Source organism: Dryobates pubescens, chromosome 2 (assembly GCF_014839835.1).
Source record: "Dryobates pubescens isolate bDryPub1 chromosome 2, bDryPub1.pri, whole genome shotgun sequence".
In the NCBI taxonomy this organism is placed as follows: Eukaryota; Metazoa; Chordata; class Aves; order Piciformes; family Picidae; genus Dryobates; species Dryobates pubescens.
In genome coordinates, this window is record NC_071613.1 from 9680111 (window position 1) to 9802006 (window position 121896).

Here is a 121896-nt window from a genome sequence, read left to right on the forward strand (position 1 = left end):
ATCTAAATCTACCCTGCAATTGCCCCTTGTCCTATTTGCAAATAGTCCCTCCCCATCTTTCTTGGGGGCCCTCTTCAGGTACTGGAAGGCCTGTTCTCCAGCCTCACCAATCCGAGTGACTCGGCCTGTCACACGATCACAGAATGTTAGAAGGGACCTCCAGAGATCAAGTCCAATCCTCCTGCCAAAGCAAGATCACCCAGAGTAGTCTGCACAGGAATGCATCCAGGTGGGTTTTGAAAGTATCCAGAGAAGGAGACTCCACAACCCCCCTGGGCAGCCTGCTCCAGGGCTCCATTACCATCACTGTAAAGAAGTTTCTCCTCATGTTGAGGCAAAATGTCTCTCTTCAAGTCTGTATCCATTGTTCCATATTACTGTGCACCACCAAAGAGAGACTGGTCCCCTCCACTTGACACCCACCCCTCAGATATTGATAGACATCCTAGGAGAGATGCTCCAACCTTCTGATCATTTCTGTGGCCCTCCTCTGCAACCTCACTGTCAGGTCCACATCCTTCTTGTGTTGACTGCCCCAGAGCTTTAATGAACTCCAAGAAAAAAGTAAAAACAAAAAGTGTATCAAGTGCTTTCCAATCTTCTTCCTAATGTTTACTAAAAACCCAGTAATTAAAAAAAAAAAAAAAAAATCAGTATAGCATGGGCAGTTCTGTTTTTTTCCTCTCAACAGCTTGTGAGCTATCATTTTCCTATAATGATCTGCCATTAACTGCTAAACTAATACCTAATTATCAAAATTACTGCAGACTTTTCAGGCTCTGTCCTAGCCGTGTCTGCACTGTCAGAATCGCACAAGCTGGGCTGTGTTCTGTTGCGAGTGAAGCTCCATGTTAATTGCAGACCTCATGAACCTGAAAGTCTGTGAAACACTCAAACAAAAACCTCAGGATCTAGGCAGCATGCCACTAGTTTTTCATACAGTATTCAAACATCATGAGAATGGCAAAGTATATGAATCACAGTGGAATTTTATCATTCTGGCCACAGCTAGCACTAGAATCAAAAGTAATCCTAGCATCCTAGAATGGCTTAGGTTGGAAGGGACCTCAAAGATCATCTGCTCCAACCCCCCTGCCCCTCTAGTTGAGAGGGGCACCTCTCAACTAGACTCAGCTGCTCAAGGCCTCATCCAGCCCAGCCTTGAAACACCCCCAGAGAAGTGAGCAACCTATTCCAGAGTCTCACCACCCTCATACTGAAGAGCTTCTTCCTAAAATCCTACCCTCATCTTAAAACCATTCCCCTTTGTCCTGTCTACAGACACCCTTATATAAAGTCCTGCTCTAGCCCTCCTGTAGGTTCCCTTCAGGTATTGGAAGGCAGCTTTAAGGTCCCCTCAGAGTCTTGTCTTCTCTGTGCTAGAGAAGAGCTCCCTCAGCCTTATCTTCACAGCAGAGGTGTTCCAGCCTGTGAATCATCTTTGTGGCCCTCCTCTGGACTCACATCTGTGTTGTTCTTATGACAGGAACACCAGAACTAGATGCACCACTCAAAGTGGGGTCTCAGAAAAGCAGAGCAAAAGGGCAGAATCCCCTCTCTTGCCCTGCTCCTGATGCAGCCCCGGACATGGTTTGCTTTCTGAGCTGCATGAGGGCAATGCCAGCTCACAGTGAGCTTCTCATCAAACAATACAAGCAAGTCTCCTTCTTCAGAACCACACTCAACCCAGTCTGCACCCAACCTGGATCTGGCTTCAACAGAAAGAGAAGAAATGCACCGCAGGTTATTTCTCTTGCAGGATGGCATGCCAAAGCACAGAGTCATTAAGAGCATAGATACAGATAAAATGAACAGTGTCAGGTGCAAAACTGCTTCTTAACTTATGAACTTCCAGAGTCACATTTTGATCTCATTTGCAGCAACATTAATCCAGAGCTCAATCACATTCAAATTTATGCCATTATAAACGAGAGCAGAATTTGGCTCCTAAATTACAGCAGCTAAGCACAACAGATTTTGTTTCCCTTGGAGTGTTTTTAAGCTCCTGATAAAGAGACAGCTTTTATGTCTTTAATAATCCCTTCTTCCTGCATTCAATGAGGTAAGCATCACTCAGTCAAAGTGCAGGGCTTCCTTCATTTCTCATGACAAGTTTAATGTCTTTTAAAATAGTTTCTAAAGCAATGCATAAATCACGCTGCAAGTGACAGAGGGATCAGGCTCAGCCCTGATTGTGAGTCCTGCACCACCCTCTTGACACCTTGAGATAACGGGGTGGGGGAAAGGTAAATCAGGATGTGAAGGAAGTCTTGGGAAGAAGAACTGGAAATCAGCAGTGTGATCAATTGCTGAACTGATGACCCAGCTGACACGGGGATTACTGATCATGGGTTTTGCCATCTAGGGAATAAAGCCTCACAACCCAGCCTACTTCAAACCTTACCCAGCCTTTAGGCTTTTGCTGTGTGACATACACATGTGGAGTTGCTGTACATCTAGTGTACACACGGTGCACAGGTATACTTGGGTGCATTAATAAAGAGTGTGGCCAGCAGGTTGAGGGAGGTTTTTCTCCTCCTCTACTCAGCACTAGTCAGACCACATCTGGAATACTGTGTGGAGTTCTGGGCTCCCCAGTTCAAGAGGGTCAGGGATGCACTGGAGAGAGTCCAGGGGAGAGCTATGAGGATGGTGAATGGACTGAAGCATCTCTCTGATAAGGAAAGGCTGAGAGACCTGGGGCTGTTTAGTCTGGAGCAGAGAAGGCTGAGAGGGAAACTGATCATATCTACAAATATCTGCAGGGTGGCTGTCAGGAGGATGGAGCCAGGCTCTTTTCAGTGGTAGAATGAGGAGCAACAGGTGTAAACCCAATCACAGGAAATTCCATCTCACCAGGAAAAAAACTTTTTCACTGTGAGGGTGCCAGAGCCCTGGAGCAGGCTGCCCAGAGAGGTTGTGGAGTCTCCTTCTCCAGAGATTTTCAAAATCCACCTGCATGTGTTCCTCTGTGGCCTTCTCTAGGTGATGCTGGTTTGGCCCTAGAGGTCCCTTCCAACTCCGAACATTCTGTGATTCCTTTTCTCTCAGCATCCTTCCTTCAGTCTTCAGTGAAGGAAAATCCCAGGGTTATATACCCTGGCCAAAGCTCTCCTCAAAAATCAATAGTTTATCTTTCGGTCGGGATCTGCCACAGATCATAACACAACACTGCCAAGCAACGTGGGAAGTGAGAATCAATAATTAAGTAACTGGTAAAACAACAGACTTGCTTTCTATACATAAACTCTCCTATTAGGCAGCACTTAGGAGGACGGAATGTGGTCCAAAGTTACTCCCTACTTGCTGCTTTGTGACTACAGTGCAGAGATGTGGCGCTGAGGGATGTGGCTTAGCACCGGTCCTGCTAGTGTTTGGACTCAATGACCTAAAAGCTCATTTCCAACTGAAACGATGCTATGATTCCACAATTATTGCCAGCTGCAATTCAGCTGTAGTTACCATCGTTCAACACGTGAGGCAGTATATTGGCAGGGTTACAACAACTGTTCTGGGATGTTGCGGACAAGGCAAAGTTCGTCTATAGGACAGAAAATAATGAGGCATTTTAGGATTAGTTCACTGAACACAAAATAATATTTCAGCTTTCCAGTACCACAGTGATTAAAAACTCAATGAATGAAAACACAGAAAAAGCAGCAGATCATAGATTAATAGAATGGGTTGGGTTGGAAGGAACCTTAAAGATCATCTAACTCCACCGCCTCTGCCATGGGCAGGCACACCTTCCACTGGACCAAGTTGCTCAAGGCCTCATCCAACCTGGCCCTGAACACCTCCAGGGAGAGGGCATCCACATCCTCCCTGGGCAACCTGTTCCAGTGTCTTACCACCCTGACTGCAAAGAATTCTTCCCAACCTCCAGTCTCAACCTGCCATCCCCAAGCTTAAATACATTCCCTCTCATCCTACCACTACAAGCCATGGTAAAAAGACCCTTCCAGTCTTTCTTGCATGTCCCTTTGAGGTACTGGAAGGCTGCTATAAGTCTCCCTGAAACCGTCTCTTCTCCACACTGAACAACCTCAACTCTCCCAGCCTGTCCTCATAGGGGGAGATGCTGCAGCCCTCTAATCTTCCTGCCTCTCCTGTGAAGCTGCTTCAGCAGTTCCGTGTCCTTGTTATGGCAGGGACGGTTCCTCTGTTTTCTCCGGTGAACAAGGAGAAGCACCTCAAAGCAGAGCACAAACCCACGCAATGCCAGACTGCCTGTTGCCTCTACGCCGTTCTTGGTACACCGCCTACCCTTACGACGATCTATGATCACCGAGGCACCAAAACCGACAGCAACAGCCGCCTGAAAGCTGTGGATTCGCTGCCACTCCTTCCAACACAATGAAATCCCAGGGTCGGATGTCAGGTGGGAATATCCTGGTACACAATCAGTTAAGCTATCCAGGGAGAGATGAACCAAAACGCGCACTCACTCACAAAGGCCAGATCTCCCCACGCGTACCCCAAACGCACTTACCAAGGAGGGGGCCGAGGACTCCTTGATGAGGTCCCAGTCTAAAGGGAGAGGATCCAGCTGCCAGGCCGCTTGCAGTGTGGAAAGCAGCCCTCTCCGTCGCAGGACTCCTTTATATCTTGCCTAAGTTTTCAGGTGCACTGTGGTAATTTTTTTTTTTAATTAGTTGGAGGCCTCCAAGCAACACAAAAGCAAGGCCAGAACGTCTGGCTCCGCAGGTGCCAGTTAATGGCTGCTGATCAGCAGCAGCTGCTAGCAGACCTCGGGACCCTTTGTCAGGTGTCCGTGAGGACTTTTGTGATTGCCAGGGAGGTTGCACCTGGCCACAAGTACGCAGTTAGACACGATGGGGTGCGAATTGCCACGGCATTGTCAGATGTCTGCAGGAAGGAGTCTGAAGCCAAGGCAGCATCCTTCACACGCGGCAGCAGCCATTTCTAACCGAGTTCAGGTGGAAAAATACTGGAGCATCTGTGCTCTGTTCTTCAGGCAGAAAGCACAGTCCTTGGCAGCACACATGCCCACTGCTACCTTCTGGAAAGTAAGAAAAGCGTATGTTCGAGCAGATGCTGCAGTACGATTTCCTCCCCTTGGACTCTGTTAAGGGCGTTCAGTTAATTGTAACACTGCAATTAGCTGTGCTTTGCTAGCTCAAAGGCAGGGTGGTTTTTTCCACGTGTGAGTACTCCACTGGCACTACTTCTCTGCGGAACTGCAGAAAGGCATGTTAAGGCTACCAAATGGAGAAAGAGAGGGGAAGGCAGTAAATTAAATAACTGGCCTACAATGGGTCTGCAGTGACAGGGCTCTGGGCCACCTGATCTAGTTGAGTATGCCTCTGCTTACTGCACAGAGATTTGGACTAGGTGATTTTTGGAGGTCCCTTCCAACCCAAACCATTCTATGATTCTGTGTTTCTACGACCGTAAGCTCCGGGTCGCTCCCGAGCAAAGCAGGATGACAGGTTGCAGCCCTGCTGTTAGATGTCAGAGTGAGAAACCTTGTAGCAGCAGCAGGTCCTCTGAGCCAGACCTCTCAGTCCTTGATCCATCAACCCCCTACTTCTGATCAGTGGGAGCCTGCATGGAGTAAGAAGGGTGGGGATTTCCTGTTTACATTTTTCTCCTGTGCAGAACAAACCTACAAGCTACAGCTGCAGCCCCGGTGGCTGTTATCACTCCTGCGTTTCCTGCCTGCAGAAGGGCTCGAAGAGGCTTCTGCACAGTGGCCTTGAGGCAAGGATCCTGGAAAGCACTCCAGCATGTGTAAAGCAATCCCTGCCTATGCCAGCACTTGAGCAGAGGAATAGCATCAGGCATCTCTTCAATTCCCTGTGACTGGAGTGAAACTTCAGCCCCATCAACGTTAAGATCCCACTTAAGTACTGCTAGAATACAGAGGGTTCCCCTTGCTGTAAAATACATGCAGTGCCATTCATTGTGGCTACACAGCCATGAACTACTGGAGGTGTAAGACTCTCTTAGCAGAATCACAAAGCTGTTTTGCTTGGAAATAATTTCTAAGACCACCGAGTCCAACCAATGACCTAGCAGCACCATGGCCATTAAACCCTGTTCCCAAGTACCATGTCCACACATTTTTTTGAACACCTCCAGGGATGGTGACTCCACCACTTTCCTGGGCAGCCTGTTCCAACCCCTGACCACTATTGCAGGAAAGAGATTGTTCCTAAACCTCCCCTGGTACAATTTCAGGCCATTTCCTCTTTTTCTACCGCTTGTTACTAGGGAGAAGAGACCAACCCCAACCTCACTCTAACCTTGTTTCAGGGAGTTACAGAGAGCAATGAGGTCTCCCCTCAGCCTCCTCTTCTCCAGGCTAAACAACCCCAGCTCCCTCAGCTGCTCCTCACCAGCCATGTTCTCCAGACCCTTCTCCGGTTTTGTTGCCCTTGTCTGGACATGCTCCAGCACCTCAAAGTCCTTCTTGCAGTGAGGGGCCCAAAACTGACCCAGTCTTCAAGGTGGAGCCTCATGTGTAGCTACAGAGCCACATAAGGCTCCTCCATATAGGAATTGCTGTTACTCCTGCAGCTGTGAATTTAGCTTGACACCATTGTATGCTCAAACTTGCTCCTCCATTTTGGACAGAGAGTAACTCAAACTCAGGTGTGCATGTCTCCCAAATGGCCATGTTTTTCTGCCAGAAATAAAGTTTTTTCCCCATAAAATTCTAATGCAGGTGTGTTCAAAACAACAGGGCATCAAAGCAACTAACATCTCCCAGGGATAGATTCTGGAGAGGGAGTTTCAGGGATAGATACACTTTCAGGGGGATGAATTTGCTTCTCCCTATAATCCTTACAAGATTCCCTAGGAGAACTTAGATGACCTGGTGAGCTGAATGCAGTTCAGGATGTATGATTGTTACAGGTTTTGTGGCAGCTGATCACAAGCGCTCTGTACCCACAGAAGGATAAGGGCACATAAATAACAAACGTTCATAATCACATGGCTAATGGTGATGCTCTCCTGCCCTCTGACAAACTTGCTGGAATTGGAAAGGGAAGGCTCAGAGAACCACAGAATGGCTTGAGTTGGAAGGGACCTTAAACACCATCTAGTTCCAATGCCTCTGCCACGTGTAGGGACACCTCCCACTACACCAGGTTGCTCAAGGCTTCAACCAACCTGGTCTTAAAGGCTTCCAGGGATTAGACATGCACAAGATCTCTGGGCAACCTGTTCCAGTGTCTCACCACTCTCACAGCAAAAGATCTGAGACGTCTTATCAACACAAACCCAGCCCTTGGTGATCCTTAAGTCCCAAAACACCTCACAGCCACTGTCACATCACTTTGAGGACATAGTATTGAGGGTAAGGAGAAAAAAATGTCCCTGCAGCCTGCGGTATATTGGCATTAGCACCAAAGATATAACTGCAGCTCACACCCAAACACCATCCAATCTAGCCAGCTCCAGCAGGACCACTGCAGCACAGGTCTCAGCCCCCAGGCATGGACAGCCACTTGTGTGTGACACAGGCAGAGCAGGGCCACTGCTCCCGCGCTCCTGGCAGGCACCGCACAGAGAAGAGAACTGACATCCTCCAACACCACACTCTGCTCTAATACCTTTGTTGATAATACTCTCAAAGGCATCTGAGCAGCAACAAAATTCTGCAAACCACCAAATGCTGCAGATAAAACAGACGACCCACAGTGCCTGCCAGGCACAGAATGACAGCAGGCGTCACTCGGCAGTGCTGCTCCCCATGCGCTTCCAAGCTGGCTTGTCAAACAATCCTTTCTTTAAAGATGCACTCTGCCTGACTTTGGTTCTGTCAGCAGCTTTGTGGACAGACAATCTGGCAGCAAGGAGTTTGTTTCCTGGACTAAAGACTGTACACCGTCAATGTGGGAACTGACCTGCTCCTTGGGAGCCAGCGGTTTGGCAGCAGGAGTCTCAGGGAAGGCCTTTCTTGCTTGCCTTCTGGCCGTCTCCTTCCCAAAGCAATCCATGTGAGCACATGCAAATAACACAGGAATACACCCAGACCGTTCCTCATTGATTGCTCCTTGTAGGAAATCAAGCTGTGGGACCCCACACATTTGCTACAGCAGCAGAGTGTTGGGAAGGGGTCAGGCCTCGAGGACCATGCACTCCTTATGAACATGTCCTCTCAAAGGCCAGGATGTTATCCCAGCTTTGAGGCTGGCGTGGTTGCTTCCTTCTCTAAGTCCACCACTTACTTTCATTCCAAAGATGATGGGGAGGTGAGGATGATGAGGAGAAGAGACCACAATACAGGCACATGCTACTTGTATTTAGGGAGACCACCCATCAGTCTAACCCTGCTGCAGCAGTGGAGAAAAGGGGTATGCCAAGCAAAGCAGAATAAAGTTATGGAGCACACCTCCCAGCCATTGCAAGGTCAGAACAAAAGCTAACATCACTGCTGGTTAAAGTGGAGTAGATAATGCTGAAGGAAGAAAGTTGAGTGGATGGTAGGGACAACAAAGCAGGACTTTGCCAGCCAGTGCAGTTTGGTTCCAGTTCCTGAAATGGATGTATGGATGGATACAGGTTATGCTGTTGAGGCCAGTTTAGGCTCAGCACTATCTCCACCTCCCAGCCCCTCTGAGAATACAGGGATGGCCCTGAACCCCTCACATCTCATCAGTCTCCTTCCCGTCTTCCTCAAAACCTGTAAGAGGCTTTATTGTTTGATTTCATGAAAGCAACAACTGGAAGAATCAGCTCAGGCAAAACCCATGCTGCTCTGGCTCATTCCTTCCTTTACTCTGTGATTTTTTCCTGGATACACTTGAACTGGATGTACTCTGCTCCGGTGAGACCCCACCTTGACTACTGCAAAGAGTTCTGGTGTCCCCACCAGAAAAAGGACATAGAACTGTTGGAGCAAGTCCAGAGGAGGGCCATGAGGCTTACTGAAGGGCCAGAGCACCTCTGCTGTGAGGATAGGCTGAGGTAGATGGGGTTTTTCAGCTTGGAGGAGACTCCAAGGAGATGTTAGAGCTGCCTTCCAATACCTGAGGGGACCCTACAGGAAAGCTGAGAGGGACTTTTCATAAGGTTTTCTAGCAATAGGACAAGGGGGAATGGTTTGAAGCTGAGGGAGGGCAGGTTTAGACTGGATCTCAGGAAGAAGTTCTTCAGTACGAGGGTGTCGAGACTCTGGAACAGTTTGCCCAGAGAGGTTGTGGATGCCTCCTCCATGGAGGCGTTTAAGGCTGTGTTGGATGAGGCCTTGGCCAACCAAGTCTAGTTGATAGGTGTCCCTGCCCATGGCAGGGGGTTTGGAGTAGATGAGCTCTGAGGTCCCTTCCAACCAAAGCCATTCTACGATACTATGAAGACAGGGGCAGCTTTTGATGATGTCCCCATACTCTTACATTTACTTTGCAAATCCTGCTCTGGGGAGCAATTGTCTTTTTTGGTGGGTTGCTCCATCATGCCCATAAATAGGGTCCCAATTTCTAGAAGCTACAGTTGCAGTAATAAATAATAATAACAATAACACAGTTACTTGGAAAGCAGCCCCTTACAAAATGAATGGACCTCTGTGAAGATAAGCAGCCCTAAAGAACATGATTACTTCCTCCACACAAAGGCTATAATTGATCATAAAATAACAAGTCACACACTCTGGAATGCCTCTCTTTGATCACTCAGCAGGAAAATTATAATCCTTCATCAGTGATATAGCAGCTGTGTGTGGAGCCTTAAGAGAGCATTTGACAGGGACATTTGTATCCCAACCATTCCCATCCACTGATGAGGCTGCAATAGCTGCTCAAAGAGCATTCGCCCCATTAAAGGAACTGTGGCAGATTTCCCCTCAGACACAAGCCCTCAAAGTAGTTAACAGTCAGACAAATGGCACCTTCCAGGGCCCACACCTCCTCCAGCTCAGCTTTCACACAATGCAGCCTGATGCAGAGGCTTTGCATGGACACCACTGGCCAAGTAAAGCCTCTCAACAGAGTCAGAGAATGGTGGGGGTTAGAAGGGACTTTTGTCCAACCCCCCTTGCTAGGGCAGCTTGCATGGGAACATGTCCAGGTTCAGATCCTCATCTCCAGAAAAGGAGACTCTCCACAACCACTCAACACCACTCAAAGTGTTTTCCTTATATTAAAGTGAAACCTCCTCTGTTCTAGTTTGTGCCCATTAGCCCCTTGTCCCATTGCTGGCCACGACTGAAAAGAGCCCAGCTCCATCCTTCCAAAGGAGGGCTGCAAGGATGATCCAATGGCTGGAGCCCCTCTGCTATAAGGGGTTGTTCAGCCTGGAGAAGAGCTGCCTTCCAGTACCTGAAGGGATCCTGCAAGAAAGACGAAGAGGAACTTTTCATAAGGGTGTCTAGAGACAGGACAAGGGAGAATGGTTTGAAGCTGAGGAAGAGTAGGGTTGGACTGGATCTTAGGAAGAAGTCCTTCAGTATGAGGGTGATGAAACTCTGGAACAGGTTGCCCAGGGTGGTTGTGGTTTGCCTCCTCCCTGGGGGTGTTCAAGGCCAGGCTGGATGAAGCCTTGAGCAACTGGGTCTAGTTGAGAGGTATCTCCACCCATGACAGGGCACTTGCATCTCTGTGGTCCCTTCCAACCTCATTTGTTCCATTATTCTTTTGACTTCAACCTTTTTGATATTGATTAGCATTTAGCTGAACCTCTGGGAAAGGAGAGTATATCTTGTGCTACCAATCACAGAATGACAGACTGGTTTGGAATGGACCTTTAAAGGTCAGCTATTCCAACCTTGCTGCAGGGAGCAGGAACATCTTCAACTAGATCAAGTTTCTCCAAGCCCTGTCCAATCTGACCTCGAGTGTTTCCAAGGATGGGGCTTGTACCACCTCTCCATGACCTTCACCCTAACTCCATCTAAATTTCCCCTCTTTCCATTTAAAACCTTATTCTGTTGCAACAGGCCCTGATGATAAGCTTGCTCCCATCTTTATAGGCCACTTTTAACCTCTGAAAGGTCACAATACAGTCTTGTCAGAGTCTTCTCTTCTCCAGGCTGAACAATCCCAACTCTCTCAGACTGCCCCAGCCTTCTGTCCAGTGCTGTGACCTCCTCTGGACCATGCCCTTGTGCTGAGGACTCCAGAGCTGCACCCAGCACTGCAGGTGCAGGGACTGAGCAGGTGACAGGACTCATGGAAACCAAACTCCGTGAAACCAGCCTTCACCACTATCAGGATACAGGACAGCAGCCTGACCGCGGCTTCCCCACCGACGGAGGGCAACGAGCCCGCCCCGGGGCGGGGGGCGGGAGGAGCCCGGGGACCGTGGCCGGCGTCTTCGCGGGATGTGGAGCGGCAGAGGCGAGAGGAGTCGAGGGGAGAGGAGCGGAGAGGCGAAGAGGCACCAGCGGCCATGGTGCCCGCACTGCTGCCCCTTCTGCTGCTGCTGCTGCTGCTGCCGCCTCCGCTGCCCGCGGCGGGCGGCCGCTGCCCGCCCCGCTGCGCCTGCAGCCAGGCCGCCCTGCGCTGCCTCTCGCCGCCCCAGGGGCCGCTGCCCGCGCCCGCCCGCGCGTAAGTACCGCGGGGGAGACGGCACCGGCCGCGCCGGTTGCGCCTCGGCCGCTCCGAGGGGGAGTGGGTCGGGAGGGGGTGCTGCTCCCTTCCCCATGTCTTGGGAAGTGCCGTCGGGAGTCGGGCAGTTTGGATGGGATGCTTAGAGGCTGAAGCGCTGGCCGGGTGTCGGAGCCTGCCGGGCGCTGGTGCGAAGAGAAAGCCTTGCAAGGAACGGGAAGCAGAGGGCTTGTTTCACCCCCTACTCCTCCCCTCTAGGACGAAGATGCGCATCTTGTCGGGACGTTTTCTCGGCTTCCAAAAGCACGTGCCACATGCCACTAGCCTCAGGGACAGATCTCAACTTTCTGTATTCTCCCGCTGCGGGCAGGAGGCAAAAAGATGCTTTTCCTATTCCCAAGTAGTGGCGTGGATAACTTTAGAGGAACCCGATGAAGCAGTTGATATTTGGTCGTCAATCTTCTAGGCGTTCCCTGGCTGGTTGGTTTCTTTTCTCTTTCACAAAGCCGGACTGACTTTGACCCTCTTCACCCAAATCTCCTGCAGTTTAATGAGCCCTATATTAAAGCAGCAAAATCCCCTTACCAGTGCTCTCTGCCTCTTCTGGAGGTCCAGCTCATTGACATTTTAGGGGCTAATCTTCCCTTTGTCCACCCTTCCGTAGTGGGGGGAAAAAAACAAGCAGGTGTGAGTTTTGCCAGCTGTTTGGGTCTCCATGGGCTGCTCATCAGATCTTTCTGCCTGCTACTCCTCTTGGAATTAAGGTTAAAAACAGGGAATCACAGGCCTTCCCTTACCCCCACGCCATACTCTTAAGATCATGATGTAGCAGACCAGACCGAAATACTCGATATAAGAAGGTATTCTAGTGTTGTGATGTTCATGGGCTCAGTTACAGCACTGATCTAAACACTGGTGGCGTCAAAATAAGGGATTACACAACCCAACAGATAGCACAGTTGCTGTTTTGAGGATCCTTTGGTTATCTGCACACAAATGAAGCCTTATTATGCCCCTTTTGGGAACAAAGCCTGTGTTTTCTATTTTCATCTCATTTGTTTGTAAATTTCATGTGCTCTTGAAATTCCCCAGGGATGATACTATCCCCTCATCTCCTCTTCCTTTGTCCAGAACTGAAGAACTGATAGGAGCCAGAAATACCAATTTCAGTTAGTCTAGAACCATCTGAATCATTTTTCCAAAGCCAGCTTATAGAAAGTACTATCTCCTCCCCTTTCTCCTAATAATTACCTGAGAAAGCAGATCCTGTGGATGCTAAAGAGACTCTCCATAGTTATTGCAACAAGCACATTTCCTCCCTGATGTTTGTACGTCAAGGATCCCTGCAGCAACAGAAACAAGTGGGAGGTTAATTTTTTTAATGGATTTAGCATGTTTATTAGGATGATGCACATCACAGCCCAGAGAGGTTATCAAAAGGTCTACTTATGTGTTGCGGTGGTGGATTTTTCCTTTCTTTCTTGGCATACTCTTTTATTTTTTCATTTTCCATCTATCATCTTAGGAGGAAACAACATCCCAACTTCAGTGATCAGGTTAGGAGAGAAAATGGTCTTATGGCTGTTGGCAGTTAGGTTTCACTTAGGTCAACAGGGCTAGATGATGGGCAAAACTAAGAGAGGAATTCCTCTCTTCTACCTTTAATATAACCATCTTTTATGACTGTACCCAAAGTCCAGCTGTTAGGCTGGCTGTAGAAAGCAACTATGCAGTCAGAAAATAACCCAACCAAAATTCTGATCAATACTCCTGCAGAGAAAACATTTACACTTAGATGGGAAAAAAAAAAAAATCCATGTCTTTCAGCCTGCATTTGCAGACATAGAATCATAGAATCACAGAATGGTCTGGTTTGGAAGGGACCTCCAAAGGTCATCTAGTCCAACCCCCTGTGTAGTCGGCAGGGACATCCTCAATTAGATCAGGCTGCCTAGAGCCTTGCTGAGCCTCATTTTGAGTATCTCCAGGGATGGGGCCCCAACCACCTCTCTGGGCAACCTGTTCCAGTGTTCCACATGCCCAGCTCCTTCTAGTTCCAGGCCAAATCCAACCTGATTTACATCGAGTCTGGAACTATTCTAACAAATTTCCATTTCCATTTAATTGAGAGGTGTGTGTGTTGATAGTTTTTGTTTGCCTGTTTCATTTTTTTAATAGAAAGTGTACAATTACAAAGCTGTACTGATGAACTTAGTCACTGCCCCTGCAGGTCTGTATGTATTCTTGCTTTGTTTTAGTTCCTACTGAACTTGGTTTACTTTCCTTCCACGTCTTTGATATTCATACTAGTGTCTTCTTCCCTGCTTAGCTGTTCTCTCCCTTTCTCTGCCCCCTCTCCCCTACTGATACAGCTTTGCCAGCTTTGTTAGTAGTGACTCCTTCTCTTTCCATAATCCACTGATCTTTTGAGCTCTCTTCTCCCCTGTATGAGACAAAGCAAGAGACATTTCCCTCCTCATAGTCACATCTGTACCTGTATGCAGCAGATAAATTGCAGTGTAGTGCTGGCAATAATAATTTGAGGGTAGGGGTGGGAAATGCTGTTCCAGGTTGTTCCAACACAGTTCTTTCTGTTAGTTCCTTGAGAATACAGAAACCAGACCTCAGAGAAGTCCTTGTTACTAGAAGAAAATAAACAGCAATATGTAAATCCAGCTATAGCCAAGTAATTCAAACCCTGATGCTGAAATGCGCTGCATTTCCAAATGTGTTTTCAGTACTTTGCTATATCCCCAGTGTGCATCCTGTAGGGAAATCTCAGCCATTTTTCTTTACCAAGTTATTCTTGCCATGTCATGTTATTGCTGAAACAGTTTTCAGAATGATTAGACTTTCGACAGGTTGCAGAAGGATGTGTTTTATACAGTCTGGAATTGACCACATTTTTCTCAGGCTCCTGGTTTTAATCTGGACATTAGACAGACACTATAGAAGCTCCCATTATCCAGACACCTTTATTGTGCCATTTTAGCTACAGCACCTATGTGTCTTCTTAGTCTCAGCAGGGACAATCCTCGATATCAGTCCAGGCTGGGGGATGACGAGATTGGGAGCAGCCCTGCAGAAAAGGACTTGGGGGTGCTGGTGGGTGAGAAGCTGGGCATGAGCCTGCAATGGGCACTCGCAGCCCTGAAGGCCAATGGCAGCCTGGGTTGCAGCAAAAGAAGCCTAGCCAGCAGGTGGAGAGAGGACATTCTGCCACTGTGCTCTGGTGAGAGATGAATACCTCTGAGTTTCACAATCAGAGAAATCAATAGTTCATTCCTGCCAGGAGCTGCTTGAGTTTTGTGGTGTGCTGTCAAAGCCATCAGTCATGTTCAATAGCAGAGACTCCAACACGAGGTAAGGCCTCACTTTACTTTGCACTTTGGGAAGATTTAAACTTGCAACAAGCAGCTCAAAACTCAGTTAACCTAAATGCTTATGCATGTGCCTGCCCGGGGCAGAGGGTTGGAACTAGATGATCTGTAAGGTCCTTTCCAAACTAAACCATTCCATAAATCTACATACACAGGCTGGCTTGTACTTGGCAAGCTGAAGGATCTGCAAAAGGTGAGCATAGGAGGAGACATCTAAATGCAAGGTTTGAGGTACAAAGCACAAAGTGGACAAAAATAGGGATGGGAAAATACAACTTTTAGGTGAACCTAAGATGTCTTTATTGGTGTGGACCTGCCTGTGCATGACACACCAGTATTTCAAGGCTTAAGAAAGAGGGCTGCCTTTTTTCCTTGGCTCTTGCTGTTTTGTGAGGTGCTTAATGGGACAAGGTAATGTCAGTGCAGATGAGTTCACAGTTCCAGCGATCATGGTGAGCTCAGGAGAGTTAAAAAACAAAACCCAATGAAGTTGAAATGCAGAATGGATTAAGGGCTGTCATGCAATTTAACTACTGTAGCTATTAAAATGCTGGGTCATCCCACTTAAATTTAATGACTTAGCTGAAACTTGGAGCACCACTGCCAAAGGCTCTCTTCAGGCAGCAGGAGTGGGTCACTGACCCACATGTTACAACCACTACACTGTTAATAGCCACATCACAGAGTGGCAGGAGCTTGTTTGGCTGAAGATTTTTATGTAAGTAAGCCAAGATCTGTTTTAATCTTTGCACTTTAAGGTATGCTCAGATTTCTTTGGTAAATCATAACACTTTCCCCCAAAGTTATGCTTTATTTTGTAAGCCACCCCAGCTGATGCTGCAGTTATGCAGAGGCTCCTACTGCCAGGGTTACAGAGCAACAATTTCTCAGCTTCTACTTTCTACTACTTCCTGAAGTTGTTTTACTTTTGGCTTGGAGTATTTAACTTACTATAAGGTGGCATCACCACCCCTGGTGGTGCTCAAAAAATTTGGGACATGGCATTGGAAGAGGCTGCCCTGGGAGGTGGTGGAGTCGCCATCCCTGGCGGTGTTCAAGAAATGTGTGGCCAGGGTTGGTTGATGGTTGAACTCTGGGATCTTAGAGATCTTTTCCAACCAAAACAGTTCTACGATTCTATGGTTTAATGGCCACGGTAGCGTCAGGTCAGTGGTTGGACTTGATGACCTTAGAGGTCTTTTCCAACCACAACAATTCTCTGACTACTCTTTTGTCCCCTCAGGGGCAAACACATTTTTCAAGACACATGACTTAGTTTCATTTCTGGTTTCCGCAAACCTCACACAGAACACTCCCGCATCCATCTAGAGACAGGCATGACCCATTCACTTCCTTAAAACACCCCTAATTAGGTAGGGATCTATTGTTGTTTCCAGTTCACAGACAAGGCAGTCAAAATGCAAAGGAAGTAAATGCTGAAGGTTCCACATAAACACAAGGAGGGTGTCACTTTGAGGGTGGCAGAGCACTGGAGCAGGCTGCCCAGTGAGGTTATGAGGTCTCCAACTCTAGAGGCATTCCAAATCCACCTGGAGGTGTTCCTGTGTGATTAATGCTGGGTGACCCTGCTCTAGCAGGAGGTTGGACAGCATGATGTCCAGAGGTCCCTTCTAAAACCCCCCCTCATTCTTTGATATGTCCTAGATCATGCAACTTGAACCATAGCTAGGAAGTGACTGCCAGGCTCCATAGTACATCTGGATTTGTAACCTTGTAACCCCCAAGACATACAGGTGGCTGACAGCCTGCCATTTATATGGTGTGGGCATGATATGTGTAGATATAAAACCACATATTTATAAATGTTTGTAATTGAATACATTTTTAATTCTTAGATGAGGCCTTGAGCAGCTGAGTCTAGTTGAGAGGCATCCCTGCCCATGGCAGGGGGGTTGGAGCAGATGATCTCTGAGGTCCCTTCCAACCTCAGCCTTTCTGTGATATAGAGGATTATAACAAAGCAAGCAGGTTAAATGAGTAGGATGGAAACCTTTCAGCCAAATTAAAATACCCCTGAGGGGTGGTGGGGGTGTGCATTATAAGGATGGGAAACAAAAATCTCTGACTAGATACTTGTGATTACAAAGCAAAATGTTTGCACAAAGATAAGGTCTTCAGGTATGTTAAATATTTTCCTATGGCCATTATCAAGGAGAGTGTGGTCAGTGGCTAGATAAATTGGCAGGTTAAAGCACTGTGACTCAAATGCAGAAGAGAATGGTAAAATGCAGATCTGTCTCCCACATCATTAATTTCTCGGGCAGAGTAACTGAAATATTGAAAAAGGGACATCCACACTGGCTCTTAATCAACTAACCATACTGATGCAATTTCTTTTCTTATGAATACATCTGTAGAAGTGTAGCAGCCCACTTCCATCAGGCTATTCATTTACTTCATAGGTTCTGCTTATTAATGGTTTGACAGTGATTAGCCTCAAATTGATGTTGCTGAGGAACCGAGCCAATATCCTTTGAATTCTGTTTAACTGAGGTCAGTGGTAAATGGATCAGGCCACAGGCTTACAGAGAACTGCAGGTGAAATGAAGCGGCGCTGTGCTTTGGTGATTTTCTTCTGGTGTGTAAAGAAGGAAACCCCATGCCTCACACTCCTCTCCTCCTCCTCTTCATTTTTCAGATTGTTTACTCATCTCCCCGTAAAAGTAATCCCATCACACGCCTTTGAAGGACTGAGGGATGCTTTCATCATGTAAGTTGACAACATTTTCCCGAGGGTTCTCCTTAATTTCATGAAATGTCCTTAATGGAATGAAAACCTTATCATGAGACAACAGTGTGCGCTTGCAGCCTGCACCCTGGGCCGCATCAGAGGCGGTGTGGCCAGCTTGATGATCTGCCCCTCTGCTCTGGTGAAACCCCGTCTGTACCGCTGTGTCCAGTTCTGGTGCTCCCAGCATAAGAGGGATGTTGATCTGCTGGAGCAGGTCCAGAGAAGGTCACAAAAGTCATCAGAGAGATGGAGAACCTTCCCTATGAGGACAGGCTGAGAGAGTTGGGGCTGTTCAGCCTGGAGAAGAGAAAGCTGTGGGGAGACCTTAGAGCTGGCTTCCAGTATGTGAAGGGGCTACATGACAGCTGGGAAGGGACTTTTTACAAGGGCTTGTAGTGATAGGATGAGAGGGAATGGACTGAAGCTTGAGGAGGGCAGATTTAGACTGGAGATTAGGAATAAATTCTTGACAGAGAGGAAGGGGAGACACTGGAACAGGTTGCCCAGGGAGGTTGTAGATGCCCTCTTGCTGGAGATGTTAAGGTCAGGCTGGATAAGGCCTTGCGTGACCTGGCCTAGTTGAAGGTGTCCCTGCCCATGGCAGGGGGGGTTGGAAGCAGGTGGTCTTCAAGGTCCCTTCCAACCCAAACCATTCTATGAATCTATGAATTTCTTGCTCCAAATTCTGTCATGAACCTCCATCCAAAATTACATCTTTTTAGAATAAGTTGAAGATGTGTTGCTAAAACATCCTATTAGGGGGGAAAAAATGAACAGTGGGGAACAATACACATAGCATTTCCTTCCTTAAGGGCAGTATATAAAAGATTCTTTAAAAAAATACGATTTGCAACAGTTAACAGATCACAAAAGGAAACAGTAAACATATTGGAGAGAACTGGATACCGCTGATGATTCACAGATTGCTGTGATCAGGCTGCCCCGGGACACATCAAGGCTGATCCTGAATGTCTCCAGGCACAGAACCTCTACCACATCCCTGGGCAACCTGTTCCAGTGTTTCACCACTCTCATTGTGCAGAACTTCCTCCTGATGTTCAACATAAATCTGCCCTGCTCCAGCTTCAAACCATTGTTCCTCACCCTATCACCACAGGCCCTTCTGAACAGTCCCTCCTCAGCCTTCCTGTAGGTCCCCTTCAGACACTGAAATGTAGCTATAATACATGCTTTTGACTGGTAGAGGAAATAGATTTTCTCACTCACATGCTAGCTATGGCATTCTGTCATCAGACATTTATTTAGTATCCAAGTAAGATAATTCTTTGGCATTTTGTACCAGGAGATGAAATTGGCAGTGGGGATAAGTAGGACTGAACGCTTTCTTGGATCTTTCAATTTACAAGTACTGTAATTTTGTACTCTGAGGTCTGTGTTGCTTCCCCTCCCTTAGCTCTGTAATCTGATTTGTGTCAGATTCAGACCACAAGGCTCATCTGACCACCTCTGCCCTTATTGTTGTTGTCCCACCTGAAACACGGCAGGCTGGGGTCTCCATTATTGATTACTTTTACATTTATCTGCATTGAATGGTCTCTAAAAGACAGTTGATGACACACTAGTGCAATGCAGAACAGGGGAATGATCTTCCTCATAACACAAACAATGCCACTTTCTTTTTAAGGTCCACTTCTACATCTCTTCACCTACGAAAAGCACTTAGTGCATCAGATCTTAAAATATGCATTGGCTGTTACCTAATTTATTTAGGGGGAGCAGGAAACCCCCTTTGTGGTGCATTCTTAAAGGATAAGACTTGAAAGATGAGGATAATGCAAATATCTGAGTAGACTCACCAGGACTACTTTAGCTTTTAGTGCTCATTGGTTAAACAGTGTTGGCTGAATTATAAACTTCAGTGTTCCTGTAGCTCTGGCAAGTGGAAAATAAGCTAAGTTCTGCTGCATCTATTCCACTGCAATGAAGTGCCACGGTACAACCCAGTGGTGCTGTATTCTTGCACTCACTTGCAGCTTAATGATTAATGAGAACTTCACCAATTTCAGAGGGGAGCCCGACTTCAATCTCCCATTTCTCCTACCTGTGTCACTTGAGGCTAAACTTTCCCACACTGTATGTACCTGCTATTATTCACAGAGAAGCTTCTGCTCATTGACATTTTCCCTTCCACAAAGAGAATTTAATTCATTTCTTTGTATCCTTTTAATGTATCTCTCCACATTAAGAGTGCAAAAATCATTGTATTTGTCTGAGGTAAACCTATAGAATGTTTCATAGTTGTCTTGAAGTGCAGAGTTACTTTGAAGAATGCATACCTTCAAATGATCAATCTCTCAATCATGTACTTGTGCAACTCCTCACCATCTGCAAATCAGGTGATCAATTGTTCTCACTGCCACAAGTCATTCCAGCATATAGAAATGGTAAGGCAGTTGCAGACAGGAGGAATGTGTCCAGATTTGTAGAGAAAGGCAACAAAGCTGGTGAAGGGTCTGGAGGTCGAGGCTTGTGAGGAGCAGCTGAGGAAACTGGGATTGTTTAGTTTGGAGTAGACTGAGGGGAGATGTCATTACTCTCTGCAACTACCTAAAATGAGGTTGCAGAGGGGTGGGGATCTGTCTCTTCTCCCTAGGATCAAGTGATAGAACAAGAGGAAATGACCTCAAATTGCACCAGACTGAAAGAATCAGGTTGGACTTGATGATCCTTGGGGTCTCTTCCAACCTTAGTTACTGTGATACTGTGATACTGTGAATTGGGGCTGTTCAGCCTGGAGAGGAGAAAACTCTAAGGGAACCTTAGAGCTACATTTCAATATCTGAAGGGGACCTACAGGAAAGCTGCGGAGGGACTGTTCAGAAGGGCTTGTGAGGATAGGATGAGGGACAATGGTTTGAAACTGGAGCAGGGCAGATTTAGGTTGGACATCAGGAGGAAGCTCTGCACAATGAGAGTGGTGAAATACTGGAACAGGTTGCCCAGGGATGTGGTTGAGGCCTTGCCCATGGAGACATTCAGGATCAAACTTGATGTGTCCCTGGTCAGCCTGATGTAGTTGGAAGTGTCCCTGCTGACCAAAAGAGGGCTGGACAAGATGACCTTTGAGGGTCCCTTCCAACCCAATGCAATCTGTGAATCTATGCATCTTGACTCAGTATACGAAGCACTATGAACATTAGCTACAACATCACCCCTGCAAACAAATAGTCCAGCTGAGTGAGGCAGGACTAGCAACAGGAGCAAAAGGCTCCCAGGTGTGAGGCTCTTTCTGGTTTCCTAAGTGCAAAGATACTTCATAGAATCCTAGAATGGCTCAGGTTGGAAGTGACCTCAGAGATCATTTACTCCAACTGCCCTGCCAAGGGCAGGGACACCTCTCAACTAGACTTGATTGCCTAAGGCCTCGTCCAATCTGGCCTTGAACAACTGCAGGGAGGAGGCATCCATGACCTCCCTGGGCAAACTATTCCAGAGTCTCACCATCTTTGTACTGAAGAAGTACTTGCTAAGATCCAGTATAAACCTACTCTCCCTCAGCTTCAAACCATTCCCCCTTGTCCTGTTTCCAGACACCCTCATGAAAAGTCCCTCTCCAGCCCTCTTGTAGGATCCCTTCAGATACTGGAAGGCAGCTCTAAGGTCCCCCCAGAGTCTTCTCTTCTCCAAGATGAACCACCCCAGCTCCCTCAGCCTATACTCATAGAAGAGGTGCTCCAGCCCTTGCATCATCCCTGTGGCCTTCCTCTGGACTTGCTCCAACAGCATTGTGGGGTCTCAGCAGAGCAGAGTCAAGGGGCAGAATCCCCTCTCTTGCCCTGCTGCCCACACTCCTCTTGCTGCAGCCCAGCACACAGCTGCCTTCTGGGCTGCAGGAAGGCACTGCCAGCTCATGGGGTGCTTCTCATCCCCAGGTCTTTTCCTTCAGGGTTCCTCTCAACCTGCTCTGCACCCAGCCTGTGTTTGGGCCTTATTCCAGAGGCTGGCATTCCCTTTTGCCAAGACAACAAAAGGCTAGTCTTTCTCAATTCTCCTTGCAAGGGCTCTCAAGGTTTCTGTGGTGAGGCATGGACACTGCTGCCAAACCAAAATTGGTACAAAGGGATGAACAACTATTTCTAAAAGAACATTAAAAAAGGGCACTCATTTGGAGTACTGTAGCCAGTTCTGGGCTCCCCAGTTCAAGAAAGACAGCAAAGGGTTACAAAGATGATTATGGGACTAGAACATCACTCTTATGAAGAAAGACTGAGGGGCTTGGGGCTTTTTAGCCTGGAGAAGACTGGGGGAGATCTTACCAGTGCTGATAAATACATAAAGGGTGGGTGTGAAAAGGATGGGGCCAGGCTTCTTGCAGTGGTGCCCAGTGACAGGACAAGAGGTAATGGGCACAAACTTGAACACAGAAAGTTCCTTCTAAACATGAGGAAGAATTGAGGGTGGCAGAGCACTGGAACAGGCTGTCCAGAGAGGTGGTAGAGTCTCCATCTCTGAAGTCAATCAAAGCCTGCCTGGATGCCTTCCTGTGCAGCCTGCTCTAGGTGACCCTGCTCTGGTGGGGGAGTTGGACTCTATGATCTCCAGAGCTCCCTTCCAACCCCTATCATTTCCTGGTTGTGTGAAAAGAAGAAAATGCAAATTGGAAAGCTGATTTCTGGTGTCTTACTTGTTCATGTCTTGCTTTGTGCCTACCTGTTTCATTGCAGTGAAATCTCGCAGAGCGATTCCCTGGAGAGGATAGAAGTGAGCGCATTTGACAGCCTCCCCACGCTGTCTGAAATGTAAGCATCAGTTCAGAGTCACCAAGGAGTAAACAGTCTGAGGAGAAGTATTCTTGGACCAAATCTTCCTCTTTAACTTCGACTGGCTTTGCACTAGATCTGTGATGAGAAACAAAAGTGCCATGTAGAACGGGGAGCCCTCTTTAAGGTCTAGCCTCGGAAACTGAGATCGAACAAAGACATCCTGACTTCACCTACCTGAAAGGACCTTGTGGAGAGGCTGTGCTGGTCTCTGCTCACAAGTCACTAGTGATAGAACAAGCGGGAATGGCCTCAAGCTGCCACTGGGTAGGTTTAGACTGGACATAAGGAAACATTTTTTCACAGCAAGAGTAGTCAGGCATTGGAATGTGCTGCCCAGGGAGATGGTGGAGTCACCAAGCCTGGATGTGTTTAAAGGTGGTTTGGATGTTCTGCTTGAGGCTATGGTTTAGGGGTGAACCTTGCAGAGTAAGGTTCTGGGTTGGACTTGGTGATCCTGAGGGTCTTTTCCAACCTGAATGTTTCTGTGATTCTGTGATCCATGCCTAATGTCCCACAGCTTTCAGTGAGCACGGTGGCAGGAGCAGAGCTCTGCCTATTTCTGCCAGCACTGTTGAGATTTCTAAGCAGGGAAATTATTTGAGATGACAACAGATGAGGAAAAATTTTCCTTTTTGAAGATGAGGATTTAAATACGGCTGCTTAGTATGCAGAGCACTTTCTCAGAGTGCTAAAATATTACTCAAACAGAACATGTACTGATTTTAAACTTGACCTGCACAGGCGTCTGAGAGGGAGAGAAGCAAGTTAAAAGCAATGAATAGGAGAATGCTCTGAAATATTTAGTGAAATTGGAAACTATAAATCTGGTTCAATATCTCATTACTGCCTCCTCTTCCCCCCCCCCCCCCCAACCCAGCATGATCAGCCAGTGGCTTAAAAGTGGTGCAACTGAGGGAGGACAAATCTATCCCTTCCCCCCCCACACACCCCTTTTATGTGAACTCCATTGAAGCCAGTTACTCACATAAGCCAGAGATACAGATTTATCCAACTCTGGCTGAGTCCAATTTCCACAAAAATCAGTAGTGGGTTTAGGGAAAGAATAAAAGGGTTGACCCTGTGCATTTACCTTCATAGAATCAGAATTGTTAGGGTTAGAAAGGACCTCAAGGATCAGCCATTTCCAACCCCCCTGCTATGGGCAGGGACATCTCACACCAGATCCGGTTGCTCAGAGCCACATCCAGCCTGACCTTAAAAACCGCCAGGGATGAGGCCTCCACCACCTTCCTGACCAACCTGTTCCAGTGTCTCACCACCCTCACTGTCAAGAGCTTCTTCCTAATCTCCAATCTAAATCTGCCCTCCTCAAGCTTCAATCCATTCCCTCTCATCACTACAAGCCCTTGCGAAAAGTCCCTTCTCAGCTTTCTTGTAGCCCCCTTCAGGTACTGGAAGGCTGCTTTAAGGTCTCCCTGGAGCCTTCTTTTCTCCAGGCTGAAGAGTCCAAACTTTCTCAGCCTGTCCCCATAGGGGAGGTTCTCCAGTATTTAAGGCCAGGTTGGATGAGGCCTTGAACAACCTGGTCTAGTGGGAGGTGACCCTGCCCATGGCAGGGGGGTTGGAACTAGATGACCTTTGAGGTCCTTTCTAACCCAAACTATTCTATGAATCCATAAGGGATGATACACAGGGATCTCACTGTGGGGCAAGGACAAGGCATGCACACACGTACACAAAGCTCAGGCTCCTTGTTCAGCCTCACCTCCAAGATCACCACGGTGGTAGCACGCATGTGCCGCTCAGCCCCCATGGTAAAGCAGCAGCTCGCTGTGTTAGGCACACCACAAACCCAGAACAGTTAACCCAACAGAACTGGCAGGTGACAGCAAAATGAGCAGGATATCCATAACAGATCATCTCAGCTCAGTGAACCGTGAGGATTCAGGAGCTGTTAACCTTTTATCAGCTACCTAACAATGACAGCTCAATTTCATTTCCAGTAGTGCTGCAGAATGCACTGGGGGTATGTCTGTATCAAAACCTGCTGCCATTTTCTGCACTTGACTGTGTCCTGACAAGGCCAATCACAAGCAGAATTCTTGTGACCCCTCCCCCACCCCCCCAAGTACCTGACAATTAAACTAATTTGAAAAAAAAATTAACATATTTTTTCCCCCTCATTACAGATTAATCCTGAATACAAAAAATCTGTTGCACATCGAGGATGGAGCATTCAGAAACCTTCCAAGGCTGAAATACTTGTAAGAAAGAGTTTTGCTTCTTTTCTATTTGCCATTCTTTAACCTTTTTTTTTTTCTATGCAAGAGTAGAGAAATTACAGAAAGAACTAGAATGAAACCAGAAGTTTCTCTAAATCTTATGAAGAGCGACTGAAGGAGCTGGGGCTGCTCAGTTTGGAAAAGAGGAGGCTGAGGGGAGACCTCATTGCTCTCTACAACTACCTGAAAGCACCTTGTGGAGAGGCTGGTGCTGGTCTCTTCTCACAGGTAATTAGTGATACAAAAAGAGGGAATGGCCTCAAGCTGCCACTGGGTAGGTTTAGACTGGACATTAGAGCAGGGTTAGACTGGATCTTAGGAAGAAGTTCTTCAGTATGAGGGTGTTGAGACTCTGGAATAAATTGCCCAGGGAGGTAGTGGATGCCTCCTCTCAGGAGGTGTTCAAGGCCAGGCTGGATGAGGCCTTGGGCAAGCAAATCCAGTTGGGAGGCATCCCTGACCTTGGCTAGGAGGTTGGAATCAATGATCTCTGAGGTCCCTTCAAAATTAAGCCACTCTAGGATTCATATATGACACTAATCTTTTTAATGAATTGTTAAAATTGTCCCTGCAGAGCTGCCTCCTTGTCTCCTCTTTGCTAACATTTTCTCCTGTAAAAAGGAATTCTGCTTTTCTCCAGGAGCATCTGTAACACTGGGATAAGACACTTTCCAGACCTGACACAGATATTCTCATTAGAAGCTCATTTTATTTTGTAAGTAGAGACCCAAGCTAACCCAGCCTTGAGTCTTTTCTGTCTTGTTCCTGGACCACTGACAAAACCACCTTTTTTCCCTTCCCTCCCCAAGGGAGCTCTGCGATAACTTGCGTATGACAACGATCCCACAGAACGCTTTCCAGGGGATGAACAATGAATCACTGACACTGTGAGTAAAATGATCCTAGCTGCAGTTCCTCTTGCAAGGATAACACTTCTGCTTCAAAGTAAGCAGGCAGACTTTAGAAACATCTTGAAGTTAAACCCCCCCAAAAAAAATGTATGTCCATGTCATGAGTTCGGTTTTGAAAGGCTTAGGAATTAGCAGTGTCCTTCAGGCAGAAGAGCAGGAGGTTACCCAAAAGCTAACTTCACTGAGGAAAGAAAGGAGGAGGAGGAATCCAAATCCTTATCTTCCATGCAGTCTTGTTTTTAAAAAATACCATCAACAGACCTCCAAAGGCTGTGCTGGAGCCAAAGTCTCTCTTCTACCCTCAGGGATGTGGTTTCTTGAAATAGTGCTTTCAGGGACAAACTAGACTGATACTGCTGATGAGCATCAGCTGCACAGGGACTCTCTGAACAGGAGAAAGAGAGAAGAAATTGCTACAGAGTACTCATGCTTGTTCTGCCCCTGATTTCTTCTGACTCAGTTTATGTTGATTCCTCTTAAGTCTCCACACACCATACTTTCCTTCTTAGCAAACTCTGGGTTCATTGCCACAGCCACCTGAGAGACTGGAAGGTTAGAACCACAGAATCACAAAATGTCAGGGGTTGGAAGGGACCTCAAAAGTTCACTGAGACCAACCCCCCTGCCAAAGCAGGATCACCTAGAGTAGGTTACACAGGAGCATCCAGGCAGGTTTTGAATGTCTCCAGAGAAAGGGACTCCACAACCTCTCTGGGCAGCCTGTTCCAGGGCTCTGGCACCCCCACAAAAAAAAAAAAGTTTTCCCTTCTGTTTGTGTGGAACCTCCTCTGCTCCAGCTTGCACCCATTGCCCCTTGTCCTATTAGTGGACATCAGTGAGCAGAGCCTGGTTCCTTCTTCCCAACACTGACCCTTTACTCCCATCCCTCTAACTGTTAAGGGCAACACTGAGATTGCCCAGGGAGGTTGTGGATGCCCCCTCCCTGGAGGTGTTCAAGGCTAGGTTGGATGAGGCTTTGAGCAACCTGATCTAGTGGGAGGTGTCCCTACCTGTGGCAGGGGGGGTTGAAAGTAGATGATCTTCCAACCCAAACCATTCTATGAATCTGTGAGTCCAAGCTCCAAAACCTGTACTATATAACATAATCTCATCTTTTCCAAATCCTTTTCCCTTTCACCTTATTTTTAATCCTCAGCAAACTGTATAAAAATGGACTTGAAGATATCCACAGCCATGCCTTCAACGGGACAAAGCTCAATCAACTGTGAGTATGTTTCCCCTCTTCAGTACTTTTTATAGGTAGTAACTATAGGCAGTAAATACAGTAAGTAGTACAGTAATATAATAATAAAGATGGTAAATAATAGATGAAATACAGTTAAAGGCTCTTCCTTCAGCCTCACCGGCTCTGCCTTTGCATTTCCTGCTACCCATTAGAAAGTGTTGTGTTTCAGTCTCACTCCAACTCAGTTACTGACCCTGCAGCACATCCTGCTTTTCCTGAAACACCATCCCTTAGTTTTGATGAGAAAAGCTTATCATTTTTCCTCAAATTTAATACATTCTTAAACTTAGCAGCAATAGTGGAAAACTGGAAACAGTAGCCCAAACCAAGGGACCTACATTCTGTGTCTGCAAACAACAAATAGTTTGTAATTTACTTTCGCCTGCTCTGGGACTCAGCCTCTTGGTTTGGCCAAAAGTTTTGTTGCATTCTTGTATGCTGCTGGCTGTCCTGGTTTAAGTTAGAATAAATTGGAAATGATCAGAATTTAAGTGTAGATGATAACTCCAGTACCTGAGAGTGGCTTACAAGAAAGACAGGAAGGGACTTTTTACAAGGGCATGTAGTGATAGGATGAGAGGGAATGGATTGAAGCTTAAGGAGACCAGACTTACAGACTGGAGATGAGGAAGAAATTCTTGACAGTGAGGGTGATGAGACACTGGAACAGGTTGCCCAGGGAGGTTGTGGATGTCCCCTCCCTGGAGGTTTTCAAGGCCAAGTTGGATAAGGCCTTGATCAAACTGATCTAGTGGAAGGTGTCCCAGACCACGGCAGGGGGGTTGGAACTGGATAGTCTTTAAGGTCCTTTCCAACCCAAACCATTCTATGAATCAATAGTTTGTAATTCACTTTCACATGCTCTGGACTTAGCCTTCTGGTTTGAGCAAAAACTTCTGATGCGTTTCTCTACACTGCTGCTTGTCCTGGTTTAAATTAGAAGATATTTGAAATGATCAGAATTTAAGTGTAGATGATAGTAGTCTAGTGGCATCAGGGAGGGGAACAGTTGCATGAGGAATAAAAGCACTGTCAGGCCAGATGTTGCAACAGCAGCTCTGACGGGAGAAAGGTTTGAACTAGTTGGGGAGAATAAACTAAATAAGTAAAGAACAAGAAAAGGTTTATTTTAAAGAATACATGTAAAGAGCGTTATGTTTGATTCCACAGAATCCTGAAGGATAACAAGAACCTCAGGCGGATACACAATGACGCCCTGAGAGGGGCCACAGGACCAGATGTCCTGTAAGTAGCCAGCACTCCCTCACGGGGGTTTGTGGGTGTCCCATGGGAAAGCTGCTGTGCTGTGTAGGCTACATCATCCCAGCTAACACGGGCTCCGAGTCTGGAAGAAGACTTCATCTCTTATCCTCTGCCTTTAAAACGGAAATATATCAACAAGATGCCATGAAACATGCCTCTGCTATGAGGATAGGTTTTTCAGCCTGGAGAAGAGAATACTCTGGGGGGATCTTAGAGCTGCCTTCCAATACTTGAAGGGATCCTACAAGAGGGCTGGAGAGGGACTTTTCATAAGCGTGTCTAGAGACAGGACAAGGGGGAATGGTTTGAATCTGAGGGAGAGTAGGGTTAGACTGGATCGTAGCAAGAAGTTCTTCAGTATGAAGGTGGGGAGACTCTGAACAGGTTGCCCAGAGTGCTTGTGGATGTCCCTCCCTAGGGGTGTTCAAGGCTAGGTTGGATAGGGCCTTGAGCAGCTAAATCTAGTCTCCTCCTTGCCCACAGCAGGGAGGCTGGAGTAGGTGATTTTAGAGGTCCCTTCCAACCTAAGCCGTTCTGTGATACTATGAAATCACAGGGTGGAAGGCTCAGTTTGCACCATGCCAAATGCTTATCAGCTAGTTCTAGCATTGCCATTGACCTCCACCTCATAGATATTTTGGCCTTTGCTTTATCTGTGTTTGATGCTCTTGATCCTTCCCTTGTGCTTTACATTCCGGCATTGCAAACTAAGATCTTTTGGTAGGATGACTACAATTTTACTATTTATTATTTGAGAATTTGGTTACAAAAATGAAGTAGCTGATTGCATGCTAGAAGCCTGTGCTGAATAAAGCACATTATCATCATCCTCACGCTTTATTAATCAAGTACTTGCTGGCTGGCTGCACTGCATGTGACTCCATGCATGAAAACACAATGGGTGGTTCTGTAAATAGCACTCTGTGCCAAACTTGTCATTCTGTTCCTTTTATTGGTGCCTTACAGTACAAGGCATTACTAATGCTACTCACAGTTGTAGCCTTTTTCCCCCCTGTTTAATGACCTACCCTTGAAAATCTTTAGCTATGTTGATGGCCTTTCCTCACACAAACAGTCCTCTGAAGGTACTCTAAACCAAACTGCTTAAGCTTGTTGTGGCAAGGATTCTTGTAAGTGTTTCAATTAATAACCGTTTCATTAAAACACCTAGAACAGCCTTTGAGAGTTAGGCAGAGAGAAGGGAGGTTGTCCCACCTGTTAGCTTGCTGGAGAGTGCCATTCACCAACTTTCTCTCCCTTTCTCTGGCCTAAAGCACATCCTAGGCTACATCAAAAGGTGCATGGCCAGAAGACCAAGAGAGGTAATTCTGCCACTCTGCTCTGCTCTGGTGAGACCTCACCTGCAGTGCTGTGTCCATCTCTGGGGCCCTCACCACAAGAAGGACATGGAGCTGATGGAGTACGTCTGGAGGAGGGCCACAAAAAGCATCAGAGGGCTGCAGCACCTCTCCTATCAAGACAGGCTGAGAGAGTTGGGGCTGTTCAGCCTGGAGAAGACAAGGCTCCAGGGAGATCTTACAGTGTCCTTCCAGTACCTGAAGGGGCAAAGCTGAGGAGGGACATTTGACAAAGGCAGGTAGCACTAGAACACGTGGCAGTGGTTTTAAACTAGCACAGATTAGGCTTAGATTGGACATTAGAAGGATGTTTTTCCACAGTCAGAGTTGTGAAATACTGGAACAGGTCGTCCAGGGCTGTGGTTGAAGCCCCATCACCAAAGACATTCAAGATGAGGCTTGATGGGGCTCTAAGCAACCTCATCCAGTTGTGGATATTCCTTCTTGCTGTAGGAGGGTTGAACCAGACATTTAAAGGTCCCTTCCAACCCGTGGCATTCTAAAGAGCCACCCCTCCCTCCATGCACAGTAGCTTGCAAATAAGGACATCAAGGCACAGCCCCTGGAGCAGTGGGTTTCGGTTTCTCCAGGACAGGGGAGTTTCTGGGCATGCTCTTACCCTGCTGCCCTGTACTTTCACAGACCATGTTTCTGAGCTGGGCATCAGGTGCTGAGGCAGCTTTGCAGATTCAGAGCTTGGTGAAACAAGAAGTCACTGTTACCCTGCAACGCTTTAGTTGTATTTTGATAGATATATTTTGATCTTAGAAAGAAGTTCTTCACAGAAAGAGAGATTGGCCATTGGAATTGGCTGCCCAGAGAGGTGGTGGGGTTGACACCCCTGGAGCTGTTTAAGAAAAGACTGAATGAGGCACTTAGTGCCATGGCCTAGTTGATTAGTTAGGGTTGGGTGACCTGTTGGACTTCATGCTCTTAGAGGTCTCTTCCATCCTGGTTGATTCTGTGATCTAAAGAGAGGAATGCTCTCTTTATTTCACAGGGATATCTCCTCAACAGCACTGGAATCCCTGCCTAGTTATGGGCTGGAGGCCATTCAAGTCTTAAACGCAACATCATCTTACTCCTTAAAGAGGCTGCCACCCCTGGAGAAGTTCAGCAGTCTTCTGGAAGCTGTTCTCACCTATCCAAGCCACTGCTGTGCCTTTCGAAACCTAAGGACTGAAAAGTAAGTCCAAATAGTACATTGTGCTGCACTGCTTCACAAGCTGGCAATTCTGCTCCATTCAGCTCATTAGCTTTGCTGATCCTTTGAGTTAGAAGGATGCTGTGGTATGTAGCAAGCCCTTGCACAAAATGACAGATCTCTGCTAAAGCCAGGAAAATGATATATTTGGTTTAAAACAGGAGTGGATCCCATCCTGTCCCCAGCATCTGACAGCAGGAACTTTAAGTATGCTTAAAACTCTTATTTTCACACATTCAAAGATTGCATCAGGTTGGAAAGGACCATCAAAGGTCATCTTGTCCACCCCCCCTGCACTCATCAGGGACACTTCCAACTAGAGCAGGCTGCCCAGGGACACATCCAGTCTGATCTTGAATGACTCCATGAACAGGGCCTCAACCATATCCATGTGCAACCTGTTCCAGTATTTCACCACTCTCATTGTGCAGAACTTCCTCCTGATGTCCAACCTAAATCTTCCCTGCTCCAGTTTCAAACCATTGCCCCTCACCCTATCATCACAAGCCCTTCTAAACAGCCCCTCTCCAGCCTTCCTGTAGGTCCCTTTCAGATGTAGGTCTTCCTGCAGCCTTCTCTTCTCTAGGCTGGACAGCTCCAGCTCCCTCGCTCTGTCTTCATAGAAGTGGTGCTCCAGCCCCCCGATCATCTTGGTGGCCTTCCTCTGGACACCCTCTAGCAGGCCCATGTCTCTCTTGCACTGGTGGCCCCAGACCAGGACACAGTACTCCAGGCCAGGACATTCAAGATTAAACTCCATGTGGCTCTGGGCACCTGGGTTTAGTTGGAGGTGTCTCTGCTGACTGCAGGGGGGGGTGGATAAGATGACCTTTGAGGGTTTCTTCCAACCCAGTGCAATCTGTGAATAGCCAAGCTGAAAGACCATACTTACACTGCCCATGAGGTGCTACCTACTGTGGTAGTATTTGAAACCTCCTCCCTGCTTCCAGAGGTCTACAGGAAGGTTCACACTGCCAGGAGTCCAACTCTAGCTTACTTTGTGTGTTGGTGAAGTTTCATCACTTGCAGACAAGATGAGAATTTAGCCAAAATCTAAAGTGACACTCAACTTTCTTTTCATCCTTCTTTCAGACAAAATTCCTTGCTTTCCATTTTTGACAATTTCTCCAAAGAGTGTGAAAACACCATGAGGAAACCACCTAATGAAGCATTGTGAGTACCTGTCTGCATACAGATGCTGGAAGTGGCCAGTTCAGACCTCCTGCTCCTGCTGGTGCTGTGATTTCCAGCTGCCAATTCAGTTGCACAGTGGCAATTTCACTATCATTAAACCAACATTTTTTGGGTTTTGTTCAAAAGAAATCTAAAAGAGATACAATCTTGCGAGCTTTACTCACTCCAGCTTCAGTTCTGAATTTGACTTTCAACTCAGCAATTAAATAGTTAAGAAAGCTTATGGCCTGCAAGGAGACTTTCCATGGCCTGGAGATAAGTGCAGTTGTTTGTGATTCAGAGAAGAGCTGCTAGTCTTAATACAATTTTGCCTACATAACTTATAATTAGAAGTCTGTATGCCAGCAGTTTTCCACGGTAGAACTAGAATCCCTGAGTTGGAAGTGTATTGACCCTGCACAACCGGTTTACCTCTTCTGTGTCCTAGAATCCTCAGGTTAAAAGGGACCTCAGAGATCCTCTGTTCCAGCCTGCCTGCCATGAGCAGGGACACCTCTCAACAAGACTCAGCTGCTCAAGGCTTCATCCAGCCTGGCCTTGATCACCCCCAGGGAGGAGGCATCCACAACCACTCTGGGCAGCCTGTTTGAGTCTCACCATCCTCATACTGAAGAGCATCTAAGATCCAGTCTAAACCTACTCTCCCTCAGCTTCAAACCATTCCCCCTTATCCTGTCTCCAGCCACCCTAATATAAAGTCCCTCTGCAGCCTTCCTGTAGGCTGCCTTCAGGTAGTGGAAGGCAGCTCTAATGTCCCCCTGGAATCTTCTCTTCTCTAGGCTGAACAACCCCAGCTCCCTCAGCCTGTCCTCATAGCAGAGGTGCTCCAGCCCTTGCATCGTCTTTGTGGCCCTCCTCTGTACCCACTCCAACAGCTCTGTCTTTCCTTATCACCAGACTTCTGTTTGACAGAGGACACAGTCTCAAGCTGTGCAGGGGGAAGTTTAGGCTTGATCTTAGAAAGAAGTTCTTCACAGGAAGAGAGATTTTCCCATTGAAATGGGCTGCCCAGGGAGGTGGTGGAGTCAGCTTCCCTGGAGATGTTTAAGAAAAGACTGAATGAGGCATTTAGTGCCATGGTCTAGTTGATTAGTTAGGGTCAGGTGATCTGTTAGACTTGATTTTGGAGGTCTCTTCCAACCTGGCTGATTCTGTGATTTTGTAACAAACAGTTCGCTTCTCTCTGGGGGGATTGGGTTTTTGAATAGCTACAGAGATGACTCTTCCAACACATCGGTGTGGCCAGAAGAGAAGAATCTGTACCCGTTCACAGCAGATGAGGAGCCCTCCCCTTACAGCTACTCAGCCATTTTTGATGACAGCGAGCTGACCGCCTTTGACTTCGAGTACGACTTCTGCCAGCCTAAAATACTCACCTGCACCCCGGAACCGGATGCCTTTAACCCCTGTGAGGACATCCTGGGCTACGGCTTCCTCAGGGTCCTCATCTGGTTTATCAACATCCTGGCCCTCGCCGGCAACTTCACCGTGCTCCTCGTTCTCATCACCAGCCACTACAAGCTGACCGTTCCTCGCTTCCTCATGTGCAACCTCTCCTTCGCCGACTTCTGCATGGGGCTGTACCTGCTGCTGATCGCTGCCGTGGACGCCCAGAGCAGCGGCCAGTACTACAACCACGCCATCGACTGGCAGACCGGCGGTGGCTGCAGTGCCGCCGGCTTCTTCACGGTGTTTGCGAGTGAGCTCTCCGTCTACACCCTGACGGTGCTCACCCTGGAGAGGTGGCACACCATCACCTACGCCATGCAGCTGGACCGCAAGCTGCGCCTGCGCCACGCCGTGCCCATCATGCTGGGGGGTTGGGTGTTCTCCCTTCTCATAGCTGTGCTGCCCCTCTTCGGGGTCAGCAGCTACATGAAGGTCAGCATCTGCTTGCCCATGGACATCGAAACGGGGCTCGCCCAAGCCTACATACTGCTGATCCTGGTGCTGAACGTCGTCGCCTTCGTTGTCATTTGTGCTTGCTACATTAAGATTTACATAGCCGTTCAGAACCCAGAGCTGGTAGCTGCCAATAAAGACACCAAGGTTGCCAAGAGAATGGCCATACTGATCTTCACAGATTTCACCTGCATGGCCCCCATCTCCTTTTTTGCCATATCTGCTGCCTTCAAGGTCCCTCTCATCACAGTGACCAACTCCAAGATCTTGCTGGTTTTATTTTACCCTGTCAACTCCTGTGCGAACCCCTTCCTCTACGCCATCTTCACCAAAGCCTTTCGAAGGGATTTCTTTCTGCTGCTGAGCAAGCTTGGCTGCTGTAAGACCCGAGCAGAGCTTTACAGGATGAACTATTTCTCTGCTCACGTCTCTAACTGCAAGAATGGCAGCTCGGCCACAGCCCCCAGCAAAACCTCCCAAGGGCTGCTGCTCTTGTCAGCCTTGGAGAAGCCATGTCCTGCAGTACCAGACAAGACATCTTGCAGTGGCAGTTAAGCCAGAGTGCCACTAGATGTGGCACTTCGAAAGGTCAGGTGAAATTATTCTAGTGACTAGGGAATATTTTCTATCTTGAGCATTGCACAACCAATAAAAATGCCAGTCAGTAATTCTTATGCAACCTAACTGTTCCGATGGTCAAAGTGGTATTTTCCCTGCTTTTCTTTTGTAATTATAGGCCTGGATGGTGACTGCAAGGCAACACTTTTTGGGGGGAAACCAGAGTAACCCAGGAGTAGTCAGATTGCTCTTTCACACAATCACAGAATGCTAGGGGTTGGAAGGGACCTCAAAAGATCATCCAGTCCAACCCCCCTGCTAGAACAGGAGCACCCAGGGCAGGTCACACAGGAACACGTCCAGGTAGGTTTTGAAAGTCTCCAGAGAAGGAGACTCCACAACCTCTCTGGGCAGCCAGCCTTACGTTCACATGGAACCTCCTCTGCTCCAGCTTGCACCCATTGCCCCTTGTCCTGTCACTGGACATCACTGAGGAGTGGGTGTCAGGATGAAGGTGCCAGGCTCTTTTTGGTGGTGCCCAGTGATAGGACAAGGAACAACAGGTACAAGCTGGAACACAGGAGGTGCCACCTCAACACGAGGAGAAACTTCTTTACTGTGAGGCTGACGGAGCACTGGAGCAGGCTGCCCAGAGAGACTGCGCAGTCTCCTTCTCTGGAGACTTTCAAAACCCACCTGGATGTGTTCCTGTGTCACCTGCCCTAGGTGATCCTGCTCTGGAAGGGGGATTGGACTGGATGATCTCTAGAGGTCCCTTCCAACCCCAAGAGCAATCCCAAAGGCAACCCAATCCAACAGCAGTTCAAAGCTCTTGTGAGACCCCACTGTGTCCACTTCTGGGGCCCCCAGCACAAGGAGGACATAGAGATGCTAGAGCGTGTCCAGAGGAAGCCACAAAGATGATCAGAGGGCTGGAGAACATCGCTTGTGAAGACAGGCTGCAAGAGTTGGAGCTGTTCAGCCTGGAGAAGAAAAGGCTCCAGTAAGACCTGGCAGCCTTCTAGTACCTGAAGAGGGCCTACAAGAAATCCAGGAAAGGACCTTTTTACAAAGGCTGGTAGTAACAGGATGAGAGGGAATGGATTGAAGCTTGAGGAGGGCAGATATAGACTGCAGATTAGGAAGAATTTCCAGTGAGGGTGGTGAGACACTGGAACAGGCTGCCCAGGGATGTTGTAGAGTCTCATTCTCTGAGATTTTCAAAACCCACCTGGCTGTGCTCCTGTGTGACCTGCTCTAGGTGATCCTATTCTGGCAGGGGGCTTGGACTCAATGATCTCTAAAGGTCCCTTCCAACCCCTAACAATCTCTGATACACATAGAAGGGAGGAAATAAGTAAACCCAAGACTTTTCATAAAGATTTAAATACATGCTAAAGCTTCCCATCCAAGTGACATTTGTAATTCTCTCTCGTGATGTTTGCTAAACTTTACCTTCTTTCTGGTGGAAATTTTTTGATTGCCATTTCCTGAAGTATCTTTGAACTGGTCCCACACAGCTCTTCCCATCACATTTGCAGCAATGTGTTTGCTAAGCTGTAAGCATCAGCAATCAAAAACATTAATACAGAAAACTATTCAGATCAAAAGCTCTCTCATCTGATTACTGCTCAAGTCATTGGCTAGCGCAATTAGCTCATCTGAGCTTATATTTTAATACACTTTTTCCACACCCCCCCCCTATTAAAATTAATTACTTCAGAGTTATTTAATTGTAAGTGTCTTACTAAAAGCTGTAAGTCTTTGCCAGCATTCATTTAAGAACACTGGAAACAAAATGCAGGGCAATTTGTGTATGCTTAGACAGAAGAAAAGGGAAGTCAGTCCTAATGGAGTTCAAATAGATAGCCTATAGTTCTGGACTAGGAAATCAACTGCAGGCACTCCAAAAGAGTATCTGCAATGTAGACTGGAGGGAGCCAGATCTGTCACAGAACGGCTTCAGTTGGAAGGAACCTCAGAGATCACCTACTCCAATCTCCCTGCCATGGGCAGGGACACCTCGACTAGACTTGGCTGCTCCAGGCCTCATCCTACCTATCCTTGAGCAGCCCCAGGCAGGAGGCATCTACAACCACTCTGGGCAACCTGTTCCAGAGTCTCACCACCCTTGTACTGAAGAACTTCATCCTAAGATCCAGTCTAAACCTACTATCCCTCAGCTTCAAACCATTCCCCCTTCTCTGGCTTTGTTCCTATGTGACCTGCCCTAGGTGATCCTGCTCTGGCAGTGGTATTGGATTCTATCACTGGAGACTTCTTCCAACTCCTACCATTCTCTGATTCCGTGGCAGAGCGAGCTGCTGTCACCTGCATGACTCATACACATTTCTCTAAGCCATTTTGTATTCAAGAAACACAAAACCAACTCTGTGCTGGAAATGTCTGAGATAGCATTTTATTATTGTGCACAGCTCACAGCTTCCTGGTCTGTAGTGCTGGGATGTACTGGGTTTGTACAGCAGCAAACAAATGACTGCATTGCCAGTGAAATTAAACCACATTTTTGTGTTACATCACACTACTCACTGCATCTCAGCAGACATGGAGGGTACAGAATAAACAATACTAATTCTCATGTAGTGAAAGCTCAAGGGTCTTCTTCCACCCTCATTTCCTGTCTTGCAGCTCAAATACCTGCCTTTAAGCTGAAGTCAAAAACCCACAAAGCAACAACAAAAAACCAAAAGCATGGGAGGGAAGCAGGGGAGAAGGAAGCACACAGGTTTCAGACTTGCACAGATGTTGCTCTTCCCAACAACCGCATTGTTTTATACTTCAAATAAGTCATCCTTCAGCTCGTATTTGACCAAGTGAAAAGAAACCCAACAGCACTGAAACTGACTTAGTATTCCATAACTTTCTTGAATTCCTAACAGATTCAACAGTTCACTCTTCAAAGCTAATTCATTCCAGTGATGGTTCTTGGGTAGAAAAGTAATGAAAGAATCAGAAAAGAACAGCGAAAACCCAGCTGAGTAACTAACACCACAACATTTTCATTTGCATAGTATCACCAGTGCTGATTTTGCTTATTTTTTTAGCACAGCTTTGTGGTTTTATTTGGTTTGATGTGTGGTTGAAGGTGGCTTTTTTTTTTTTAATGGGAAAAAAAATAAAGTCTACTTGTTTCACAGGAAGCTCACAAGGGACTAATGCCACAGTCTCAAAGTACATACTTCAGTGAGGTTTCACCACTCTGCATCTCCGACGGCTTTGGCAAACACGTGTTCTTTACCCTCAAGGGCCATCACTCCATCTTTTAAGAAGAACTTCCATTTGTTCTTGCTTCGATGTATCTGATGAGAACAAATAAATATACAAATAAATGAGTGCCCTTATAAAAAATCCTAAAGAATTAGCCCATCCAGTAAAAACCAGGATTAAATGTCAGTGGGCTTACAAACTTTGTTTGGGTTGTTTTCACAATCCTGACAGCTCAAAACATGAGCTACTGCTGCTGAACACACTACAAATACACAGAGGCAGCAGATTGCAGTTGGTTATAACCAACTCCCTCTCAAAGAAACAGCATTCTGAGTCTTGGCACACACTACACCACCCCCCCAAACTTCTCCTCCAAAGTAAAAAAAAAATATAACTAAATAAAACCCAAAAATGTGACAGCTCAACATTGGCTGCAAAACATCACAATAATCAAAATTTCCTGAGGGCACCAGTCCCAAAATATCCTGCACCTTGCAAACAAGGCTTAATTCATTCAGAGTGGTTTCCTTCCCCCATTCACCTTGCAAAGCAGTACTGCACACAGAGATGTCAGGATAAGGCTAAAAGAAGGAAAACTTTGCTTAAAAGCAACTACCACACAAAACAGGAGGCTCAGGTGAGACCTTACTGCTTTCTACAACTCTGTGCAAGGAGGTTGGAGCCAGGCAGAGGTCAGTTTCTTCTCCCAGGTTACAAATGACAGGATGAGAGGAAATGTTCCAGGGCTCCATCACCCTCACCATAAAGAAGTTCCTCCTCGTGTTGAGGTGGAACCTCCTGTGTTCCAGCTTGGACCCACTGTTTCTTGTCCTATCACTGGGCACCACTAAAAAGAGCCTGGCAGCTTCATCCTGACACCCACCCCTCACATATTTATAGACATAGATGAGATCCTCCTCTCAGCCTTCTCCAGACTAAACAGCCCCAGATCTCTCAGGCTTTCCTCACAGCAGAGATGAACTCAAGTCCCCCAGTTATCCTCATAGCTCTCTGTTGAACTCTGTCCAGCAGATCCCTGTCTCTCTTCAATTGGGGAGCCCCAAACTGGACACAATATTCTATGTGTGGTCTCACCAGAGCATAGTAGAGGGGGAGGACAACCTCCCGAGACCTACTGGACACACTTCTTGATGCACTTGGTTTTGTCAACATTTAAACTACCGACACGTGTGTCCAAAACCATAGCAGAGTTAGGAGTACTTGATTTGGCCTTCAACAGTTTAAAAAAAGGTTGAATTTTAAACATTTAAATGAAGGAGGACAAAATGGCCTTTCATAACTATTTTGTATTTCAGACAACAGAATTCTGGTAGGAAAGAGTCTCTCAGTAAGTTCTTAAAGCCAAACAAATGTGAAACAAAGCAGACACAATCCTCTTTCTGTTACCCATTCCAAAGTCTTAATTCATGGCTGAAAATGCATCCATCCATCCAGGGACTTGGTGATACTACTTAAAAGGAAGTCCCTAAGTTTTAGCAGCTTTACAAATTTTAATTTCACAAGATTTGAGGGTCCTTTCCTTTTCCTTTGTAGGCCATTATGAACCTGTTGACGATCTTCAGCAGCTAAGTCACAGAACCACAGAATGTTAGGGGTTGGAAGGGACCTTGAAAGATGAAGTCCAACCCCTGTGCCAGAGCAGGATCACCTAGAATAGGTCACACAGGTACACATCCAGATGGGTTTTGAATATCTCCAGAGAAGGAGACTCCACAACCTCTCTTGGCAGCCTGCTCCAGGGCTCTGCCACCCTCATAGTAATGAGGTTTTTCCATAGGTTCTTCAGACTATTATCAGCTAAACAAATAAATAATTTAAACACTCAGGTTTAGATTTGCTTTAGGAAACAGACTTAGAATTTCTTCGAAATGCACTGGCAGTAGACCAGGCACAGACTTGCTGCAGTTATTATTGAGAAGAATTGAGGATTAAATATAAAACTGTAGACTGTACCTTGTCATACTGACAGACTATCACATTGTCAGTGTCAAACAAGTCTGGAGTGTCCTGTTCACTGACATCATCATCAGAATTTAAGGGGTCCTAGAGATTAAAACTGTATTTTAGATAGGCTTTCAGAACAGCATTGACATTAAGCACATCTAGAACAGTAGAAGTTACCTCTGAAAAATAAAAGAAGAGTAAAAAAATAATAACATCAAAGAGCTGGAGGCTGTGAAGCCCACATTGCATAAAGCTCATTTATTGGGATCTTCACATGCTTCCCTTCTCAAAACCAAAGGTCAAGAAGCAAGACTGCTAACTCACAAAGCTGACCTCACTAACTGGTGTACTGAGCAGTTGGTATTTAGTAGAAATCCAAATGCTACGAGGTGAATCTCTAGGGTACAAAACTGCACATCTTTAAGGAAAACCTTTTAAGAAGAACCATACCTACTTGTATCTTACTGTTCTCTTCTCTACCTCATGCCCCTTCCTTCAGAAGGAAAAGAAGCAACATTTATACCCTAACCTTACTTAAACAGAAAGCAGAACTCCATTCTGCTGAGGCTGCGTTTTTACCATAGAATTTTAATTATGGCAATTAGGGATTTTAATTCATTCAATGAGCAAATGGCTTCTCAACATCTCTTTCATAAAATGTCTTAGGTTGGAAGACACCTCAGAGATCACCTACTCCAACCCCCCTTGCTATGGGCTGACAGCTAGACAAGGCTTCATCCACACCGGCCTTAGACGCCTTCAGGGAAGTGGCATCCACAACCACTCTGGGCCTGTTCATCTATTTCAGAGTCTCACCACCCTCATACTGAAGAACTTCTTCCTAAGATCCAGTCTAACCCTTCCCTCCCTCAGTTTCAAACCATTCCCCCTTATCCTGTCTCTAGACACCCTTAGGAAAAATCCCTCTTAAGCCTTCCTGTAGGATCCCTTCAGGTATTGGAAGGCAGCTCTAAGGTCCTCCTGGAATCTTCTCTAGACTGACTGACCCCAGCTCTCTCAGCCTAACCTCATAGCAGAGGTGGTCCAGTCCTTGGACCATCCCTGTGGCCCTCTTCTGGACTCACTCCAACATTTCTATGTCCTTCTTATGATGCTGACACCATTTCATTTGTCCATGCTCCTCAAAATGAGGTCCTGAGTAACTTCTCAGCAATACCTCCAATCCCAAGAGGTATGTAACTTAGCCATGCATTCCCTGCATTCCACTTACCAGCAACTGATCCGGGTCAAACAATTCAACAGTCAAGACAGACACGTTATTATAGTGTGCTTCACAAGGCATAAAACTAAAGTTACCTCCTCAACTGTATCTATTTGGACCTCTTCATTATCACCACTGCTGCTGCTAGACTCTGTGGTTGAAACACTGTCACATTCTTCATGGTCGTCTTCATTATCCTCCAGAACTTTTAGATGCTCTGATTCATTAATGCCAACAAATAAATTCTCTCCCCTGTCCCTGTGTGGTATTTCTTCCTTGGGAAAAACATCACCAGTCCCATCCAGCTGAATTATGCCTTCAATGTCACTGCAGATATCCTTCTCTGACTGCAAATTAGATTCCATCTGCTCAGTAGGTTCCATCTGACAGGAATAAGAGACCAGAGACAGCTTGTGAATTAGCACCACAGAGCTTTTGCTGTTCACAACAAAAATCTAAGGATTTTTTGTTGTTAATAAAGCGACAAGATTAGGGCACTAAAATCAGAATTGCAAGTCTTGGTCTACTTTTAAACCCCAAGTACACTCTCAAATCTTATTATTACACTTAACCTTAAATGGAATTAATGGCAAATATTCCTCAGCAATATAGAAAAACATTTTCTTAGACTAATTTAAACACTATTGTACTTGAACAACTTGTAAGGAAAAAGGCCTTTAGAATTTTTATTCCAAAGAAAACTCCAGAAACAAACAAAAAAGGAAAGATGCTACTCTCCTACCCATAAAACCCAGCATTTCTAGTTTTTGAGGAGTCAAATGGAGCAAAACCAGAAGTGGGTGCACTCAGATTGGATGTTAGGAAGAAGTTCTTCACCGTGAGGGTGGTGAGACACTGGAACATGCTGCCCAGGGAGGTGGCAGAAACCTCATCCCTGGAGGTTTTGAAGGCCAGGCTGGATGGGGCTCTGAGCAACCTGATCTAGTGTGAGGTGTCCCTGCCCATGGCAGTGGGGCTGGAAGCGGATGACCCTTGAGGTCCCTTCCAACTCCGACAGTTCTGCGATTCTAAATTCTTATCAGATCTGATTTGTCATTCTCAAAACAAGGTAAATGTTCTTCAAACATTACAAGTTAAAACTAATTCCATCTGAGATCAAAAAGCAATTTGCCTCACAAATAGACAGTATTCATATGCAGGTTCACAGACTGTACCAGGTTGTAAGGGACCCTCAAAGATCATCTTGTTGCACACAGCAGGGACACCTCCAACTACAGCAGGCTACCCAGGGGCACATCAAGCCTGGACTCCACCGCATCCCTAGCCAACCTGTTCCACTATTTCACCATTCTCAGTGTGCAGAACTTCCTCCTGATGTCCAACCTAAATCTCCCCTGCTCCACTTTGAAACTATTGCCCCTCATGCTATCACTCCAAGCCCTTCTGAACGGTCCCTCCCCAGCATTCCTGTAGGTCCCCTTCAGATACTGAAATGCATCTCTAATGTCTCCCTGGAGGCTTCTCTTCTCCAGGCTGAACAGCCCCAATTGTTTCAGCCTGTCTTGACAGCAGAGGTGCTCCAGCCCTCTGATCATCTTAGTGGCCCTCCTCCAGACACACTCCAGCAGATTCATCATGTCCTTCCTGGGCTGGGGGCTTCAGATCTGGACAGAACACTCCAGGTGAGGTCTCACCAGACCAGAATGGAAGAATGTCCTCCCTCCATCTCTGGCCATGCTGCTTTTGATGCAGCCCAGTGGGTAGCCTGGGCTGCAAGTGCCCATTGCTGGCTCATGTCCAGCTTCTCACTCACCAACACACTCAAGTCCTTTTCTGCAGGGCTGCTCTCAATCTCATCATCCCCCAGCCTGGACTGATATCAAGAGTTGCTCTGACCTACATGCAGGACCTTTCACTTTGCCTTGTTAAACCTGATGAGATTCTCTCAGTGTCGGAATAACACAGTAGTTCTCAGAAGGCCATTCAGGTTAGCTCAGTCCCAGAGAAAAAAATGAAAACTTATCCTAGAAAGCAGTCAGCCAGTCTAAGAACACATTATACCCATCCAACACTTCCAGCAGTTTTCAGCATGACATTCTCTTCAGTGCCAGTACTTCAGCAGTATCTGGGACAAACTTTTAAATGTAAAAATAAGCAGCTACTGCTATTCAAAACAAGCTCAGGAACTGACTTTAAAATGCTAACAGTTTTGGTTATTGTAATTCAGAGGTGCTACTTGTCACTTACAGATGTGTTTGATTACACCTCTTAGGATGTTTCAACCAAAAATTTCCCACAGATGTATTTTCAGCAGGTGTTACCTTGTCAGAGGAGACCGTGCTGTCCTGGCATTTCAGAAGTGTGTCATCATCCACATCTTTGCCCATGATAATCAGGTCAATGATATCATCAGACACCTGCTGTTGTGCAAGCTCCAGAGGCTCGATGTCTAACTGCCCCTCTACATCCTGCAGTATACTGCCTGAGTTGTTTGCCAAGGATTCAGCAAAAGCAAAGCCTTCAGAGGATTCTGGAGCAAACACAGCTGTGTGAAGATTGGCCTGCTGGGGTTCTTCTGTTGAGCCTGAGCACTGATTCAACACCACATTGGCTGCAAGCTGCTGCTGACTCACAGGAGGCTTCTGGACCAAAGTGATGTTGGCAGAGTTCTCCAGGTGATTCTTCTCCATGACTTTTGGCTGAAACATCTTGGTCTGTTGGACAGCACCCTCCCGGGGTTGCAAAGTTTCAGCAGCATCCTGGGCAGAAGATGCATTCACCTGTGCAAGGCTGGCAGTGTTGCCTTGCAGAACTGAAGGCTGCACAAGGGGCTGAAATAACTGCTGAGCAGGATGGAGGATGCTTGAATCTCCCAAGGCCTGTGCAATCATAACAGGCATATTTACCTTATAAAGCTGCCCTGCCAAGAGAAGAGTTCAAAACTGCTTCAGCAGGTTAAACTATAGGTTGATTCAGGCCACTGTCCTGCTACCTCTGATAACTAACAGCAAACATTTGCTTCCATCCAGACCCTCATGTTTCATACCCATTTTTGGTTTTAACTTCCACAATATTCTGTGGCAGTAAGTTCAGTAACTTAAGTATGAAATTAATTTAAAAAGGAAAATCCTGGTTTTTGTTTTCCATGCTTTTAAAGAAACTAAAGCCAGGTTGAACAGGGCCTTGAGCAACCTGGTCTAGTGGAAGGGGTCCCTGCCCATGCCACAGGGTTTGGAACTAGATGATCTTGCAGGTCCCTTCCAACCCAAACCATCTCTTCCAACCTTGGTGATACTGTGATTCTATCACGAAACAATAACTATTCTGTATCTACAGGGACAGTTCTCTCCTTTAAGGACCTTTAGGTATGCCCTCAAAAATAACCTGCCAAGTGAAAATAAAAAAGAAAAAAAAAAGCCAAATAAAAAACCCTCCACCACTACTAGCTGTTGTTGATCTGTCCTGTCCTTGTACAGAAACCACTCATAGAATGGTTTGGGTTGGAAGGGACCTCCAAAGGTGATCTTAGTCCAAGCCCCTCTGCAGTAAGCAGGGACATCTTCAACTAGATCAGGTTGCCCAGAGCCCTATCAAGCCTCACCTTGAATATCTTCAGGGATGGGGCCCCAACCACCTCCCTGGGCAACCTGTTGCAGTGCTCCACCACCCCCATGGTGCAGAGCATGTTCCTAACACCCAATCCAAATTGACTGCTCTCTAGTCCAACCATCCAACCCTACTCTACCAAGACTACTACTAAGCCACACCCCAAGTGATAGATTAAATCACAGTAAAATGAGAGCAACAAGTTAAAATGATTTGCACTAGAAAATCTATTTGGTTAGTTGGGTTTTAGGACTAAATTATTGGAATTTAACATTGGAATAATTTCTTCAAAACTAAATATTGAAATATTACTCAAAAGACAAACCAAAAAAACCCAAACCATAATCTCCAAATTACTGTTGCAGTATTTTGCCCCTCAGGTTTCTTATTGCATTAAGAACCGATTAAGACTGAAAGATTAAGAATTTTCAGTTTTGTCTGTGTAAAAAATAAAGAAACAGCATTTTTGCCTTCCAACAGCAATGACAATCATGAACTACAAAGTGAGAAGAGGGTAACTGCCTCCACCCACTTGCACCTCACACTTGCTTTATCTACTGTACTGCAGACCATCTTTCACTTGCTCTGTAACATTCCTCATCTCCTCTTTGATCTTACCAGATGCTGTCTGCAGTGTCACTCCAGCTGGTACATGGATAGGATAAGCAACACTCGAAGGGAGAGCAAGAGTTGCACCTACTTGTGAAGCACCCTATGTACACAAAAGCTTGATTAAAAAACAGTGCAGACTTTTTATCTCCTAGGGCCCTAAATGTCACATGCAACACATGCAGATGTAACAGGAAAGAGGACTTTTTTGTGGACAACTTTACAGAGTCAAGGAAGGGACCTTCAGGGATCTCATAGAGGTTTGTCTGGACCAGACTGCACAGGTTTACAACATAAAGGCAGGTTTTAAAAGCCTCCAGAGAAGGAGACTCCACAACCTCCTGGAGCCTTCTCTTGTCCAAACTGAACAACCCCAACTCTCTCAGTCTGTCTCCATAGCAGAGGAGCTCCAATCCTCTGATCAACCTGGTGGCCCTTCTCTGAACATGTTCCAGGACAACCAGGTGTGTCTTGTAATAAGGGCTCCAGAACTGGACACTACTCCAGGTGGGGTCTCATGAGAGTGGTGTAGAGGGGGGAAAATGACCTCTCTCAGCCCGCTGGCCACACTTCCCATCCCTTTTCACTGCTCAAACAGCAACATCAGCATTATAGCTTTCCCTTTGCAGACTCCTAAATTTGGTTTTCATTTAAAAAAAACCCAAAACAACCAAACAAAAACACAACCAAATTTAAGAAGAGGTAGACCTAACACCCCTGCTTTTCTTCAGCTGTTGGTTGTCTCTCAGCCAGACTTCCACTCCCTTGCATACTGCACACTACTGGAGAGATGAAACTGTCACGAGAAATGCTACTTTTTCAGTCCCTAAATGCTGTCCTAAGCCTCTATACAAGAGATATCTTTAACACTTGCCTCCCCCTAACCCTGTTAACAACTGACAAACATAACAGTTCAGAACTCAAAACAATGAATACTGAAATAAAACATCGCCACAGCTACCTACCAGATCTGCTGCTGTGAAAGGCTGAAAACCTCTGCCAGTGGGGATGATTAAAGAAGCTATAGAAAAGAAAACAACAAAAAAGGGCACTTTAAAAAAAAAAGTAATTTCTTGGACACAGTTGATCTTTCAGTTGTTTACAGCAAGCACTGCTGAAACTAAACCAATCAAACTTCAGTTCACGCTCATTAGATCAACAAATAAGTGAGCACAACTAGATAAACCTCTTGAATATACTTCCCTTTCTGCTCCTTCAAGCTTGTGCTGTACTCAGGAGGTGAAGTTAAACACAGGATTTATAAAACCTTTTGCTAAAATGCTGGCCTTGGGAGATTTTTGTTTGTTTTAAAAATAGTATTTCTATTTAACAATTTGATCTGTTGAAGACACACTGTAAAAATTAAGCATGCCCACAGTTCACTGCCTTCCACGGATGGTTTCACCTTAGTATTGCCCTTCTAAAATTCAGAGGTAACAAGGTAAAGCTCATTAAATATGAAGCCTCCAAGAGCACATGAACCCAAAAGTATGTTCCCTTTAACTACAACATGGAATAAAACATCTCTCTCCAAAACCAGTCCCTTCAACTATTAAGATTGTAAAAAAACTTCAACCAACCAAACCAGTAACACAGCAAAAACACCCCAAAAACAACTCAGATGACGCTTGCCTGCCCAACCATGAAGTGTACTATGACACAGATTTTTCATTACATCATCTCAAATGTCTTTTGCCTTCTATGGGGGAAGGGTCCTAGCAGCCTCTCACTTTGAGAGAAACCTCAGCTGAGCATTGCACTCCTAACCATAACATTACCAAAACAGTCAGCTGGACTTAATTGAGAAGAATAGGTCCTGGTGTCAGAAGGCAGTGTGAAAGTCAAGTACTTCCTTGCAAGGGGAACACTGCTTTTAGGAAAACTAACTGAAAGACAAACCAAAACACTCCCCCCCAAAAACCTCTCCCTCCTCTTTGACCAAGGGATTACATTTTAACAAGGGCAGAACCAGATTAAACTCCCAACATGACAGCAGAGCTCCATGGCACAAATGCACACATGCCACACATTCAAAAGGGGAAGTGAAAGCTTAACCCTGATGGTAAATTTACAATTGAAGGGCTACACTTTTGGACTGCAGACAAGAAGGTTAAAAACCTCTTCACATTTTGCTGCTGGAAATAAACAGCAGGTCAAGAGCACGCAGACATAATCACGTTAGCTCAAAGCTTAATTCATCCTTGATTAGTCAAATTCTGCTTTCAAGCAATTAGTGGTCCCCATCACGCCAGGTAACATCACAAACCAAGATTATTGCAGCGCCCTGAAGTCTTCCCAAAAACCCATTTCTGATTCTGGCTACTCTTACATTGCATCTGTTGTATTCAACAAGATCTGACCTGCTGAAGCCTGCAGAACCTGGTGGAAATTGTGTGGCAACTGCATGGTAAACTGTGAAGAACGGTGGCTGTGTCTGAAGAAGCCTTCTGTTGCTTTAGACTGAATCACCTTGGTTTCCCAAAGCTGCAGAAAGATTAAGGTCAACAGGTATCAGCTTTAAACACAAACCACATCTAAAATGATAATTCCTAGTTTTTCCCAGGAGTAAATGGACTGATTACAGCCAATAAACATGGTAACAATCACTGCTGAATTTTGACTTCCAGCAGCCCAACACATCATTCACAGGGTATTTGTTACCGCTAAGTCAGGGCAAAAGTTTGCACATTTTGGAGGACAAAGAAACTGCTGGGTAGGTTAAAATCTGACAGGTACATTACCTCAAAAGAAAAGCAAACACACAGCTTCTGTTAAAGCAGGGGAACCCAACGAACCTGCTTCAAGTCCTTCAGAACCTGTTCCTCTAGGCCTTCTTCTGCAAAGAGCTCCCGCACACCTTCGATCACATCTTCAATAATGGACTTGTAGAGTTTAAGCTACATTACAAAATTAAATTATGTATTTTCAATTAATTTTCTCCAGTTCAGATGCATGTCAAGTCATTTGAAGTAACTGCACAAACTCTAATCTCACCACAAAATACTGTTACAAACTGAACAACATGGTGCAAGACAATAAATACTCTGTCAGGTGCAAAGAGTTTGCCAAGTCCACCGATTCTTTTAAGTCTGAAATCTCTGGGAACAGACACCCCTAGAAAACACACTGGATTTGAGCTTCAAATCATTGGTTTCTGCAGGCTATAGAAAGGCTTAAGAAATGCTGTACTTCCAAACAACCATGCTTGAAATAATCACTTCAAAACTGTCTTTTGCCACTTAGTATCATTCTAGTATCACTGCCCCTAACTTAAAGGCCAACCAACACCACAAGCTGGTAACAACTAACTATGTTATGCTTCTGATAGAACTGGCATAAGTAACCCGCAAGAAGTAACTGAGGTTTGTTTTTCAGCTTTTTTCTTCTTTGTGTGTCTGACACTATATAGCTGTTTAGCTATGGAAATTTTAACACTAAAGCTACAAATCTCATTCATATTACAGTAGGAATCCAACACATTTTATTCCTTCTTCTGCCCACATCACTGATTCCAGTCAGACCTGGACAACAGACAAACACAGGATGCCAAATTAATCCGCTCAGATGCAAGTGTAAGATAATAAGCTTCTGGTAATTAAAAGCTTATTAATCTTGACTATCTTGCCTAGGGAGGCTGGGGATGCCCCATCCCTGGAGGTGTTTAAAACCAGGTTGGATAAGGCTTTGACCAACCTGGTCTAGTGGAAGGTGTCCTTGCCCATGTCAGGGGGTCTGGAACTAGGTGACCTTCAAGGTCCCTTCCAGCCCAAACCATCCTATGAATCTATGAAGCACTACCAGCAGAACAGCACACACCAAGTGAAAGAGGAAGCTGAGACTTTTAGAAAAACTTAGAATTTAACATTCCAGGATACTAATTTACATTTTCCTAATTTAACCTCAAATTACTATTTTAATATTCCAGAGTAATTCTAAAGAGCAGAAGATAAACAATTTGTTTTAAAAAAACAACCAAGGACGTCTTGAACCAGGGCAACTACACTAAGATGATACTGAGCAGCCCATGCATCAAATGCTTTGCCTTCATTGTAGCTACAGAGAACAAACCAAATTTAAATCCCTCAATGTGCCTATTCATAGATTTATTGTATGGTTTAAGTTGGAAAGGACCTTAAAGATCACCTAGTTCGAACCCCCCTGCCATAGGCAAGGACACCTTCCACTAGACCAGGTTGCTCAAGGCCTCATCCAGCCCGGCCCTGGACACCTCCAGGGAGGGGGCACCCACAACCTCCCTGGGCAACCTGTTCCAGTGTCTCACCACATTCACTGGAAAGAACTTCTTCCTAATCTCCAGTCTGAATCTGCCCTCCTCAAGCTTCAATCCATTCCCTCTCATCCTACCACTATAAGCCCTTGCAAATAGTCCCTTCCCAGCTTTCTTGTAGCACCCTCCAGGTACTGGAAGGCTGCTATAAGGCTGCCATTCCTCTCCCCAGTGCTGCCAAGCTACAGTAAGTTCAAACATTTATTAATCTATATAAAAATCTGTACATAACTGCAAAATTCAAGCACCACGTTTCCAAACTGGAGAAAAATGGTTCGACTCCTTCACACCCAGGCACTGCCAGGCCCCCCCTTTGCCAGACCTTAGCAATCCGCATCAGGCACTGCCACCACCGGGAACTGCACAGTGGGGTGGCAGGATAGGACTTACCAAGTCCCCATTCCAGCAAAGCCAAAAGCAAGTCTTAAAGGGAAGCCTCTAAGGCTTCCCTGGGATGAGTGTCCTCTGAAGTCCCACATAAGGAGAGGCAAAGGCAGATGAAACCCGAGGACAGCGACAGCCACCACCCTGCTTGCAGAGTGTCCCTCTGCACCACCCAACAGTGGTTCAAGCTTTTGCCCACAGAACTCTTTAACGCACCCACCCACCAATTCACATCCCATAAAGAAAGAAATTTTAAAAGTCTTTCCGAAGTCAGCCCTGAGCTTCCCACGCCTGGGCAGTACCCGCGGGGCAGACCCCACGGGGCCGCACCGCCTCCCGCCGGGCCCGGAGAAGGGAAGATGACTTCCCCGGCCCGGCCCCGCTCTCATCCCCTCTCTCCAGAGGGGGCAGAGGAAGGCAGGCCCGCCGGGTCGATTTTACGCCCCCCAGGCTCGCTACACGCCGCGGGTTGGGGTAGGGACCCTTCCCGGCCTCGCCGCCGACCCTCACCACGCCGTTAGCGTTAGCCATGGCTCCCACAGCCACGCGCCGCCCGCCCGCCTCAAAACGCCGCCCGCCGCCGGCACCGCCCAGCCCCGCTCTGCCCCCCCGCCGCGACACGGCCCAGCCAAGGCCGCTCCTGCGCTTTCTCTGTCACCTCCCGACGCCAAAACCAGTACAAGAGGCAAAGGACATGGACGAGAACAGCAGCAGTTCTACCTACACTGGCAGAGCACTGCATTAGGCTGCCCAGAGAGGGTGGACAAGATGACCTCTGAGGGTCCCCTTCCAACCCTATGCCATCTGTGAATCTGTTGTGGAGACCCCTTCTCAGGAGGCTTTCAAAACCCACCTGGACATTGTGTTCCTGTGCATCCGAGGTGACCATGCTTAAAAAGAGGGCTGGACTAGATAATATCCAGAGGTCCCATAGAACCAGAGAATTGTGAGGGTTGGAAGGGACCTCAAGGATCATCCAGTTCCAACCCCTCTGCCATGGGCAGGGACACCTCACACTAGAGCAGGTTGCTCACAGCCACATCCAGCCTGGCCTTCAAAGCCTCCAGGGATGAGGCTTCCACCACCTCCCTGGGCAACCTGTTCCACACTCTGTGTTTCTGTCACCCACCGCTGCCCAAAGCACAGGGCCACTCAAGGGGCCTGGTTCAGACACTGAGCTCTATCCTGAAACTTCAGCATAGAGGGAGAAAACCTGTGTTAGGAGAACCCCATAGTGTGAAAATAGACCCAGGAAAGCTGGCTGCAAAAGCATAGTATTTTGCTGTGATAAACTATCAAGTCATTATTGTCTCTTAAAAGAGATAACTGGAGCTCCCAGTTAGGTAGCAGCAGTAGGGTACAACTCCTCAAATAAATGCTTAGGTTTGCAGTGACCTGTTTATATATTAATATAAATATTTCCCAATTTAGCAGCTACTCATCTGTAAAAATGTTTCTTAATATCATGTATGTAAGAAAATAAAACAACTTGGTCTTTATAGACCTTCTATCCATACATGGACTGGTGTTGCCCTGATCATTCTGAGAACACAGAAACACCATCTTCTCTTTTCCCCTTCTTTTTCCTCCCCTTTTCCATTTTTCAGGTAGCTGCAGTGCAGTTTGTCTTGAGAACAGGAGACTCACCTGTTAAGCTTTGATTTTTAAGGCTGACTTACTCATCCTGAAACTATTTTAATGGAAATACTGACAGTCCCTTAATTATATAGCTAGACTAACACCTATAACAACAAAAAATATATTAAAAAAATGGCAGTAACATCCATAACAATATTGTAAGTTGCATTTCCATGAGTGAGACAAATGCTGTTTGCTATTGAAGTTTGCTCTGCAACAAAATCTGTTTAATGACACTGTATCTTGAATTAAACAGCAGTTGCCTATTCAGCTGTTCTCTGTGCCCTGCATTATCAAGAGGAAAAGGCAAGCCACACTGCTTTGCCTATAGTGTAATTGAAATAATAAAATGTATGGTTTTTTAAGCACAGTGCTCATTTGGAACTGTCTGGGACAGTGGATACCAAGAACATCATTATTCTTCTCCTCTCCGGTTACTCCTGTCATCTTAGCAAAGACAGCAGGAAGAAGTCACAACCTTGAAGATCTTTGTGAGCCCCGAAGGCTGCAGATGGTGATCCTGCAGCAGGCTGCGATTCATTGGGCAGATAAACCTGATGCAGAGCCATCTACCTGCTAGCACACTCTAGAGCAGTTTTAGAAAGGTGGCAGTGCAGAAAGAAGGCTTGTAAGTGAATTCCCTGCTTTCTACCACCCTTTGTTTATCTGGAGATTACAAAGTGCCTTGGGATTGGAACAATTTGTATGCCTAGGGTCGGAAAGAAAGAGAGGTTGGAGAGGCTAGTACCAAGGGACTTATCAGCTGTCTGAGATAGTGGTCAGGTTGTTTTGGCTATGTTCAGATGAAAATCTACACCAAAGCAAGTGATCTTCACCTGCACTTCAGGGTGACTGCGTTGTCTCTTTACTTGCATATACCCAGCATATCCCACCAGCACAAGGCCCTGTGGGCATACCCCACATGTTGTAAGTTATAACCTTTTTATTGCCAGGAATAAGTGCAGCTCTGTAGTGATTTTCGTGCTCATGGATTTTGTTAACATTTAACTCCACTTTTAAGAGAAGAAACTGAGGCACAGACACAGTTTCACAGATTGCATCAGGTTGGAAGGGACCCTTAAAAGTCATCTTGTCCAATCATCCTGCAGTCAGCAGGGACATCTCCAACTAGATCAGGCTGCCCAGGGTCACATCAAGTCTTATCTTGAATGTCTCCAGGAACAAGGCCTCAACCACATCCCTGGGCAGCCTGTTCCAGTATTTCACCACTCTCATTGTGCAGAACCTCCTCCTGATTTCAAACCCCTCATCCTATCACTACAAGCCCTTCTAAACACACCGAGCATCTTGCTCAAGCTAACAAATGGCAGTTGGGAGCAGCATCCACATTTCACCAGTCTTGGTTCCGCTTCCAGTCCATCTCTCCCTGGTGTAGTCTCTTTAACAGCTCAGAGGAGTTTCAGAAGTCAAGGCACTGAAAAGATTAGCCTGATGTTCAAACCCTGCTGATTATTCAGGAGGTTTCTCCGCATTTGGGGATATTGCTCCTTAAAGGGCATCTCAAACATTCGTTTACTGGACAGGTATTAATTTGTACTTCTTTAGACTCCTCCTGGTACATGATGTCTGGAGAAAATTTATTTTTGGCTGCTGGACATTTCTTAATCATTTTTTTAAGAACAAGAAATTAAAGTTGCCATTTTAAAATACCTTCCCTCTAGAAACAGAGAGCCCTCAGCACTCTCAGTTTCTAGGTCATGAATGCCCTCTTCTGCTGAAATCCAGCACTGCTGCTCTAGAGCAATGTGGCTTCTCCACCGCAGGACTGCAGGATTCTTTCTCAAGGCATGCTTTACAAATACCATCTTGCCCTCCTTTATGGCTTCACAGATTGCATTGGGTTGGAAGAGACCCTCAAAGGTCGTCTTGTCCAATTCCCCTGCCCTCGGCGGGGACACCTCCAACTAGAGCAGGCTGCCCAGGGACACATCAAGGCTGATCCTGAATGTCTCCAGGGACCTGGCCTCCACCACATCCCTGGCCAACCTGTTCCAGTATTTCACCACTCTCAGTGTGCAGCACTTCCTCCTGGTGTCCAACCTAAATCTCCCCTGCTTCAGTTTCAAACCATTGCCCCTCATCCTATCACCACAAGTCCTTCTGAACAGTCCCTCCCCAGCCTTCCTGTAGGTCCCCTTCAGATGCTAAAATGGAGCTCTAAGGTCTCCCTGGAGCCTTCTCTTCTCAAGGCTGAACAGCCCCAATTGTTTCGGCCAGTCTGGATAGGAGAGGTGCTCCAGCCCTCTGACCATCTTGGTGTTCTCCACTGGACCCACTCCAGCAGGTTCATGTCCTTCCCGTGCTGGGGGCTTCAGATCTGGACACAGCACTCCAGGTGAACTCTCACCAGTGCAGAGGGGCAGAATCCCCTCTCTCCATCTCTGGCCACGCTGCTTTTGATGCAGCCCAGGCTGCCATTGGCCCTCTGGGCTGCAAATGCCCATTGCTGGTTCATGTCCAGCTTCTCACACACCAGCAGCCCCTAGTCCTTCCCTGCAGGGCTGTTCTCAATCTCATCATCCCCCAGCCTGGACTGATATCAAGGGTTGCCCTAAACCAGGTGCAGGACCTTGCAATTTGCCTTATTGAGCCTCATGAGATCCTCCTCAGCTCACCTCTCCAGCCTGTCCAGGTCCCTCTTGATGGCACCCATCTCCTCCTTCAGTCTTATCAACCACACCACTCAGCTTGGTGTCATCTACAAACTTGTTGAGGGTGCCTCGATCTCACAACATTCATTCTTAGGAGGGAACCGGTTACAGAGTCCAGGCAGATGCCTTGACAGGGACAGAACTGTAATTCCACTTGAAAGATAGTCTCTGTCATGCTCCCTTTGTTTTCAGCTGTTAACTCATGGATATACAGCACTCTAGACTCATAACCAATTTTATTAACAGCCTGATTTTGTTTTAAACTCCATCATTTCCGTCAAAGTTCTGAGACAGATGACACTAGGACCTGTGATTTGTTCCTCTTTCATTTATCTTGTGTGACTTGTGTTTCTTCAAGGGCCTATCCTTTTTTTTATCTGATTTAAACCCCTTCATCATAAGAACCATCAAAAGGGCTGTCCCTTAATTCAATTTAATGACAAATTTTCAGGACATTTGGTAGCATAAGAAGAGCTGTGACCTGGACAAACTGCCATATAAAAGTGGCAGGCCTGATGGATTGAATATACTGAACAGTACTGTGCACCTCAGCATCCTGATAAGCCCTGAGACTTGTGCAGTATGAGTAAGCCTTATTAAGGATGAGATAAGCTCTGCTTCTCCTAAATACCCACCCTGATACAGAAGCCTTATGTGGAGAGAAAGCCTCAAAGGGAAGCAGCAGCCACCAGCCCCTTCACCGTCGTTATTCTCACTTATGCTTTCTGCCACACTCCTGCCAGTGCTCAGCTCAGTGCTCATCTCTTCTTCCCTCACCTCCTTTACTGCCTGCCTTGTTTCTCTGGGTATGATACACAGATGTTTATAGCACTCTCCTTCCCAAGAGACCCCAATCTCCTGCCTTGTGTTCCCATGGAAAACACCAGTCCAGCTCCCTCCTCTTTTGTCTGCTGTCTTTGCCTTCATTGCTTTCTAAGCCTCTTCCCAGCCATCTTGTTTTACCCTCCCTCATCAGTGGCTGAAATCTCAATTCCTCCTTGCAACTTACCTATTTCTGGCCTCCCCTGAACCAGTGGAGTAAAACTAGCCACCGGGACATGCAGAGCCATGCAGAGGCAGGGTGCAGCAGGAGAGTAAATGCCAGGAACACCATTTCTTCTTATTTGAATTAGCTGCTGGAAGTTTGCAGTCGAGCAGGCGATTGCAGAAGTCCAGCAGCTTAAGTGCAAAGCTAAATAAGAGCAGAGCAGCATGTTTTGGACAAGGCCAATTTGCTCTGCCTTAACTTTGCATGTAGCAATTGGGAGAGGAATAAAGCTGAGTGACCACAGTAGCTTCTTTCACCAGTCATGAGGTTTGCAGCATCAAGCATACACTATAATCATCTAGAAATCATCAGGCTAATGTCTCAGGTCTTGCTTTAAATCTTTCCTCATCCACTGCTGGCCTTTATTTAATGTTTTCATTGAGTCTCCTATACTCTGTGTCATTAGTTCCTTGCATGAGCAAGATCTTCCAGTCCAGGATGCTAAGATCCCATTATTGACAGCTAGACAGAGGTGATGCAGGGATGCTCAAGAGACACCGAACAAGTTCCTCTGCTTGGCACATATAAAAGCAGGACCAGCTGCATGGCATGGCACTGCCCTGGGCAGTCCATAAGCAGGCAACAGCTTGGCTTATTTGGGTAGGGAATCTCTCAGCTTTTCACCTTGACTTAGAAAGCAGCAGTTCTCCTTAGCCCTTGCAAACAAGCTTGCCCACTGCCCTTTCCCTCTGCCAACTCCCTGCCCACTACCTGCCTCTTTCCTCTTACCTCCAATGCCTGTCACTCATTGTGGGTCTCTTCTGTTCCCACTTTTTTTCTCTTCAGACTTTTATTGCTGAACATGCAAATGGGACTTTCATAAATTCATGGAGTGGTTTAGATTGGAAGGGACCTTAAAGATCATCTAGTTCCAACCCCCCACCCTGGGCAGGGACACCTTCCACTAGACCAGATTGCTCAAGGCCTCATCCAGCCTGGTCCTGAACACCTCCAGGGAGTGGACATCCACAAACTCCCTGGGCAACCTGCTCCAGTGTCTCACCACCCTCACTGGAAAGAATTTCTTTGTCATCTCCAGCCTCAATCTGCCCCCCTCAAGCTTCAGTCCATTCCCTCTGGTCCTGTCACTACAAGCCCTTGTAAAAAGTCCCTCCCCAGCTCTCCTGTAGCCACCTCCAGGTACTGGAAGGCTGCTCTAAGGTCTCCCTGGAGCCTTCCCTTCTCCAAGCTGAACAGCCCCATGCTCCAGGCTCTTATCCTGTCCCCATAGGGGAGGTTCTTCAGCCCTCTGATCAACTCTGTGGCCTCTTCTGCACTCAGTCCAGTTGTCCTGTGCCTCTCTTATACTGGGGGCAGCAGATCTGGATGCAGTGTTGCAGGTGGGGTCTCAGCAGAGCAGAGGGGCAGAATCCCCTCCCTGACCTGCTGCTCTCCCTGCTTTGGATGCAGCCCAGCACACAGCTGCCTACTGGACTACAAGTGACCATTGCTGGCTCATGTTGAGTTTTCCATCAGCTGACACCCCCAAGTCCTTCTCCTCCAGACTGTTCTCAAGCTACTCCTTGCCCAGACTGGATTTGTGCTTGGAATTGCCCTGACACAGGTGTGGGACCTTGCACTTGGCCTTCTTGAACTGCATGAGTTTGGCTTGGGCACACCTCTCAGGCCTGTCCGAGTCCCTCTGCATGGAGTTATTCTACATTAAACCAAAACCACCACCACAACGCAGTATAATGCTGGACTGCACCTAACCCCCAAGCAGAAATACCTCATCACACTGGGGCTTATGAAATGGTGAAGCAGACTTTGAGCCAATGCTGCTGCTTTTTTTTTTTATGTTTTATCAGTAAAGCATCAGCAGGGAGTGTGACCATCCCTCACAACCTGTTCTGATTGTTACTGTGAAAATTTACAGGCTGTTTTGAGTAAGGAAAGAACAGGCTTTAAACCAGCAGATACTAGGCACAGCACATACTAGCAAACTGTCCCCCAACAAACCTCCATGCTTTCATGGTTTAATTGCATTCTGGCAATTTACTAGCTTAGTTTTTCACATACCTGAGTTGTATTGTCTACTGATAGTTTTAAACATTGGTCTAAGCCCTGGAAGGGGACTGTCCTGCTAGACACCTGCCTTCCATTTGCAGGTGCTCACTGAAGGGTAGAGGAACAATGAAAATGGATCTGAACTGTATTTCCCAGTGTTGCACAGAAGAGCTGCCTGCTTTGCTAGAGAGACAGCAGCACAAGGCAAGTGCCAAGGTTATCTTACCTTTTAAGCCCATTCTTTGAATGCTGCCCCACTAACCTCTGCCTTATTCCCATGTTTCCCGGCAGAGCTTTCACGATTTGCCTAGTAAGAGGCTTTGAAATTCGTGAAAGGCTTAACCAGTTGTGGCTTCTTTATAGTCAAATATCCCAGAGAGATCAGAGGAAAAGCTCAGCGTTCTTTGCCTTATTATTGTTATGCAAATAAGGCAGGAAAAGGGCCTGACATAAATGATCGTTAGTGGAATACAGGCATTGCTCAGCCTTCTGCAGCCGGCTTTATGATGAAGAAAGCTGGACAGGGAGAGATTGAATGAAATCCAACAAGGGCAAGTAGACAGTCTTGCATCTGGGAAAGAACAACCTCATGGACCTGGGTAGACTGAGGACTGACCTGTGGGAGAACAGTGAAGGGGAAAAGGACCTGCGGGTCCTGGTGGATGGAAGGTTGACCATGAGCCAGCAATGTGCCCTTGTAGCCAAGAAGGCCAATGGCATCCTGGGGTGGATTAGTAGGGATGTGGTTAATAGGTCCAAAGAGGTTCTCCTCCTCCTCTACTCTGCCCTGGTGAGACCACATCTGGAACACTGACTCCAGTTCTGGGCCCCTGAGTTCAAGAGGGACCTCAGGGAATTGCTTGAGGGAGCCCAGTGCAGAGCCACAAAGATGCTGGAATGGAACATCTCCCTGCTGAGGAAAGGCTGAAGAAGCTGGGACTCTTTAGCTTGGAGAAGAGGAGCCTGAGACGTGACCTCATTCATGTTTATAAAGATGTGCAGGGCAGTGTCAGAAGGATGCAGCCAGGCTCTGCTCAGTGATGTCCAATGATAGTACAAGGGCCAGTGGGTGCAAGCTGGAGCAGAGGATGTTCCATGAGAACATAAGGAAAAACCTTTTCACTGTGAGAGTTCTGGAGCCCTGGAGCAGGCTGCCCAGAGAGGTTGTGGAGTCTCCTTCTCTGGAGACTTTCAAGACCTATCTGGATGTGTTGCTGTGTGACCTGCCCCAGGTGATGCTACTCTGGCAGTGGGATTAGACTGGATGATCTCCAGAGATCCCTTCCACAGCCTAACATTCTGTGATACTGTGATTGTTGTCACCTACTCACACGGAGACCAGAACTGCTCTTTCTAATGAACTGCAATACCTGATGATAGGAGATCAGCCAGTTAATTATAGCAGACATAAAACAACCTTGATAGATCTCCAGTGAGGGGACAAGGAACAGCTAGTTTGAAATACAGCTTTCTTTTTTTATAATCAATATGCAATCTACAAAATGTTGTTACAAGATTATCAGCATGATCTGTTTACAACCTTAAACTGACAAAAGACCCACATAAAATTTTATTTTCCATTAAGAGTAAGAGCCCTGCTTCAGAGTTATCTAAATTATAGCTAAGAACTACTAACTGCAGCAGTTGGTTGCTGGGTTTAGTCAACAACAAGACAAATAGATGTGAAATGGAGGTGTGCATACCAATACCGCAGCTAAGAAGGTCCATCAGGTAAATTAAATGCACCTGAAAACAATGCATGAAAATGTGTTTTCAGATGTGAAGTACTTTTGGACAGTTAATACAGAATCTGGAGGGGAAAAAAAGCAAGGAGCATAATGATGACAGCAGCTTGGCATCATGTTCACTGGAGTTCAACCCTTGGTATCAGTCCAGGCTGGGGGATGATGAGATTGAGAGCAGCCCTGCAGAAAAGGACTTGGGGGTGCTGGTGGGTGAGAAGCTGGACATGAGCCAGCAATGGGCACTTGCAGCCCAGAAGGCCAATGGCAGCCAGCAGGTGGAGAGAGGCAATTGTGCCCCTCTACTCTGCTCTGCTCTGCTGAGATCTCACCTGGAGTGCTGTGTCCAGCTCTGGGACCTCTACCACAAGAGACACATGGACCTGCTGGAGTGGGTCCAGAGGAGGACCACTAAGATGATCAGAGGGCTGGAGCACCTCCACTATTAAGACAGGCTGAGAGAGTGGGGCCTGTTCAGTCTGGAGAAGAAAATACTCCAGGGAGACCTTAGAGCTGCATTTCAATACTGAAGGTTACCTACAGGAAGGCTGGGGAGGGACTGTTTAGAGGAGCCTGTATGGATAGGACAAGAGGCAATGGTTTGAGACTGGAGCAGGGCAGATTTAGGTTGGACATCAGGAGGAAGTTCTGCACAATGAGAGTGGTGAAATACTGGAACAGTCTGCCCAGGGATGTGGTTGAAGCCCCATCTCTGGATCAAGATCAGACTCTATGTGTCTTTGGGCAGCCTGATCTAGCTGGAGGTGTCCCTGCTGAGTGCAGGGAGGTTGCACAAGATGAACTTTGGGGGGTCCCTTCCAACCCAATGCAATCTGTGAATCTGTGGGTGCACAATCATCCTCATTTCTCAAGAGCTGGGGCACACAGGGGCAGCTGGACTATTGTTCCAAATCACTGCAGAGCCTCAGCTCTGACACCAGTAACACTTCTTTTCCTCTCTTCCGTGTTCTCTTCTGGTTGGAATAAGCAATGCAATGCAGATTGCTTACATACTAGCATCAAGAATCTTTTACAGTGCTTTTTTATTTTTGTCTTTTACCACTATTCCTTTCTTTTTTTCCCTTGCCTCTCCTTTATTCTTATAGCCTTCGATGCACTTTGACAGTTAAAAGAGTTGCATTGACTTCAATGGGTGTTTGAATCCAGAATTACACCAAGTGCCATTTACCTGCAGTGACACAATTAGTTTGAGAAAGATGAATGCAAAGATCAAGCCTGTGGGCTCCAGCAAACACAACACTTTGTAAATCAGGCAAACACCCTATGAAAATTAGCTGCTCACACTGATTTCTGATTAAAATAGAAACCATCCCCAAACCCTGCTGGGCCTCTGTGAAGGAAAGTAATAATATCTAAGTACTGCTCTGTATGTGAGCAAATGTTAGTGAAGATTATCAGCACCTTAGTGAAGTGTCAGCATCTTAAGTGACCAGAACAGTTGGAAGCATTCCAGTGACTGCAGGCACTAGCTGTGGGAAGCAGACATCAGATACTTGGGAAACCTTCTTCCTCACAGGATGCCAGTGGACCTCATGCGTTATTTAAAGCTCCAATCCTTATGCTAGCTGGACACTGAGCATGGCAACAGCTTATAGCAACTGTTCCTCAGCCCCATTCTCCTCCCAGAATTACAGTTAAGACTACTTATAGTCTTCTAAAGAGTCAAAGCCAGCATGTTTACTCACTGTCACCTGCTGGAGCAGAAGAGTCTTAAACACTGAGCATATTTCTTCAGCAGGTCATAGCCAAGGAAATCAGACCATGCAGAAGAAAAGGGAAAACAGATTATTTGTGCTTTGGCAAAATAGGATGTTAGGACTGATGGGGGAAAAAAAGAGTCAGACAACACAAACCTACTTTCATTAAACTGCAGCTTGCAGTTTAACCTATTCTGACAGCAAGGTATGGAAACATCAGTCTGAGATTGAGCAGGGTAATTATTCAGCCTCAGGTTGCACTAATTGTCAGGTTTAAGCTGAGAGCCATGCATTAAGCAGAGTAACTTCCTTTCAGTGTGGCAATATTTCTGTGGAATTAATTCCCTGTGATCCTGATCCAGCTCTGATGAAAGTTAATGGTGAGTCTTGCAGGCCTCAGAAGGAAATCCAAGAGTCTGCACCGTAGATAAAGCTGCAGCTTGACCTTTTTATGTTGACAAGTTCAGTAAGGATGGATGATCATTTGCACCATACCAGATATAATACAGACTCACTATCAGGAAAGATAACTTACAATGGGGCTGTTCATCACTTAAGCCATTCTGAACAGTAGCTCATGTCTTGAGGGGTCAGTGTTATGTGGGCTTCTTAAACATATCTTGAGATACAGCAGACACCTGACGGAAGAAAAGCAGCTGCTGCTTCTGCAGGATGCATAACGCCACCAAATGCCCAGGAGATGAGCGCTGCAAAGGGGAATCCTGAGGTGAAAGGGTCCCAGACCGGCCTGACTGTCCCTGCTGCTGAAAACCAGGGGCCACATGGGCAAGACAGGCTTTGGACAATGACCACTGCTAAGAGACTTACTGAATTAACTGCAGCAATGCCAGTCAAAACAAATGTTGGTGCAGGTATCTGCAACACGGATTCACACAGATTCACAGATTGCATTGGGTTGGAAGGGACCCCCCAAAGGTCATCTTGTGCAACCTCCCTGCACTAGGCAGGGACATCTCCAACTAGATCAGGCTGCCCAGGGGCACATCAAGGTTGATCTTGAATGTCTCCAGGGAGGGGGCCTCAACCACATCCCTCGGAACTTGTTCCAGTATTTCACCACTCTCATTGTGCGGAATTTCCTCCTGATATCCAACTTAAATCTGCCCTGCTTCAGTTTCAAACCTTTCCCCTCGTCCTATCCCCACAGGCCCTTCTAAACAATCCCTCCCCAGCCTTCCTGTAGGTCCCCTTCAGATACTGAAATGCAGCTCTAAGGTCTCCCTGGAGCCTCCTCCTCTCCAGGCTGAACAGCCCCAATTGTTTCAGCCTGTCTTGATAGGAGAGGTGCTCCAGCCCTCTGATGGCCTTGGTGCGAAGATCAGCTCCACCCTCTCTTTTGTTGGGAGCCCCAGAGGTGGAGACAGCACTCCAGGTACTCCTCTACCTTAGCAAGCAAACTGGTTAATAGATGTTGTAATTCAAGTATAACCATGGACTTCAGTAAACTGCAGAGCTCTGCTGTGATGCCGAGTATAAGCACATTGCCCCTGCACACACTGCACCCCTTAGCTCAGCTGAGAAAAAAAAATCAAATTTAAACCTGAATAGAATCATAAGAATTGTCAGGGTTGGAAAGGACCTCAAGGATCAGCCAGTTCCAACCCCCCTGCTACAGGCAGGGACACCTCACACTAGATCAGGTTCCTCAGAGCCACATCCAGCCTGACCGTAAAACCTCCAGGGATGAGGCTTCCACCACCTCCCTGGGCAACCTGTGCCAGTCTCTCACCACCCTTACGGGGAAGAATTTCCTAACCTCCAATCTGAATCTACCCACTTGTATTTTTGTTCCATTTCCAATAATAAACCAAACCAAACATGACTTGAAGATACCTAATGGCTTCTCAAGTCAAAACACTGATGGAGGATGCAGCAAATGAGGAGTATTTGGATCACTGCTGCATTCCAATGCTTGCTTAGATTTTTAATAATCCACTCTGCTAATGAACAGGGATATCTAGAGAAGCCAACGTAACATAATAGTCTATCTGGGGCCTTGGCAGTGCAATACCCATAAAAAACTCCAGCCCACCCTCAGGACTTACTCTAGAATCTATTACCCATTTCATTCTCAACCTGCCAAATGGGGGGAAATGTTTATTGTGATAAACTAGGTTCATCTGCTGGGCTGCCATTTCCTCAGCCTGGCAATTTTCTCAGTGCATATCCCACATATTTCTGCTTTTGGGGGAGCAACATTTATCTGTATATTGCATAGTGTTCATCTAAACTGTTACAAGCTGTGACACAATATAAAGTAAGACTTAGTGCATTGCTGTATTTTTTGCTCTCCGCTAATTTCAGTTTGAAGTGAAAAATAATTTTAAAGGAAACTGCAAGAAGGGGGGGGTGGGGGGGAAGAGAGAGAAGGAAAAATAAAGGGGGGTGGGGGGCTAGGAAGAACAAAACCCCAGAGGGTTTATTTATTTGTTTATCTATCAGATTTTTTTTTTCCCCCCAGACCTGGAATTGCAGCCTGAAAAGAAAAATGAGAAAGAGGATAATGGCTGAGGGGAAACATTCAAACCTTTCACTAAGTGCCAATAGCTTGTTGAGAACACAGCTAACACATTGATAAGGGATTAGTAGCTCAGTCAGCCACTGCATTGTCAGCAAGTTTGCTGATGACACAAAACTGGGAGCAGCGACACACCAGAAGGTTGTGCTGCCATTCAGCCAGACTTAGGCTGGAGAGCTGGGCAGGGAGAAACTGAATGAAATTCACCAAGGCCAAGTGGAGAGTCTTGCACCTGGGAAAGAACAACCCCATGTACCAGGATACATTGGGGACTGACCTGTTGGAGAGCAGTAAGGGGAAAAGGACCTGGGGGTCCTGGTAGATGGAAGCTGGACCATGAGCCAGCAAGTGTGCTCCTGTGGCCAAGAAGGCAAATGCCATTCTGAGGAGGATTAGAAGGGCTGTGGTGAGAAGGTTGAGAGAGGTTCTCCTGCCCCTCTACTCTGCCCTGGTGAGGCCACATCTGGAATATTGTGTGCAGTTCTGGGCCCCTCAGTTCAGGAAGGACCTGAGGGAACTGAAGAGAAGCCTGGAGAAGAGAAGGCTCCAGGGAGACCTTAGAGCTCCATTTCAGTATCTGAAGGGGACCTACAGGAAGGCTGGGGAGGGACTGTTCAGAAGGACTTGTGGTGATAGGATGAGGAGCTATGGTTTGAAACTGAAGCAGGGGAGATTTAGGTTGGACACCAGGAGGAAGTGCTGCACACTGAGAGTGGTGAAATACTGGAACGGGTTGGCCAGGGATGTGGTGGAGGCCAGGTCCCTGGAGACATTCAGGATCAGCCTTGATGTGTCCCTGGGCAGCCTGCTCTAGTTGGAGGTGTCCCCGCCGAGGGCAGGGGAATTGGACAAGACGACCTTTGAGGGTCTCTTCCAACCCAATGCAATCTGTGAAGCCGTAAAGGAGGGCAAGATGGTATTTGTAAAGCATGCCTTGAGAAAGAATCCTGCAGTCCTGCGGTGGAGAAGCCACATTGCTCTAGAGCAGCAGTGCTGGATTTCAGCAGAAGAGGGCATTCATGACCTAGAAACTGAGAGTGCTGAGGGCTCTCTGTTTCTAGAGGGAAGGTATTTTAAAATGGCAACTTTAATTTCTTGTTCTTAAAAAAATGATTAAGAAATGTCCAGCAGCCAAAAATAAATTTTCTCCAGACATCATGTACCAGGAGGAGTCTAAAGAAGTACAAATTAATACCTGTCCAGTAAACGAATGTTTGAGATGCCCTTTAAGGAGCAATATCCCCAAATGCGGAGAAACCTCCTGAATAATCAGCAGGGTTTGAACATCAGGCTAATCTTTTCAGTGCCTTGACTTCTGAAACTCCTCTGAGCTGTTAAAGAGACTACACCAGGGAGAGATGGACTGGAAGCAGAACCAAGACTGGTGAAATGTGGATACTGCTCCCAACTGCCATTTGTTAGCTTGAGCAAGATGCTCGGTGTGTTTAGAAGGGCTTGTAGTGATAGGATGAGGGGTTTGAAATCAGGAGGAGGTTCTGCACAATGAGAGTGGTGAAATACTGGAACAGGCTGCCCAGGGATGTGGTTGAGGCCTTGTTCCTGGAGACATTCAAGATTAGACTTGATGTGACCCTGGGCAGCCTGATCTAGTTGGAGATGTCCCCTGGGGTTGGACAAGATGACTTTTGAGGGTGCTTTGCAACCCCGTACAATCTGTGAATCTCTGCATAGCCTACAATGGTGCCTCCTGTCCTCCTCTACTGCATTCTGTAGTGGCCAGCCCTATCTGGATCTTATCCATCAAGTCTCATTTTTTTTTTTTCAGTTTCAACCTCTAGTTAGAAAACAACAATAACAAAAAGCCCCAACCCAGCTCCAGTTAGCAAGTAGCCTGGCACTGCAGGTGTGAACTGCAGCAGCAGCATGAATAAAAGCTTTGAGACAGAATCAAAACATTCCCAGACCAAAGATATTTCAAAACCGCTGCTCCCAAAAATAGCTCCACTGAGCAAAACCAATGTTGCCTTTCACTTGTGTTTTTGTGCATCATCTTGGATTAGACAAGGCATTAGTTTTTACTTATTCTTTGGCTAAAAGTCAGTATCACAAGTACATGAAGATATGTTCAGAACACAAAGTAAATACTCTATAGGGGAGTGGGGTGGAAGAAAACACTGAAAACATCCTCAAACTACCTTGGCAATTGTACAAGGCTTTCTGAACCACGTGTTTCTGGGGCTGCAGATCACTCTGTGTCCAGAGACTTGACTTCTGTTCCTGAACCACAGGTATAACTGCTGCTATGGGTCCATAAGAGACCATGAAGGTGCTCAGAGGGCTGGTGCACTTCCCTTACAGGAACAGGCTGGGAGAGTTTGGGCTATTCAGCATAGAGAAAAAAAGAAAGCTCCAGGGAGACCTTATGGTGACTTTCCAGTACCTGAAAGGGGGCTTGCAAGGAAGCTGGGGAGAGACTTTTTACAAGGGCTGGTAGTGATAAGGCTAGAGGGAATGGATTGAAGCTTGAGGAGGGCAGATTCAGACTGGAGATTAGGAAGAAATTCTTTCCAGTGAGGGTGCCGAGACACTGGAACATTCCTGGAGGTGTTAAAGGCCAGGCTGGATGAGGCCTTGAGCAACCAGGTCTAGTGGAAGGTGTCCCTGCCCATGGCAGGGGGATTGGAACCAGATGGTCTTTAAGGCCCCTTCTAACCCAAACCATTCTATGAATTGCGAACGACAAACTGGACAGTAGCAAACAGTTACCAGTCAGACGGCATTTCCTGGTTTGATCTGAGTTCCAGTTTGTGAGACAGGCTGTGTGGATGAGCTGAATCTTGCAAAAGAAAGACAAAACCCCAAACCCACAACAAAACACAGCCTCAGTTACTTTTGTTTGTTTGTTCACAGTGCAAGGTCAATCTGCTAGCAAGAGAGCAGAGCTCTATTTTATCTTTAATGCACAGCTGTTGTTATGATACAAGCTTGTTCTATCTATAATCTTTTGATACTTGGCCCCTTACTGCTTTTTTTGTTTGCTTGCTTGCTTCAGCTCACTCTACAATTATTGCAGTGTAAATCTTGATTTACACAAGATTTACCAGATCCTTACAGCCTCCAGTTGAGAGAGCAGCCTTACAAACTTAAGGACTGCATTCTTCAGATACATGGCTCTTCCTCAGCAGTCTTCTAGTAAAGGGCAGCCCTCAGGGAGCATCCCAGCTCTTCAGAGACATGGGTTGGCATCAGTCATGGCCTCAAGTTGCACCAGGGAAGGTTTGGGTTGGAAATAAGAAGAAACTTCTTCCCTGGAACTGTTCTCAAATGCTGGAACAGGCTGCCCAGGGAGGTGGTTGAATCCCCATCCCTGGAGGTGTTTCAAAGAGGCAGAGATATGGTGCTGAGGGGCATGGTTTAGCCCCAGCCTTGGTAGAGCTAGAGAGAGGTTGGACTCAGTGATCTTAAAGGTCCTTTCCAACCAAAAGGAGTCTATGATTCTATGATTGCTTGCTAAATCCAGACTGTTAGGGAAGAATCTCAGTTCTCCCTTCAAAATACATTTCTTACTCTCATAGGAAAATAAAAAACTGGAAGGCCCTCAGATTAGCTAAGGCAGAGATGCTGCTCTGTGTCCAACAACCACCCTTTCCACAGCTCTGTTGCTGCAGTGTTTTATTTCAAGTACCAGAGCTGTCTTGTGTAACATCTCTTATTTCAGTGTGTCTAGGCAGGAAGATAAAGGCACAGCTCAGAGTGCTGCTCAAACAAGATACATCCTAGCTGCCAGGATAAAGGGCCACTGGGACTCCCTTTCTAGCTTAGTTTGTTATGAGGAAAATAACAAACCTCATTTCTTCCCAACAGAAGTGTTCATGAAGTGACTGTCATGCTATAAGGCAGTCATGAAAGACTGCCCAGACAATGCAGCACAATCTGAATTACTTCAATCCAACCCTAGATCCTAGGGCTCACTTGCTTTACAAATTCACAGGTTGCATTGGGTTGGAAAGGACCCTCAGACATCATCTTGTTCAACAGAAACTGTAGGAAGAGGTGATACAATGCAGGGCAGATCCATAAGAGGCACTGGTAGGGAACACTGCATGTGTAGATCCTGAGTTTTGGGACTGAAGCAGCTCTAAATATGTCCCATACAGCAATACCTTTAAGGTGAGTGGGGAGAAGGAGGTGCCCAGCAATGGCCATCACCAAAACTAGCAGAGGGGGAGGGAAACCAAACTGAACAGGGCAGGCTGGAGAGATTGGATGGAAAAACTTCACCCTCGCAGACCTTGCAAGCCACCTGCTGCATCAGGACACCTCCAAGTTCTTCTCGACACCTCTCTCAAGCTACTCCTTGCACAAATAGAGGCTGGGTGAGGAGTGGCTTGAGAGCAGTCTGGAGGAGAAGGACTTGGGGGTGTCAGCTGGAATTTTCCTGGGCAGGTATCTGGTGATACACATTGGATGACAGCTAGCCACTGGTCATTCTTTGCTGGAGGCACTTGCCTGCAGGACCCCTTTGGATGCCGTCATCAAACAGTTTTCAACTCGCTCAGACAGTCCCTTTTGAAGCTACAACCCTTCCCACAGCAGGAGCAGCCCATCCTCAGCCTCTCTGAGCACACCTCTGGCTACCCAAGCCCCAGCTCCAGCTGGAGTCCACTGGAAACACAGGGCACAGACAAATCCCCACAGCACATCGCAGATAAAGCAGATCACCAGTCGCAGATAAATCGCCTTACATTTGATGTACTTTGCATAATTTACGAACTCGCACATTTTCCCCAGAGCACGAACACGGCCCAGAGGAAGCCTCAGGCCGGTGACTCCCGCATTCCCCGGGCACCCACACGGCCGACAGGCAGTCCCTTGCCCCAGGAGCTCACCTCCCGACGTGCCCCGGGAATAAAGATGGTGGACAGGCAGTTCTGTGTCTCAGGACTGCAACTCCCGGCATGCCCCGGGAACACAAACAGCACAAATCTGGCAGAGAGGAAATGCCGTAACACGGGACTACGGATCCGGCATGTCTCGGGGGGGGACCATGGGCGTTGGGACGCTCTCTACCTCCGGACTACAGCTCCTGGCATGCTCAGCTCCGCCCGCTCCCGCAGTCGATTCCCCTTGCACCCATCCCGGCTGCCCATCCCGAACCTCGGGGCTCGGGTCCGTCTGGACGTGGGACGGTCGCGGGGTGTCCCCCTCGGGAGGCTGCAAAACGTGCGGCGACGGCACCCAGCAGGCACCGCAGTGTGGATTGCCTTTACCGGCGCCTAGCGGCGAGCAGCACCGGAACGGCACCGCTCCTGCGCCGCTCGGTAACCGCCGTACCTGGACACGGCCGTACGCTGGAGGGCTGAGCACTGACGGTGCTGTGATACGGGCACACGCAGCTCCCGAGCCATGCTGAGCCACAGATTTTTATATCATAGAATCATTAGAGTTGGAAAAGACCTTTAAGATCATCGAGTCCATGACCACTACCATGACCACTAAACTGTATCCTGAAGCACCACATCCACAGCTTCTTGAACACCTCCAGGGATGGTGACTCCATCACCTCCGTGGGCAGCCTGTTCCAGTGCCTCACCACTCTAGTAGGGAAGAAAATTTTCCTAATATCCAACCTAAACCTCCCCTGGCAAAACTTCAGCCCATTTCCTTTCATCCTACTGCTAGTTACTTAGGAGAAGAGCACTCCAACCTGCTTTCAGGTATTTGTAGAGAGAAATGAGATTTCCCCTCAGCCTTCTCCACACTAGACAACCCCCGCTCCCTCAGCTCTCCTCATATACCATGGCCTCCAAACTCCTCACCAGCCTTGCTGCTCTTCTCTGGACACCCTCCAGGACCTCAGCGGGTTTGGTATACTGTGGCACCCAGAAGTGCATACAGTACCCAAGTTGTGGCCTCACCAGGGCCAAGTATAGGGGCACAATCACTGCCCTACTCCTGCTGGACACACTGCTCTTGATCTATTTAAAATGAAAAAGAAGCTATAGAAGAAGAAACTTCGAAGTCCACTGTTAATTCATAATTTCATAGAATGGTTTAGGTTGTAAGGGACCTTCAAGATCATCTACTTCCCGCCTCGAGGGAGGGGACATCCACAGCCTCCCTGGGCAGCCTGTTCCAGGGTGCAACCTCTTGAAGTTCAACAAGGCCAAGTGCAAGGTCCTACATCTAGCTCGTGGCAATCCCAAGCACAAATATCACCTGGGTAAGGGGTGGCTTGAGAGCACTCCACTGTGCATATTTGTTCCAAAATGTTGTGGCCCATTTTATTTCTGTCTTGGATGCTGTACACTTCCTGCAGCAATTTAGACACAGCAGTCCTGCAGAGTATGCCAAGTTCTATCATGTTACCCGTAAGACTCTGATGTCTGCCTGTCTCAGGAGCTATTTGGAAAAATTAAAAGCAGCCTCTTTTTCCAGTGTCCCAATAAGGACAGAAGGTCAGAAAGCTAAAACAATTAAATGGTTTAATGGTTCAAAGTGACAGAAGCAACAGGTTGGCGATTGCCAGTGGCAAGGGCACTGCCAGTAGGTGATATCGCAGTCACAGACTGCGCTGGGTTGGAAGGGACCCTCAAAGGTCATCTTGTCCAACCCCCCCTGAACTCAGCAGGGACACCTGCAACTAGAGCAGGATGCACAGGGCCACATCAAGGCTGCTCTTGAATGTCTTCAGGGATGGGACCTCAACCACATCCCTGGGCAACCTTTCCCAGTATTTCACCACATTCAAGTGGAAGTTTTCCAAAAGCATGAAATTTTGAGTCCTGTCACATGAGTCGGAACCAAGTTACAGCTCACAAAGCCAGCTGAGGATGAGGTCTGCAGAAATAAATGGTGTGCAGCCTGGCGCTCCTGCACTCCTCCTGAACTGCCTTGCAGGTCCTGAGCAATCAGAAGGGGGCAGAGTAGGAAAAGCATTGAGCCTGTTTTCTCCAATGTCGCTGCTTTCTATGATTTCTGAGACCTTGCTCCCCCTAGCAGAAACTGCAAGTAACTCTACAGCTAGCTTGCATTTAAGCAGAGTGGGAACAAAGCATAGCCAGCAGGTCGACGGACGTGATTCTCCCCCTCTACTCTGCTCTGGTGAGACCCCACCTGAAGTATTGTGTCCAGTTGTGGAGCCTCTATTACAGCAAGGATCTGGAAGTGCTGGAACATGTCCAGAGAAGGGCCACAAGGATGATCAGAGGGCTGGAGCTCCTCTCCTATGAGGACAGACTGAGAAAGTTGGGGCTGTTCACTCTGGAGAGGAGGAGGCTCTGAGAAGATCTAATTGTGGCCTTCCAGTATCTGAAGGGGGCTACAAGAAAGCTGGGAGGGGGATCTTTTAGGGTGTCAGGGAGTAATAGGACTGGGGGGAATAGAGCAAAACTAAAAATGGGTAGATTCAGATTGGATGTTAGGAAGAAGTTCTTGACCATGAGGGTGGTGAAACACTGGAACAGGTTGCTCAGGGAGGTGTGAGCAACAGGATCTAGTGTGAGGGGTCCCTGTCCATGGCAGGGAAGTTGGAACTAGATGATCCTTGAGGTCCCTTCCAACCCTAACAATTCTATGTAAAAGGAAGAGAGCAAGCATGGAACACTCATCCAACTACTTAACTTATGATTTAGTAGAAAGCTGCATCTGTTTATGAAAGAATCTGAGCCTTCCTTCAAAACTCACTGGAGCTCAAGGTAGGTGTTCAGGATGATTCTTAAAGCTACTCTTGATGTGCCAACAGAAAGTAAGTAGCACTAAAATGCCAGCAGCATTAACAGGATTATTCCAACAGGAACATCTTACCCCTTCATCATGCCAGAAAAGACATTTTTCTCTCTGTAAGTCCCTACCAAATACAGCCATTCTGATATTCTGGGAAGTTACAATTTGAGCTATTTTTGTTCCCCAAATATTGTGCTAACAGTCTTCCAAAGTGTTATGTGTGGGTTTCAAGAGGCATGAAAACTGTTTTGACTTTAATAAGGGAAAAGAATAATCTGATTTCTGTCCCTGCTTGGTTCAGGTGGGCAGGCAGAATTAAAGGGACATCTTTGTGCTCCCATCTTAGGCTCCTCCAGGCTAGAAATCTTCTTGGAAGCATCTGGGTGTTGATTCACAGATTGCATTGGGTTATAAGGGACCCTCAAAGGTCATCTTGTCCAACCTCTCTGCAGTCACCAGGGACTCCTCCAACTAGATCAGGCTGCCCAGGGCCACATCAAGTCTGATCTTGAATGACTCCAGGACAGGGCCTCAACCACATCCCTGGGCAACCTGTTCCAGTGTTTCACCACTCTCATTGTGAATAACTTCCTCCTGATGCCCAACCTAAATCTCCCTGGCTCCAGCTTAAACAGATGACAGGAGAGTGAACCTGCACTGCTGGTTCCTGGCACTGCTGTGCCTGAAGGCAAACCCTTTGCTCTGTGCACAGCTACACAGCATGTTGACATTACTGTGCTGTGCTTGCACTGAGGCTTTCCAAGCACTGCTTTAGGCATCAGGCTTCAAGAGTATGACAGAGGAAAGAATGCCATTAGCCCTACTTTACAGATAGGAGTTGAATGATGCACTCAGAGTCAAATGAAGGGCTGAACCTGGATGTCTGGACCATCTCCTCATTAGTCACTCTTTCTGGAGCCTTGTATTAAGTGCTGACATCTCCCTCTTAGCTGCAGTCAGACACAGATACGTGTCAGTTGGGATGTTCTCCCTCCAGGTATGCAGACACAGATGTAGATACCAGAGGTCAGATTATGCAGTCCTTCTCAACTCAGGAATTGGATCAATAGCCACAGCAAAGCAGAAAAAGGGTCAGTTAGCATCCAACAGTGGGTAACCTGATCTAGTGTGAGGTGTCCCTGCCCATGGCAGGGGGGTTGGAACTACATGATCCTTGAGGTCCCTTCCAACCCTCACAATTCTATGGTTCTATGATTCTGCTTTCCCTCCAGACTGACTGCTAGAAATCAGTTGTTGAGACTATCTGCAAACCACCTTTGTGCAAGAGGCTGGAGCTTATGAGTTTGTCCACTGGCCACACTGGCACTCAAGAAAACCCTGCAGCTTGCCCTGTTTCCCTCTCACACCTTGCTATGTTTTGGAACAACAAGGCAAGATGTCAGCAAGCCAGAACAAGGTCTGGTTCAGAGGGCAGTGAAAAAACAGTGTCCTGGGGACGATTCCGGGCTGGGGCAAGGTGGCTCACTGCTCTCCAGCTGTGTGTGACACATGGCAATGCAGTGCCAAAAGCTGTGGGTGAAGGCTGAGTTTGGCAGCACATTTTATCATTAGCCAGCAGAGTAAGCTATGAAGACCAGTGTTAGTTCCAGTAAAGAGTTCAGAAATAGCCCTGTTTCTCCTGTTTCTTTGGCTCCAGCCTGCCTTCCTGTGCAGAACAACTGCACAAACTGTCCCAGATAACCCTTCTGTCCCTTGTAAAGGCTTTTTAGGGTGGCTAAATGCAGGCAAGGGACTTGTTTCTCTTTGCCTAGCTTCAAAATTAATTTGCCATGTTTACCCAGGGTTGAATGGCTTCACTAGCTGTCACCTGCAAAGTGAATCCTGGCTGGAAGAAGCTACAAAGAACTGAGCCTTTCCACTGTCCCTGTACAGGATTGATTGGGGTAAGTGTAATCCATCAGGTGGCAAGGGGGCAAAGCACTCACCAAATTATGCAAGCAAATGGCCAGAAACAACTGATCCATCTGGCCCAGAGATAAAGAAGAATTAAAGACTTAGGAATGTTTAACCAAGTCTCTCAGCTCTGGAAGAGAAATACTCTCTTCATGAGGTACACAGCTGCTAATCATCCAAAATGCCTTTGCTCCATACCCATATGAAGCACTGGTGGGCAACAGAATCTGAACAGGCCAGCATGGTAATGTGAGTGTTTTACTACATTAATTTCTAATGCTAGTGCCTGTCATAGATTCATAGACTCATAGAATGGTTTAGGTTGGAAAGGACCTTAACCATCATCTAGTTCCAACCCCTCTGCCATGGGCATTGACACCTCTCACCAGCCCAGGTTGCTCAAGGCCTCATCTAACCTGGCTTTGAGCACCTCCAAGCAGAAGGCATCCACAGCCTCCCTGGGCAACCTGTCCCAGTGTCTCACTACCCTCACTGTAAAGAATTTCTTCCTAATCTCCAGTCTAAATCTGCCCTCCTCAAGCTTCAGTCCACTCCTTCTCATCCTACCCTTTGTACACTTTGTAGAAAGTCCCTTCTCAGCTTTCTTGTAGGTCCCCTTTAGGTACTGGTAGGCCACTCTAAGGTCTCCCTGGAGCCTTCTCTTCTCCAGGCTCAACAGCTCCAACTCTCTCAGCCTGTCCGCACAGAGAAGGTTCTCCAGCCCTCTGATTATCTTCATGGCCCAGCTGTGGACCCACTCCAGCAGCTCTATTTCCCTCTTATGTTGGGGACACCAGAACTGGACATAATATCCAGGTGGGATCTCAGGGGAGCATAGAACCAACCCCTGTCCTTGCCCTACACTGTCCCACACACTATCCAAAGACCAAGGCTGGTATAATTTTCTTCTATTTAGTGCTTCTATCTGCAGCCTCTCCACCTGACACTGTCCTTCTCTCAAGATATTCCACCCTCATGGGCTTGTCTCCAATTTTCCAAAGCACCCAGTATCCACTTGGCAGCCATATGGCACAGTTTGGAGGGAGCCCCAGCCTAGTGTGGTGTGTTGGCATAGCTGTGGTGTGCTGTACTACTTTCACTGGCAGTCCTTTGTCAGTGATGAACACATTGGTAGCTTGGGCTTCTTGTGGCTTGCTCCTCATCTAGAGACTGGAACATCTCTCTTATAAAGAATGACTGAGAGACCTGGGGCTGTTTAGTCTGGACAAGAGAAGGCCTTCTGAATATCTAGAAATATCTGCAGGGTGGCTGTCGGGAGGATGGAGCCAGGCTCTTGTCAGTGACACCCAGTGATAGGATGAAGGGCAATGGATGCAAACTCAATCACAGAAAATTCTATCTCAACAGGAGAAAATTGTTTTTTACTGTGCAGGTGAGAGAGCACTGGAGCAGGCTGCCCAGAGAGGTTGCAGAGTCACCTTCTCTAGAGATCTTCAAAACCTGCCTGGATGTGTTCCTGTGTGACCAGCTCTAGGTGATCCTGTTTTGCAGGAGGGGTGGACTCAATGAGTTCTGGAGGTCCTTTCCAACCCTTAGCATTCTGTGCTTCTGTGATTCTCTGTTATCCAGCCTGCTGAGCATGTGTGTGGGTGTGGAAGGCAGGGGCCAACCCTGGAGAAAGATAATGAGGCTGTGATTTGTCTCACACCCCTAAGAAGAGCAATCCAGGAGACTATTGCCTTAAATGCCTGAGGAGCAGACTGGCTACCTTTTAGCCAAATTCTTAGAGAGAACTCCAGCACTGGTGAGCCTGTACCCTCCTCCTGTTCAGTGCTATATAGTCAATGCACTGGAGCTATACAGCAGGAGCCACAGATACCCTGGTCCAGAGCCACTGCAGTCTGTTCTGGGAAGATAACAGGAGAAGACAAGAAATGCCTGAGCTTTGCTACCAATGCCTGGCCTCTTAGGCCTCTGTTGCTCTCTTTCTTGCAGACCCAGAGAGACAACAAATCACCTCTGTGGCTTGATACCCTTCACCCTTCTTCCCCCAAAGTGGCCCCTGTCTGTGTGCCACAAGAGGGGTGAGCAGTATGAGCAGGGGCCTGGAAGAGGTACCTGTGAAGGTAGCTTCCTTAGCAACCTAGGGGACAAAGGGAAGGTTTCTGAATCTTCTTCTCCTTACTGTGTTTCAGTTAAGAGACAAGGCTGACCATCAGTAGTCCTCTCCATAGCACCTGACACCTCCTCTGCCCAGCTCTTCCCAGCCAGGGGCTCTGGGCCCTCCAGCAGCCTTGCTGGCATTCCCTGCCCTCTTCAGCTGTGAGGAGCAAGACTGCTCAGTGAGAGCCCCAGAAGGAAAATGAGGTGGAAATGATCATATAGCTGTCCCACTCCTCTTACTGTGTCTTCCTCTTGGACAGAAAACTTTTGTCTCAAGAACTGCCATGCTGTCTCCTTCTGACAGCACTAAATCACTACTTAAAAAAAAAAGGTACTCACTGACCAACTGAAATGGAACCCTGTCTCTGACCCTTTGCAGGGAGGGGAGAGAGAAAGAAACGACAAGTGTGAAGAATGCCTGAGTCCTTTGGGATGAAAATACAGAGTTCAAGAATTAGAGCACTCCTAAGCATTACAAAAATAGCTCATCATTTGAATCCTGTGATGCTACAGGACATGCACCTACCACAAAGTGAGTCAGAAAGATCTTGTTTCTTTACAGGGCTGTTGCTGTCATTCTTGGCCATAAAGCCACGTAAATAACATATGGTACAACAAATGGCGTCCCTGAAATCTGCCAAAGGTTTGCAATGCCTACAGGTTAACTACTCAAACCAAGCCACCTGTCCAGTGACTTGTACTTGAGCTGTTCCACTTCATCATCCCCATGCTATTATAGTATGTAGCTGCGGCACCATAAATCTACGTAGTCAGATAGGACATTACCCTCTGAAGAAATTACTCTGTAAAGAAATGAGTGAATACAAGGCAAAACCCCTCAAGAGAGAGCTTAGCTGGGCCTCAGGAATTGCTTGGAGAAGGAGGACTGAGGGGAAACCTTTCCAGAGCAGCTTTTTCTTTGAGGTTAGCTGTGTGAACACAGGAAAAAGATGGTGACATATATTTTATTGTGGTTAGAGCAACAGCTTGGGCTTGTCCTATACAACAGGAGTTATGAGTGTTCTATGAATAGCCGAACACTTGTCAACCTAATGACACGACCAATAGCTGCCTAACTGAGACACCATTAACCCTTTATTTCTGCAGATTAGTTGTCTGCCTACTAATTTCCTGCTGCAATGGAGCCCTTCTTACTGCAGGACTCAAAGATCCTGCCAGGCTCTGGGTCTCTAACTTTATTTGGTTTGCAGAAGTTTAGCCACTCTGGCCTGTTCTTCTGTGTGTTCCTCTCTGGGAACTTGGCCCACTTGGCTTTAAAGAAGCCAGCTTTCATTGGGTTCTTCAAAGCAGACAGCATCAGAACTGGCAGAGCTTTTCTTGGGTGTTCCTTGGCACCCAGTAAGTGGCGAGCTGCTAGGTGGTGAGCAAACAAACTCCTCTCGGAAAACAGCAAACAGGAGGAGGACAGCCACCCAACCCAGAGGCTGACAGTGACCCTGCTGTCAGAGATCCCTGGACTCGCTCTCACCAATGTCCTTCTTGCCACTTCAACCCCAGCCCCACAGCAGAGCTGTTTATACACCTTATGAAACTGCATCACTGTGTAAGTATCAGTAGGCAATGTGAAGTGAAGACACGATGGCATGGCTAAAGTGTCTGCTGTGGAGTCAGGACTTCCAGCTGCTACAGCAAGCTTCCCCACTGACCTTGCTTAAGTTACCAACTAACTTGCAAAATCAGGGTATCTTGAGAATTAAATAATCTACAGCAAACCATTTTAACATCAATAGAGAGAAGGCTCTGGAGAATTCTGAACCCTTGTTAGTTCTAATTTAAAAGTATCATAGTTTCCTTTGTATTTATACATCTATAATGAGGATAGGTATGTCATTATAGTACTTAGAGCTGTATTGTGATTTATATTATAATAAAATCTGTCATACTTTAATTATCATTTAATAGAAGATTGATTTATATACTCCTGAGAGGTGTAAGATTGTTGCTAGAAATGCTCATGTTTCTGGAGAGGGCAGCAAGCATGTTGAAAGGTGACTGTATGTAACACTGCTGAAAAGATGAGAGAAGCGAACGGCAGCTGCAAGTGCCAAAGATGTGCTGTGGTTGGTTTCATAATGCTCACTTCTTACAGGTAGCCAAGCGACTCCTCGGAATCTGGGAGCTTGCTCTTTCACAGGACTGCTCCAGCTTGCTCAGTAAATTCAGATCTGCAAAAGAATGCAGACATTTAACACAAAAATTACATCAGTTTAAGACACTGAAGTAAAAACTTTTAACCCGCTACAGCTGCATTCTGCTCTCACGCCATGTGGGAGGCATGAAGGCATTGATGGATGTCAACAATTAAGGTTTTGTATGTAGAAGTTTCTTAAGTTTTTTCTCTCTACCCTGCTTGGAAGGGCTCTATCTGGCAAGTTTTTGCAGAGCACATTTAGCAGATCAGCTCCTACACAACCTCTGGCAGCTGATTCAAAGTATGGATGAACTGAGTGTCACTGCTGTTTCACCTGCAATCCTTTGGTGGAGGGCACAAAACCAAAATGGGGCAGACTGGGCTGCTTCTCGCAGGATTCATGTCATGTCTCCTGCCTGTGAACAAGGCAGAGCATGCACAAGAGCAGACTACAAATTTGCCTGGGATTTGGAAGGGATGGAAGAGTGTTTCCAATCTCATTTCCTCTTGCTGAGCTTTCCCATTGTGTAGAGCATAAAAATAAATAAGAATATGAATAAAGCTGGAAGGAGGAGAAGGCAAGAGCATGCATAACGATTAGGGTCCCAATGTGAGGGTGGAGTGCCTTAAGTCTTCACAAGCAGAGAGGGAACCTGAATGTGGACCTCCCAAAGCCCATGGGAGCTGCTAACCATAAGGCAGTTACAACAACCACTGGCACCCCTTCTGAAGAAAAGAATGACTCCCCTGAACTGTTTTTGAAGTACAGCAGTTTGCCCCTTCTCCTTTCCAGGGGTCAGGACTGTAAATCCCATAGGTAGTAGCACTAAACACATCTCCAGTGTTGGCAGCGTGTTTTCTCTTTGACCATGAAGTACAGCACTTAGCCCCTTCTCTCACCCAGGGGTCAGGACTGCAAATCTCATAGTTGGTAGCACTAAACAAATCTCAAATATTCACAGAATCACAAGAATGTTAGGGGCTGGAAGGGACCTCAAGAGATCGTCCAGTCCAGCCCCCCTGCCAGAGCAGGATCACCTATACCAGGCCACACAGGAACTCATTCAGGCAGGTTTTGAATATCTCCAGCGAGGGAGGCTCCACAGCCCTGCTGGGCAGCCTGTTCCAGTGTTCTGTCACCCTCACAGTGAAATAATTCTTCCTCTCATTATTTTTTCTCTAGTGTACAGAGAGATCTTGCACGGCTTTGGCCATGGAACAATTCTCCCACTGCTTTACACACATCAAGTTCAACTTTTTAGTTAGGCTTGTGGACAAAGTTAAGGCAACCATGTCCACAGAAGTTAGCCTCTGGATACTAAGTCCTGGGTGTCCTGGTCCCCTTTCCTTTCAAGAACTAAAAAGTAACAGAAAAAGACACAGAATATTTGCTCCCAGCAGCTTCAGTCCAGCCTTCAATCCTCCCTCTTTGCATTCCAAATGGAGAGGGAAAACAGACACTTCTCTCTTCTTTAGTCTAAGTATAGAAAGAGCTGGCCTTGCACTCAGATTCAAGGGGTCTTTTAAGGCTGCAGAAACCCTGGCAACAGAAGGTGTGATGCAAATTGAATGGCGACAGCAGAAATATCCAATGGTTTACCACGTAGCAACGAAGGGAACCAGCCAGGCCTGAATTTGAAAGATGGGGAAGAGCTCTATCCTTTGTTTGTTCTGCCTACATCTCAAAACTCTGACAGTCTGCTCATGCAGAAACTCATGCAGAAACTCATGCAGTTCTCCATGCTCAGCACAGTGAGTAAGACATATTTCACAACTGATGCCAAGCTGATGCAAGCAAAGTTACGTTACACTGAAACTTGGAACTAACACCCCAATTCGGTACAGGAGTAGATAAAAAGACTGTGCTCAGGAAAGACATCAGAAGCACCTCCTTCCAGATGAGGGTAAAGATGATCTTTCCTTCAGAGAGAATAGTATGAAATTCAACACAAATACAAGGTTTAATTTGTATGTATTTCTGGAGGTGTCTGTATTTAAATTAAGAATATTAGGCATTTATTTTATTTTAATAATCAGAATTATGGAATGGTAGAGGTTGGAAAGGACCTCTGGATATCATTGAGTCCAACTCCCTGCCAAGGCAGGTTCACCTAGAGAAGGTCACACAGGAACACATCCAGGTGGGTTTGGAATGTCTCCAGAGATGGAGACTCCACCACCTCTCTGTGCAGGCTGCTCCAGGGCTCTGTCACCCTTACATTCAAGAAGTTCCTCCTCACATTCAGATGGAGCTTCTTATATTCAGGTTTGTGCCTTGTTACCCCTTGTCCTGTCACTGGGCACCACTGAAAAAAAGACTGGTCCCATCCTCCTGACACCTACCCTTTGGGTATTTATAAGCATTTATGAAATCCCCCTTCTTCTCAACTCTAAACAGACCCAATTCTTTCAGCCTTTCCTCATGAGAGAGATGTCCTAGTCCTCTAATCATCTTTGTAGCCCTTTTCTGTACCCTCTCCAGCAAGCCTCTGTTCATCATGAACAGGAGAACCCAGAACTGAACACACTATTCTAGATGTGGCCTCACCAGGGCAGAGTAGATAGGGAGAAGAATCTCCCTCGACCTGCTGGCCACACTCTTCTTGATGCATTTTATTCTATTTTACACAGAATCTTTCAAGGCTGCTATCCCACTGCAGCCATGGGGGTTTTTTTGCATCACCTAACAGATCTAGTCTCTATCCAATTGAAAGTGCCATCTTTGGCCTTTCCATTTCATATATATTGTGTCTGCTCATAGCTTGTGTGTAGAGCAATTAAGTCAACAATGCATCTTCCCCAGGGAATGTTTTTTTTTACCTTTCAGGTTCAAATCTAGCCCTTTCAGTACTGGCTGAGGCTTACTTCCAATTGGATAGTGTCTGGGTAATGAGTTTTGCTAAAACTATTTGTAGTTGTCTGTTCAGTGCCTAGCAGAGACCTCCCATTGGCTTACTTGGGAAGCTGAGTGGGCCTTGGGTGGGAAGCATGTCTTTTTTATTAAAAAGATTAATACAAATGTGAGAATGTAAGTAATATGTTGTGTGTTCACAAATACCAGCCAAATAACCTCTGGTTTGAGAAGCTGGATATAAGGGATGCAATTTTCACCTTCTCTAGGTGGGGGGGAAGTTTGGCACTGGCAGGTTGGCAGTAAGGTTCACCAACAGGCTGTGTAAACTCCTAAACTTATGCACACCATTTATCCAGCTTCCTTCTGTACAAATCCACAGCATTCACAACTCCTACTAACTTTGATCTAGGTCCTTCAGCGTGGATTTAAGTGCTTGATCCAAGCTGCAAAGGTTGACCAAAGCAAACATTTAACAATGCTGAAATTCAAGCCTGGGGCTATTTGTTGGTCATTCCTGTAAGTGATGCTAGAACTAGGAGAGAATTATGAACTGTTTGTTTTAAGTAGAAATGAACTCATCCAAAAATACTTTCTGCACTAATGCAGCCATGTGGCAAATGCACCATAAAGGATGCATTGTTATTTTCAGACAGGAAAGCTGCCGACACAGACAGAAGCTTACCAGAACATCCATCCAGAAATGCAGAGCTGTCTGTTGCTCTTTAGCCCCTTACAGCATCTCTGAGATGTGCCATCACCGGACTCAGCCTGTCAGAAAAAATGCCCTGGTTTTAGAATAGAATAGAATAGAATAGACCAGACCAGGTTGGAAGAGACCTCCAAGATCATTGTGTCCAACCTATCATCCAAGACCACCTAATCAACTAAACCATGCAACCAAGCACCCCATCCAGTCTCCTCCTAAACACCTCCAATGATGGTGACTCCACCACCTCCCCGAGCAGCCCATTCCAATGGGCAATCACTCTCTCTGTGTAGAACTTCCTAACCTCCAGCCTAAACCTCCCCTGGCACAGTTTGAGACTGTGTCCTCTTGTTCTGGTGCTGGTTGCCTGGGAGAAGAGACCAAACCTCCGCCTGTCTACAACCTCCCTTAAGGTAGTTGTAGAGAGCAGTAAGGTGACCCCTGAGTCTCCTCCTCTCCAGGCTAAGCATGCCTATGAATGTGCAGTTTCACACACAGGTGTGAGCAGCAATGACTGCCATTTTAAGACATTACTTTCAAAAATCAGTGTGACACCCTCCCCCCCCCCAACGTTTCTGGGACATGAAGTACCACGAAATGGAACTTGATCTCTTCACTTAGCATTCACCTGGAGCCTGCCAGGCACAGGGCTCCAGGGCTCCTCTCTGTTACAGTAGGACCCCCTGAGCAGTGATCCCCTGCCTCCTCCGGGCAACCTGGTCTAGCTGAAGAGGTCTCCCTGCAGGTGCGTCGGACCAGATGACTTTTAAACCCAAAGTAATGACCCTTCCAGGCCAAAGTATTCCATAATTCTAGTCATGATTCTCCTTCTCGAGCCCTCCTAAGGCTCGGGGAAAGCGCGCTGCCTAACTCCAGCCTTTCCCGCCAAGCGTCCAGCCTCCCCGGCCCAGCCCGGGGGACACCCAGACATCTGGGGCCGAGACGCCGCCACCTCTCACCGACACCCTCACGTCCCTTGGGTACAGAAGCCCCTCCGGCGCGGAGGGAGCCGGCCCACCACTGACAGGAGGCGGCGGCAGCGGGGCTGCCAGCCCCCCCGCGATGCCGGCGGGTCCCCAAGCGCCGCCCGCTCGCCCGCAGCACACGCACCTCACGCCTCGCCTCACCGCCCCCCGCTCTCCCCCTCCCCGCCCAGCCGCCGCCGCCGCCTCACGGACCTCACGGGCCTCACGTCGCCCTGCAGCCGCCGCTTAGCGCCATGCCGGCCCCCGCCCCGCCCCCCGCCATTGGCCGGCGCCCCGCCCGAGCTCTCCTGCCATTGGCCGGGCGCGCCGGCGCACGAGGCGGGCGCGCTCCTCAGTGGAGGCTCGGCCTCGGGGGCGGGGCGTGAGGCCGGGCCGAGGCCGGGGGCGGCCGGGGCGGTAAACAGGAGCGCGAGGCCCGGGCGGCGGGCGCGGAGCTGAGTGGATCGAGGTGAGGTGGTGCTCGGCTGGGCTGTGCCAGTCCGGTGCAAGCAGGCCGGGGTACAAGGACTGGCTATAGCGACTGGAGGGGAAGGGGCTGCGGGGTATCTAGCAGTGCAGTGCGATGGAGCGGTGCTTGGAAAGGAAGCGGGCGGTGGAGGCGCTGCCGCGGGGAGAGCAACCTAGACGTGCGCGGAGAGGGGGCACAGCAGCCTCCCAGCATCTCGGCACGGAGATCGCTCCTCCAGCGCTTCGTTCTCTGGCGGGGGGATGTGTTTGAGGTCCGTGCCAGCGGCTGCCAGAGCCCTGCGGGGCCGGACCCGGCCGGAAGGCAGTCGGTGTTGTGGCCTTCGCCGTGCCCTTGCCGAGGCAGTGGCTGGCAGAGGCCGCAGGCGGGAGCAGCGGGGCCGCGCTGATGCGCCGCCGGCTCTGCCCTTGCGGGGTCAGGAGTCGGTCATCAGGGCGTTCAGCTGCCCCGGCTTCTGGCCGAGCTGTGCTTGTCAGGGTGCCCGGCTGCAGGTCACACGAGATCCGGGCCTTGTGCAGCGGCTGGGTCCAGCCGCGCTGCTGCCATCTTCTGCAGCCTGGCAGCTGGGGGGTGGCCGCGGGCTCCCCAGGGGCTGACCGGCTTCTGGCCCGTTTGGGTCCCTGCTCCTGTGCCGCAGCCCTGCTCTTCGCAGAGGGCATAGTGGCTCTCTGCTCACCCAAGCAGAGTGCTTCGTGTTCTATGTGTCCATCCTAAATTTGCTTAGAGTAAAGGGTGGAATCGACATTTCTGCTGTGCAGGGTGTCTCTATCTTGCCATGGACGTCTTGTCCTTTGCTGTGTGCATCTGCTGACCTCCCAGGCTGCTCTGATTTGGACCCTCACTTCTTTGTCATTGGGACCCTTTTGTGCATCTGGCTGAAGATGGACATAAAATAAATCTGTTGGCTGTTTTGAGCTTGCCTGTGGCTGACACAGGGGGAGAGAAACTGTGGTCAGGTGCTGCAAGGAAATAAGCTTACTTTTCACAAGCTCAAAGAATCTTTGAACAGAGCGAATAGGAATTAATTAGTTTTAAACAGACACTGCATAAATTACCCATAAATAGTTACAGATATAAAAGTTTGGCTTGTGTAATGATGCTTTCATTGTTACTGACCATTCTCGTTCCTGCACAACTGTGTTTTGGGTAATAACACTATTTCTGATACCATGATACACCCATGTCCCACCTGGCAGAAATGTAGGTGGGGAATTTCCCCTCTGCATCCCCCCCTAAATGAAAATCCAAACTTTGCAGTCGGTGTTGTGAAAAAGATGCTACTTTTGATAAATTGAGGCAGACTTTTTTCTTCCACTTACAGGCAAAGAAAAATGTGAGAGGAAATAAAGATTCTTCTTTCAGTAACCCAAAGTATTGTTTTTCTAAAAGGAATTAACCTAACAGCTTCTGAACTTTATTTCCTGGATTGCTTGTCTTTGAATTATTTTGCGTATGCTCAAAGCATCACTGACCTCTAATCCAGAATCACTGACCTCCAGTTCAGTGATGCTTTGAGCATATGCAAAATAATTCTGAGCGCTGGTTGCAGAGGGATGGTCGAACCAGCGTCGATGGTAGGTTGCTAAAAGACTTCTGAAAGGATTTGGAAGTTGCTCTGAGTTAAAGGCTGCATGCAGATGAGCATTTAAACAGAATACTGGTGGGCTTATGTTTCTCTGCTGTGTAATAAGAAGTTGTCTCTCTTGTGTCATCAGGAGGAAAAATGTAACTGCAGTTCTCACGCACCAGTCCGCTTGCTCTTACACCGTAGAATCATAGAATGGTTTGGGTTGGAAGGGACCTTAAAGATCATATAGTTCCACAGGCAGCGACACCTTTCACTAGACCAGGTTGCTCAAGGCCTCATCCAACCTGGCCTTGAGGACCTCCAGTGAGGGGACATCCACAACCTCCTGGGCAACCTGTTCCAGTGTCTCACCATCCTTGCTGTAAAGAATTTCTTCCTACTCTTCAGTCTAAATCTGCCCTCCTCAAGCTTCAATCCATTCCCTCTCATCCTGTCACTACAAGCCCTGTAAAAACTCCCTCTCCTGCCTTCCTGTAGGCCTCCTTCCAGGGGGGAGTCTTATTTCTGTATTTCATAAATACTTTTTTTATGCTGTTAGTTAGCAGTGACTTTGGTAACCTTGAATAAGATATGCTTAGACTAAACAGTTTTGTGTTGTTCCAGAGTTAGTTAAGAGCCAGGCTGAGGGGAAAAATAGGTGACCTGCTGTTCTTTGTCGGGGTGTCTCTTTCATAAAGAGGTGTGATAAGTAGAAGAGAAGGTCACTACAGGTGGGGAGTTCCCTTAAGTGTTTACCCTCTGCATGTTGATCACTTGGTTTCGCTGCTGTGTAATCTGTGCTATGCCATGCAACTCTGGTTATTTCATTTGTGATATTTAGAGCAGGTTAATAATAGCAAGTATTGCATCCACGCAACAAGAACAGAGCTTTTTGGGCTTCTGATCCCCCAGCAGTCCTTTGACAGACAGGCAGTGATGTATTACATAGCCTGACAAACAGGGTGTGAAGTTAGTTTTCTGGAGAGGGATGAGGGACCTGAATTCCTACTTTTGAAACTTCCCTCATGATAAATTGATCAGTTGGTTACACAGCTTTTTTTTTTTTTTTTTTGTAGGTAAAGAGTTGTTTTGGTTTCTTCCCCTGTGTGTGTTCTATTGTTTTGACAAGGGTAGTAGGGATGGTGTATGTCTCTTGTGGTCTTTTACTTGTGTGTCAATGTGCATGGTGTAGCTTGCTTGGGCCAGCTCAAGGTATCACAGGACTTGGCTTGATGCATGAATAGGCATTTCCTCTTATTCCTTAAACCTGTCTGTATTGATGGGTGAGCAGTCTAGCCTAGCATGGAGGCAATGAGTCTGAAGCAGTATTTAGGTATCCTATCTCCTGTGAGTCTGTAGGTCTCCTGATTGTCTCTGTCTAAACCTATTTAAGAAGGGATCCTGGGAGAGAAAGCTTTTTGACTTACTGAGCTGTGTCTTCTGAGTCACAGAGCATCTATGGAAAAGTAGCTTGTCTCTCTCTTTTATTTTTAGTAAAAGTGCTTAAAGTGCTGTGTGTGCTTTCCTTCAGTACCTGCAAAAAACAAGTAACCTGCACATGGAGCCAAAATGCAAGCTAACAGTAGTTTGAGGGAGGGGGTTCAGTCAGTGTCTGCTTTCCTACCCAGCTGTGTTCACTGACATGTGCCTATCCTCAGATTCAAAGATGCTCTTTCCATTTTTTTAGATGCCACTTATGTGTTTAGGAAGAGACTTGATGGGGTGCTTGGTGCCATGGTTTAGTTGATTAGATAGTGTTGGATGATAGGTTGGACTTGATGATCTCAAAGGTCTCTTCCAACCTGGTTAATTCAATTCAGTTCAATTCAATTCAATTCTATTCTATTCTATTCTATTCTATTCTATTCTATTCTATTCTATTCTATTCTATTCTATTCTATTCTATTCTATTCTATTCCTCCTCCCATTACACTGGACAACAAAATTAAACTTATCTAAGCTGCTGAGAAAAAAACCCCAGAGAACAACAAGATATGGAAGTTTTGCCCTTTGCACAGTTGTGTTTCTGCACCTTACTTTAACGGCTTTGTGTTCTGTCCATCAGGAGAGGTGGAGAGCTAAGTGAAGTCAGTTTCATTCCTAGTTGCTCAGTATCTGAAGTGTTCTTAGTGCTTCTGACAGTATAGAAGGTAACACCAGTTGCTCTGGAAAATGTAGTTGTCAATCCAGAGAGTTACCTTCTAGAAACTTCACAGATTTATATGCCTGCTTGAATAAGTCTAGGCACATATATGGAGTTAAAAAATAATTGTTTTTTCTTTTTCTGGAAACTCCATAAGGCTATGTGTTTTTCATAAAGGCTCTGTAGATTCTGTATGTAGAGACATGACAAAAGATGATCTGCTTGTGGGGCAAGGTGGTCTTAGTGCTGATTTGTGTTGTGCAGGTGATAGCTTCCACTGTGTTTGTTTTGCCTCTACAGTTTGTCCTGGGTTTGTGTATAATATAGATCTTTATGTAACCCTTTTATTGCTATTCACACTTCCTTTTTCACCAGTTGCACACTCCGGTGTTTCTGACTTTGGAATCTGACTAAGGGCATAGCATGCATGGTTCTGTCCTGGTATACAGAAAGGATCATGAGCAAAATATCTTCTGCCACCTGAGGAAGGCAGATGTACAGTGCAGATACAGGATGTGTCTAGTTTTCCAGAAGATAATAATCAGAAAGGATCTGTCTAGAAACCATTGCTTGTGTGACATCTAATCATCTAGATACAGCTGTTAACAACATACCCATACAGATAGTCAGCACACCAGGCTATAAATCTTTCTTTGTTGTTTTTTTTTTTTTGCTCTATAGGGGTGGATATTTAAAGGACCAGAGGCATAATCATGAGGTGTTGGGTGACAGGTTGGCCTTGATGATCTTTGAGGTCTTTTCCAACCTTATTGATTCTATGATTCTATGACAAGCCATGTGGCGTAAGGATCAGCATACTCTGGGCAGAGTTGTGAGTCTCATCCCAGCCCCAGCACTGGTGTGCAGTGTGACTGTGGGTAGATTATGTGCTCTCTTCCCTCTTCTTTAGCTTTTTGAGAACTAAAAGTGAAGAGTGATGTGCACTGAGGGTTGGACTAGATGACCTTTGAAGGTCCCTCCCAACCCAAACCATTCTATGATTTAAGTGCAGGAGGAAGAGCTGCTATTTTGCTCAAGAATTTTGTTTGCAGTCATGGTGTATTTGAGGCTAAAAAATCTGCACTTTTTTTTTTTTTTTTTTTGGTGAGGCACAGCTTTTTATCAAATTTCCTACTCCTAAATTTGACTCAGTGTGCTTTCAAAAAGTTAAAATTTCCAATGAAAACAATTACAACATAGCAGTGTGTGCCAAAGAAAACCCCCAAACTTGCAAACTGATAAACTCCCTCATTTCTGCACTTCATTCCATTTCAGAGCATGAGGCCAGTGGGAGCTCTGTTGGTTACCTGTGCTGCAAAGCTGTGCATCAGAGAGGGAGCTGAGTTTCTGTGGTCTCTTCTGCCTTAACTGGTGAAATGACTCTGAGAGAACCTAGAGCTACTCTGCAACTCTGGGGGAAGGTGTTCATATTGTTTAATGTTTGTTTAAATTACAGTGATTCTAACTGTTAGAACCTATGATTCTGACTCTTACCTGCTGGTCAGAATTGTTCCATAGGGATGTGGGGACTTGTCTGTGTGTATGCTGTATGCTAACGCTGACAGAGGGATGACTTGGAACTGGTGAACTCTGCTTTCATGTAAGATTGCCATAAAACCACATAAAGGCGTAAACTCAGCTTGTAGTAGTACTGTTTAAGTACATGCTTCAAATAATGGGATCTGCCTGAATCTGATGTGGATCTGTATGCTTTGTTGTCATGCTCTGTTTTGATTAGACCATTCTCTTGTCCTTGTTGCTGGATGAAAAATCCACGTGTGGGAAATAACTTTGGTAATTAATCAGAATTGTTCACATGATCAAAGTCAGACTCGTGCCTGCAGCTTTTGAGCCATGCAGAGAATGCAGGGCAGTAGCTTGTTCTAAGCACTGCCTAATGCATAAACAGAACCCACCTTTCTTTTTAATTTGCACTCTTACTCTTCTTGATAACACAGCTATCTGAACACAAGCCACCAGCGTGTTCAGGTGGCCAAGAAGGCCATCGGCATCCCAGCCTGGATCAGCAATGGTGTGGCCAGCAGGACCAGGGCAGTGGTTGTGCCTCTGTACTGACCACTGGTGAGGGTGCCCCTTGAGTACTGGGTTCAGTTTTGGGCCCCTCACTGCAAGAAGGTCTGAGGTGCTGGAGCAGGTCCAGGGAAGGGCAACAAAGCTGGTGAAGGGTCTGGAGAACAGCGGTGGTGAAGAGCAGCTGAGGCAACTGGGGTTGTTTAGCCTGGAGAAAAGGAGGATGAGGGGAGACCTCATTGCTCTCTCTACAGCTACCTGAAAGGAGGTTGGAGTGAGGTTGGTGTTGGTCTCTTCTCCCTAGTATCAGGTAACAGGATGAGAGGACATGGCCTGAAATTGTGCCAGGAGAGGTTTAGGTTGGGGATGAAGCAAAATTTCTTTGCTGCAAGAGTAGTCAGGCATTGGAACAGGCTGCCCAGGGAGGTGGTGGAGTCAGCATCCCTGGAGGTGTTCAAGAAATGTGGACATGGCACTTCAGTATGTGGTTTAATGGTGGTCTTAGGTTGACAGTTGGACTTGATGGTCTTAGAGGTCTTCTCCAACCAAAACAATTCTGTGATTCTATAATACAAAGAGAGGTTGATAGGTATAAATACAACTCCAGATTGAAATATTGGTCCAATGGCCCAAACATTTTTGTGCTGCAAATGTAGTCAATGGAACTTTTTTCTTTTTTGGTTCCCCAACTGCAAATACTTAATTCTCAGGAGCAGCCACAGAACTCATCATTGGGGAAAACTTTAGGAAGAAATGCTTGACATTGAGGATGGTGAGACACTGGAATGGGTTTCCCAGGGAGGTTGTGTGTGTCTCCTCCCTCGAGGTGTTTAAGGACAGGTTGAACGAGGCCTTGAGCAACCTGGGCTACTGGAAGGTGTCCCTGCCCACGGCAGGGGGATTTGAACTGGATGATCTTTGAGGTCTATTCCAACCCAAACCATTCTGTGATTCTATGAATGAATTGAGTGAGTGGTAGCCTTAAAATCCCAGCGATCAAGCTGGATCTGCCTTGGTGTAAAGGGAAACCAGGTGCCCAGGACAGGATTGATTTGGGTATTGTGTGGAGGCGCTGCAGGAAGTGGCCTGTAATGAGGCAACGTGCTCCCACTAGGCTCTTAATTATGAGTTAATTGTTTCTAGATCTGTGGCCAGGGAAGAAAGAGACTCTGTTAATTCCAGGCATGTGGGCTATGACTATGCTTTTGCTTGTTGCCAGACATTCCCCAGAAAGCAGTAAATAGCACAGTCGGCGGAGCATTCCCGTTGTATTGATGTATCTGTGCCTAAAATAAAGCAGGCTCTGCTTGCTTTGAAAGTGACCAAGCAGCCTTTTTCCACTCTCATGTTGTGTTTCAAGCCATTTATGGGGAAAATTGTTTGTGCTGGGTTTTGAACTAGCTGTCATTCACCAAAAATAACTGCCAAACCATCTGAATGTTGGTGGAAAGGCGCATTTCTCAGCCAAGGAGCCCACTTTTATCAGTGCCTGTACTGCTATTATAATGATTAGAAAGTGAATGAATTCCACCAGCCCCTCAAGGGTGTGCAAGGGCAGTCTTAAAGCAGCTTTGAGAGACCAATTCTGGTTCCCCCAGCATAAGAAGGACATCAGACTGTTGAAGCAGGTCCAGAGGAGGCCACAAAGATGATCAGAGGACTGGAGAATCTCCCCTATCAAGATAGGCTGAGAGAGCTGGAGCTGTTCAGCCTGGAGAGAAGGTGGCTCTGGAGAGACCTCATAGTGGCCTCCCAGTACTGGAGAAGGACTTTTTACAAAGGCTTGTAGTGACAGGATGAGAGGGAATGGATTGAAGCTTGAGGAAGGCAGGTTTGGGGATTAGGAAGAAATTATTTCCAGTGAGGGTGGTGATACACTGGAGCAGGTTGCCAGGGAGGTTGCTCCATGAAGGTATTCAAGGCCAGGGTGGATGATGCCTTGAGTGGCCTGGTGGGGCCTTGAGCACCCCTTCTGGTGGGGGGATTGGAACTATGTGATCTTTAAGGCCCCTTCCAACCTAAACCATTCTATGACTTGATGACTTCAGTTTATGGAGGCTTGTGTCAAATCGACAGGGCAGGACTAGAACATAGAAGTCCTTAGTTCTGTTGTAGGTCAGATCTTTAAAGGTATTTCTTTTGGAGCTGCAGCTTAGGGGAGTTGTGGGAAGCGGGGAATAATAAAAGGCAAGTCTAGTTATCTGTCTAGTTACCTGTCACCTTGATTTAAAGGATGATGGCAACTTTCTCCTTTTAAAATGCAGCTTGTTTTGTACCCTTCATGGTTAAAATTTGGTTGCAACCCAAGGAATCCAGCTAATGAAAATCTAGTATGGAAATCTAGTATCAAAGGAAGTGGTGGGGAAGTGTGTTTTGGAATAGAAAAAGGCCATGAGTGAAAGGATCACATGAAAGGGCTGGTGTGATGACACACATGAGAAGAAACAGAAAAGTCTGTAGAAGATAGAGAAGGAGTGGCTCAGGGAGCTGGGGGTGTTTAGCCTGGAGAAGAGGAGACTCAGGGGAGACCTTATTTCTCTCTACAGCTACCTGAAGGGAGGTTGTAGCCAGGTGGGGATTGGTCTCTTCTCCCAGGCAAACACCAACAGAACAAGAAGACACAGGCTCAAGCTGCACCAGGGGAGGTTTAGGCTGGATGTTAGGAAGAAATTCTTCACAGAAAGAGAAATCGGCCCTTGGAATGGGGTGGAGTCACCATCACTGGAGGTGTTTAAAAAGAGCCTGGATAAGGCACTTAGTGCCATGGTTTAGTTGTTTAAATGGTGTTGGGTAATAGGTTGGGCTTGAAGATCTCAGAGATCTTTTCCAACCTGGTTAATTCTGTATTCTGTATTAAGATCCGTTACAGAAGAGCTTAATGAATCATACTGACTGTGAAGGTAGTCTATGTCTGGTTTAAGGCTGCAGAATAGATGTGCTGGGTACCTGCTGATCTGTATCTTGTTTGTGGTATTTACTTTTATTCCACACTGTTGCCACCCTCGCTCCAGTGATGTGGGTGGCTACAACACAGAGGGTTAGAGTCCTTGTTTAGATGCAACTGAGATAACTGATTGTGATAATGGATGATAGGGATGGCATAGAGACTGTTGGTTTTTCCTGTGGAAGCATGATATTTAATTGTCTGCCTTTACTACCTAGACAGCCTAATAGTTTTCTTTTTTGTCTCATTCACTTAAAAGAACAATTGGAGTCGCCATCATTGGAGGTTTTCAGGAGAAGACTTGATGGGGTGCTTGGTGCCGTGGGTTAGTTGTTTGGGTGGTGTTGGATTGGTTGATGGGTTGGACGCGATGATCTTGAAGGTCTCTTCCAACCTGGTTTATTCTATGTATTCTATTCTATGTATAAAGTTGAGGACAACTAAAACTCCTGCAGAGCTGAGAGGGGGAATATGGGCTACTCTGAAACTGCTGATGTTTCTGTGGGATTTTTTTGCTTGATGGGGGTGGGGTTTGGTATGCCGTTTTCTTTTCTCATTCTCTTTTTTTTTCCTATTTTTTTCCTATTTATTTTTTTCTTTTTCTGTTTCTCTTTTTTCTTGTTGTTTCTCTTACTGTTTGTCTGATTCTCTTACTTTTTTTCTGTTTATCTTATTTTTTCTGTTTCTCTTATTTTATTTCCCCCCTGTTTCTCTTTTGTTTTATTTTTTCCCCTCTTTCTATTTCCCTTAAATTATTGAGCTCTTTTCTTGGGTGGATAGTGAACTGTTGGTGGTAGAAGTAACTCCCTTACGTTGAAAGAGGCTGTGGTGACATGCACTGAAACATTTCACAAATATTTATGGTGTATTTCTATATTATTAGAATTCTCCTTGTGTTTAAACTTGGTCTGTTTTATATATATATGTATATTTGTGTGAGTATACACATGTGTATACATTCTGTGATAGTGTGGGTTTTGACTGTACAGCCATCTAGGAAAATGAACATGGAGTCAGAGGCTGCTCTGTGTCTCTCTACAGACACAGGTTGGAAAAGACCTTCAAGGTTGGAAAAGACCTTCAAGGTTGGAAAAGACCTTCAAGGTCATCAGGTCCAACCCTTTTCTTACTCTACCAGGGCCATTACTACACCGTATCTAGACAGCTTTCAATACATCCAGGTCTGGATTCAGCCACTTCCCTGGGCAGTCTGTCCAGTCTTTGAGAAGCCTATTGGTAGAGATGTTTTTCCTGATGTCTACCCTAGTAGGTGGGAACTGTAGGCATGTACTGTTTCCCACTGGGGAGAAGGGTGCACAGGTTAGCATGTGGAAAAGAAGGGGAATGAATGGAGAGATGTGTTTTGCAAACTATAGAAATACAAGAATGTTCTTTCTTGTGAGGCTTTGTGTTTTTATTATTGGCCTGATATGCTGAATGTCTTACTAGGCTTGTTTGAACCTTCAGCCCAGTGGCCTGGCATGTTGAGGAAGAAATGTGTTGCAGTTAGTCTCTAGAGGATAGTAGCTTGTGAGGCAGATAGGAGTACACAGGAGCATCCCAGGGATTGATTTAACTTTGTCATTACAACAGGGTTCAAAATCTGGTGCAGTGTCAGGAGATAATTTACCTACCAGTGTAGCATCTAACCTCTACAAGCCCCTCTGCCCAGCTGTATGGACCTCATCTGGTGTCTGAGCATGACTTGGCTCTAGCCTTCTCATGCTAGAAGGTGTGGGTGTTTTCCAGAGATCCATTCAGCTGTGAGAAGTTTACTAAGCAAAAACTGTGACCCTGCCTGTTCATGGAAAATAGCTTGGCTGACACTTGTTGGCCCTCTTCAATCCAGGTCAGCAGGCACTCTGGGACAGCTAGCGTAGGCATGACCCACTTCTCCACACTTCCTGTTGGCACTGCCTGGCTTTGCTTGTGCAGGATAACAAGTCCTCAGGAGATGCAGACTTTGGACACTTGGACCAATTCTCTTTGAAACCACTCTTTAAATCTGTTTTTGATAGAGCTTGCTTGCACTCTGTTGATTTAGAACTTGCCACGGAGAGGGAACAGCCTCCTGCCTGCTGTCCACTCTGGGTGTTAACTCAGGCCTATTGTTGGGGATAGGTGCCAGTCTTCTCAGGAGACGTCTCTCTTTCAGTCGTCATGTCTCTTGTCCTTTCTTGTGCTTATTGCTTTTTCATTGAGGAAAAAAGCTGATTTTTTCCCTTTTTTGTTTTTTTTTTCTTTTTTTGTGTGTGTAGCCTTCCCTTCTTGATTATCTAGCACATATTTTCTTTCATACTTTCCCCTTCTGGTTGTGCTAATCTTGTTAGGCCTTGCTTTCCGTGTCCTTCACAGAATAATTAACCTATGTATCCTGCTCAATGTAGGGATAACCTGGGATATTTTCCACTTGAGGAAAATGCCTCCAATGCACATTGCACTGAGTAGCTACCACTTTGTTGCTTGATGATGAGTACAAACACTATCTGAACCTTTCTTCTCCTAATGGCTAGTGTCAAAGGATTAATCACTGCAGTATAGTTGTTTTGGTTTCCTCTGGTTTTTCCTGACCACACATTGTTGAAGGTGAGAACTTGATGTACTAAAGATGAGGAACTGGAAGGAGATGAGACATAATTCTTTTTAAAAACAGGAATCTGGTCTTGTGTCTGAAAATGCATTCCTCTTTTTCAGCCTTTTATTTGTTGGTGACTCTCCTTGGGTTTGACTTCTGAAGTCCTTATTCAGCCATGTGCTTGTACTGCCTTTTCCATTTGGGTCTGTGAGCTTCCGGAGGAGAATCTTTCAGATCATTGGGAAGAGGAAGTCCTGTAGGCTTTGTATTTCCTACCCAGAGACCTGCGTTCCAGCAAGGTGCTAGGATGAATGCTCTGTTGGAACAGCCTGACCTTTAGCAGCACAGCATCGGGGTGTGTTGCTGCTGCTTCTGAGCTAAGGAACAAAACCACTTGCATGATACCTGGGTGCTTAGCACTGCTGTGCAGAGGAAAGTGGAGGCAATAGCATGGAAGTCAGAAAGGTATTGGCAGCCATGTGCCCAGTGCTGTCTTTTATAGCCAGACCCATAAAGGGCAGTTCATTTGTTTATTCCCTTAGGCAGGCAGTGCAGGTTGTGCCATGTCTGTTCTCCGTTCGTGGCTGCATCCCAGAAACTTTGTTGGAAGATTGATTTTAATTTATTTTTAAATGCACATGTAGTGTCTCATAACTGTCACTTCCAGGGAAGTCCTTCAGCTCTTTTGGGGTGAAAGGGGGATATGGCATTAAAAGAATCCCTGTTAAAAGTGTATGTTGTTGTCTGAATGTGCTCTGATCTGTACTGCTCTGTCTTTCCTTGCCCTTCTTGGGAGAGGGGGGTTGACGTTCTCTCATTCAGGCTTTGCTTTGCTTCTAACACTCGTGACTACAAAAGCACTTATTTCTTAAGTCGTGGCAACCTTTCAACTGGTTTCAGCTAGGCCAGCACTGTGTTGTTGGCTGGTTTCTTTACCTGCATTTTGAATGGCAGGGACTGCCTGCAAATGCTTTGAGTGAGATCCATGTGGAAATTTCCAGTGTGAAGATGTGTGGGGAAGAAACCACCTCCTGTTGACAGAGTGCCTTTCCTTACGTGGCAGGCAGCTTTCAAATTTAATAGTGTATTATGCAACATTAAACCAAATTCCAGTGATTTCACCCTGGAAAGATTCCAGGGGTAGCATTTCAGAGATTCAGAGAATGGTTTGGGTTGGAAGGGACCTTAAAGATCATCTAGTTCTAGCCCCACTGCCATGGGCAGGAACACCTTCCACTAGACCAGACTGATCAAGGCTTCATCCAACCTGGCTTTGAACACCTTCAGGGAGGAGGCATCCACAACCTCCCTGGGCAACCTGTTACAGCTAACTTATTATGCCTAATTATTTGCAGGCATTTGACTGTCCTTCTAACAACTGTACTTAAAACCTGTGATCCATGTGTCTCAAGCTGCGCCAGGGGAAGTTTAGGCGGAAGGTGAGGAGAAAGTTCTCCCCAGAAGGAGTAATTGTCCATTGGAATGGGTTGCCCAGGGAGGTGGTGGAGTCACCGTCCCTGGAGGTGTTCAAAAGAGGATTGGATGTGGCACTTGGAGCCATGGTTCGGTTGTCAGGAGGTGTTAGGTGTTGGGTAATAGGTTGGACTTGATGATCTCTGAGGTCTTTTCCGACCTGGTTGATTCTATGATTCTATGACCCATAACACTCACTCCTGACTACCTTGCTCCTGATTTTGATGAGTGATTAACAGTCATTAATTATGTTTCTGAAGTCCAGCTGTTTGTAATCTGTGCATCTCCTGTGAGACTGCAGTAAAATTGTTTGTTTATCTGGAAACTAAACTCTAGCATTCCATACCTCTCCAGCATGACTGGTACAGCAGACATGGGTTTGGATAGGGTTTTGTATTTCCTGAGGAGGTTATGGGATGGATTTATTTGTGCAGCAGGATGTAAAGCTCTGAGTGCTGTTGACACAGGATCCCTGGTAGGACTTCAATATAGTGAGGTTTATACATACACATAGTATGAATTATGGAATCACAGAATGCTGGGAGTAGGAAAGGACCTCCAGAGGTCATAGAGTCCAAGTCCCCTGCCAGAGCAGGATCACCCAGGGCAGGTCACACGGGAATACATCCAGGTAGGTTTTGAATGTCTCCAGAGAAGGAGACTCCACAATCTCTCTGGGCAGCCTGCTCCAGCGCTCCAGCACCCTCACAGTAAGGAAGTTTTTCTCCATGTTGAGAGGGAATTTCCTGTGGTTGAGTTTGAGTCTGTTGCCCCTCATCCTGTCACTGGGTGTCACTGAAAAGAGCCTGGCTCCATCCTCTTGACAGCCACCCTGTAGATATTTGTAGACATGGAGCAGATCCCCTCTCAGCCTTCTCTTCTCCAGACTAAACAGCTCCAGGTCTTTCAGCCTTCCCTCATCAGACAGATGCTGCAGTCCCTTCATCATCATCATAATCCTATCTCTCCATTGTTCTCTCCCCAGTAGTTCCCTGTTCCCTGTTCTGTTGAACTGGATACAGTATTCCAGATGTGGTCTAACTAGGGCTGAGTAGAGAGGGGAAAGAACCTCTCTTGACCTGCTGGCCACACTCTTCTTCATGCATGGCCTTTTTGGCCACCAGGGTACATTGCTGTCCCATAGATAATTTATTATCAACCAGGACTCCAAGGTCCTTCTCTGCAGAGCTACTCTCTACCAGGTCAACCCCTAACCTCTACTGGTGCATGGTGTTTTTCCTGCCCAGGTACAGGAGCTGAGCTTCATTAGGTTTCCTCTTGCCCAGCTGTCCAAGTCCTGCTGAATGGCAGTACAGCCTGACAGGCTGTCAGCCACTGCTCCCAGTTTGGTATCATCAGCAAATTTGCTGATTTATGTGGGTGTTGACAGGTTGTCTTCTAAAAATGAATTGGTGCCTCTGTGCCTACCCAGGAAAGAACTCCAATATGTGGTCTCACACTACTGCTTGTTTGTTTTGTGTCCAAATCATTACTGAAAATGCTCAGTAAGGTTGAACCTCAGTCAGCATCTAGTGCCAGGTGCATGTGCCAGCACACATCTTCTGTGTCAGCAGAGGTGGGAGGATGTGTGACTGAGCCAGCCCTGGAACTGTCAGCCTGGCTCTGCTTTAAAGATTTGTGAGATGAGTGAAATAAACAGGTGAAAATCTCCCTTGCAAAAGGGGTTTGGCATCGTGGGCACTACTGGGTTTGTGTTGTGGCACTTCTGTTGGTTTTGTCTTTACTTTGGTCGGGTTTTTTGTTTGTTTTGTTTTAGTGTCTGTTTGTTTGGGATTTTGCTCTGGCTGTTTGGTTTGGGGGTTTTGCCCTGGTTTTTGTTTGGTTTGGGGGTTTGCTCTGGTTTTTGTTTGGTTTGGGGGTTTGCTCTGGTATTTGGTTTGTTCCTTTGTGTATGAGAGTTTCTTTCTTTCTTTGTTGTTTTGCTTTTTACATGAACCACAGTGATACAAGAGAGTCACGGTCCTGAGCCTGAACTTGGTTCTAGGCTGAGACAAAGGAGTTGATGGAACTTGTTCTTCTCCGAGAGACTGTTCTGCATCCTCTGCAGTATCCAGTTTGTGTTTAAGACACTGAAATTGCACAGACTGGTAGGAATCTGAGCTAGAGTGTGTCTGGAACAGAAAGGGAGCCCAGGTGAAAATGTAACACTCAAGTGCAGTGCTTTGCAAATGCTGTGCTAGGGAGAAGTTCTGAGCTACTTAAGTTTCCAGTTAAAAGTAGCAGAGTGAGCTACACTTTGAGGACTGAGCAGACTACCATTGGAGGACAGGCAAAGTTTGCTCATTGGTGTGGAGGTGAAGGTCTTCAGCTGTGTAAAACGAGCAGGCATAGCTCCAGGGCAGGAATGGGATGTGACAGTTGTCAGTGCACTTCATCTGTGCTATTGGGCACTGAGAATATGTTCCAGGGCCTGATAATAATTAGAAGTCAAATGCTAATGCTTTTAGTCCTTTGTAAGTGTCAAGAAGGAATCAAGACCACCTCCGAGGAAAGTTTTTGTCACTGTGAGGGTGACAGAACACTGGATCAGGCTGCCCAGGGAGGTATGGAGTCTCCCTCTCTGGGGCCCACATGGATGTGTTCCTGTGTGATCTAGTATAGGTGATCCTGCTCTGGTAGGGGGTTGGACTGGATGAGCTTTTGAGGTCCCTTCCAACCCCTAACATTGATTCAGTGACACTGCAGTGTTACTGACTTCTGCCTGTCTTTGCTTGAGTATTTGTGTGTCCTGGAACATTATCCTAGTACTATCCTAGGAGAGCTGTCACTGTGGCTGGTAAGGTCAGCTAACCAGCTGTCACTCAAGCTGGCCTGTGTCCTGTCTGAGCTGCAAACAAGTTCCCATGGTGGCTGGTTGCCGAAGTGGAAAGCGATTGTCTGGGATATGTACCTGGCTCTTAGGTGACTTGAAACCAGTTGCAAAATTATTCCCTTATGACATATTTTTAAATTTCTTTTGTCTTCCGTCATCTTTCAGCACAGAAAGACATCAGCCATGGCAGGTGATGCCATCATGGTCATGAGAGGCTTCACAAAGCTGAGTAAAGCAATCGTGGAAACCCAGGTGGGTCAGCTTCGGCAGGTCTTCCTTGGAGGTGATGCAGTTACCATTGCAAGGACTGTACAGGCCACTGTTGAAGACCAGTTGAGTTCTGCCTTGGGCAAAGTGCAGGTAAGCAAACCTCTTTCTTCACAGGCTAGGCTGAAGCTTTACTTTTCCTCCAGCTAAGTTTTTAGTTTTGTTGTGAGAGTGACTAGGAATTCCTTTTGCTTGACTGTGAATGTCTGCAGTGCCTGAGTCTCTACAGATTACTTATTGCAGAGAAATGACAGCCTAGCTGCATGCCCATCTCTCATGACCACAGATGGGTAGGGAGTGGATCACAGAATCACAGAATGGGCTGGGTTGGAAGGGACCTCCAAAGGTCATCTAGTCCAACCCTCTCTGCAGTCAGCAGGGACATCCCTGACTAGATCAGGTTGCCCAGAGCCCTGTTGAGCCTCACCTTGAATATCTCCAGGGATGGGGCGCCAACCACCTCCCTGGACAATCTGTTCCAGTGTTCCACCACCCTCATGGTGCAGCACTTGTTCCTAACATCCAATCTAAATCTGCTCTTTGAAGCCGTTGCCCCTTGTCTATCACTGCAGGCCTTTGTAAACAGTCTCTCTTCATCATCCCTGTAAGATTTAAAGTTCTTTTCTGAAAGTTTTTCTGTTATTGTTTGCAGGAATTAGGCAAACAGCAGGAGAACTTGGCTGATCTCAGTGATAAGTTTTGGGAAGATTTTGGGAAGGACTATGAGTTCTCAGCCCAAGAGCGATCCGATGCTCCAATGGACTTCTCCACTTCCCCTGGCAAGCTTCACCAACACAGCAGCGAAGGCCCTGCTTACTCTTACACTACAAATGGACCTTTTAAAAGTGCTGGTGATGCTGGAGATTCTGACATGGATCAGAAATCTTCTCCTCCCAAAATGGATGCGAGGTTATTTAGAGGCTTCAGGGACCCTGGAAATCCTTTTGCTGCTACCTTTGGACAAAATAGGGCTTTTCACCAAGACCATTCCTCTGTTGGTGGATTAACAGCTGAAGATATTGATAAAGCCAGACAGGCTAAACCAGGTTCAGGACAGAAACCCTATAAACAGATGGTATGTGATATCTGGTTTTTTTCCTCAGTACTGTGGTTTCTATTCTGGATTGTCCTTACTCACCTTCTCCTTGGTTTCTCTCATTTCTTCCTCTTCTGCTGTTCCCTTTTATGGAGGCAAAAGAGGGAAGTGACAGTGTTCATTAAGTCTGTGGTACTTTGCCACAGAATCACAGAATGTTAGGGTATGGAAGGCATCTCTGGAGATCTTCCAGTCCAGTTCACCCTTGCCAGAGCAGGATCAGCTAGGGCAGGTCACACAGGAATGCATCCAGGTGGATTTTCAATGTCTCCAGAGAAAGAGACTCCACAACTTCTCTAGACAGCCTGCTCCAGGGCTGTGGCACCCTCACAGTGAAAAAGATTTTCCTTTTGTTCATGTGGAACCTCCTCTGCTCCAGCTTGCACCCATTGCCCCTTGTCCTATCACTGGACATCACTGAGCAGAGCCTGGCTCCATCCTCCTGACACTGCCCTGCACATCTTTATCAACGTGAATGAGGACACCCCTCAGGCTCCTCTGCTCCAAGCTAGAGAACCAGCTCCCTCAGGTTTTCCTCAGAAGGCAGATGTTCAGATATTTTGATGTGAGAGGAATCCTAATACACAGGATTGGGATTCATTTTTATGCTAACAGGAGCTCTCATTTACTGGCCTATGAGGACTCCATGTATTTATTGACACACGTTACAGTAATCACAGAATGATAGGGATTGGAAGGAACCTTTGGAGATCATCTAGCCCAAGCCCCCTGCTAAAGCAGGTTCACCTAATGAAGGGTCTGTATTTCATCCAAGGTTTTGGTGTCTGCAAAGGTTTGAAGACTGACCTAAAGAGTCTGTTTTCTTGAAGGGCCCTGTTCCCTTTAGCTAGTTGTTTTGCTGTGTCTGAGAAGAATGAATTGAGCCTAAGCTCCTCTCAGTGAAGGCTGTGGCTTCCCCTACTGTGTTTTGCAGTCCTTCTAGAAGTGAAGGAAACCTTGCCCTGAGCATTCATAGACTGTTGCTTTAGTCCTTCATGCCCTTATGTGAGACAGTGCAGTTGAATTCACAGTGGAGACACCTGCCATCTGCTCTGACATTCTACCTCCTTCCCCAGACCCACTGCTAGCTGCCACTGTAGGTTCACTCATGCAGGATATTGCTTTGATGAAACTGTGCTTGTGCTGCTCCAGCTGGTGTGTGTGTGAAGACTTTTCTACCATCCATGAGTTTGAATTCTATGTATGAAAGGGAATTTGGATTGGTGTTGTGCTGCTTCTACAGCTTCAAAATGCAAGGGCTGCTGAGATGAAAGTTAAAAAGGGATTTCTAAATGTGGTTGGCAGCTCTTCTACCTTTCCCCCCATGTCACCTACTTTTCTGCTTGCTGTATGTTTCCATTCATGGTGTCTGCTCTGCAGGGTGTTCACGTCTTTCAAAATACACAAAGCTCAGTGCTGAAGAAAGACTATGTGTAGCACAGTTATCTGAGTGTTTTCAAAGTTGCACTCTGACTCTGCAGCGATCTGGCTGAAGCCTAATTGCTTTGTGGATTTCTTTTTGGTTGATTTTCCTTTTCCACTCCTCCTCTTTCTGCTGCAGCTCAGCGAGAGAGCCCGGGAGAGGAAGGTTCCTGTCACGCGGATCGGACGGCTCGCCAACTTTGGAGGTCAGTTTGAACTCCCACATCCTCACTCACTAGGCTTCCACATGAGAATCACAGAATGGTAGGGGTTGAAAAGGACTACTGGAGATCATTGAGTCCACCCCCACTGCCAGAGTAGGATCCCCTAGGGCAGGTCACACAGGAATGCACAGTGACTAACGACTGGCTGTGGCAGTGCTCCTGATGAAGCTTGGAGTTGGTTCTGTTCAAGAGAGACAGGGATCTGCTGGAGAGAGTCCAACAGAGAGCTACCAGGATGATTAAGAGACTGGAGCATGTGCCCTATGAGAAGCTGAGAAACCTGGGAACTGGTTAGTCTGGAGAAGGGAAGACTGAGAGGGGATTTAATAAATGTTTATAAATAACTGAGGGCTGAGTGTCAGGAGGGAGGGGACAGGCTCTGCTCAGTTACTCCCTGTGGTAGGACAAGGGGCAATGGATATAAACTGTAGTACAGGAGGTTCCACCTCGATGTGAGGAGGAACTTCTTCACTGTGAGGGTCACAGAGCACTGGAACAGGCTCCCCAGAAAGGCTGTGGAGCCTTCTTCTCTGGACACTTTCAAGACCCATCTGGATATGTTCTTGTGCTAGATTCTATGGTCCTGCTCTGGCAGGGGAGTTGGACTCAAAGGTCTCTGGAGGTCCTCCCTAACATCCTGTGATCCTGTGATCTCTGGTTCAACTTGCTAATGAGAAAGTGCTTCCCACAAAAAGCTGGCTAGCTCAGAGCTTTTTCCTTACAGGCCAAAGCCTTCAGTCAGAATGAAGTTGTACTTTGAATCCCATCTTCTGTCTACTCTTTTATCATAACTGCTCTGCAATAGCACAGCAAAGAAAAAAAGCTCCCCACATAAACAGACCTTTCAGGTGCATTCTGGGAGCTGCCTGTAAACAAGAACTGCAGAGCTGGCATGGGTTATTGTTTGTGTTAAGATGGCAGGCTGATGTGTCCCTGGAGTTTAGTTTTTGTGTGCCTGTTGGAAAACAAAGTCATTCTTCAGAGGGCAGGGCAAATGATTTGGGAGCACATAGCAGAACTGCAGATCTCCATACTGGGCTGTGCTGTTTCAACAAGAGGGAGAGAGTGAGGTGCAAGTAGGTCTCCAGTCTGTACAAGTGCTCTGGTCCTGCCTACTTGATTTGCCTTTGCTGAGGAAACTCCTTCTAGTCCCTACTGTCTTTACTGTTACTGTCCAGCATAGGCAGCTGAAGCAGCTGTTACTTTAATTAGTTGTTTTCCCAAACTTATCCTTGCTGCTTTTCTGAACAGTGGTTAAATATAAACCAGATCTTTTTTTGGTATTGATTTATGAGGGCAGGGAGAGGATAGTTGTCAAGGTTTTATTTACTTAGCCATCGCTAATAAGCCATTTTCTCCCAGGAAGGCTGTCAAGTGGAACAGATCATGGATGCCCCCTCCTTAGAGGTGTTCAAGGCCAGGCTGGATGAGGCTTTGAGCAACCTGGGCTAGTGGAAGGTACCCCTGCCCATGGCAGGGGGTTGGAACTAGAAGATCTTTCAGGTCCTTTCCAAACTAAACCACTGTGTGAAAGTCTGAGCTTGCAAGATGAAGCTAACTGAAGCCCATGTGAATTTTCTTTGCAGAATGGGACTTAGTGTGTTAAAAAGCAGCTAAATGTCTTCAGTAGTATTAACAGATAATGCTTATCTAATGTCTTGTATCCAAGACTAAATATGCTCCTGAGAAAAAGGGAATTGTCACAGTGTTGCAAAGGGAAAAGATGATGATAGCCAGTCTTACTTAGCTAATCATCAGATGAGCAGCCTCACTGTTTTTGTTGTGACTGTAATGTTTTGAGATGATAGGTTGTGAACGCTTTCCCTCAAGCAGCATGTAAGGCTCTTGTAGTTCTCTCCCACAAAATCTGATGGGGAAGCATGTGTGTAAAATAGACATCCAAGTGTTACAGATGCCAGAAGACAGAAAAAGCACCTCTCAAATGTAATGCAGATCAACAGCACTATGTTCTTCCTCTTTGTGTCTCTGTGTCAGAGTAGGAGGAGCTGGGGGCAGAGACATTCCATGCAGTACAGGAATAAACAGCAAGCGGGTTTTGTGATAACATCAGGGTTTAATGCTGGCCAGAGTTCATTGCAGGTGCTGGCTTCTCAGCATGCTTAGTGTTCTGTAAAGGGAAGCAGGATTCCCGATCTGCTTTTTGCAGTAGCAAGGACCACTTAAAAACTCACTTTACTTCAGTGTTTTTAAGCTCTAGTAGCATACAAGTCTCCATTGCAATCCAGCCTTGATTTCTACCCAAAGTGTCACTTCACACTTGGCTGTCATCTTCCAAATTTATCACTGGCTTCTTGCTGACAGCTGGTGGGCATCAAGTGGCAAGTGACCAAATTTTCTATGAACTTTGAGTTCCACTGCTGTGGTTGTACACTCCAGCACTCAACACCCAGGGCTGTTGCCTGTGGAAAGGCTGACTCCTGCTTCAAGGGGAAATAGAACGAACTGCCTCTCTTCTCTTGACCTCACTTTAAAAAAGAACCCAAACAAACCAACAAAATCAAACCAAAAAACCCCAATCCACCAAACCTGCCTCCCCAAACCAAACCCAGGAAAGGAGAGCAAGGAAGAAATGATTGTTTATGGGCAGCATCCCCAGTCCTATCTCTGTGTCATCTGTTTTTTGTTCTTGCCCTTCTCCAGCTGTCATGCTGGCAGGACAGAGCTCTTGCTTTGAGACTACTTTCAGGGTGACTTTGTGTTGCAAAAGCCAGGATGTTCTCATCAAGCTGTTTTGCTCCTGTGCATTTGACAGTTTGGCTTGAGGCTGATTACAAAAATGCTTGTGTATGTGGCTCAGAGGGTTTAAAACTCTGACCTGGGTCTTTTTCCTTCTTATTTTTAAAGGACTAGCTGTTGGCCTTGGCATTGGAGCGTTGGCAGAAGTTGCAAAGAAGAGCCTTAGACCTGAGGAACGCAGTGGTAAGCCCTTTCTGTGTTCTCATTCTTGATTATTATTTTTTTTCCCCCTTATTTTTATCTATTTCTCAGGCAGAGTGGGAAGACTGTATTGTTTTGAAAGCTGAGCTGGTGAGGCAGTCAGGATAACAGGGGAACGTGGGTAGTTTTATTTATAACATAATCCTTCTCCACTTACAGTCTTTAAGTGGTTGCACTCTGAAATGGAAGGATGCTCTACCTAGCAGGGACTCCAAGGATGGCTGCTCTCTGCAAAGAGAGACTTTCTGGACATGTTCAATGGCAATTCCTTATTTCCAATATTTATTTATATATTTTTTTTTCCCCCTTTCTTTCTTCTCCCCGTTGGAGAGACCACACCTGGAAAACTGTGTCCAGTTCTGGGCTCTCCAGTACGAGAGACAGGGATCCACTGGAAGGAGTCCAACAGAGAGCTATAGGTTTGATTGGGGAACTTGAGCCTTTGCCTCTTTTATTCAGCAGCACATTCCAATGGCAAATTACTCTCTCTGTGAAGAACTTTCTCCTTACATCCAGCCTAAACTTCCCCTGGCACAGCTTGAGACTCTGTGCCAGCCCCCTTGTTCTGGTGCTGGCAACAAAGCTGGGAAGGGGTCTGGAGCACAATCCTGTGAGGAGAGGCTGAAGGACCTGGTCGTCTTTAGCCTGGAGAAGAGGAGGCTCAGGGGAGACCTTCTTGCTCTCTACAACTACCTGAAGGGAGGTTGTAGCTAGGTGGGCGTTGGTCTCTTCTCCCAGGCAACCAGCACCAGAACAAGAGGACACAGTCTCAAGCTGCACCAGGGGAGGTTTAGCCTGGATGTTAGGAAGAAATTCTTCACAGAAAGAGAGATTGGCCATTGGAATGGGCTGCCCAGAGAGGTGGTGGAGTCACTGTCCCTGGAATTGTTTAAAATAAGACTGGATGAGGCACTTGGTGCTGTGGTTTAGTTGATCAGATGGTGTTGGATGATAGGTTGGACTTGATGATCTTGAAGGTCTTTTCCAATCTGGTTAATTCTGTGATTCTCATAACAGGCTAAAAGGCCAGGCTGGATAATTTGACTTGATGTTTTCTTCCCAGTTTATTTAAAGTCAGATGTAAAACCTTCCTGAGTTGTACCTGGCCACATTTTGCCACCCCAGCAGATGAAACACATTCTCTGTGGTGGGGAGACAGGGGCAAGGCAAGGGGTTGTTTGCCACCCCAGGGCAAAACCTGTTCATGCTTGCATCTTTGTATTCATTATCATAGAAAGCTAGGATGGCTCAGATTGGAAGGGACCTTAGAGATCTTCTGCTCCAATCTCCCTGCTATGGGCAGGGATGCCTCTCCACAAGATTTGGCTGCTCAAGGCCTCATCCAGCTTGGCCTTGAACACCCCCAGAGGAAGTACCCACGACCTCTCTGGTCAACCTGTTCCAGAATCTCACCACCCTCTCTTACTGAAGAACTTCTTCCTAAGATCCAGTCTAAGCCTACTCTTCCTCAGCCTCAAACCATTCCCCCCTGCGAATGCAGGGTAGCCCAGCAGAGAAGAAAGGATATTTGGCTGGCAGTCATTGTTTTTCTCATAGACCTGAGGTGTTTGAGGCTAGGTGCATTTCTTTGCTCTGATTTAAAAGCATGCATTCAGGCAAATGTGGCCATTCCTGTCAGGAATCCTTGACAGATTGTTCATACCTCTTGGAAGCTGATGCTTTGCTTTGCTTGTAACAGAGGAGAAATTGCACAACTGTTGGTATTTGTCTGCCTGCCAGATTACTTTCTAATTGGGCACACCCCAGAGTGAAAACATGAGCTTGCAGGGCTTTGAAATTTGAGGGAATAACATGAGCTTTGTTGCTCTTCTCCACAGCAGGAGGAAGGATCCTTCAGAGGGGAACAAACACTTTTTCCTTGCAGTAAAGGAATTGCACCTTTTTATTCTTGCTAGGGAAATGATTGTTTTCCCCTCGAATTACAACTTGGTGCCAGAAGTCGTCTCTGCAGCCTGAAGCTTGCTTTGTAAAGAGTAATAAACCTTGATTAAAGAATGAGGCAGAGGGCTGCCAGTTTCAGTGCTAGGCATGGGAGTTACAAACTGACAGCAGTGAATACTGAGCTGAGGCAGAAGTCAAAGACTGTTTCGGCCCTCGTGCTCTCTTGGGGCTTTTTAGGCCAAGAACATAGGAGAGTCTCCAGGTGAATCAGGTACAGCCTCTTACCAGTGTCCTCAGATGTGTTTTTTACAGGATTTTACAGCTGTGGGTAAGGCTCCTTGAATGACAACTCCCTTCTTGGGCTCTGCTGCTGCAGAAATGCATGGCAGAGTACATCACACAGTTTTGAGTTCAAGATCCCATTTTCTTACTGATGTGATTCTTCTTTCCTGGCATTCCCAGCCTTAGCTGTTCCTGGAGGAAAAATCTTGATTTAGGGACCCCTCTACATTTCTTTAAAAAAATACCTCTGCACCTCTTTCACAATTTCATCTTGAGGTATTTGTGTCCAGCTTTTCTGTCTGGTAGCACCATAAGCACAGGCTGAGACCTGTCTCTCTTGAGGATGACCTGTTGTCCTGTTCTCTAGAAGCTGGTGGAAGATGTCTTTTCTCTCCCCACTGCTGCAATATTAACTGTTTGGCACTTCAGACATCAGCAAGTGAGATGTGTGTATGCCCAAAGGCATGCTGAAGAATTTCATGCTCACTGACATCCAGGAGTGACAGGAAAGTTGTCTTCTCCTGGTTACCCTCTTCTTGTCCAGTCAGTGCCAATGGAAGCTAGAAAAACTGGTCCTTGAGTCACACAACCACAAGCCAGAAACTCCTGAGCTACAGGTGATCCTAGTAGCATGGCTTAAACTGTTCCCTTCACTTGCTTTTACCAAATAGGGGGACCACAAATGTCTACACCCCTGCACGTTCTCTAGCAACTCTGCTAGTGCTGATCTGCCTTTTCCTGCTCAGATTCCCCATCCTTGCTTAGTAGCTGCAGGGCCTTTCCCCTCTCTCTACCTGGTTTGTCTTTTATTTCCATGATCAACTTCTTAAGGGATTTATCCTAGAATGAAAAAAAAATCTGGTGGGAGAGTTTGTGAATTTCTCCCTTCTCCATCCAAGCCTGATGTCCTGGACATAAATTCTTTCCACTGTCAATTCCTGTGAATAGGTGCAGGGGGTTTTGTTGGTTTGTTTTGTTTGGGTTGGTTTGTTTTGTTTCTGGAGGAGGGTTTTACTCACAGAATGGTTTGGGTTGGAAGGGACTTTACATATCATCTAGTTCCAATAGGGATACCTCCCACTTCTATTGACATTTTTTCCCCCTTTCCCTGATGAAGTAGGTTAAAACCAAACAATAAACCCAAACTAAAACAGCAACAACTTTGTGATCTTAAGATGGGGAAGTAATAATTTGTACATCAAAAGGTGCCAGCCATTTCTAGGGAAAAAAAGGCTAACTTACTGAAAATCAACATATTTCTTCATGAACTTGTGCTGGGTTTTATCCCTACTTCCTTTGCACCTAGCCTTGGAAGTCTCTCTCTGTTCTCCCTCCCTTTGCCATTTACCTAACCCTGCTTTTGACTCTTGTTTCCAGGTCATTCCTTGTTCGTGTTTCCTTTTAGCAAAGTACATAAAAAAGCAACGGCTGAGCACATGCCGCCTGGTGCTCAGCTACTGGCCTTGTGGGCTTAACTTCAATGAGAAGCATGCCAGGACAAAGGGGATGGGGAGTGCCTGGCTCTTTCTCTGATAAGACCTGTAATATTGTCAGGGTTCATTGGCTGCTGGAGGCGACTTCAATCATTAACTAAGTCCTTTATCCTGCCGCAGACTCGGAGCAGGATGTTTCTGTGTGCAGGTGGTGTGAAGGAAGTAAAGCTTTGCCTCGGTACTTTCCCTAGCTCCTGTGTGTCCCATGGAGCTCACACGAGGGATTGTTTACGTCATCATTGCTAAGACCACAGAGTTTTCCTGCTGGGACAGTTGAGGTGGGATTGCTGAAAGTCAGAGCTGTTAAATGGCTCCAAGCACTCCACTCTCCAGAGCCAGCTTTTCCAGTGAGTGGATCCTGCCCTGGGCAGCTTGACCTGTTCAGTCTCTGGGAATTCTCACATTGGAACTGGATGATCCTTGAGGTCCCTTCCAGCCCTAACAATTCTAGGATTCTATGATTTTCTGGGCATATCTCCTGGTGAATGTGGGCTAGCAGAACGAAGTGAGCTTGCTGAGGTAGGGGTGGTGTTCACCCATGTGCTTTCTCTCCTCATCCACAGGAAAGAAAGCAGTGATGGATTCCAGCCCATTCCTGTCAGAGGCCAACGCAGAACGAATCGTGAGAACCTTGTGCAAGGTCCGGGGAGCAGCACTGAAGCTGGGACAGATGTTAAGCATTCAAGGTAAGAGAGGTCCTCAGCTCTCCTTAGTGCTGAAATGTTGGGCCATTGGCTTCTTGTGCTATATGGCCAGCTGTCTGGAGTCAGTCAATGTCAAGTGAGTGTGAAGAGACCAGACAAGTGGCTTTCCCATCTGAGAGCAGTGGTGGAGACATGTTTGATTGAGTTCAGTCTAATCCCAGTATGAAATCACTGGAGGTATGCACTAGGTACCACCACGTTCCCAATGTCCCTGCCCTGTCAGGCACACAACTGGTTGGAACTGGCTGAAAATAAAGTGACACTGTCTGTGTGAATTGTAATGCCGGTATTAAAAGCAGTTGTTGGGAAGCGTGCATCTAGCAGGGACACCTCTCCTGGCAGGGACACCTCTCCTGGCAGGGACACCTCTCCTAACGGTGACCCCTGCTCTACATGCAGGTGTCCCTGCTAGAAAGGAAGAGGAGAGTGTCAAGAGAAGGGATTCTTTTCCTTTACTGTGCTCTCATGAGACCCCACCTTGAATACTGCATTCCAGTTCTGATGTCCAGCATTAGAAGGACACAGAGCTGTTGGAGTGAGTCCAGAGGAGGGCCACAGAGATGATCCAAGGGCTGGAGCATCTCTGCTAAGAGGACAGACTGAGGGAGCTGGGGTTGTTCAGCCTAGAGAAGACCCCAGGGAGACCTTAGAGCTGCTTTGCAATAGCTGGAGGGATCCCACAGGAAGGCTGCAGAGGGACTTTTCTTGAGGGTGTCCAGTGACAGGACAAGGGGGAATAGTTTGAAGCTGAGGGAGAGCAGGATTAGACTGGAGCTTAGGAAGAAGTTCTTCATTATGTGGGTGATGAGACTTTGGAATAGGCTGCCCAGGGAGGTTGTGGATGTCTCCTCCCTAGGGATGTTCAAGGCCAGGTTGGATGAGGCCTTAAGCAATGAAGTCTAGTTGAGAGGTGTCACTGCCCGTGGCACGGAGGTTGGGCTAGAGGATCTCTGAGGTCCCTTCCAATCTAAACCATTCCATGATTCTATGAAGAACATGATTCCATTCTTTGTTGACCAAAAGTGGTCAAGGTTATATCCACAGCCTTCTCCCATTACAGCAATCTGATTGTAGTCTACGTGCATTGTTGGCACTGAAGCTTTGCTTGGAAGTCCACAACAGCTGATAATAAAACACCTCTTTTAAACTTGAGGAGAATTCAAACTGATATTCCATCAAGCTCTGAAGTCAGTGACCACAGGGGAAGGCATGAAGTGACATCAATGTCTCTAGTGAACTGTTACAGTCCTGGGAGATAGCAGGTGTGCTGAATTCAAACCTTATCTGGACCTGTCCACTTTGCTTCCAGCCCAGCTTCTTAGGGAAGGAAAGGACCAGCCAAAAATAGATGTTAGCCTTGTCTGGAAATGGCTTTGGAGATGTCACTGAAACTGAGTCAGTGTCTGAGTGTTTGAAGGGCTCAGCTTGCTTGGCTTGTGTTTCTCCCTGTGTTGTTGTAGACGTTGGCTGGCGAGGCTGGATCTAGCCCTGTTTTAAACAACCTGGGCTAGCCAATACAGCAAGAGCAGCTCCCTGTTCCACAAAGGCCTGACTGTGGCATTCCATCATTTTTCCTTTGCCAGTCACTTATTTTAGGCGTGTGCCAGCCTGATGGCAACACTAACAAAGCAGGGGGGGTGACAGCAGCTGTGGCGTCAAACACTGCCACACAGATCCTGCCTTTATCACCCTTTTAAAAGTGCCAGGTGCCAAAGACTGATGGTTCAGAGTGCAGATCCAGAAGGAGCTCTTGGGCTCCTTGCTTTCTATGGCCAGCATCTCAGGAAGGAGGGATGGGTATGAGCTGTGTCTGGAAATCAGCTCTGAAGTTAACCTGGGTCTAATTAAATTCTAAAGGCACTATTGCATTGCACCTGATGGGTGCTCAGAGCCTGGGCACAGCTGCCCTGGGCTTGGATGTGAGTAAAGAGGGAATAGCTGTGAAAAAACAGATCTAAGGAGCAGAAATGCCCTGGATTTTTGTCACTTGCCTGCTGCTTCCTAATGTTACTGAGCTCTGGCAAGAGTGTCACACGCTTACTGATTGACTTCACTGTGGTATCAAGAACATGCAGGCCTTCAGCAACTTCAGTGGTGCTGCCCAACCCTCACTTGACTGGAGACAAGTGTGTGGAGTGCTGCAGTACCTGGTGAGAACATAGGTCCCTGGTAACTTTGCTGAGGGACAGTTGTGAAATGTGGCTCTTCTTCAGCCTTCTCTTCTCCAGGTTGTACAGCTCTGTTGGATGATCCCATTGGTGACAGAGCAGAAGCTTCTGTCAGTGTCTGGAATGCACACACCAGTGCCACGTCTGGCCTTCTGGCAGGGCTCTAGTGTCACAACTGTAGTTTCACTCTCTGCTCCTGCAAATCCTTTTGATCCCTGACTTGCAGTGACATAATGGGACCTCCTCTTGAATTCCTACTCACTCCAGTGAGGGTTTGGTAGTACTTTTGAATGCTGCTCGTGACTTCAGTGGGAATTTGTGAACAGGAGGCATGACACCTTCAGAAATGATTGGGAGAGAGAAAGAGAAGTCCTGTGCACCAGTAGCACAATAAAAGGCTTCTTTTTGGTGGTGCCCAGTGATAGGACAAGGAACAGCAGGTACAAGCTAGAATACAGCACCTTTGGTGCTGGTTTTGGATATGGGGAGTTTCCAAAGTAGAATGATTTCAGAAGCCTTCACTGGGGCATGCTTGGGGGCAGGAGAGCTTGGCTTGTCTGTGTGCAGGTGCCTGTTTGTTTGTGTGCTGGAGAAGCGCAGAATGCAGTGCTGTGTGCTTTTCCCTTGGCAGATGATGCCTTCATCAACCCCCACCTGCAGCGGATTTTCGAGCGTGTCCGTCAGAGTGCTGACTTCATGCCCATAAAGCAGATGATGGTGAGGAACATCCCTTCCTGCTTATGGGGGAGGAGGGGACAGTAAGAGTAAACATCACCTGTGGCATACCCCAGTAAGAGAGGTGGGTGGGGATTGTTCTTTCACTGAATGTTGCATAGCTTCAGGTGGGATAGCTTCAGATTCATTTACGTGCTGTCTTTTGCCTCCAAAGCACTGAAACTTAGCTCTAGACAGAGGTAAAAGTGTGTTTTGGTTTGTTTTGATGTCCCAAGTCTGTGCTGATGGAAGAAGGTGTTGCATACAGATACAATTATAGGGTCTTGTCAAATGTAGCCTCCTCTTCTGTTTCCATTCTCTATCTTATGGCTGTTAAGCCAGTGTCTGGAAATGCCTAGAAGCAGCTTTACAAGCCTTATTCTGATGAGAAATGAACAGCAACCTCATCCATCCTTTTGTGGTTAAAGCCAACCCACCACCCAGGAGAGCCAGAACATGGCAAACTCAATTTTTGGTCCCTGCTTCCCTCTGCGGATTCAGCTGACACAAAAGGAATTGCCAGCGCTGCATCTGAATGACACTGAGCAGAGCCAGAGCTGGCAGCCTAGCAAAAAGGCTGTTAAAGCAGGTTGTGATGTTTAATTGTCAGTATTGCCTTCAAGAAAGTCACTCTTGCATGCCTGGATTGCTTCTCTTCAGTTGGGCAGTAAGAGGGAGGAGGAGAAATATCCTAACTCCATGCTCATTTTCTGGAGGATGACAAGTGGCACCGAAAAGGGGACTCTGTATCCTGAGAGCAGTAATATTTGTGCTCAGGATCACTGTCCTTTAGGCCACAGCACAGAGCCTCACACAGATCTGATCAGCATCAGCTTAGTGCTGGGCAGCACTGCTGGCTGGACCCTCCCTTGTGATGGTGTGGGAGGGAGGACAGTCTAGAAAGCAGGGTGTAGGTACTCACAACTACTGCAAGCTGTGAGAGGCACCTCAGAGGAGTGGGATTTCCCCTAGTGAAAATCCTAAACCTTTTATTCCCACATCCTGATGCCTTTGTTTGTTTGTTTGTAGAAAACCCTGAACAATGATCTTGGCCCCAGCTGGAGGGACAAACTGGAGTCCTTTGAAGAACGTCCCTTTGCTGCTGCTTCAATTGGTCAGGTTCACCTGGCACGCTTGAAAAATGGGAAAGAAGTTGCCATGAAAATCCAGGTGAGCTTCAGACCAGCCTTAGCACTTTCCTGTGCCCCACAGGAGGGCAGGGGAGCTGTATGAGCATGCTTGCTGCTAGATACATACAGACCTTCATGCAAGTGGAAGTGTGGGCCCAGGGATTCCTTACCTAGTGCAAGGCTGTGCAGCTCGAGACAGTCTCTGACTCCACACAAGTGGGAGACACCTCCTAGGTAGATCACTGCAGTGTGGGGACAGTAGTGCTGAGGGACTGCCTGTGCTTTTAGGGCCCTACCTGATCAGTCCCATCCCTGGGATGTGCACATGCCACTTGCCCCTTTTCTGGCCACAGCTCAAAGGTTAAAGAAGTTTTAAGTGATGAGCAGGCAGTGACTGTTGAGCAATGACAGTGACCTTTCATGTGTTGGAAGAGTCCTTGTCAAAGGACCTGAAGGAGCCCTTCTGCTTGCAAGGAGCTACACCTTAGCATGATGTCTGTCCCATTTTAGATGCTGGGCTGTAAATAACCTTTTAGAGGAGGAGTAAGCTTTTACAGAATCACAGAATTATAGAGGTCTGTTCCAGCCTCAGAGATCATCAAGTCCAGCCTATGACCTAACACCACCACCTCGACCAGACTATGTCACCAAGTGCCACATCCAGTTAAACACCTCCAGGGACGGTGACTCCACCACCTCCCTGGGCAGTCCATTTAGAGGTGGTGCAGATAGACCCTGGTTCACTTGTAGGTGGCTGTGTGGTGGGAGGATGTTGAGCTGGAAGTTTTTATCTTGCTCTATACAGCTTAGGTCATCTAGGTATCAACAATGCCCTCTCCCATTCTGTCCTGCAGTACCCTGGAGTCGCCCAGAGCATCAACAGTGACGTTAACAACCTGATGACTGTCCTGAGCATGAGCAACATTCTCCCTGAAGGTAAAAACACAGAGAGCCTTGGCAGGTTCTGCCTTTCCCCTGGCACACAGAGGAGCAAGCAGCATGCTGCATACTTCTCTCTATGGACTGGAGAAAGGGAAGCAGCCCTGAGGAAACACTGAAAAGGACTTGAAAATTGCCACCTTTGCCCAGGAGCAGATTTTTTTTTCTGGCCATGACCAGACCCAAAGGGGCTCCTGGCCAAGTCTAAAGTGTCTGGGCATACTCCCTCGGATGGCTTTCCAGGCATGAAGGATGAGCAGTGTTCAGGTTAGGTTGTCCCTGTTCTTTACTGGTACAGTTGACATTACTCACTCTTCTCTGTGTTTCCTGTAGCCTCCCATTCCCTACTCTTTCCAGTCATTCTGTGTTCTTCCCAGACTTGTGGAGTCATGGAACACTGTCACACTTGGAGCTTGCTCAGTGTCCCAGCATGCAGATTAAGTCCCTTTTCCCACAGGGAATCTAGGACTTAAACCATTCTAGGCATCCATGAATCTACAGCAGCTGCAGGCACATAACTGGGAAAAATGAGTATTAAGTTGGAAGGAACCTTGAAGATCATCTGTCTCCAACCCTCTGCCACAGGCAGGGAAACCTCCCACTAGACCAGGCTGCCAAAGGCCTCTTAGTAAGACTGCACTTAGCCAGGCTTTAAAACCAGCCTGGGTACTGACAAAACCTGGGACTGCTCTTGGTGGTGGCTGGGCAGGGCCCAGCTGTGTCTGGCCTGAGAAGCAGATTGGTTTTCCAGCTCCAAGAGTAAGACTGAACCTAGCACCTCAGGTCCTGCCTAGGTGCTGTAGCAGTTCACCATCTTGGTCCTGCTGTTTCTCCCTCTCGCAGGCAGATAACATTTTGGATCCTTTCCTTGCTGCTTTTTTGGCTAGCCTCTGGGTACTCCTCCTTGGTGTGTGTCTCTGCACAGCCATGCCAGTGTGGAGGAGTGAAAGCTGGGGCTGTGGGGTAGGGTCTGGGGGGTGACAGAGCCCTGCTGTACAAAGGTGGTGTGGATGTATCTTGTTTTAGGAGCACCTGTGTGGCCTAGGCCCAGGATTACCCACAGAACCTGTGTCTACTTGGAAATGCTCTTCGGCTCTCTGGAGCCTCCTGTACTCCTCAGCTCAGAGCTGGCTGGGTAGCAGATTGCTCCTCAGCTGCACTTCTGGAAAGCTTAGCCTGAGGAGCTCCTTTTTTTCTCAGCCTACTTCTCTGTTTGACTTTCAGGTTTGTTCCCTGAACATTTGATTGAAGTCGTGAGCAGAGAGCTGGCCCTGGAGTGTGACTACCAGAGAGAAGCTGCCTGTGCAAGGAAATTCCAGTATGTTCACAACACTGTCTTCAACCCCTTCCATCTGTGCATGCTGTAAAAGGCAGGAGAGGTTGCTTAACTGCAGGGACAGTGGGGAGATGAATGCCATGCCCTGGGATGTGCCTGTGGGCTGAGCTGTCTGCCAGAATTACCACCTTGTCTGAGCCAGGCCTGTAGTGACTCAGCTGAACTGTGATGCTGAGCATGAAACACGGGCGTGAGGCAGGTGGCTGCTACCCTCTCTCTTCTGCAGAAGCCCACAGGAAGGTACTGCAGTAACTCTTGAGGCAGTGCTTTCTTTGGAAGGAATCCAGGGGAGGGCCACAAGATGATCCAAGGGCTGGAGCACCTCTGCTATGAGGACAGGATGAGGGAGCTGGGGGTGTTCAGCCTGGAGAAGAGTAGACTCTTGGAGGGGATACCTTAGAGTTGCCTTCCAGTAGCTGAAGGGATCCTACAGGAAGGCTGGAGAAGGCTGGAGAGGGACTTTTCCCAAGGGTGTCTGGAGACAGGACAAGGGGGAATGGTTTGAAGCAGAGGGAGAACAGGGTTAGACAGGATCTCAGGACAAAGTTCTTCAGTATGAGGGTGGTGGGACTGGAATGGGTTCCCCTGAGTGGTTCAAGGTGTTCAAGGCTAGGCTGGATGATTTTTCCTGTAAGAGTGGTCAGGCATTGGAACAGGCTGCTCAGGGAGGTGGTAGAGTCACCATCCCTGGAGGTGTTCAAGAAACATGGCCCTGGCAATTTGGGACATGTTTTAATGGCCATGTTAGTGTAAGGTTGATAGTTGGACTCTCTGATCTTAGAGACCTTTTCCAACTGAAACAACTGATGATTCTATGATGTACCAGCCTAGTGCCCTCCCAGTGTCACTCTCTGGCAAGAGATGTGAGCTCAGCAGCTGGCAGCAGCCCTGTGTCACTGGCGTGGCTTCTGGTGACTTGATCCCTACTGTAACTGCTAAGGAAAACAGCTCCTGGCAGCCGCAGCCAGGACGTGAGGAGAGCTGGCAGGAAGGGGCTGTGTGCTGCCCGAGGTGTGGCAAAGGGACCCAGGTGCTCTCCAGGCTCCTAACCTTCTCATCTTCTTTCTTCATTCTCTAGGGAGCTGCTGAAGGACCACCCCTTCTTTTATGTCCCAAAAGTAATAGATGAGCTGTGCAGCAAACACGTCCTGACCACAGAGCTGGTGTCTGGCTTCCCCTTGGATCAAGCTGCAGGGCTGAGCCAGGAGATCCGAAATGAGGTACTGTGGGGTGCTCCTGCCTCTCCCCTCACTCATGCTTGGCCTGCCTGGTGACCGGTAGACCAGGGGACACTTTGTGGAAGGGCAAACCCTGAGCACTGCAAAGCAGGATGGGATCTGGGGACCGCCTAGAGTCTCTGTGCAGGGAACTTGATGATGACATCAGAGTCTCCCCAGGCTGGTCTGGGCCTTACAGGAACCAGTATTCAGCAGGGAGGGGCTGGAGGGGATAAATGGAAGGGCAGCTGAAGGGGAGGTAGTTGAGCTGCATAACTTCTAGGTGCCCTTAGGTTTGGGGAAGAGATTGTCACTTACTAGGGGGAGGGGTCTTGTTTTGCAGCTGCTCTGTTGGGCCGGAGTGCAGAATGACCTCAGTGTTGTTATCCCCTCCTGGGGGACTGACCTGTGCTGCACAGGGCTGTTGGAAAAGTACCTCCTGGTAAACAGGAGGGGGGATGTGGGGATGGGTAGGCGTCGGTGCTGAATATAGCAAGGGATGGGAGTGCTGTGGTGAGACAAACAGCTGCTCCAGGGGCACAAATAACTGTCCTGGTATCTGCATCTTCTCTTTTTTTTTTTGGTCTTTTTTGTGTCTTGCTGTGAACTGTCAGCTGTTAGCAGGTCATTGGGGAAGAAAGCAGAGTATGTTCCTCTACATAAACAGATCTCAGTGTCACACTGGACTTGAAGCTATGCCAGAGCTGGCTGCCTGTGACCCCTGAGCTCGTGTTCTTAGGGCTCGTCCCCCTCCAGCAAGCTGCTGTATCATCAGGGCTGCTTTTGCAAGGCTGGGAGGGGGGCTGTTGCTGCAGAACCCCTTATTTCCTAGAAGCTGCTGGCCTGGCTGACCTACAGCCCTCTGACCCAGATGGCAGTGTCCTGTTGCAGGCTCTGTCTTGCATTTGGTGCTCTCCTTGAAGACATGGTTCACTCAGTTTGGAGCAGCTCAGGGACAGAATGAAACTGGCAGTTATGCTGCTGCCCAGGCTCCAGATTGCATATCCTCACAGAATGCTAGGGGTTGGAAGGGACCTCTGGAGATCACCGAGTCCAACCCCCCTGCCAGTGCAGGTTCACCTACACAACGTAGCAGCATGTGTTTTAATTCAGTGAGAGCCCTTGCTCAACTACCAACAGTATCTGGAAAAGTGGCCCTCACACCATGCTCAAGTGGCAACTGCAAAGCCAACCCTGGGCTGACATCAATCAAACTTTTGCTTTTTCTATCCAAATCTTCCATATCAACAAGGGAAGGGACTTTTGACAGGGGCTTGTAGTGATAGGATGAGAAGGAATAGAGTGAAGCTTAAGAAGGGCAGATTTAGACTTAGAACAGCTCTGCTGTAATGTGTAACTCAGCAGCGGGCTCTTCAGGGAGCAAGCTACTCTTGCTTCTCCGATGCCTGTCAGTCCCAAGGTGTGAGCCTGCTGCTCATCCCTTGAGCTAGCTCAGTGCTGAGCCCAGCAGAAGACTTGGCTGAGGAGTACATGCTGGGTGTACACAGCTAGTGAAGAGCCCTTTCAGTAAGGTTTGGTCCTAGCTCTGTGTCATTTGGCAGTGTTATAGGGAAAGACTCTCCTGTTTAACTTCTTTGGGCCTGTAACTGAAAATGTGGAACCATATCCCATTTTCCATTACCTACCCTGGCTTCATTTTGGTCAGGCTCCTGCAGTTCTATCCACCACATTAGGCTCTAACACTTTGCTAGCCTCTCCTACCTCTGTTTCTGGATGCCTCTTGGCCTCTTGACATCTTGTGGAGCTGTTCCTTTGCTCTCAAAGCAACAACCAAATGTGCAGTCAAAGCTGGGAGGGTCAAAGGCAGGACCAGGACACAAGTAATGTGTGCAGCTGAGTGATCCCTGGAGCCTGTTCTCAGCTGCCAGATGCAGGCCAGCAGCCTCTCTGGAGGCACCTCTGGGGGGCTGCCAGGAGCTACAGCTCAGACTGATGTAAAACACGAGTGGCTCCTGTGCTGTCTGCAGGACAGGATGTCTCATGGCAGGTGTGGGCTGGGAGGCACTGGGAGGTGCTCCCTCACCTCTTGAGGAGTTTTGCAGCATGCAGCAGGGAGTTCCTGCCGGTCTGGTGATGTGTCCCTGTTTGCTAATGCCCACTGTAAATGACATGTGTGAGTAGGGCTTGCTGCCCTCCTGACTTTCTGCTTTCTCTCTTTGCTTTTCAAGATCTGTCACAACATCCTAGTGCTGTGTCTGCGGGAGCTGTTTGAATTCAGGTACATGCAGACTGACCCAAACTGGTCAAACTTCTTCTACGACCCACAGCTGCACAAGGTAAGCCCAAGCTGCTGCTGCCCTGCCTCTACAAGAGCTGTTTTACACCAACTTCTGATCGTTTCCCACTGCCAGAGTTTAGTAAGCCCTTGGCTGAGATTCCGGCCCTTGAGCCTCGGCCAGGTAGGACAGTGAAACCTGTCCCTTTGCCACCTGTCCTCACTTGGTCTGGGTAGGAGAGCAGGGCACCTGTGACCCTGGCTGCCTGCCTGTCTTTGGACTTGGATCCAGTCACAGCTGCTTCCTTGGCCTCAAGGTCTGTTTTGAAGCTGGTCAGTGGGAAGTTGCAGCTGGCAGTGCTCTACCAGCACACTCTGGAGCCCAGGACTTTTTAATTGAATGCTTTTGTCTGAAAACAATGGCAGAAATTGCAGCTCTCCTGCTTGGTCTGGCTGCTCGCTTGTGTGCTGCAGGTCAGATGGAACTGCTTGGCCATCTGTGAGGTCTCTGTTGGGAAGTGCTGGGCAAAGGTTATGTGTTGCACAGCCCGAGTTGAGTTATCAGCTGAGCAGGTGTGGGCACAGCTCCTCTGCCACCTAGCAGTGCAAATGTCTGTGCTGCTCTCAGGGAATAAAGGAGTCAGGGGAAAGGTGAGCTGCTGTGGAAGGGCTCTGCAGCCAGCTGAGCTTCCTGAAGACATCACAGAAGGTCAGGCTCTTGCTGGAGTGGTTGACACTGCAATACAGATGGGTTTGTCCATTTCCAGGTGGCCCTGCTGGACTTTGGAGCAACACGAGGGTTTGATGAGAAGTTCACAGATGTCTACATAGAGGTGAGAACTTGCGCTGTGCCCTAGATTGCTGCCCTGGGCATCTTAAGAGTCTTGGCAAAGCTCTCTTTTTCTCTTAGCTGTATCACTGTGCACTTGAATTCACTGAGAGCGTGGAGGGAAGCAGGGCTGGAGGCAAGACAGAGAGAGACATCTGTTCTCCTTTCATCCCTTACCATAGTGTTCAGCACATCTGCTCCAAGCCCCTGGCTGTTTGTTTGTATGCTAAGATTACAAAACAAAGGTGGAGCACTGTCCTGTTGCTTACTGAGAGCTCAGGCAGCAGAGCCTAGCAGGGCATTCAGAATCCAGTGGTTCTTACAGCAGGAAGTGCTTGTCCTGCCCACTGTCTCTGCCTGTGGTCTCTGGCCTGCTTGCAGACTCTGAAGTTGCCATGAAATCTTGTGTGCTTCCCTCATCATCACTCTGGTCTGCACCTGATACATCCAGCTGCAGGGGCCAGAAGCTGTCACCTAAAGCTTCTCACAGCTCTCCCGTTTTGCTGGGGGAGAGGCTGGCTGCTGCAGCATTTGTGAAGCTTTTTTTGATGTCCCTCATGTTCCCTGGGCTACGTGTAGCCCTTACTGGGAAGAGATTTGGTGAACCAGGAGCTGTCTCACTTTGGCAGTAGCTCTTAAACTGCCCAAGGTGCAGAGCCCTGAAGAGGAGGGCAGTGAGTGGGCAGCACCTGTGCCTGCAAGAAGTTGTGTGCTCAGAACAGCTTTCAGCCATCCTCTAGGTCTCCTGAACGTCTTCCTCCTCTTCAGGTAATCAAGGCAGCTGCTGACATGGACAGAGAGAGAGTTCTGAAGAAGTCCATTGAAATGAAATTCCTCACTGGCTATGAAGTCAAGGTATGGAATAGAAGGGTCTGCTTTCAGTGGTGGCCACCAATAAATGTGTGTGTCTGTTGACAGACCCAGCTTTCTTCATGTTGGTAGAAAGCAATGCTGGTCTGAAAGGGGGGAAAAAAGGTTCTGACTTTTGTTCTTTTTTGAGAGTGGGAGCCCCCAGTCCCCTCTCCTTCTGTTCCTCCCCATGCAAGACTCTGCTGGTGATGACTGCTGAAACTTCATGACTGGGTGGATAGTCTCTGCAAGGTTGAGTTGCTCAAAACTGTATTGACCTCATGTTCCTCAGCCTTGCTGAGGGCTGGAGGTGACCTTTCTTGTGGGCAGAGCCTGCTATCTCGAGCTGCTGCTGCTTGTAGCATTTCTCCTGTTCCTTCCCCGCTGCTGAAAATGGCTGGTGACCTTTCTTCTGCCTCTTTCCTTTTGGGCAGGAAATGGAAGATGCCCACTTAAATGCTGTCCTCATCCTGGGAGAGGCTTTTGCATCCGAGGAGCCTTTTGATTTCGGCAACCAAAGCACCACGGAAAAGATCCACGGTCTGATCCCGGTCATGCTGAAGCATCGGCTGATCCCTCCACCAGAGGAGACCTACTCTCTCCATCGGAAGATGGGGGGTTCCTTCCTTATCTGCACCAAACTGAAGGCCAAAATCCCCTGCAAAAACATGTTCCAAGAGGCATACAGCAAATACTGGAGCAGCAGAGGCAAGAAGCCAGAGGAGTAGGAAGGATTTGAACTAAGGATGTCTCGTTCTGAGGGCGCAGTTCACCTGAGCCTTGCAGAGAGCGTTCTAAGCCTCCCATGCATTGCACCCCAGTTCTCCATCCTCTTGAGATGCAGCAGCTCTGCCCTGGAATCCAAGGGTGTGTTTCACAAGGACAAAGCTGTTCTGTCGTGCTCTGTGTGTGTCCTACGCTGACTGCCAGTGCAGGAAGCTATCTTCTTTGAGTGCTTCTCTACTGTGGCAAGGCAGCAGCTGACTACCTGGAGTGCGTCGGTAACGTGGTGGTGGTGGTGGCTGCAGATTGATTGGGGAGGGGAAAGGAGGACAAAGAGTAGCTTTGAATATGGAAACCCTGTTTGCAATTCTCCACAAATCATTTTGTTTTGTTTCTTTCCAATTTTTCTTTCCAAAAGCCTTCCCTCTTTCATGCCACGGTGGAATTCAAGTAGTTTTCATACTGTGGATGAAATACAAAGGTGTACCTCTACCACAGACATGGTCAGCACCTCCCCCCCCAACTTGTGTTTTGGTGGCAGTTTGAAGAAGCCTCCTGGATTTCACTGATTTAGTGTAGGGGAGGGGGTTGTGTGTACCTAGTTTTTAATGCTTTCTGCCTCTCTTTGGCTTGCATAGCAAGTATTTTAAAAATCTGAGAAGCAAGTGCCAATCTCTTTTAAACACACCTGTACACTGACACAGCCCTTCTCAGGTCTGGGAGTCAGAGATGTCATCCAGAGAGCAGGACCTGAGCACACAAGAGTGGGATTCTTCACTGTCTGGCAGGTTATCAGATTTCCTGAGGGCAAGTCAGGTGAGCTCCAACTCCTGACACCATCTGCTTGCTGGACTCCTAACCAAGAACCTAGTCAGTCTGTCTGTCTCTTTTGCTTTCCTCTAATGAAGAACTTAAGGCAAGGCAGACACAAGTAATGTCTCTCAGGAGCATTTCAAGCTTTTGCTGAAGTGTCACACACACTTAAAAGCAGCCACACAGGGTTAGTTTGTTGGAGTCAAGCTAGGAAATTGACTTTCTTAGAGTTTTTGTACCAAGCCTGTACCTGTTCGACTTCCTGATTTCAATAAAAAAAGTGCTTGTGCAGTGGGGCCTTCTGCCTGCCGTTTGTTCAGCTTCTGCTGCCAACTGAACCAGGGCCTGGCCTGTGGGATAAACAGGAGCAGCTTCCAAGTCTCCTCTTGTTGCAGTTGATTATGTTCAGAGCATAGCTGCTGCCCTTGTAAGGCCATCTGTCTATGGCCTTCCTCCTTCCAGTGCAGCTCTGTCATCAGTACTGATGAATGGCTACAGGTAGCTGCAGGGTGGCTGGCAGGAGGAGGGTGCCAGGGTCTTTTCAGTGACACCCACTGACAGGATGAGGAGCAATGGATGTAAACTCAATCACAGGAAATTCCATCTCAACAGGAGAAAAAGATGTCTTTATTGTGAAGGTGCTGGAGCCTTGGAGCAGGCTGCCCAGAAAAGTTGTGGAGTCTCCCTCTCTGGAGTTCTTCAAAACGCTCCTGAATGTGTTCCTGAGTGACCTGCCCTAGGTGGCCCTGCTCTGCAGGGGGGTTGGACTCAATGATCTCTGGAGGTCCCTTCCAACTCCTAACATTCTGTGATTCTCCAGAAAGTGATGGCAATGAGGAGCCAGAGGGACATCAGCCTGAGCAGCTGTCTGGCCATGAAAATCCCTAGTAGTGGACTTGTCTTCCTGTTTTCATTTGTTCAGTCACTCTATTACCAGTCTCTCGGACACAGGTCTCTTTGCCTTGCCTCTTTTTGTGAAGAAAGAGTGGCTGTGGGAGTTGATGCTCACCCGGGGCAGATATCCTCATCAGGCCAAGTGCCAGATATGTAGCTAGTCCTACTCAGGCGACACAGCCCAGGAATGTAGGATCTTAAATGTCAGGGAAGAGGTTCTTCCTCAGGGAAGAAGTTCTCACTTGTGACACTGGCAGAAGTAGAAGTACAGGTAAGTGAATAAATTGTCTCTCGGGAGGAACCTTTGAGGA

At 47.1% G+C, this 121896-nt stretch overlaps 3 protein-coding genes across 4 annotated transcripts; 2 read left to right on the plus strand and 1 right to left on the minus strand.

Moving 5' to 3' along the window:
- The first annotated feature begins 11267 nt into the window (after positions 1 to 11267).
- On the plus strand, positions 11268 to 34305 carry LHCGR (luteinizing hormone/choriogonadotropin receptor). Its single transcript, XM_054168029.1, has 11 exons — positions 11268 to 11513; positions 17553 to 17624; positions 22331 to 22405; positions 24580 to 24654; positions 25313 to 25387; positions 25482 to 25559; positions 26740 to 26808; positions 28000 to 28074; positions 30451 to 30636; positions 31747 to 31827; positions 33063 to 34305. The coding sequence occupies exons 1-11, from the start codon at positions 11356 to 11358 to the stop codon at positions 34303 to 34305; spliced, it is 2187 nt and encodes a 728-aa protein (XP_054024004.1). The 5' UTR covers positions 11268 to 11355.
- Positions 34306 to 37443: 3138 nt separating this feature from the next.
- GTF2A1L (general transcription factor IIA subunit 1 like) lies at positions 37444 to 80445 on the minus strand. 2 transcript variants are annotated; one of them, XM_054169946.1, is made up of 10 exons: positions 80348 to 80445; positions 76761 to 76845; positions 47695 to 47796; positions 47260 to 47383; positions 45865 to 45920; positions 44909 to 45002; positions 43006 to 43604; positions 40819 to 41106; positions 39511 to 39600; positions 37444 to 37628 (listed from the first exon to the last, which is right to left on the minus strand). In XM_054169946.1, the coding sequence occupies exons 4-10, from the start codon at positions 47303 to 47305 to the stop codon at positions 37521 to 37523; spliced, it is 1281 nt and encodes a 426-aa protein (XP_054025921.1). In that variant the 5' UTR covers positions 47306 to 47383; positions 47695 to 47796; positions 76761 to 76845; positions 80348 to 80445; the 3' UTR covers positions 37444 to 37520. The 2 variants fall into 2 exon arrangements, with proteins under 2 accessions (XP_054025921.1, XP_054025930.1); XM_054169955.1 differs by lacking the exons at positions 45865 to 45920; positions 47260 to 47383; positions 47695 to 47796; positions 76761 to 76845; positions 80348 to 80445 and having other exon boundaries at positions 43006 to 43599; positions 44909 to 44993.
- Positions 80446 to 81703: 1258 nt separating this feature from the next.
- COQ8A (coenzyme Q8A) lies at positions 81704 to 120258 on the plus strand. Its single transcript, XM_054169963.1, has 15 exons — positions 81704 to 81805; positions 97555 to 97749; positions 98309 to 98731; positions 100314 to 100380; positions 103264 to 103338; positions 107597 to 107719; positions 110537 to 110622; positions 111649 to 111789; positions 112604 to 112685; positions 113913 to 114006; positions 115103 to 115244; positions 117431 to 117538; positions 118245 to 118310; positions 119075 to 119161; positions 119590 to 120258. The coding sequence occupies exons 2-15, from the start codon at positions 97573 to 97575 to the stop codon at positions 119881 to 119883; spliced, it is 1965 nt and encodes a 654-aa protein (XP_054025938.1). The 5' UTR covers positions 81704 to 81805; positions 97555 to 97572; the 3' UTR covers positions 119884 to 120258.
- Positions 120259 to 121896: the final 1638 nt, after the last annotated feature.

Coding starts and splice junctions, on each gene's coding strand:
- GTF2A1L (XM_054169946.1), bottom strand. CDS start 47,305: ATGCAGTTGCCACACAATTTCCACCAGGTTCTGCAGGCTTCAGCAG. Junction 41,107..43,005: donor GCACGGTCTCCTCTGACAAG/GTAACACCTGCT, acceptor TATTCCTGTCAG/ATGGAACCTACTGAGCAGAT. Junction 37,629..39,510: donor TAGTCTGTCAGTATGACAAG/GTACAGTCTACA, acceptor TGTTCTCATCAG/ATACATCGAAGCAAGAACAA.
- COQ8A (XM_054169963.1), top strand. CDS start 97,573: ATGGCAGGTGATGCCATCATGGTCATGAGAGGCTTCACAAAGCTGAGT. Junction 103,339..107,596: donor TAGACCTGAGGAACGCAGTG/GTAAGCCCTTTC, acceptor CCTCATCCACAG/GAAAGAAAGCAGTGATGGAT. Junction 117,539..118,244: donor ACGACCCACAGCTGCACAAG/GTAAGCCCAAGC, acceptor GTCCATTTCCAG/GTGGCCCTGCTGGACTTTGG.
- LHCGR (XM_054168029.1), top strand. CDS start 11,356: ATGGTGCCCGCACTGCTGCCCCTTCTGCTGCTGCTGCTGCTGCTGCCG. Junction 17,625..22,330: donor CTGAGGGATGCTTTCATCAT/GTAAGTTGACAA, acceptor GTTTCATTGCAG/TGAAATCTCGCAGAGCGATT. Junction 25,560..26,739: donor AACAATGAATCACTGACACT/GTGAGTAAAATG, acceptor TTTAATCCTCAG/CAAACTGTATAAAAATGGAC.